General features: G+C 41.0%; 3 protein-coding genes and 1 long non-coding RNA gene across 5 annotated transcripts; 3 read left to right on the forward strand and 1 right to left on the reverse strand.

Moving 5' to 3' along the window:
- Positions 1-8,989: 8,989 nt before the first annotated feature.
- On the forward strand, positions 8,990-11,011 carry hmx3a (H6 family homeobox 3a). The gene is made up of 2 exons (XM_068568346.1): positions 8,990-9,425; positions 10,346-11,011. Exons 1-2 carry the CDS (start codon positions 9,140-9,142, stop codon positions 10,966-10,968), a joined length of 909 nt encoding a protein of 302 aa, XP_068424447.1. The 5' UTR covers positions 8,990-9,139; the 3' UTR covers positions 10,969-11,011.
- Positions 11,012-17,427: 6,416 nt separating this feature from the next.
- On the forward strand, positions 17,428-19,346 carry hmx2 (H6 family homeobox 2). The gene is made up of 2 exons (XM_068568447.1): positions 17,428-17,701; positions 18,423-19,346. Exons 1-2 carry the CDS (start codon positions 17,428-17,430, stop codon positions 18,971-18,973), a joined length of 825 nt encoding a protein of 274 aa, XP_068424548.1. The 3' UTR covers positions 18,974-19,346.
- Positions 19,347-19,981: 635 nt separating this feature from the next.
- On the reverse strand, positions 19,982-104,751 carry LOC137780232 (uncharacterized). Of its 2 annotated transcripts, XR_011077121.1 has the most exons (5): positions 104,552-104,751; positions 92,133-92,346; positions 82,654-82,721; positions 51,251-51,330; positions 50,532-50,655 (listed from the first exon to the last, which is right to left on the reverse strand). It is a non-coding gene; the product is annotated as an uncharacterized lncRNA (long non-coding RNA). The 2 variants fall into 2 exon arrangements; XR_011077122.1 differs by lacking the exons at positions 50,532-50,655; positions 51,251-51,330 and adding an exon at positions 19,982-20,242.
- Positions 104,752-106,800: 2,049 nt separating this feature from the next.
- Positions 106,801-111,417, forward strand: LOC137779916 (G-protein coupled receptor 26-like). The gene is made up of 3 exons (XM_068568163.1): positions 106,801-107,839; positions 108,702-108,815; positions 109,738-111,417. The coding sequence occupies exons 1-3, from the start codon at positions 107,169-107,171 to the stop codon at positions 109,997-109,999; spliced, it is 1,047 nt and encodes a 348-aa protein (XP_068424264.1). The 5' UTR covers positions 106,801-107,168; the 3' UTR covers positions 110,000-111,417.
- Positions 111,418-123,720: the final 12,303 nt, after the last annotated feature.

The raw sequence follows: 123,720 nt of genomic DNA on the forward strand, positions 1-123,720 counted from the left end.
ATTTCTCTCCTATTAAAGTAAAATAGAAAGCCAAATACATAACAGTGCTGACGGAAAAGTTGCATACTGGGGCCTGGTGGAGTGGAGATTGAGGACACAGTTGGGTGTTAGAGGTAGTTGGAGGTGGTGGAGGAGTGATTGCTACCCGTACAGTGTACAGTGGAGGCCTTTCCACCGCAGGAAAAAGAATGCCCCTCCTTCACGTCAAATCAATTGGTCACTAACTGCCCCCTTCTCCTGCGTGTGCACAGGTAGGCAGCTCTCATCTGTCCCTGCACGATGTTGATTTGATTTGCACTTGTGTTTTTTACAAATAGTCAATATTGCATTTTGACTAATACAAGGGTAACAGTTCATGTCGTCAGTGAGACAAACAAAGAGAGAAAAAAGGAAAGAAGACAGACATTTTATGAGAACAGAAAAGATTAATATCCGAATGTAACGGAGCTGCAGGGTTTTACAAAGTCACAGGATCATCCCTCGTGGTAACCAGTGAAATTAGTATTTTGGTCCTTCACTTGAGTAGTACTGCGATATGAAACTACACCATTATAAATAAAAGTATTGGCTTCAAAATGTCTTTGAAGTAAAAGCACGTGAAAAGTAAAAGTATTCCCTGTACAGAAAATAGAGTTTTATACGAACATTTTGATTATTATATTGGATTTTAGCATTTGATGTTTGAGGCATTTGAACTGTTTGTTATCTATAATGCATCATCAATGTGTATGTAACATCTTAATCTGTCTTAATCTATAAAGTAAGTAAAGTTGTCAAATAAATGTGGTGGAGGGAAAAATAACAATATTTATCTCTGAAATGTATCGGAGAGAAAGTACAAAGTATAATGAAATGGGATTACTCAGGTAAAGTGCTTCAAAGGTAAATGTAAGCACATTTCTTAACATGAGTAAATGTACCTCTGAAGATAACCCTGCTACATCAATCATCACGTAGCTTTCTCTTTTTTGATTTAATGATTATTAATTCCTCCAAAAAACAAAGTTACATGGACGAGGTTGAGACTGTGAGACTGTGAGTTTCTATAAAGCTGTCACATGCTGAGCATGTTTGCTATATATGTGCTATCTCAATCATAAAAATTTGATTGGGCTGTTTTGTTGATGAGAGAGAGAGAGAGAGAGAGAGAGAGAGAGAGAGAGAGAGAGAGAGAGAGAGAGAGAGAGAGAGAGAGGAAGGCTGATTTGAAGTCCCCTTGAGTCAGAATCTGTTATTTATTGCTATTAAATGCTTAATTTTCCTGGGTGCCCTGAGGACTTTGGGGTGCGTTAAGATGTGTGGAAGATAGAGTTGTCAAGGGTTGGTGTGAATGCTTGATGTATGAGGAGAGCAATTCTGAAAGAGCCATTAGGAATTAATGCTGGTTCGCCGTATATTTCTTATTTACAGTACATTCTATGACTCAGATGTATTGAAGGCACGTCAAAAGAATCTCTCTATCTCACTCACTTGGAGTGAGCTTAAATTCAATATGTCTGTGTGTGTGCAAAGGCCCCTCTTGTCACTCTGCTCAAGTTTCTTGTGATTAGGCGCTCCTGACAGCTGCTGGAGGAGTCATACTAATCAGCTGACAGTAACAGCGCTCTTTACCACCCTGTGACACAAGAGAGGGAGAGAAGACAGCAAACAAACAACAATTACTGTCCATCATGAGGAGGGGAGTAATCATGTTTGGTTGCTCTTTGTGATTATGTGATCTTGCTACACACACACACACAGACCAAACAAGAGGATCAGCAGAGTTGTGTCCACGAGGAGGACACGACTATTAATGTCAAGTAGGAAACAATGTTTGTTTCTGACCTGGAGAGCGAGACTCTCGTTGAGATTAATAGTCGTGTTCCTGTTTTGTGTTATCATCTCTGTTATCATCTTCAATTTTGAAACATGAATCCATCCCGTGGGTCAAGATAGCTGCTGGTTTTTTTTTTCCGCTAAGCTGCTGGAAAGACAGGACCAAAGAGGCAGCTAAAGTGCTATTAGTTTGATGATTGGTTAGTAATAGGCTCTTACTCATTTGCCAATGGATTGATTATCAGTAATCAATTATGTCTCATTCCCAACACACGAGCTGAATCTCAATCCATTTCCCAAAGTGTACGAGATGAGATGGATTGACCTCTGCCCTTTACATACTCAATACTGACCAGAAGATCAGCTTCCTCTTCATTGTGGCGTTCTGTCACATAACAGGGCAGCGCACGCATCGGTCACATGTCCGTGTCACGGGCCGCTGGCTTCAGAAGCGGTGGGGGAGACTGACTGCCGTCTCCGGCCTGTGGCTGCACCACGTCTGTGGTTCCCTCGCGAGTCGGTTCCTCTGGTCTGCTCGCGGGGGTCTAGGGTAACACTTTCTCATCCCTCTCAGGGTCACATCCTTGATGCCAACGGCTCCTCAATTATGCAGAGACACAGAGAGATCAGCTGTCTCTGTGGATGTGGACAAGATAATACGGTGACACAGAGTGTGCGTTTCTCTCGTTCTCTGGGTCAAGGCCCTGGCTCTTAAGAGGACAGTATAGCCGGTTAACCTTCCTTGGATGTGTTTCTTTGACGCTGGTATCGCTGCTCACTGTTGAGGTAGACATTTAAAATGACTTTGCTGATTCGTATTAGTTTTGTTCATTTCAACGATTTGTCACTGATTGTGTATTCTGTCATTTGTTTTTAGGCGGTACCTGGATAGAGCGAGGCCAGCTATACGCCCCTGTTGGCAGTCTCTATGCTAAGCTAAGCTAACTGCATGGCTGCTGGCCCCGCTACATATTCATCACGAGAGTGGTATCAATCTTCTAATCCAACTCGTGGCAATTATGAGAATAAGTGTATTTCCTGAAACTATTACTTTGATATTTTTTTTGCACTGATGAGTTTACACGAGTCAATTATGTGATTAATAAGATATGAAACAAACAAGTTCCTTTTTTAAAACTACATTCTTGGTTGAATGGGTCGCCCGGGTCACATTTAGATATTGTAAAGTGGCTTTGAATAGCTCCCTTGAATTTCACAGTTCCAAATGACCCGCGATAATCAGGTCATTAAAATGAGCCCATTCTCCACATCTGACACGCTTCCACTCCCGCCTCATCTGAATAACAAATCAGCCGTGGAGTGCTTTCTCAAACAGAAAGAAGAAAAAAAAAAGATGAAGAAAAGAGGGAAAACTGACTTTCTCTATATTTTCAGGTTAACATTATGTCTCTATATTCAGGAGTAAAGACGGTAAGAAAGCTAGAGGGGGTAAAAAAAGGTCCTGTCAAAAGTGCCAGTGCCTGTGTGAAAGTACCCGGTTTTCTTAATTCATCCCTTAGGACCGGATAAGTCTATCAATCTGTTAAATTGGAAAGCCATTAGGTGCCCTGGTTTATGTGTTTCAAGCTGTTAACTAGAGGCTGATTGATTGTTGTTCCTTTGATGGGATATGCTGATCTAATCTCACTGTGTGCACGTTTGCAATAAATTACACAATTCATTTCCCCCATTTAGAGGAGGGGGAAAATCACACCTCCAGGCATGCCTACGCTCTGCAGGCAAAAGAGCAGAGAACCTTTTTTATGGGGCCATTTAGCCAGCAAGCTTTCAGCAATCCCAGCCTTCTTTCTAAACCCCCTCCCTCGCCCTCTACTCCTCCAAAAAATCGAAGCATAATCAAGGTGTATGTTTAGAAAATTTATTGTTATAATTTTCCCCCATAATCTCTTCCATTTTCCTGCAGCCGTGCTGACATAGATCATCATCTAAAAAGAGAAAATGGATAGCAGTTTAAAATTTATCGGTCTTTGATTCTCAATTATACGTGTTTATGACTTCATCTGTCTTCAGTGACTTCAACCTTTTCCATTATGGTGGAATATTATTTGTACGGAATCCATTAAATTCACAAGGCAGGACTCTAATGGTGGGGCTGCAGCGATTTGCAGAGGGAAAAGTTTTGAAAGGTTAGCTTTAGGAAAAGCGCGGCTGTTATGACACAAGAAATTGCTTTATTGATGGTCTGCTCTGCTGCCTGTGCATTTGGCCATTTGTTACCCGGCCCATATCTATATCTCAGGCTGACACTGATGAGAACTTTTCTGTTGCCCTCTCCAGATTACCGAGTTGTAATGACACATACAGGCAGGCTGGGTAAAAGCTGACGATCACCAGCGTTTTTTTTGGAGGAACAGTCCGGTGGATATTGAGGCCGGGTGCCTGGAGGGCTCGGATGAAGCTGCTCATAATAGAGAAAAAGGGCTACATCGCTCCCATGACTGTTTCCATCCAAACCCTACAGAGGTCATCATCTCCGCTGAGAAACAATAAAGGAAGAGAAAGAGTCATAAAATGTGGATAAAATGAGAGCAGGAGAGATAAAAAGGAGAATACATCTTATTTGTGCCCATGCTCTTAAGGTAGATGCTAACATTGTTTCCTGAAGTGACCATACACTTAGGGGAAATTACAGCCTTGTGACTAAAGTAAATTTGCGAGAAGAACTGTCAGTCCCCTCCTTGAATCCATGTTGTTTCCTGTTTACGCAGGAAGTAACAAGATTCCCTCCAGTCAAGTGGCCGCTGAAGTGTTCCAACCTGAATGACATTGAGCTCAGTCGACTGGCTGGTGCAAGGGGCCGAGTAAAAGCTAACCAGGCTGTAATTCAAGATTCGCCTGGCCACTTACGATCAATACTCGCACAATCCCAATTAAAGCTTGCTGGGTCAGTGGAGGGCCACCAATTCCTTTACAAGTTAAATGCAATACTTAAATCTAAAGCAATCTCGGTGTGGCCTTCAATGGTTTAATGGCTCGTGCCAACAGGAGTGTCCAGTTAAAAGTGCAAGAAGTACACAGGGGCCTGTGGTGATAAATGTCTGTCTCCACCCCCTCCCAAAAAAATAATAATACCAACATACTTTCAAGTATGAATTTAAAACACTTTTACTGGTAATGGAGTATTTGTACAGTGTGCTGTGAGTAAAATGTCTGAATACTTCCCCAGCACTACATACGTCACATAGCTACTATTACTTTGAAGGTTTTGCATTTAAAAAATCACCCGTTTATTAAACAGGAGGTATTTCTGTAGATACAACTACTGAACTATTTATGATGTTGTTAAAATAGATCCACTCAACGACAACACCAAAATGCAACTTTCACATTGATGCATTATAAATAATAATATTCTGAGTACTTTTAGTTTTCAGACTTTTATTACATTTTTTAATAATACTTCATTTAATGTGTAATGGAGTTGCTTCATGAACTTAAATAACAGATCTGAATAAAACTGACTGCTCAAAACTCGCAGCTCCACCGCCATCGCCTCTACACCACCTATTTTCCTTCCAGTTTTCTACCTCTGCGCTTTTGCCGTTGCATCCATGTCTTTTATCACAATTTTGACCCACAGAAAGGAATTCTCACAAGATATCAAAACAAAAATCTATATTTAATATGGGAGCAATTACAAAGCGAAGTTGGCTGCACAGGGCCATTGTCACCAGAGCGCGTGTTTTTCATCAAATAGGTCATTAGACGATGATGGATGTAAACCTATAAAGTATCTAAACTGGACCTTTTAACAAACCACGAGCAACACTATCATTTCTCTAATAGAACCTGCTGACCGTGTCATTCCCTCCTGCCATTTGTCATTTTTCCTTGTGAAATAATCAATATCTGGGCGCTTTGAAATAAATAATATAAAAGTCATAGTAACCTACCCGAGGAGCAACAAAAATAGACTTATGGAGCATTCAGAAGGCCTATGTGGCCTCGGGGCGATGTCCACTGCATGATTCTAATGAATGCATAACATCAACTGTACAGCATCCTAGTTTGTATACGGTTCATATGCAGGGTTTGCATATGTTGTGCTCTTTTTTATCCCCAATAATGGACTGGTATTATAGTGGTAAAGCACAGTGGTAAATGTGTGGATACTGGGCCCTTTAACAATCTCTATTGGACTATTCAAAAGCACAACCTGGGAATCAGGCCAATGTGATAAAAGCCTACGAGAGTCACTTTTATCCAAGGGTTAAAATAATAATACAGTGAAGAGTATAGTGATATCTGCACACTGAAATGCTCCTACATTATATATTTATTAAATTCATGCACCATTTTGGTCACACAGACCTTTACCAGCTTCTCTGTGTGTTTCATTTTTGGACATTCTCCACCTGAGCCCACTGCCATTCCTTTTGAAATAATTAAACTTCAATAAAATCATTTTTCAATAATAATGGAATGAATTTTGACAACAACACATATTTAGTCAAAGACTGGTACACGGTTGAAGATGTGATGTTAGGTAGTTGCAAACCTTGGTGCTGCTATTATGCAGAGGACGTCAATCATTGTAATACCTTGTAAATTATGACGTACGGATACATCATGTTACTATCACTTTTTACAAGAATGTCTCATTTTATATCGCAGCTATATACCATGACATATGAATGTGTGTGACTTTAATTAAAAACCTTGAACACAATAATAATGTAAATCATCTGGGGTCAGACAGTGGCCACTTGTGGGAAAAGTGTCAGATATATAAGAATCATGATTTGAACTCAACTTGACTTTTTAAATTAAGTTCAGGACGTCAAGCTCTTGTGAATAAATATTTGTTAAATATTGCTGTCTAGAATTAGTAGTTTATTACCTGTGTTGTGATCAACTTTGTCTTCAGGGATACCAACATACTGATTCAGCACTGCTGCAATAAAATACAATAAAATGATACAGACCATGTTTCTAAATAGTGGTCCATTACCAAATACTGCCTGAAGCATGTTGGAATAATGTGAATTCTTTGGATTTTGTACTAATAGAAACACCCATTTTACAGCTCAGTCTGAGAGTGCCATCAAATACCTGTGATGATGAGGAAAGGCGGTAATTACATCACAGTAACAGGATATCTCCACTTGAGCAGCTCACTAACTGAATAACACGTGTTAATTACCCGGACATGCCAGTGCTTGTAAGAACTCTACAGATGATGGGGAGGAAAAAAAGCACCGTGGCACCCATTGCAACCTTTACCTTTTCTCTGACACCCTCTATTATGGCTGCATGTCACATAATGAATGTCTTCGGGGAACAGATGATGATGGTGGTGATGATGATTCATAACTGAAATGAGTACATCTCCCTTCGTACACACATGTGATCAAACTGTTCAAAAGGACAAACGCTGTACTTAGAGGATGGCAGTCATGCCACTATCTGTCAGGTCTCACACAAACTTTTCTTGTGTCACTTTGGAGGAGAATGCATTAACTGAAATTAATTCCCTGTAGTCTTATTAAATGCCTACCTGCAACCCAAACCCCAACCTGAGTCTTTACCCTCACATGTTGTGGTCTGCCTTGTGGGGACCTGTATTGTGTCCCCATGATGTGAGTGTGATGATTATTTTTGTCCCCACAACATGATAAATAGAAGCACACAACACACACACACACACACACACACACACACATACACACACACACACACACACACACACACACACACACACACACACACACACACACACACACACACACACACACACAAACACACACACACACTCTCCACACTCTTGCATTTCCTCCTGTAGACCCACAGAGGGCGCTGTCTCCCCGTCCTTTTGCAACAGCGGCTTCCGACCAACGGACTGCTTTTTAACAAGTCAATTAATATCAATGAGTGAATATACATAGCACACTTACAAAGAGTGCAATCTGAGGGATGAATTAACCAAATCGATTAGGGAGGAATAAATGACTGTGCGACCCGCAGACATTGTGGAAGTGGCCCTTTCTGAAAATCAATGAATTAGAAATATGAATCTAATCGGCCCATTGGTGACACGAGTAGCTGCAGCCTGATCTCAGGCCTTTTTCATGTCGTGTCTGAGAAGCAGGGGAAAAGCAATTATTTGACTTCTGACATTGTGACTATAATATATCTTTAATATCGTTTTGGCAAGTTGGGATGAAAACTCTGCCCAAATAAAATAACGTTTTATTGAATAAAAAACATGATTGGGAGACTATTAAGTATACTGTTTTTTTGTTTATGAGTTTGTATGCAGAGGGAGGATAACTATTTAAAAGCTGTTGCTTCAACTTGTTCCTCTCACAATTTGCTTTTTTATTCAATGTAACCTTGTTTGAACTGACTAAAACATATTTAGCCATTCAATGTAAGCTTTAAACATATAGGCATGTGGCCTAAATTATTATTATTATGCATTCATCACAGTTACTTAAGTTTTGCTGAGCATATTAGTTAAACAATCTAATTCACTCAAATATATAAATACATAGTCGAGTTTTTAAAAAAATCACCAGACACCTGCAGCCTGAGTGAAAGTGGTTATGAACTGTATCAATAAATATAAACTAAAAACTAAAAAAACACTTATAATATAAGTATAAACTCGTGCAGCCGATCTGTCTGTTAGTGGCGTGTTGAGGCGCTTATCCCAAACCTTCCCTTTTGGCACTAACAGCCCTGTGTTCATTTGCTGCCTAATTGGACTGTATGACACCAATATCAGGCGCGCGCTCACAGCCTGCAGCCAGAGCGCACACAGAGGGGAGGACTCTCTCTCTCTCTCTCTCTCTCTCTCTCTCTCTCTCTCTCTCTCTCTCTCTCTCTCTCTCTCTCTCTCTCTCTCTCTCTCTCTCTCTCGCTCTCTCTCCTCCACCGTCGCTCCCGTAATCCCATTTGCCATTGTACATGCCCAATCGCCTATACTTTCCGCATTTAACTTGGATGACACTTTTATTTCATCATTAGCAACAGACGCCAGACTGACTGACACTGTGGACAGTTTCCGTTTTGACGAAAGAGCCCGGAATGAGACATCTCCATGTTTATACACGTTTTTACTTTTTTTGTATTGTTTTCACCGCTCAAACCTTTTATTTTATTTTGACTCCATCAGTCTAGAAGGACGCGTGTGTTGACGCGCTCTCCGGGTGTGAAATCGAAATCTCACCGAGAAGAGTAAAACAGGAACTCCTCGCAGCCAGTGTATCGACTGTCTGTAAGTCAGCGTTGTTGTTTTTTCCCCCCTCTTCTCTAATTCCTGCTTCCGTGGTCCCTCTGCGTTCAGACCACAACCACAGCGATGCCGGAGACAACGCAAGAGACGTGCGCTTCGGCCAAGGACTCTCCTTTCTTTATTAAGAACCTGCTGAACTGTGATAGCAAACCGTCCAAACCCAAGCCCGTTCTGGCTGCAACAAAGCTGGCTTTAGAGGGAGGATTTTCCCTCTCCCAGGTCGGGGACTTCAGCTTTCCACGCTTTGACCTGCCCGCACAGAGGTTCAGTCTACCGGCTCACTACTTGGAGCGCACCTCGGCGTGGTGGTACCCGTACGCGCTGAGCTCATCCCACCTCCACAGAACCGAAGGTAAGACCCACTGACCGAAAACAAGACCATTTATCATATTTAGATGCGCAGACAGACTCACTTATACGCCAGTCATTGTCAGATGTTTAGCCTTTGAATTCTAGTCAGATGTTGGAGTCTTTAGTCTACTTTATCATCAGAATAGACTGGTGAAACTTTTTTTCTTCTTCTTCTTCTAAATAATAATCACAACATTGTATTTTTCAGGTCCCCTGTGCGTTTTGTGACACATCATATTTAGTCATAAAGTACTCGATAAAAGGGGATTTATTTTTTGGGTGATGGGACATAAGAGGGTATCGTCTTTAACACACCACAGGGTGGATAACGATTTGACGCCTTGTCCTCTGTGGAGGCCTATTTTGTTATGCCACGACGCGGGATAATAGATCAATAAAGTGACACGCTGTGCATAAAATGAAGCAGACATCGTCAAATCATCGGATGAGGGTGACGATGCGCAGCGTGCTTTTGATTTGTCTATTGGCGCTCACTGTGCACATCTTACCCCAGAGGCTCGCTCGCTGACAGCGCTTTTTACCTGTGATTTATTTACGCGGGGTTTAAAACAAGCTGACATGAATCCCATTCATGCAAAGAAATACACGGGGATTTTTTTGAACGCGTTCAACTCGGAGACCTGAATATATTACAATTAAATTGAAGAAAAATGTAGGCATGGATATTTAGAATATTTTTGATAATTTGAATATATTTGAAGAAAGTGTTGTCAGTCATGTGTAGCTATAAAAATGTTTTACGGTTAAGTCACAAGCCAACTTTTTCTCTCGCTCTATTTATAGTTTAGTTTCCCCCCAAAGCCCGCAGGCTGCGCGGTAACAGCAGGCTGTAATAAAACCCAAACACACAGCACCGAGCCCCAGTGTTTATGACCACGTCTCCCTGTGTCCCCATTCCAGCGGTCGACAAACTAGGAGCCAGAGACTCCTCACCGACCTCGGGCACGGACAGAGACTCGCCGGACCTGGTTCTCAAATCCGAGCCCGACGTCAAAGACGACGACGAGGACGACGAGCACAACAACAGCAAAAGCGGCGACGAGATCATCCTGGAGGAGAGCGACGCGGAGGACGCCAAAAAGGACGACCTGGGGGAATGGAAGAAGAGGGACGACGACAAGAAGCCGTGCCGCAAGAAGAAGACGCGCACGGTGTTCTCCCGGAGCCAGGTGTTCCAGCTGGAGTCCACCTTCGACATGAAGCGGTACCTGAGCAGCTCGGAGCGCGCCGGCCTCGCCGCGTCGCTCCACCTGACGGAGACGCAGGTGAAGATCTGGTTCCAGAACAGGAGGAACAAGTGGAAGAGGCAGCTGGCCGCGGAGCTGGAGGCGGCCAACCTGAGTCACGCCGCGGCTCAGAGGATAGTGCGCGTGCCCATCCTCTACCACGAGAACTCGATCCCGGAGAGCGGGATCGCCGGTGCCAACGTGCCCGTGAGCCAGCCGCTGCTCACCTTCCCGCACCCGGGCGTCTACTACTCCCATCCCATCGTCACCTCCATGCCGCTGCTCAGACCGGTTTGAACTGGGCTGCAGTCTGGCGGCACAAGTTGGTGTACATTTTCAAAATCACCCGAAAAGTTAGAAAAAAAAACAAACAAGACTTCATATTTTTGTACAACTGACTGAATGAAGAGGAAAAAAAAGAAAAGAAAGAATGGACCTATTTTGGCAAATATATTGTGTCATTTTTCAAAAGGGTGCCGTTTACAACTAAAATACCATGTTTTATATTATTATAATTATTATTAATATTATTATCACAGGCCTATGTAATTATCACCTCAGGAGTCCACCTGCCTACACTGCTTTATGTGTTGTCTTTTATTTGTTTCCCGACAGTTTTTACACACGACTCAGCATTTTTTTCCCCCCACTCGTTTACAAGAAGTGGCGGCCTAAAGGCGCGGGCCTGCTCATCATCTGACAGAATTATTTGATTTCATTTACATTTCCAGAACTCATTACACGATGATGTGCAATACTCTGAGGGTGTGCTGTGAATGAATGCGCCCAGGACACGGGAAAACATGTTAGGTCATCGGTGGAATATTGATGGGGCTTTGTTGTAACTTTGCTTTTCAAAGCGCTTGACGGGGGACAATCAAAACACTGTCAGCTGTAAAATATCCATGTTATGTTGAGTTTTAGTGAGTCTCACTCTTGTTCCCTCTGAATGGACACAAGCACAAGTGTGAGCTCCCAATGTCTCTTTATCTACTGTGTTTTTGAACAGGAGCGGCAAAAAAAAAAAAAAAAAAAAGACTACACTGGTGTAAAAAATATGTAAATGTATATATTTAATGAGGCGCTGGGAGAAGAACTGCCACTTCTCCTCTGTACAGTAAAAACAACGTTTTGATATTGTATTGCTGAACCATGTTGTGAAATAAATGGAGAATATTCCTTACATTTTAGGTAAAGTTTGTATCACTTTTGTAGGTCTGGAGAATGTCAGTAATGTAAGAGGAATATGATCGACGAATAATATGTGTTGGGTCCAAGAGATGCAGAAACATATTTTAAAAGATGGAATTAATTTATGTTCTGATAAAAGATAATTCGATCCTCTACGTGGACGCGCTCGCACGCACACACACACACGCACACACACACACACACACACACACACACACACACACACACACGCACGCACACACAGCATTCTGTAATCGGTTTGGTTATGCACTTTAAAAACGTGTCTTGGTCAAATGTACAATTGCCACCATCTTGCCAACATGATGGGTAATGTATGAGGACATCACTCTGATCTGTCTTTTAACATTTATTTGTTCCCCCTCTCATGGATTTGTGTGTGCGTGTGTGTGTGTGTGTGTGTGTGTGTGTGTGTGTGTGTGTGTGTGTGTGTGTGTGTGTGTGTGTGTGTGTGTGTTGTATGTAAAGTATGAAATGGAAGGTTGTCGGGATCTAAGGCTCAAATGTTTAGCTCATTTTGGATTTGAAACTGTTAATTTGTGTAGTTAATATTTTTTTAAATATTCATTTATATTTTATTTAAGCACATTTATTCACTTTTTAACGACATTTATATTTAACAACTTTATGAGAATACTTCTCATACATACATATAAAAAACCTATATATATATATATATATATATATATATATATATATATATATATATATATATATATATATATATATATATATACACACACACATACATATATACATGCATGCTGCTTACTTTTATTTGTTTTATATCTAAACAACAATAAGAGTATCTCCACGGTTAAAGCCAGCGATTGATCTTTAGCCTAAATTTAAACAAAGTTTTCTAAAACAAATGAATAAATAAAGAGACAGATCAATAATTCAACGCTACTTTGTAACACATGCGACCACAGGTGTCACTGGACACTTGATGCAACTATCTCAAAGAAGACATGCGTGCCTTTGTAAGTTAAATACACAATACAGTTAAATGTATACACAGCTATACTCATAATAAGAATAGTGCATGTTTTCATACTTAACTTATTACATTTTTCTTGAACAAGGAAGCAACACATCAGAGTGTGGAGGGTTGGGTCAACTTGATAATTCGTGATCTGAAACAATCAATGGAAATACATACAAGTGCACTGGACAATTGCTCTTGCTTTTTAACCTTAAAATGTTTTTTTTTTCAGAATGACATTTCTCCTTTTGACAGAATCCAGATTCGACACAATTTAATACATCATTATATATCATAATTGTTGCATGTATTTTCTTAAAATCATTTTTTTCTTTCTATTTTCTTTTACAAAACTCGATTCCTTGTGCTATAGGACGCCAATCCAAGAGGAGGAGGAAGAGATTGACCACTTCTCCCTTGAGTTGCACAATAAATGACAATGATAAAATAATCAATAGAAATAACAAATAATCCCCAGGTTGGAATGTTTTATTGAAATAAAGTGTGTTACACGTCTTAATACTTTTGAATCTGAGTCCAGCTCCACTCATGCCGGTGCCAGAGTCCAGGTGGACAGCCAACAACAGTTTCCTTCTCTCGTGCGCAGGTATTGACCATTTACTTACAGTTTTAATCTGCCTGCATAAATACATCTTATTACAGCACTTGGATTTCCCAAACATGAGAAATACTACCTTGAAGAAAACAGGATTTCAAGTTTAACAGATTATGAGGCACGTGAATTTCTCAGAACAACCTTTCACACAAAGGTCATTTCCTGTTTTCATCTGTGGGCTAATACAGTTATTGGAAATGAATCAGTCAGCTATAAACTGATATGATGATGACCTCATCAAGAGACAAAGGGTTCATTCAAATATCGTCAGATCACCCAAAGTATTGATGTATATACCTACCGCGCGCACTCAACACGGCACCATTACCGCAAATTAATAGATTGCTCTGGCATTATTCCTCTGGCACATATCGATCCGGAAACGTCTGCATCATATCGCGTCAAGTAAGAGCAACGTTCACGCGCCGCTTCGGCTTCATGCTTATGACCTTGATTTGCGCGCATAAATTGAAAAAATTACCGCTCGATAATTTCCATTTGTGCGACATCTGCATGTAAAGGAGTGAAGGGAGCAGATCAGATAAAGCACATGCGCAGCAGCGGGAGTGGGGAGGGGGGGGGGGTGGAAGCAAACGGACGTGACCGGAGACTGCGGTCAGTGGATTGCATTTAAACGGAGAGCTTGAATGGGTCATTTTTTTTATTAAGCCCTTGTATCAGTTTGGAAACACACAAGTAGCCCAACGACGTTGCGTCACGGTCGGCTCTTCTGTGGCCACTCGCATCTGCTCACGTGTGTGTGTGTGTGTGTGTGTGTGTGTGTGTGTGTGTGTGTGTGTGTGTGTGAGTGTGTGTGTGTGTGTGTGTGTGTGTGTGTGTGTGAGTGTTGGACTATAAAAGTTAGTTGTCGTTGGATTTAATGGCTGCACAGATTAAAGCATGCATTTATTTAGAGAGCCGACATTGGCTCTGTCGTGGCAGAAGCACCGGACTGTGGCTGGCAGTGGTCCATGAAGAGTTAGGACAGGGTTCCCTAAGAAAGAAAGAAAGAAACAAAGAAAGCGAATCTGTTGTATTTAAATTGAAGCATTAAGAGATTTCTATTGGATGAACTTAATCATCAAGAATAACGTTTTCTTAACATCAAGCCAGTGGAGCCACAGACATCCTGCTTGATGACTCGCTCCGGTAAATTGGGCCAAAAAGTGAACGAGCGAAGAGAAAAGTTCACCTCTCGACTTGGTCCATCTGCTCCAGACACAAACTGCTGCATTTCCGCAACCCAAGCGGAAGTGATCGGACGCGTCAAAGCTCGTGTGTTTGAACAACTCTTTTGACACTTCCTGGAGAGGAACTCTTGTTTTAAACCCATCCCGTTTTGCTTTGCTGATTGAATGCGAGCATCAGATTTTCATCAAAGTTCTATTAAGTGAAACATAGGTTGCGGGGCACCGTCTGATTGGAACAGTTTAAATTTTAATTGTGTTTTTAATTTGACATATAGTTGCTGTGAAGAATGACACTGAAACGCCGAGGGGCGGTCGATTTTCTTAATTTCTCCCCGAGGAATTGATGAGTCTATCAGGGCAGTAGATTGGAAAGCCATTAAAACTCAATGGTTAGGTTGTTAATTGGAACTTGATGGATAGGAGCCCGTGGATAGGCTGTACTGATCCAATCTTCCTGACTTTGTGTTTTCCAATAAATTACCCAGTTCATTTCCACACTCAGATTACATAAATTGTACACCTCCAGGGCTCAGGCGCTCTGCTTGCGTTTACATCTCTCTCTCTCTCTCTCTCTCTCTCTCTCTCTCTCTCGCATGCGCAAACGCCTCCTGAAAAAAGAGCAGGCCTCGCTTTCTTGAATGAAAATCGAAACGTAATCAACGTTTGTACTTAGAAAATTTATTGATATCATTTTCTCTGGTAATTTCCTTATTCTTGAGTCGGACACGTCATACATCATAATACACACGTGTAGCGGGTCTTTGTTTAATATTTATCGAAGCTTGATTCCCAGATCAAAGCGCCTCATAACTTCATCTGTCTCTCTCGTACCTTTCTTTCCTGCTAAAGATCTTGTTCCGTTATTGCAGCCGGGCGGCCATACAACCACCTATCACTGTGACGGGGCCCGCTCCTTTCTGTTGGAGGCCTCGGAGAAACGCAGGAACACGAGTATAAGAGGTGAACATTTCCATATAACACCCTGCTCGGCCTGTAACACAACAGCAGCCCGTGATGTCCACTATCTATATGATGAACTAATCTCACTTTGCAAAAGTCGTCTGAAAGTGCTGAAGGCGGCTCCAGCTGACAAAGGTCTTTGTTTGAAAAGAGCGGCATATAAAATAAACCCATTTAACTGTCATTGCAGATTTCACGCCTTATGTGTAACCGCCATAAATCCAGCATCCGCCCTGACTGCCCTCATATATTTGCCCCCCTTCAGTAAAGCCTCCCCTGCGAAAGCGTTTTGTTAAGATCGTTTAGCAGCTGCTGGCCCCGCTGCCATTGACGATATTTACGCGTGGATCCAGATGCTTCTGTCTGGCTCTTTAGTGGTGGTGATGACGATGATGATGATGCCGGCAGGATCTGCTGTGAACATTATCATCGCCATGGCCATCATCAGCGGGCCATAGTAGTCGTCTTCTCCATGTTCCAGCCAGCCTTTAACACCATAATGCCGGTTGTGTGGCTACCGGGAAGGGCGCTGACATGATGATTAAAGCTGACCATTTGTAATGTGTCTGGGGCTCCCTTACAAAGCAGTAAAAGAAGGATAATGTGCCCCGAACCGCCAGCTCAAGCCCCGCAGCTGTCCCGCAGCCAGACACAACCAGAGAGAGAGAGAGAGAGAGAGAGAGAGAGAGAGAGAGAGAGAGAGAGAGAGAGAGAGAGAGAGAGAGAGAGAAATAGAGCATGGGTGGTGGGAAGCGCCCCCCCCCCCTACACCTCTCTACCCCCAACGCCCACACACACACACACACACACACACACGCGCGCGCGCGCACTCAGCCCCCACCACCTCCAATCAATTAGTCAATCAATTAGCCGGCCTCTACTCCACGCGCGGTCATCACGAGGCAGATTAGCTCAGTAATGATCAAATTAATTCTTAATCGCTGATAATGGACGCGGAATGAGTTTATTATTTTCAGGAAAAATGAGTTGGGCCTTTGTATTAGTTAAGTCTGCGTTCGTGTTACCATAACCCCGGACAATTTAGCTGCAAAAACAAAACAAAAACAAAAGCATGAGGTCATCCTCAGTTGACTGGGACGTTTCCTGGTTTTTATAAATTCCAGTACCGGATACAAATACAAAGAAAATCCCATGAATGTAAATGAGGCATATTCAAAACAGACCCAGATATCGCACAAAATGTACAAATTTTCACAAATGTCAATTAATTTTCTTAAGATATGACAATTCAGTGCAAAGTGTATGTACACATATCTTAAAAAAATAGTATCCACGTTTTAACACTCAAAAAAAAAAAAAAAAAGCTCGAGACAACACATCCAGCATGTGTTTCACTAAACAGTGCAGCTGGATGTAGAGATGAGCTCTGCTGGTCCCCTCCGACTCTCCTGCTCTCCTCATCCCGTCTCAAAACCTTGACAGGAGTTTGAAATGTCCGGGCTTCTGTTGGAGGCAGCGATTGGCCCAGGAGGAGCTTACCTACATGCAAATGAAGCCACGCAACCTTGCTGCCTCTGATCCAGAGCGTGAGGAGGAGGACCAGGAATACACTCATGTTCCCCGAGCTCTAGAAAAAACACCTCCAATGTTAAAACTCCACAATTAAACCAGCAAGAAGGGGGGACAACACACACACACACACACACACACACAAAAACAAACAGAAGAAGAAGAAGAAGACAAAACGCCGCTTTCGTAATTTCCACGCACCAATCGTGCGGAAACCAATAACGGACGATACTTCAGGCGATACTTCATACTGTTATGAAGCGAGAATGAGTAGCGCAGAAGACAGCGGGAGCAAGTGCTCGTCGGGCCCGATTTCCAGCTTCACCATCCAGTCTATTCTCGGCACGCCGTCCGATCCTCCGCGCGCCGTGAACAAGGAGGTGGTGAAGGGGCCGCCGCCGCCGCCGCCGCGGAGGCGCTCGCTGTCGGTGTCCTCCGAGGAGGAGTGCAGCGGCGGGGAGGACTCGGCGGACTGCTTCTGCTCCGACACGGGTCACAGCGAGCCGTGCAGCCAGCACCGAGCCCACAACTTCTGCATAGGTGAGCACCTGTTTCATTATTACCCTCATTATTATTATTACTAATGGTACTGAAAAGAGGTAGTAAAAATAGGTAGTGTTAGGCGATAATGAAATGTGTGTTATTGGATATATTTAGAGGTATTGTATTATTGGTTTACTATATTAAATGGTATGATTGTAGGCCTAATTTGTGCCTCTTTTTTTAATTGATTTTTTTTTTTTTTTTTAAATGAACAGGCCTCCCGTTTTCTGTTTTTGTTTGCACTTCAGCTCACATTTCATTAGCCCGTGTCTGTGACTGCCACCCTCGTGCAGCTCATACACGTCCACTTGTTCGTTGCAGACTATCGTTGCAGCAGCGGAAGAGTGGAAGGTCGAATAATTAGCCCTCAGTCTTTTTTTTTGTTGTTGTTCATTCCGAATTTAATTGAGCCTGCTAATTGATGAAACATGTTTCTAAAATGGCTGCACTACACGTCGTCAATTGAGCGTTAAATAGAGCAGGGTTTGTTTTTTTATTAATAGCTGACATGTACACCGAGCGTACTCATGCTGGATTGTTTATTTAAAAAGTCACCGGCTTCAGCAGTCGATTTAAAAAGTCAGAGTTCACACTTTACGAACTCTCAAACTGAGTATGGGGGGGGGGGGTGTCAGTCGCCTGTTAAAAAAAAACAACTTACAACACAGATATATTTGGCGGCTATTTGATATTCACCATCTCCTTCTCGCGCGCGTAGGTCCCGGTAAAGGACTTCTCTCTGGGAATGTCGCGCTCGCGCGGCGGCCGCACCTGCCTCAACCTCTGCTGCAGGATTACAAGGAGGAGCAGGAGAGACCGTGCCACCAGATGTCCCCTCTGTCGGAGGAGAGACACTCAGACGGAGCGGACAAGCAGGGCAACAACTCGGCCAAGAAGAAGACGCGCACGGTTTTCTCCCGGAGCCAGGTGTACCAGCTGGAGTCCACCTTCGACATGAAGCGGTACCTGAGCAGCTCGGAGCGGGCCTGCTTAGCCTCCAGCCTGCAGCTGACTGAGACTCAGGTCAAGACGTGGTTTCAGAACCGGAGGAACAAATGGAAACGGCAGCTATCGGCTGAACTGGAGGCGGCCAACATGGCCCACGCCTCCGCACAGACATTAGTAGGGATGCCGCTGGTTTTCAGAGATAACTCCTTACTGCGTGTTCCGGTTCCCCGGTCCATCGCCTTTCCGACGCCCCTTTATTACCCGGGGAGCAGCCTGTCAGCGTTACCTTTATACAACCTGTATAACAAGATTGAGTACTGATGGACTCTGCTGTATGTTTACCAATGCAGTCCACGTAAAGACGCATTACAAAACAATACAACATTCTTATAAGTGTCCCCACATAACCCCTGTATATTAATTGTATCACTTTATGTGTCGAGGAAATTGTTATTATGCAGCAACTGTATGTCTCCCATAAGCAACCAGCTTAATTGTATAAAATACACCATGTGTATAATTAATTACAATCATTTTTTGTACTTTTATTTACTTTTCCTCCTTGGACTGATACAATTATGGAGTCTACCATTCATATCCCATTCAAGAAATAATGGATTCTACAAACAGTGCTTTTACAGTGTTTATATTCATAATTGGTTTGCCACATATATTGCAAAGCAGCGGCACCATTTTATTTCACCTGACAGGAAAAACATTAGTATTCAATTTAAGGAAAAATATCATTGTTTCTATTGTAATTTAGACCTTCAATAATAACATTATCATTCAATAAATTTTCTATTTCAGTGAAAGTTGGGCTTGATTGCTTTTATTTTATGTACTGTTTTTGTGTTGTTACATTTGTAAACTCAACTATTGACACAATTATACTTTGACACAGAAGAAAAAAACTTAAAACAATTATAATCAAGACTGTTTAATTTAGCTGAAGTCACAATGTGATCACAATACTTTCTATTGTAATAAATAATGTTAAAGGCTCATCATATAGCTGCAATAATTAACACCCGGAGGGTTTAGTAAGAAGTGTTTTAAACTAAAAACACCTGTGCTTTAGCAATTCATGAAATGAGAACAGGGGGCGGGGGTGGACGTCAGTTAACATATACAACATTAATGTACACTGCTATTGGCTCACTTAAGTCTCCTATACCTTGTATTACATCAAATATTACATTGTAAACTTCTTGACAGGTGCATTTTAATTGCATCTTGTGTGCAGGGATGCAGTGTGAAATGTAATGCATTCATCTTCTTCTGCACTGTAGTGTATCACTATGGCGTCCATATTTGTTTGATTCATGAGCAAATATAGCCTACAAACCCTAAAAAAATATATATATCAAGCCGGGTCTAGAACTGCAGAACATGATGCAAATAATTTGAAGCTATTTCAGATTCAGTCTAAATCTAAAAACAATGCAAGCAACGACAACACTCTGCTGCAAAATTGAAAAGGTGGATGACTTGAGCAAGAGAGAAGATGCACACCATCACAAGCCCATCCTCTGGGATAGATCTTCTCTTATTTGAAGTCTGCCCCGTCTGTGGCTCTCGAGCATTCGGCTTTGAAAGGGGAAGCATAATAAAGAGGCATATTGTCAAAGTTAATCGAAGCTGATCACTTTCCTCCATCTGCACAGTGAATAAGCCGTTACCCATTGAGTACACATGCATTATGTCTTGTTAAGGCAGAGGCTAGTTTAGCTTTACAAGAGGTCCAGCTCATATTGTTAAAGTTCAATTCACGGTCTTATAACAATCCAACACATGCAAATAAACACAAGCCTGAAGAGAATCCCTCACACTTACTCACTCCCACGAACACAAATGCCCCGTGGTTGATGGTTAGCGATATAACTGTATCATTTGCCAGCTTTTCTTGGGTGTCACATAATATACAAGGGACCCCCACCCACCCACACCACCATCGCCACCCAGCCAACCCCTTCCACCCATCCCACCAATCTCTCACAGCGTGCTATTAGCTAGCAGAATCATGACTAGCTAGGCTCTGCTGCCCTGCAGATTATGCCTGACCCAATTTCTGCAACAGCCGCCCTGTGTTTCTGGGAAAATGGATAGCGTTAGACAACAGCAGTGATTTATGGGTAACTCCAGCACCAGCGAAGAGGTGAGGCGCAGGGGGATGAATTTGTGACAGATAGGAGAGGGAGAGAAAAGAGAGATAGAGAGAGGGATGGGGGGGCCCGTAACGCTTATGAAAAGGAGCAATAGCTTTGGTTGAATGAAGCTGTTTATTAGTTTCCAAGTGGTCATTATGTCATCAGGTGTGACGGCAACGCGCCGCTCTTTTGGATGGATGTTTGCACCCCACTGACTTGTGGGAAATCTGCATGACCTGTCACCTGAGGTTGTCTGATTTACACGACAGGGAGAGAGAGATGTGTGGAGATGCGGTGACGAGCAAAGGAGAGAATAAGTGAAGGAGAGCAATGGGCGGGGGGGGGGGGGGGGGGGGGTGGCGGCGTGGGGTTCAATGTAACTATGTATCACTGCAATGGCAGGTGTGAATTACAAATTTTAATAGCAGGGCAATGAAAATGATTTGAAGTGGTTTAAACTGCAAAGAGACAGCGACTGGCATGGTGATGAAGATTTGTTGAGATGATGTGTTGTGCCTTAGGATTCATCAAACCTGCCTGGTAAGGTGAAAAGCAAGTGTAATTCACTCTGTGGTATAATTTATGATGGGAGTAATGGAAACTGTGGGCTACACACAGTGTGGCGAGGGAGAGGCAAAGACAGAGAGCACTGGGCAAATTGATTCTCTCTTTTAGAGCATATTTACAGGATCATAATGAATTATACTAAAACCCCCGGATATCATCTTTTACATCTTGAGATAAAATGATGTAGATCAAAACTAACTTAATAGAGATCCCATTAAATTTAAACAGGCTGCAACAACATTACTTTACTTTGTTATTTATAATGTTCTCTTATAATATTTGAAGACGCCCCCCCCCCCCCCCCCCTTCATTTATTTGGATGACGGCTTTTCAACTACCTAACATATTTACAGCCATCTGATTCAAAGAGGGTGTGTGTGGCTTCATATTAGAGTGGAAGGTTATGAAGTATAACACCACGAGCAGATGCAGAGCCTCGTGTCTGCCTCAAGACAAGAGTTTTAAAAGCGATCGCAATACATTAAGCCAGACAACTCTCAAGACCTGTTTGCTCCCTAAATGAATTTGAGGGGAGCGTAACAAGATTTTTGAGGCAGGCCCTGTCATCCGCTGGCTTTAACCAGCTTCTGTATTTATGGGTTAATGGTTAAAAAGGAGAGCTTGGACCAGAAGTGATTTTTCATGATTCTGTTTTATATCAACTGGAAATGAAGGAGCTGAAGGGAAATTGTGTTTGTCCCCCTCTCCTCTCCTCCCTCCCCAGCCCCTCACCCCTTCTCCTTATGCTGCTGAACTAAAGCAGACACGTGGATAAAGTATATGAAGTAAAAATGTGGTAAAATCATAGATTGGGAATTATTTGGTTATACTTAAACAAACATGGATGTACCGAGTTACTATAACATTTTATTCTTAAAATCAATTTGCTTAACCGTGTCATATTTTGAGATGTTTGAAACTAAAAGTCAAATCCGATTTGAACCCTCCAGGAACAATGTTAACCAAAAATCTGCATTAGGGCTTTAATGTCAACATTTTGCCCCATTGTTAAATTACCAACCATTTCTTGAACTGCCTGTTTTGAAGTGCCATTCCAATATGCATCAAACTATTACAGGCTACAGTATGTGGAGAGAACTCGGGCTATTACGCCAGAGATAAGTCCATTAGCATTACCTTTGACGCAATAATGGATGTGAGATACAATTCTCTGCTCTCCATTTTGTATTTGTAAGGATAATAGGGGAATTATCTTGAAGTCCTTATGCTACACACTCAAGAGTGAGACCACACTGAGGACAGCGAGCACTGCAACAGTTGTTTTCACATCCTCCCCTCTCCTCCCTCCCTCAGCCCTTCACTCGGCTTCAAGACCCTCTCAGAGAGAGCCAGGGGAAGATAAAGCATGTCATTATTCTATTAAAGACCTACAATTTTTGTAATGGGACTTGCAGCGGTCGGCAGAAGTGCAGGCAGCTTCTTCAATATCCTGGACATTATTTGCTCGTTTAGTTAAATGATGTTTCTAATTCCCTCATAATTACTTGTAATGAGGCTGTCTCCCTCGTTTTGATGCGGCAACATCTTAATACAGCCTGGCATTCTTTTTTAGGGGTAATTACCTCTCATGAGGCCGGGCAGCAAGGCTGGGGTTTGTTGTGCGCTGCACACGTGGCAAATTGGCTTGTTTCCTGCCATCTTGTCTTCCTGCAAATTGGTAAATTAAGTTTCTCGGCTGGAGCATTAGAACTGTTAAGTTTGCTTTCTCGGCTCCTTCAAATTATTGGCTTCACTGACAGAGAGATGACTGTATATTCTGCGTTTGGTCTGATTCACTTTGTAGATTGTTTATTTACAGAGTGTGCAGCGGATGTTAGTGGAGCTAAATGTTGGAGCAATAATAAAAAATAATTTAAAAAAAAAATGTCAAAGAATCAGTTTCACAATATTTGTATTGTATATGTGTTACAGATCACAGAGCAACAAAAACATGAATTCATAAAGCGACTGCTTGATTCGGAAATACTAATTCTCATTTATATTATAGTTAACTTGAAAAGACAAGTGTCATTTCGAGACAAAATCATTTTGCAAAGAACTGAGCGCTTAGTACATTAGGTCCATTTACTGTAGCGCGACCAGACAACAATAGTGCCATAAAATACACCTGCAATTTCACTGTGTCAACAAAGTCAGTGGAGCAGTTGCATCATTTTCATTCGAGAGGGAGACTAGCAAGTTGTTTTCATAATTGTAGGTGTGAATAACAAACAACTATTTAATATGTAAAAGTTAAAATTGAGAGATTGAAAAAAAAAACACAGATATAATGTTTATTCAACCGTGGAATGGATTTCCCCTTTCCTGTTTCCCTTCTGCCAGCAGAGCTGTCTGTTGTGTTCCTGAAATGATCCAGCTGCCGTAGTCAAACCGCAGCCGTCGCTGGGTTGGGTAAGGGGTTTTTATTTCTAAGTGCTGATGTGTCGCAGACAGTTTGGCTCTACAAGGGCCTGTTATGCGCCGATTAAAGAGAGGGAAGGAGTGCTCCCGCAGGACGGCCTTGTACATTTACCCTGACCACAAAAAGGTCTAACGTTTACGCCCTGGTGCTGACATGACCTTCAAACAAGGTCCCTCTGCTGCCTGGGTGGATACTGGAACTGTCTGGAGGAGACCTGCAGTGAAACTACCAGACAGACAGGAAGAAATCATATCTTTTATATCAGGAATTACCTGTCTGCCATATCCTGTGTAGTTAGAAGATATGGCTTTTATTGGGAAGTACAGGAAAGGATAGTTATTTTTCACACTTATATGACAAAATGTGATTGTGATTTTCCAAAAGCTTTTGTCAGTCTCACTGAATGTTGGAACATGATATAAGAAGCATCTTTTCTCCATTAAAACCGCCTACATTGAACAAACTGACAAAAACAAAGGGCCACTAAATAATTCAGTTCCAAGTCACCAATCATCTATTGGTGGGAGACAAACATATCACTTGCTATTGTTTTTATTAATGAGAGCGCAGACAGATTCACAAGTGATCCCCTTGTCTTTGCTGGAGCAGGGATCTGTTTGTTATGAGATTTGATATTGAGTTCTCCTTAATATGAAGAGTTGGGATCTCTTTGTAACTACCAAGTGGTCTCTTTCAGCTGCGGGGCTCTGGTGTATAGAGAGATGATCTGTCACTTCAGTCTGAGACTGACTGCTGACCACATAGCCTGCAGCACAGCAGCAGGGAGCACAATGAAAGCAGCACACTATCACCTGACAGCTAATTAGGGATCACTCCCCTGGAAGGGAATACATTCTCTTTGAGGGAATGAGAGAAAGAAAGCAAGAGGTCGCTGAAATCCGTGTGATGTGTCTGTCAAAGCCACAAGCCACCGGTGCTTTCTACAAGCAATTCTTTGATAAGTTCGGTCATCGTTGTGGTAAATTGAAATTGGTGGTAAAGTCAAACAACCCCAACATTGGTTTAAATATAAAGTCTTTGTATTTTCTCTCTTGTCCCCCTAGGAGTAAAATAAGAACTTCATATCACAACATTTATGCAGTCCATTTTAAATCTAGTTCAGCAACACAGAATGTCCCCAACTGTGTTTGCCAATGTGCCCATACGTGTGCGCGATGTGGGAATGCATGTGCACATTTATGCCCATCCAGCAATGTGAGTCCATGGTTTATACTGGAGACCAGGGATTTCTTTGAGAACACATTTGTAACCATTAGTTGAGTGTAGGATTTCATGTGCAGAGTGCATCCTCTGGACCGGTGTCAGAGTTTCTGCGAGGCTCTGTGGCAGCCTCTCTTAGAGGGACACTGCTAGGAGGAGGAGGAGGTGGATAGAGGTGGTGGTGGTTGAGGAGGGGGGTGCACTGGAGCCTCTGCGTCCCACCAACAATGCATCACGGCAGGCTGAGTGTAACCTGAGCACCCCCTCTGGCCCTGGTGTGGCCTGCCACAGCGCACTCCCTCTTGGCCCCCTTTGCACCCCCAAGATGCTTTTAAAGGGATTTGGCCAGCTAGAAAACAGCTCTTCAAAAGAATGGTCGTCACATTAGAAAGTAATTAGCTGGGCCCGAGGCCAAGGATTCCCTGACCTGACTAATTCTGCACCCCTAAACAATCCGTCTAGGTGCTAGGCGGCTGGTGAGGCACGTTCTCGGTGTACTGGGAGGAGGTATTCTGGCAGGGGAGATTCCCATGGTCCTGCAGGTGAACAAACCCTACAGAGGTCATCAGGAAAGGTTTCTGGGTAATCAATCTGAGTAACGGTCTACAGGTAGATTCGAAAGATGTCCAATGCAGGTACAGTTAACTGTAGAACTAAACTATAGTCAATATGTAAGGGGACAGGACTAAATATATTTCCTGTGGCAGAATGACAGTGACCAAATACATTACCGGGCAATGACAAATCATGTTGAATGATGGGCTCTAAAGTTGTAGATACTCTGATAGCATACAGCTCAGTCGACTTTCAGATGTTTGTGATCTAGGAGCCTATAACATGGATGCAGACCGCCAAATCGCTTTTGCAGATCAATGCAGAAAAACCATTTCAGCACTTGGCCACCTGTTCTTCTAAGCCTGCAGGGCCCACTGAGCACAACCTCTCCTCTCACTATTAGGCAAACTAATCTGATTGGGAAAAGGATGGAGGTGGGGAGGGGCAGAAACTTACAAACCACATGCTGCAGGGTAGGACTCGACACCGCCAGTCCTCTCTTTCACTGTCTCTGATGGTTTAAGAGCTAGTATGGCCTTCAGCATGATCAGGCTAACACACAGTGGGAGGTTATGTGAAAGAGACAAAGAGAAAATGTGTGAATCCCAATGGAATACACAAACAACATTGGTTTCCACCGATTTTAACGCCATTAGTGGTGATATTGTACAGATTTAAGTCTGTTTTCGTCTAAGATAGCATTTTCAACTCGTAAGGGTCCCATGCATAATGACTATGTCACATCTTTAGCGAAGCGTAAGAATCTAATTAGTATGGGAAAAAGACTCCCTTCAAAGCCGCCAACTGATGTGGTAAGACATTGGAAAGTGGGAAGGAAAACATACACTTGTTAAACCAGCAGGACCCAGAAATGGCACTGAGCAATTGGCCAATTAGGAAGTGGTCCATCATGTCAAACTTATTTGCAAAGGGAAGGCTTAACCCTTAGGGTTCGAAGGTCGCGATCAAAGGGTGTCCCCCATGGGACTGCACAGAGATCCTTGAAGAAACGCTGATCCCAAGCTTTTGTAAAGGAATCTTCGAATTACAATAAATCTCCACTGCAAGGTAAAGACAGGAGTGCTTGGTACAGTGGCTATATGATAGCTCCCACCCGAGGGCCTGCAGGTAGCCTATAGATGTCTGTATAGAAGACTGATAGGAGATAGTGGTTGCCACTAGGGTAGTGGCCTCTCATTTGCCCAGGTCAGAACCTCAGAGAGGGATCACAGCTTTGGTGGCTCAGGCTGACCAGCACCTCTGAGCCTTTATAGCCTCTGGTGCGTAACCGGGTCTTTGACCTTGCCCACAGATTAGTATCAGTATCAGTATTAGTACTGGATTTACTTCTTCTATTCTTAGCCCTCTTTCTTTTATTGTCTTGTTTTCTCACAAAGACACGTCACGGTTGAATTCCTCTGAATGGCGCGCACGCTCATTCAATTGAGATTGTAGCCCTCTACGATGAACTTTTATGATCGGTTTGATCATTCTGATTGCTTTGGTTTGGTTGCTATACTTATTTCAGAGAGATGTTTGCGATACACGATGATTTGTAACACAATACTAGTGTGCTATAGGTGATGGTTTTGTTATTTCAGCGAACCAAACTTTTAAAATTGCGTTCCTGACAATCATCTGTAAAAACATAATCTAGCATCAAATGGTCTAATTACACCTGAAATCCTTAACAATTAGAAATGTTGTTCCTTTGAGAGGACACACCACTAGAACTTTGTCGAAAAATGTCTTTCAAGGCTGCAGCTAAAAAGGACACCAATACAAACTCAGTATTCAATTTGACACTGAAGCCTTAGCTGAACAAAAAGAACAGTTCCACTGATTTGGATGAGAGTTAGTATACAGTTAAATTGTCTCTCCCTGCACACTTTCAGAGCAAAATGATGGCAACGGGGGAAATTGACGACTATATGCTCAAACAGTGTTTTCCCTATACGTATTGAATCTCACTTGCAGAACAACCTTCTTTGTTCCCGCTCAAAGGTAAGCTGTATGACACTCTCTGTGCTTCTCATGCGGGCTCTACTGTCAGCTTAAGGGGGAGGTAAGAGGAAAAGGAGGGGAGAGTAGTAGTTTGTTCTTCCTGCAATTAGCATTCACGGTTAGCTAAGCAGAACTAATGCAGCGAATCTTTGAGTCTCACGTTACCTGTCCTCCACTGCCAGAGTACCTGCAGGCCAGATTAAACTGTAGCGAGATGACAAACCACCAATGTATCCGTTACAAGCCTTTTATTATTAGCAGTGTTATTGGTAATTCCTTTTAAATGGCCGCGACAAAAACTTTGCATTGGCTCAGGAGAACTTAAAAAAAATAGGATACCGCATGGGTGTGGGCGATGTGCAAGCGATACTGTAATTTTGAAAACAAACGGAGTGAGAATTACGCCTCTTTCGGTGTGGCATTGTTTGGCAGCACTGACGGAAGGCGTAACTCCCAGCGGCACATTTTGATCTGACCTGTTTTAAGTGACGGGCTTCCCATGACAACAGTTAGCGCTGTCACATGTCAACACAAGAGGCATCTGCCCTCAAGCATCACATTCTCATTGTCTTCATTCATATTTCATGCCGTAACAGCTTCTTCTTTTTTTTTTTTAATTCAACCAATAAAAGGTTGTCCTTTTCCAAATGTTCTGTGCATCAGTTTTAAATGAAACTTTTGTCTGGCGGGGTCAAATTCCTGTGTGTTATTTAGCATCTAGGCCAATACTGAGTGATCTCATGCACTCTTTTCAACTGCAGCCAGATCAGGATGTGGACTCACCGTGTCACCATTATGGGCTGTGGATAAAACGGCAATGATCTCATGAGTCTTAAGCACAACAACGACATGGCCACTTAGCAGACCTCGTCACGGAGTTACAAGAAAACAATGCAATGTAATTTTCAGCTCCAGGATTTAGGGTTCTTGTTGGCGATTCTTTGTTTGGAGTTAAATATACCAATGCATAATCGGAAAACAAATTACGACTAGATGAGTCAAACAAAGTAATACTGTAGCTTTATTTTGTTGCCAATGAATGTTCCAGGCTAATTCCCTTTCACATTTTTCTGTTAATTTGCTGTGTTTACACTCAGCTAATCATTATCAGTTCTCTGAAGTGTTGTCTTATCAGTTACAAACAGGTACAAGCAGCGCAAGTGCTCCCAATTGATCCACTAAAGACTCCCACCGTGATGAGGCCACTGTCTAGTCACACGGAGCCCAAGGTAGACACTGCTCCAAATCAATAAGTCTTCTCGTGACACTGGCTCTACTAAAGTCTACACTTCTAGTCGCTCAACACTGTGAATGTGAGAGGTAGTCGAAGAAATCATTGAAATAGAAGTGATGCAATACAGCTGCATTGATGAATTTATTTGCACAAGTTGTTTTCAAGAGATTTGAAACCAGCTGTAAACGCTGCAAATATAATTTAAGTACATTTGAACACCGGCTTCATCCCGACCTTGTGCAAGTGATCATGGAAATGTACCGAATCTTCACTCCTTGGCAAAACACTTTTTCACAAATATGTCTGCTACGCATTTGCTGGTTAACACTGCAATTCAATTATCCATTCTAGTAAGGGACTACAATTTGCTTTAAAAAAAAGCAATACTGGTTGCAGTCAATGCTCAGTAATGATTACATAAAAAGGTTGAGGCATATTCTACCAAATGGTTAGAGGCACTTTTATTAAATTAAAGTTGTATGTCTGTGTTTAATGTACATGATTTCAGCAGCAAATTGAGAATGTTGCTGGACAGCCATGCTCAGAAAACCAAAGCTATTTGCAGGTGAATTACAGAGGAATCTCATGGCAGCGTTTGGATTAAAAAAACAAAAAAAAAATCACATTTTTCTGGATCTCTTTTATTGCCTGGTACACACTGCATTTGACTTTGTTTAAATTGAATTGTCTTACCTAAACAGACATTTTTGACAGGACATTATTCATGAATATATTTCAGCTTTAAATCAAGACTGAGGTAAAAGTCCAAGTGTTTCCATCTCTCACTGTAAAATGACTGTTTGTGTCACCCTGTCTCCTTGTTGAACCACAGCTACTTGCCTCTACTTGATGTCCAATCTAAATAAAAAAGATTGTAATATAATAAAGGACCCATAGTCCCTACTTATACTGTACTTATTGAGTGGAACATTGAGATTTATATAACTCCCCTGAATGAGAGAGAAAGAGAGAAAAGGAGAGAAAGAGAGTTTCTCTCTGAACACGAGGGGGGTTTAAGGTTACTGACTAATTTCCCAGTCGTTACCTGCAGACAGCAGCACATCCGGTCTCCTCAGTGTTTTTCAACTGGGAACAGTACAATCTGTTATACTGTAGTGATCATCAGCTCTTCCTCGACCAATGATTACCAGTAATTACCTGTTTTTCTCTCCCTCCATCCATCCATCCCTCCTCCCCTCTCGCTCTCTCTTCCCCTTTCTCCCTTGAGCTATTACCCTAACTGGCTGTTGTGGAGCAAAGAGGAGGTGTGTAGAGAACAAGGCAGGCTTTTATGGACTCCCCACCAGCGCCACTCCACACCGCTCCATTTTGAAATTATCGGGTCCCCTTGCTTTTGAAGTCTCTGTAAGCGTACCCTCCTATTTACGAGATGGCTATGTACTTAAAGGTCACAGATTGATCAAGAGGTCCTAAAGATGGCCTTTTCCCTGAAAGCACCGCAATACTGTGGCTTCTACAGGCCACATCTGTGGGAGACAGAGGGAAAATAAAATGCATCACTCCCCCAAAGTCAGGCATATTCAGACTTTAATGTACAATTCCATTTACCCTGGGAAATGCCACAATTGAGTATGGAATTCACAATGAGCACAGCAATTTATCAGTGCTTTTTTGTCCATTTTGCATGGCTCAGGCTTAAGCATATTTTACTTTGTGATTACCCACAGGTCATTTTATAAATGTGTCAGACTCTAACTTTAGTTGAACATGAGACCTTCGCTACATTGTTTTGTCCATTAAAAAAAATGCATTTGACACATACAAAACAGCAGCAGGCATATTTTGAAATGGCAACAACCCGTCTGCAGAATACTGAAGCCCATCAGCTATCAGTTCAGTATTTAAAGCGACGGAGGACTAGAGGTGATCATAAAGGCCAAAATTACAGTATGCAGTGACACTCATTTGTGCATATTTATGCATACAAATGGAAATAAAATCTCATTGATTTTTTTCTTTAATAATTACTCACTATGCTTGTCGCGCAGATCCTTTGATAACAAGATATATAATCATAAATTGTACGATGAAAAAGATGCTTGTTTCTTGTAAAAAGAAAATGTTTGGGTATGAAAAAAAAAAAAACAGTCTGTTTGTTCTCTAATCTGTATTTATTCCATTAAAGTTATATTTGTATTTATATTAATAGATTTAGATGATCAGCAAATAAAATGTGATTGCAATGAATAAAACGATGAATGTTTAGAATGTTGTTGTTATACTGAGCACAATAAAAATGTTTGTGTTGTAGTGTTAACACGGCCTTGAATTTATTTTACAATGTTTTCTATAGTTAGAACATGAGGGTTTCCTGATTACATGTCACTCTATTCTGATAATCAAAATGATAGAAAACCCTTTGATGCTGTACTTTAATCCAGGAAAAGGATGTGTATTGTTGCCACCTTTTGTGTCCCTCCAATAACACGACCTCTACTGTACATTAGCACTTTTCTTAGACAACACTATCTACTGAACTTAAAAAGAGAAACTCACCTTTTCTCATCGCATGCATGAAACCTCATCATTTATCTAAATGTGCTTTTGTTTAATTTGCAAAAGAATACAGTGTCTTTAGATTTCACTGGATCTTGTTTCCAATATGACATCACATTTTTCCAAACATCACACCAACGTATTAGATATTTCTTATGATCTCAAAACTACCTAAATGCTGTTAAATTAAATTAACATTTTCTAGTTATAATGATAATCTAAATAGTTTTTTTATTCATAATTCTTTAAAAAAATTGGGTAGCTCTTTGTCATTTAATTCCAACAAGGTTTTAAATGTGGAGCATATCTAAGAGAAAAAGCCTTTATTCAGTTGGATGTTTGTTTAACTAATGTAATTCCCTGAATCAAAATGTTTGTCTCACTCAAAGCACCAATGTGTCAACACCAAACAAAGCTGTACAAAAGCACGCCAGGTTCATTCATCACAGGGTCCCAAACTAAACTCACTCTGTTATTATTACTGATAGTCAGTGCCATCAGCCTGTTTTATTTATTAGCCAACTGGGGAGGAATGGCAGACGGCCAGGTGGTGTAAGATGACAATTTCACCCTGTGTTTTTAACATATGCACACTGTGAACACCCGACCGAGCAACTTGGCAGCAGCACAGACTTTGAAATGTTATTGATTGCATCGCTCGGCAATAATATGAAGCATGTCACATTTGACAACACTATAAGTCGAATGATCAGAGCGCCCAGGACTAATGAAACTGTTTTGAGGTGAGGGAGAAGAGAGATGGATGTTGTTTTCTACAACATTAACCTTGCAAATGGCTGCCAGAGAGCAGCGATGCCTCACGCCACACACACACACACACACACAGACACACACACCCTGGTTGTCAACTCTGGCAACTTCCTGATGGTTGACATTAACACCAAGCTAAAAATCTCAAACCATTAAAAATACCTGTACTCGATGCAGGGAGCTAAGATGAAGTAATATATCTCCAAGTGAATGAAAGTCTTATTAGCATCACAACAGCGCTCGTGGCAAAAACACTGGGTGATTTGAAAAGTGTCCCCTCCTGTCTGCCAGTGGAGATGACAGATGAGGTGAGGACAATGTAAAGGGATTGCTGTGGAGCAGGGGTTGGGGTTGGGGTGTCGAGAGCGAGAGTTAAATCTCTCCAAAATGAGTAATCATACATAATAATATCCTCATGTGTCTTGATAAGAGCAAACCCAGAACAAGCCGACAGCATCCGTCAGCATGGTCTATGAAAACTCACTAACAACGTTATGGATCCTGAAGGCAGCTATTGCCCCGGCAAATATGCTCTGTGAACCTCTAATTTGGCAGCTATATCTTCTTTAACGACACCATTACCAGTGGATATCACCATAACCGCATCCGCAGCAACAATCCTCACAAAACCCATAATGTGAAACCACGTTAAGATGGCTCCCGTGGACTCGTGTTGCAGCGCTGCTGTGCTGTTACACCCATGAACGGGCTACAAACCCACACAACCACAGACGTTAAATGCTCTCCACTGACTACATTAGCGATCTGGTATTGTTTTAACTGGGAAGTAATTAACTGACTTGGTCAATAGGTGGGATGGTGAGCCAGTCTGCGAGATGTTCATAGGTCCCAAGAGTCATGATGGGGGTGAGAGGGCACGACAGAGCCCATCTATCCAAACCCAATGACCTGACAGATCCTCCACTAAAGGCTTAGACGCATATCAATTATTGATAAAAGAGATTTTATTAAAAAAAAATACTGCCGTCACCCATAAGTACAGATATCACTCCTGTATGCTTCGTACTTGTTTGAGAGTATACGTGTTTAAATGTGCACAACTGTGTAGGTGTGTGTTAATCAGACACGCTGAATGTGCTCCCATTTTATTTCCTAACATACTGTGCAAAAAAGGCGCCGCAGATCAGTAAATGGCTCCCTTTGCTAATCATCTCTGCTGTAGCATCGGCAAAAAAGGGAGAGATAAATGTTTGAGTGGAGAGGTTGAGGGCGTCTCTTTCAGACCTGCCCCTACTGTCTGCGAATAAAAGCCTGAAAAGGAACCACAACGACAGGCTAGAAGTGAGTCCAACTGGGCTTTGAAAACGCTGCCTCTTCTCTGGGCCTTGGTGCTAATGCATCTGACTCAAAGGCTTTAAGCCGCCGAGAGGGAGGAAGAGAGAGAGAGAGAGAGAGATACAGAGAGAGAGGCGGGAAGAAAGAGAAAGAAAGAGAAAAGGGTAGAGAGACAGAGAGCTGGTGCTACAGAGGACAAAGAGCTCCAAGGTGTGCACTCGGTATTCAGTAATTGGTAAAAGAAGCTTCATTTCTTACAGTGATTTCCTGTCTTTTTACCGTCTCTGACAATCCTGATGCTTTTAATAGGGGTATGAGTAGGGGCTGTTCTGTGCGCCCACAGCCCCCTCCTCCCCCAACTCCCCTCGAACACCAACCTGTCTGGCTGCTCAGCCTGACCACCCCTCCCGTCTCCTTCTCCACGCACAAAATGGAAAAAGAAAAAAAGAAAAAAAAAGCATTAACCATATTCTTTCTGTCGTTCTCTATCTCTTTGAATACCTCAAACCCCTTTAGCTTTAATCATTTCTGGATCAGGCTCAGTCCAAATAAGCCAAGCCATTTTCTGCACTCAATTACTCCCTTAACAGCATCAAAAAGAGAAAGGATTCAGGTATAGTGAGGAGAGAAAGAGGTGAGAGGGAGAAAATTGTGAAGCATCTTCATCTGCCGAAATGCTTTGAATGCTTTGAAAGGCTTTCTTTTTTAATGAAAACCAGTAATAAGAGATGGTTCTGACTATAACAAAATGTTTACTGTCTGTTCGCTAGCTGTGAGCTCTTCACTCTCCCCAGATAAATTGTTGAAGAGAGAGGGGGAATAAAGGCTTGAAGAAATGGGCATCCAAATTACTACATTTCCACCGAATCCTGCTTTCATTACCAAGGAAAATATATCTGAAGGTACTTCACTCAGAAAGGTATTTTAATAATACATTACTTTTCTCATAACTACTCTTAACCTTTAGATACAATGCATTTTAGATGAATGCTGCTGTCACGGCTTGGTGTTCAGATAATGAGACATCCAACTCTTATTTACTGTTGTCTGCCTGAGCTACATGAGCTTTCAGACATTGTACTGGCTCCTATGTAGCTATAAGCTATATATACAATATATAAATATATATAGCCACAGTCCAAACTGCAAATATTCTCTGATGGGCCTGCATAAGGGTACAGATCCATCCAACGCTTCTGGGTATTTCATAAAATGTATGCAGGAAGTGCATCTAAATAGGTTGCTCTTTTTCATAAAGTAGCACTCAATCCATAAGCACGGGCTTCGGGCATCAAAATGCTGCCCTGTTTTTCCTCATTGCCCAAATTGCCCACATTGTTCTAAACGCCCGCCAGTAGATACAAATCAAGTATGAAATGTGTGAACACCAACAGAGGTCAATAAAGCATGTCCACAGTAATATAATGTGATTGATTTTTCTCTGCAGCTCTTTCCATACGGGATTCTGCTGTGTGCACATTGCCGATGATTACACAAAAACTGCTGATGGTTAATCATAATGGCTCAGGGTGAGCACTTTACTTTGGTGCTCCCTCCTTCTCATACCCTGCGCTCATTTCCCCTCTTAGCCAGCCGATGGTCAGTCGGGTCAACGTGACACGCATGCATCCCAAAACGCCATCCACAGAGTGGAAGCCGCTGTTTGGATGCCTCGCCAAAGAGCCTCTACTGGCAGCGGTATAGTTTCTCTCCACAGTCTCTCATTATATCAGTAGTGCTACAGCAGGTGCAGGGGTCGAATACTGAGCGCAGGGTGGCCGCTTTTCTAGGGTCCTCAACGGAGAAATAATATCTTTGCCTGCCAGAGGAATGCAAACAGTAAACAGAGAACGTAAACAGGTAGAACCTCTTGTATTGCAATCAATACTCGTGACGACGAAAGGAACAATCTCATAAAGTGTCAACATATTCAGTTTGAAGCTTTCATGCGCTGCATCGATGGATCTCCGAGCCCCTTATTCTTGCCAACGGAGTACAGTGTAATCAGGAAACTTTGCTACATCCTGTTTTAGTGGTTGTTGTGCACTTTTATAAACATCTGATTCAGGAAAATGTGTGATTGTTGCAAAAAAAAAATTCCTGATGAGCATACATATACTTAACCTAATGACAGCAAATTACAAAAAAGAAGCGGATGAGTGAAGACTCTAATAGGTTACTTTTGGCATCAAAGGGGGAAAAGAGAAGTTATGCATTTGGGCTGTAAAAGAGAGAGACCTTTGCAACGTCTCTGCAAAGCACCTTTTAAAATAATACTAAAAATTATAGTGCTGCTCATTGCCAAGATGATCATTTATAGCTCAGGAACAAAGAGGCCAGCTATATAGGATGTTAATTAAATCTAGATGCCTTTTAATGCATTTAAACACCCACTTTATATTTTCCACTTTGCATCTGTCCACAAAACATTTTTACTCTTCCCTTATTATGCTCCTACTTTATGCTAAAGAAGGAAATCCAGGCCAAATAAATATTTGCAGAAAAGAACAGAAGCTTTGATTCTTAATGGGCACGTTAGCTCAGCAAAGTCGCTAATGGACGATGCTAATTATCACAGGCTTGGAAGGCCTCACAAAGGGAGTGGATCAATATGTGACGCGTGCTCCAGTCATTCATAGATGTTGGATGATGACATTCGCTCGAAACATGGCACTAGACAAGAGTGCATTGTAGGTGTGGGATGGTGGGAGGGGACAGGGAGGCCGAGGACCAAGAGTGTTCGGCTCTTTCATTCCCCGTGCGTGGTGGCTCAAAGAGAATACCTAGTGCTTTCATAAAGGCAGACAACAGGCGACGGAAGAGCAATGTGTGCCAGTGGATAAAGGAAAACAAGAGAGCCTCTGTCTCATTGAGTCTGGTTGTACTGCAAGGTTGACAGGTAGTGAGGTGAAGTGATGGGGAAATGTAGGGTTAGGGTTAGGAGCAGAATTGCAATTTTTCAAAAGCTACATTCCTAAATGAAAATACAACTTGGTAAGGGTGATCAGTGATGGACTCCAGAAGATGTTTACCCTACTGCGCGTCTGAAAGAAATCTGCATCAATCAGATGGGAATGAAATATAGAAGAAAGGTACTCCGAGTACCGGAACACAGTGGTTTATGAAACTATGATTGTAAGTTATCAAAGTGACAATCATTTTGTTCTCTAGCTCAACAACTGTCAGATAAACAGCAGGACGACTGCATTCAAGTACCAATTACAAAGTAATTTATCTGGCATTTCATTGCAGCAAAAGCTGGGTGAGGAGACAACTTTGACAGACGACCCTGTGCTTTTTTTGTGTGAGACACATGTTTTCGGCAGTCATAATGGGTGCCAAAAGTCCCTGTGAAAGGAAAATTCAAGCATCTTTAGCTTTAGTCCTGCAAGAAATACCAGGTGAAATGGAATATTTGAGTGGTCTAGTTACAAAAACTTACAGGTGACGGTGGATCCACACACACCTCCCGTCTCGCTAGTCGTAGTTTGATTGATGGATGGATGTCACGATATTAATGGTTGTCGCAAATCACACTGTAACTGTTTCTAAATATGCTTGATATTCAAAAATATGGCTGACATGCACATCCACTTCTGTAAAGAAAACACTTTAATTTGAACCAAACTACATGCAAACATCAGTGTTTAAGAACATTGTTTCAGAACATGCAAGTCCAGAAAAGTTTCCCCATCAGCTTGACTTATACTGTACGTTATGTAGTTGACCTCGACAGAACAAAGCTTGTTGGATAATTTTGTGCCATTGTAATCTGAAATACTAGTTTCAAAGCCAGATCCTTAGTAGGTGTGGCACGGGCATAATGCCAAAAGAGGCAAGTGAACATTCAAACTAAAACATCTGAACAGGTAACAGGATCCCCCACAACTTTGGGGGTAATTTGGACACAGTGTGGCACACTTTCTTTGGTGCAATATCCTGCTTTGGACCCCTCCTCCTTCCTTCTCCTCCCCGGAGAGACCCATTGATCCGCTGTCTGGTGAGCCCTGTGTCTCCAGTATCAGGATAATTCCAGGAGGGATTGGTTTTCCCTTGTTACCTTGTAGTTGGGAGCCCTGTTCCTGCCCCTTCCTAATTCTCCCCGCCTTAACTTCCCAATGGCACTGGGCACGACCGGCAGACAAGGGTGTCTTTGTCCTGTGTTTGAGGCAGGAAATGGAAGAGATGCAGCTGAAAGGTCTGAAGATGCTTCTCTTCCTCTATTAACAACATGTATTCAAAAAATAAAAAGCCTATTTAACAGCAACATGCTACCAAGGCCTGCCATTGTATATGTTGATCTTGAAAATCCAAGTGTTCAATCAAATTTCAATCAAACACAGATTGAGGTTTTGAGAGACTTAAAGTGCTACAATCCTCCATTAATGACATCCACTATGACCGTCACAAAAAGCACCTTCATCCAAATAAGATCGATTATAAACAGAAAAAATCTCTCTGGATAACTTGTTATATTTGCTGAAATGCTGATTGATTTCGACCTAGTTTCTGTCATATACTGAATTTGTAAGGCTATGCTATGTGAAACATGTATAATTAAAGATCAACCCCCCAAAAAATTATATCACTTTGTCAAAATACATTTCATTTTCTCTTCCCCTAACCGTGTAAACCCGTATCATGTTTGTGCAAAAACAGGGCAATCATATCCTGAAAAAAATGGTGCTTGATTCACCAAAATGAGAATTTAGACTGTGTGTGACACTGGGCATCTCTTTCATCTAGCCCTCCTTCCCTCTTGCCCTGAAATAATGCCACAAGAGCGGCCTCGACAAAAGTTTCCAGCACACAGGCAATTCTTATTATCCTTTCATTGTCCGTGCCGGACAAGACAAACAAGCAAACAAGACTGGAGAGCGCATCATTTCATTTCCATATAGATGAAATAAGCAAGTGTCCATTTGTACACAAGACACAATGGTTTTCATCTCGATGCTTCAGTATTGTTCGAAGTGCTCTATGAATTACCTGAACAAAACACTCGATAGGATGATATTCACTGCATTGTAATTCTAAAAGGGTACTAATAGATTTCGCCAGTGTCCGAGCACTTGAGACATGAAAGAGGTTAAAGCAACATGGGAACTGAGATGATAGTGTCCCTCTTCAGTCTTAGTCACACAAGATGTCATTATTAACACTTACCCACACTTGGAACCACATCCTATTCCTTTTTGGAGTTTGTATTGATAAATGAGCAACCTCAGATGGATTCTGTTTGGCGCATAAAATCATTTTGTTTATGCCCATTGAGCATTCACAATTACCATCGAAGGTGACCTTTTTCCGCGACGGAAACGTCACAAAACAACTAATAATTTGTCTGACAAAACAAATGTAGATTTGGGCGGTATCTGTTTTTTCATACCTTCATGAAATTTCGGGACATTTGGTATATGTTGGTACATGACAAGATATGTCGCCTGGGAGGAGTCTAGCAACACTCGGAGGAGCAGTTTGTCAGTAAATTGAGTGTAGCTAGTCCACATTAAAACACATTAAAAGCTCAGATATACACGCCATGACCATGCTCACTTAGGAGACAGATTGTGGTGGTGGTCGCGGCACACTACCAGTTGAATAAAATCATGTGCATAGACTGCTTTTGTAGTTTGAATAAGACTAAACCCCAAACTAGGGATGGGTATTAATTAGATTTTTTTTTAAAAATTAATGAAGAAAATAATTGACATTGGTTTGTATGCAAACAAAAACAAGTCTTTCTTGAGCAATAATACAAATAGTTCCAAAATCTTTACATTCACAGTTAATGAATAAACTAAGGGATTAGCATTAATTAATTAGCTAAACTCCGTATGGCATCGCTAGTGGACAAGGATGGCAGATTTGTTAACTTGGGACTTTTACAAAACTCCAGGTTTTACTAAGTCAACACCGGTTCCCGTTTAGTAACGTTTTTTGGGGGGCATTCCTGCCCAAAACAGTCAGTCGCCATCTTTCTGAGCTCAGCTGCCTTCTACACTAGAGAAACAACTTCTGTTGGTGAATGTTTGGCACTATAATATATACCGGAGATGCGGTTTGTTTCCCTTTTTCAACTAACAGTCAAGGTAGATTTTTTTTAAACTATTGCCGAGGTCATTCCCGTACCTTAACTTACTGTTACTGTTTAAACCATGGCAACTGAGGTCACCTTAACTTAACAAAGTGACAACAATAACCCAAACTATGCTCTTTTACAAACCCTAACCAAGTTGTTTAAGTGCCCAAACCAAGCCATATCTTAACCATAGCCAATTATAAAACAACTATATTTTGCCATCAGCGATTTGGAATGGTTCTGGCAGGCACGGCAAATTATACTGTCCTGGTCGTGCTAGATCAGAAAAAGCACGTATGAGTTCTTCTAAAGGGTGGTTACGAAGACATCGTTACATTTGAGGGACCTGTTGTCTGACGCATATGTCCCGAAGTCCTATAGCTAGTAGTACAAACAGTAAAAGTTTGAAGCCTGCAACCACATCAACTTCACTAAAAACATTGGTGTACATTTTTACGATTACGTTACTCAATCCTAAAGAAATGACAGACTAAATTCGGAGAAAGGCCTCTTTAATCAGAAAAATATTCAGATTACAAAAATCTATACGGGGCTCGGATAGATGCAATGATCGAGGCTTATAGTCCTTTCATCTGGCGACCCAAGTTCTTTAAAAAACCTCTCAAGATCAGTGTTCAGGTTTACAGCATCTCTCATCTTATGATGAAAAAGCTTGTGCAGTACTCACAGCTCAACAATATTTTACGCCCAGGTTCCAGGTCCCATTTGAAAAGATCACATCAGGACATGAAAGCGTTCCTTTTTTTCCTTACATGCAACCCCACTCATGTTTGCCTGAAGCGTCGATCCTCTGATGGTGGTAAATGAGTTAGCAACAATCCAAGTCTTCGGTTAATGGAGTAGTGAGCTTTTAATGCTGCTCGAGTGGTTGTAACAAAGCACTGAAGAGACATAAAATGCAGAAATTGAAAAAAAAACATACTGTCTTAGACATGTTGGGTGATTGGAGATAAGCACAAATAACACATTTGCAAGATGTTCCGAACAGAAGAAAGCCCGTGTGCGCTAGATCCATTACAACTGAACTTACTTCAGTTTTAGTATCCAACTGTTCTCAACAGTTGTTAGTCAGTTGTCATGATTATTGTGGTGATGTCTAATTAAGCATCCTGGGATAAATGATGCTAATGTAACCGTTGAATAACTTTCTCCTCTCATAAGAGGTTAGTTGTTTTAAATCTCGCCCAATTAGCACATTAAACACAAAGTGCTACAGAACCGAGCAGCACTGGAGCAAATGAGCCCACCAATCTAATTGGGAATTAATGAATGCTTTAAAGTGCTAGCAGCCAGTGGTATTGTAATTCAAAACAAGAGAAAATTAATCACAATAATTTCTGGGAGAGAAAAGTTAGTATTAACATAATTGAAGCAGAGAGGATAAAAAGGCCACGTTGGGGAGCTTGACTAATCAGTAATCCTCCATGGAGGAAATTGTTTGTTATTCCAATTAATTATCCCCAGTATTTAATCACCTAAATTGCAACTGATTTTTTTTTTTTGCTTCCATATCACAGGAGATGAACTGTCCAAGGGTGTTTGTTGGTGGGTGGTGAAAGGGGTCACTAAATGGCGGCAATGGGAGCAAAAGGAGTTCAGATTTTGCTGCAGCGGCCAGCTTTAATTTTGAAGCACTTTCCTCAATTGTTTCCCTGAGCTTCATTTCTGAAAGAGTTACTGCCTCTCACCTTTGTACGGGGAGAGAGACACATTTTTACACCCCTGGTTCATGAATAAATGGCTGAAAAGATTTGAATTAACTGGCAGTGATACTTTATGTGCTTTGTGTTTTACAGTCCCATTGCAGGTATGATAGTCCTGAACAAGCAGCAACATTTATCCTGGACATGGGCATGATTGCAATGATGTTGGGAGGGAATGTATCTGTTGCTTTCAGAGCATCTGTTGCCAATGCAGGCACAATGGCATTAGCAGCAAAAAGCCATGGAACATTAACCGCTCCCAACAGAACTTCCAGATGGATTTTGTTCTAATGGCATCATTATACGCTAAATTAAAAGGCGGGTAAATGGAAGTGCAAAAAATTTAAATGACTGCAAAAAAATCTCTCAAGCTTGAGCTGTCTTTAGTGGAGGGCCGCCGACAGAGAGACTGGGAGCTGAGCCATGCAATGAGTGTTAATCATACGCGTATATAAAATAGTAATGAAGGAATGAATAGTACAGTAGGGTGGCAGTACACATTACACTCTGTTATGTTTAACGCACAAGCTGAGACTGAAATTGCTGCTTTGCAGATGATGTGTTCAGCTTACGTCTCACTTGTCAACCTGTTAACTCTTTAAGTGATTTTCAAAGCTAATGTGGTGACTATGAAATAATTTTAACCCATATGTTGATTGGGATTTGCTTTTCTTCCTCATTGTTATGTATAGATAGGGAAATTTGTTTATGGTAGCGGCAAGCAAAGCTAGATAGGAGACATGAAGACATTAAGTATGAAAAATACTCAATATATACAATACAATAAAATAGCAGAGCATATATAATTTATGAAAAAAATAAAAATAAAGAAAGTGCAAAAATGCAAAGTGCAGTGTATTAGAAGTATAAATAAAATACACTGAAATAGAAGTATGGACAACTAAATAAAAATAATCGCGATTAATTGCATGATTTTTCTGCGATTAATTGCAATTAATCGTATTATGCGCCAAATTCAACAATGAAGTAAAAAACTAATGTATTGCTGCTTTTATTTTAAAGTAATGTTATCAGAACAATATAACAGCACTCTGGAGCAACAGCAAGTTAACATACATATATAGTCTGTATATATATATATATATATATAAAATTGGAGCTTTTACTTTGAAGGCGACTTTGAAGGTACTGTTAAGTAGTAAGTAGTAAGGGTCCCTGTGAGGGGACAAACCACTCCTTCCACTCCTTCTTTGGTCCATGTTCAGTCTGTTGCTTACCTTAAAGATGTTAAAGACCAGCCATTGATTCACTTTATACAAAAGCAATAAGTGCTTTTCATGTTTTCAGTTCAGTTCAGTTTTTCTTCCTCAGTGAGAAAAGTCCAGTCTGTGTTGACTTGAACAAGTGCACTAACGTCTGGTTGAATGAGGTGGAGATGTGAAGGTCAGCTGATAGGTATCAGCGGCGGCTTTGCACATGCGCAATTAATGTTCAATCCGGGTCCGCTGAGCTTGTAGCGCTGTCGGTGACCGCTTGTGAAGCTTTGAGAGGCGACTCGCTCGCGCGGTGCTCATTAAGGACAGAAACTACAGAACAATACGTGCTTTCGCGTCTTGTTCAAGTCGGCAAATAGTCCGGTAATGCTATGCCCGAGGGCGGAAGTAAGTTATCGCCTTCAAAGTAAAAGCTCCAATTTTTTTATTTTTTTTTTTAAATAAAAAAATGCAGTTCACGCACGATCAAGTAATTAACGCCATTAATTGATTGAAAAGTAAACGCGATATAAACGCGTTAACTTGCCCAGCCCTAGTAAAAACCAATCATATAGAAAGACGCCCAGGGCCCAGGGTTAATATCCTTGAACATTATCTATGGAGAGTCTCACTTTCAGAATGCAACAAGTAACTGTGAGGGCAGACTTGGGGTCACCTGGAGTCCTGACCCTGACTGAGACCTTGTGACCTGTGTCTGGGCCTCGACAGACAGTCGTGGCCTTAACCTTTACCCCTTGACAAGCTGTTGTGTCCAAAAGCATCTATGAGCTCCCTGCGTACGGTCTGCTCCTCTCCTGGATCGATCAAACACAAGGAATGAACATTAGCAAGGAAAGAACAAGACGATCTGCATAGAGAGGTCACCACGTCGAATCTAATGTTCTTATTTGAGATTGCATCACCCTTCAGTGAAACGCTTCATTCTGAAAATGACAAGGTGTCGTTTGAGTGACAATCACAGCACGTAACACCTGTTTATATATTTATCATGCTATCACGGTAGTTTTTTGTTCAAATTGCTCTGGTAATTGAGGCTGTGTTTTACACCGTAGGTACTGAGTGTGTTGTATTGCTGTGGGATGGGGTCAGCACCACTCACTGTTGTGAAGAGGGATGAAAGAGAGGGAGTTTGAGCTGCTACCCTCTGACCCGATAATTAAAAAGCAGATTCGACAAAACGCTATTATCAAAACAACTCTCCGAAACCCATTCAACATGACTTATTTCCTGAACACATAACAGCTAATAGGACTGAGCAACCCTCTCTGGGTAATGATTGCTACTAATGCTCATATTGTCTGCATTTCGCATGTTGTTTTTATTTTTTTTTTATTGTGTAGGTCATTTTTTACTTTCCGTAACTGTGTACCCGCTATCATTTCCTCTTTATCTCCCCAAAGAGGCACATTTCAGTTTCAGGGTTTTCTCTGCATCACAACTCATACCACTAACATTTATGTGAATTAAAATTGCATGTAAAAGATGATTTCTGAATGATTTCGCCCGTATCTACAGTCTGCTCATCACCCACTTTTTTTTTAATGTCCCTCCACTGTGTTTGTCTGCCTTCACAAAAGCGTTATCAGAGAGTCCCAGCCATCTTGGTAATTGGGCCCATTTATTTCAAAGGTACATTTAATGGTGTCTCTTATTTTTCAGCAGCGTGCTGAGGATTAAAGTAGATCACAATGCCCCCTTTCTTATGGATCTATTTTCTTAATTTTAGAGGTGGTCAATTATTGAATTACTTTTTACTTTTTCTTTCATGTGCCACATACAATACATTGTAAGGACCTCTTTGGTTAATGGTGGAGGTGGCAGTGGGTGTCCACGTGCCTATGTGTGTTCACCTCTGGATGCACTGCAACCAACCATGTGCATGAGCATGCATGCTCTTGTCTGTTTTATGTGATTTGTAAATATGTGGCGTTTTCTTATGTCAGTGTGTACTGTGTTATGCATTTTCTGTTTGTACTCGTGTGGGTATGTGTGTGTGTTTTTAAGGGAATTTCCATATCTACTGTTCACACTGCAGGGATCGGGGAGGAGGCGATGAGGGGGAGGGGGGGTGCAAGACACCCCTCAATCCTTTTATTACACACCCAAAAACATCAAAAGCCATGTAAGCAACCAAGGTGAAGAGAAATTACTTTGTGTGTGATTTCTCTGCCTCTGACTCTCATGTCAGCTCTCCCCTTTATGTCAGTAATTGTGGGTGATTATTTTAACTGTGAAAAGGGTAGCAGGTAATAGAGGCTGATTAAATCCAATGGACAGCAGCCCAGACAGCCCTTAAGACACAGCCATATAATAATAGTGAGAGCCAGCATCACCTACATAGCCCGTCCACTCACCTTATTTTCCCTGATATGAGGCCAGATGCAATTTAATGCATTTATTGTGGTGTTGGTCCCTACATTGACAGCTGTAAACAGTTGTGGTTAAATTGAATCTTGCAGCCCTGCCACGGTTCTTTATGGTAAAGCTTGTGTTACAGTGACTGTGAGGATGAATGTGCTGGCGTACTGTATTTGAATGTGCTGGCATATTCCAAAATGAAAATGAAAAGAATGCACACACACACACACACACACACGGGAAAGATATACTATCATTTGGCAACGACAGGCTGACACAACAGGGATTAGTGTCAGCGCTGAGATCTTTCTTTCAAAAAACCTAATATGAAAACTATTACTGCCAAGAAGCATGAACTCCTCATTTTTCATTTCAAAACAAGACACCTTGTAATTTCAACTCAAGATATTCAGTTAAAAGGCCTGTTGGAACAAGTGCAATGCATAATACTTGACCGAATACCACCTTTATACAAGCTGCTCATGATGCGCTAATTTGTTTATCTTACTCTGGGGTTACGTTTACATGCCAGATAGTGGGCCATTGTTCATAAACACACTGCACTATGTGCCATAATGATGAGATATATTAAGATACTGTGATACACAATTGCATAGACTATTTTAAGTTTATACATACTAATTCAAATTTCACAAAATAAATCTGATCATTTTGTACTAAAGCTCTTTGTTAAATGAGAAAGTACTCAGGACTTTTCATTTGTCAAGTATTTACACAACCATGTGGTTATTTGACTATCTATACTATTCATTGAATTAACATAAAACATGTTTTATATATATATATATCTATATATATATATATATATATATATATATATATATATATATATATATATATATATATACACACACATATATATACATATAGTGAAAATATTTAAATTATGGTCTTTCTAAAGGTGAAACATTCATTATGTAAAAGTGCACTCACAGTTTCTGTATTGTTGGTCAAATGTTGCTAAAATGGCAATGTCTTAATAAAGTATTCCACATATAATCTCTCATAGGGTTCAATTTATTTCAATGCATAAAACTAAAAATAAATCTAAAGTTCTAAAGTTCTCATTTCTTGATATTTTACATCACCGTGTTGTACCTTCTCTTACAAAAGTTTGTTAAGATTCAGTCATATGGCCTGGAGTAACTTCTGAAATGTGGGTGACTATTTATTTAGAAAAAAATAAATTAAATCACATCTGCTGAGTTTGGAGTGAATTCTAAATGTGATCTTTATTGATGAATGAGGCTGGTTGAACGGGCCACGAGCACAAAGGAGTCAGTCTGTTGGTGGTGGTTCCAAGGCTGATATAAATCACGTCTCCTCCATGCTATTAACTTTTGGAGCTATATAGAGGTTAGGAGGGAGGCTGCTACAGGAACATCCCCTACAGAGGCCCTTGGTGGATGGGGGACTTTACATCCAAGTAAACAACTCTCCCTGCCCAGAGGGCAGCACCAACAATAGCCCATCCATTACAAGGAGTAGAGTGAGAAAGAGGGTGGGAAACAAGGAAGGGAAAGAAACAACAAACATTTATTTACTGTCGCTGTTGTCACTTTTCTACCCTTTTTTTTCATGATTTACGATTGGCTCGGAGAAGCTTGAGGTGAATTGATTGGGTCAGGTGAATTTAAGAAAGAGGTATTGGCCCTGGTATGGAAGCAGCTCCTAAGTAGAAACAGCTGTAATATACAAAAGAATAAGAGATTAAACTACACCATATTACGTGACAAAATGTGAAAAAAAAACACTGTCAAAAGCTTGCAGCACTGTTACAATAAACAAAAGACGAGAAGCCACACAATAATATCCCAGGCCTTGCCGGGAAAGTGAAGACTGCATCACACAAACATCTCAACACAAGTATGAATGCCTTTAGAACAACGTCTAACCACAACTAGCATTACAGAGAGTAAAATGCTGGATCAGAAATAAAGTTCTCGTTATTTGTGCAGACAAAAGCACAAAAGAATTCCTCAATCTAACATAAGTCTTCCCATTTATGAGAGGCACCTGTCATCTCCCTAGCTCGTGTGATCGGTGAATTATGTCTCGGCTCCTGTGGGTTATGCGATAATGGGAGTCGGATTATTTTAACTACTGCTGTCCACTAATCACCTCACCTGACAAAAGATAAACTCACATTCCAGAAATGTCTCGAGATGTGCCACAACTTCTCCGAACAGCCATTACATGACAGAGAATATTATTTAGTCTTCAAATGATTGTATTCCCTTGCCAAAATATTTATTGAACAGCCAAATACAAATAGACGTATTTTATATTTGGGAGGGGTAGAGTTGTGTAGAAAGTAATGTCAACAATAGAGTTCTATAGTTGTAGTTTCTACTCTATTGAACTACAGAACTTTGATCTTTTGATCATGTCCTTGGCAAGTGTAAATGAACATATTAAGTTGTGTCTGGTGGTACAGAGCATGTCTGGGATGGAAAGTACAGTATAAGGTAACCAAGTCTTCCAGCTATGAGCTCACCTGGATAAAGTGACCTGATGCAGGATGTATCATCTTTGCCTTCAAAGACCAAACTTTTTTTGTTTTTTTTTTACTATTGGTTTAAAAGACCATCCAGATTATGGCTTTAAATGTATGTATGTATGTATGTATGTATGTATGTATGTATGTATGTATGTATGTATGTATGCATGTATGCATGTATGCATGTATGTATGTATGTATTATTTTACCGACATAAAAGCTTTCACGGCCCCTGTTACTTTTATTAATACTTCAGGAAAGTTAAACATGACTTACCGGTATATGTCATCGTTAAGACATGGAATATGCAAAATTGCTGTTTAATCTTAATGATGAAGTCGTTCAGACATATTTTATTTTATATTAATGTTCCTCACTGTTTCATCCAGACATTAAGAGCACATTTACAGAAATAGACGTTCATGAAAAAGTCAAAAATAATACGACAAAGAGTAGGAACACTTTATTGATGGTTGTCTTGAGAGGGAAGGTTTCTAACCGTCATGATTCCACTAAGACATTGTTGATACATTTCCACACTCATTTTACGATTCAGCGCTATTAAAGAGAGACCTTTGCTGCCTGAGCAGTGCACAAGCAGTAAATCTCCTTTAACTCCTAATTGCTAATATGCTTTTTTGCTGGATTATTCTTTTTACCCTTGCAGTTGAAAACTGAAAATATAGACAAACTGTCAGATTATTAATATAGTTGTACGATGGGGTTCTCCTTTTTCGTGGGTGCACCACAAGCGAAACATTTTTTTTTAGACAGATTTGATAAGAGAAGATTCTCCTCAACAACTGAAAATCCTCTCTTTGAAATTATTTCATAGTTAATAAAGCAATGAAGATTGAGGCACATTTAGTCCCTCGCTCGCTTTCTCTCCGTATGTTAAACCTTGTGTTGCTGCAGCCTTTACAATAATAGCTTGGCATTCAATTGTAAAGTATTACAGAAATGTTACATGGTCTGATGTATTAGGATTGCCGTTATGACCAGATGGCAATCTCCGGATCGAAAAAGTGAAGCCATTGCGGAAGTGCCTTGAACCTGCATTCTTTCTAATGGCCAGCAGGGGACAACTCCAGGTTGTAAAAAGATGTCTGATTGTATAGAAGTCTATGAGAAAATTACCCTACTTCTCACTTGATTTATTACCTTTATACACATTGTAAACATGAGTTTATGTTCTCAATCACTTGCATCTAGTCTTCTATAATACCACATGATGTTCACTGAGGAAATTATGATTCCCTTTAACGTAAAATATACAGTAATGCAGAGTATGCTTTTGGGCCTGGCTACCTTGTGATTGACAGGCCACTTCCAGTGTTGTCCTGTCTGGTAGTTGTCTGTGTTTTCAGTTTATGAAACGTAATTGTTTTAAGTTCCAACCACTTGTTTCACTTCAGGTTACAAAAAGCCAAGATGGCATTGGCCAAAATGCAGAACTTGAGACTTCAAAATGTCAGTCCACAAATCAATGGGCACGTTGATTACATCTTCTGTCCATGTCTTATATACAGTCTATGGTTGTAGCCTTTATATAAAAGTGCTTATTCAGACATGAGACCAACATGTTAAATAGTCACGAGGTGCATGTCTGTTTGAAATTACTTTGGCTTTTCAAAGCTTTACTTTAAACATTTTTTTTAAATTTAGTTTATTGATTGGAGACAATTGACCTATGAGCCAAAGTCACAGAGAGAATTGGAAAAGTAAAGGCAGAATGGCAGTGGGGAGAGAAGGAATAGAAAGAAGAGGTACAGCAAGTGATTATTGAGAAGACAAAGACCCCGCTGTCTTCGGCTTGACAGCATCCTTTACATCAGGTGCCCCCCATCCCTCCCTCCAAGCTCGCCATCCAATTCCATCCAGACAAGGGAATTTCCTTCTCTCTGCCACCCACCCGTCATCTATTTATCCCTCCATTCATCTCTCTTTCCCCCAACAAATGGAAATAATAACACACAACAACACAACAAGCAACAATTTCACCGTCCCTCCTTTCTTCCACCTTGCATCCAAATCTCAGATCCTCGGGATGACGGCTCTTTTGATCGGAGCTCTCAAGTCGGTCCCAATGGGTGGAAAGAGATACGTCTGAATCACGCAAAGAATGTAACTGGCAGGTTTTGGTGTGGTCTAGCCATCCTGTCTGCCAGCGAATTCCGCACAGAGCAGGCCAACAGTGGAGACGCCTGCGTTAACGCAAGTATTTGGTGTCGCAGACAAAGCTGGTTTTGCGTTACATTAGATTAATACGACACTTTGAGACAACCGACCAACTCACAATAGAATTACAGATGAAGCACTTGCGTATAAAGGTTTACATTCTTAAGATAAGCAAGGACAGGAGTTGTTGACGGTGTGCCTAAACATTGTCTGGGTTGCTTCCAAGGGACATGAACTAGACGGCTGACTACTCTTACCTGCGGATTTCCCCATGCCTTCAATCACAGCTTTGACTGCCATCGTTGATAAGGTGTGTGTGAGACATGTTTGACACTCAGTATAACCAGTATAACAAAGTGTTAAAGGTGAAAGCAGAAAGCGATTCAGTACCGATGGTCGGGTCAACTAATGGCACATGCGTTCTTTAGAAAGCAACATCTGCTTCTTCATCACCGAGCATAAGTCTGGATGTGGACAGATGTACACACACTATGGAGTCAAATTTCTTTAGTTGGTTTCTGTCAAAGACTTTCCACCAAGACAAGATGGTTTCTGTTCCTTAGATAATAGGGTGGTGGTCATTTTTGAGTCTTTCAAATTTTACATTTTGTCAGTTTTAAAGAATTTCACAGTTCATAGATTTTGTTGGAAAATATTTAGCGCAGATCACAATTTAATGTATTAGGTGTATTTTTTGTATGATTCCAGTAAATTATCTCCAGTGAGAAACATGCTGTCTTCAGTTAAGAGTATTTTTACAGACAGACAGAGTGCTACATCAGACAGACAGAGTGCTTCATCACAATCAACACAAGCTCAATATTAGGAAAACCAATGAGCATGTGACAGACTACCAGAGGAACAGGAGGCCACTTGTGCTGGTTGTCATACAGGAAGAGGAAGAGAAGAGAGTGGATACGCACAAACACCCTCAAGTCTATATCTATTTTTAAAAAAATGCTGTACTCACAACACTCAAGTCCACTTCAGGAAGGGACAGAGCAGACTGTTCCGAGGAGACTCAAATCCTTCGGTGTCTGCAATCAGCTCCTGCAGATCTTCTATCCGTCTGTGGTAGCCAGTACTCAGTTTTTTTCCGTGATGTGCAGGGTTAGGGGCATCAGGTATGGAGGTCAGCAGGCTGAGCAATCCTTTTTTGGAAGGCCAGCTAGGTTAACACTGGACAGTGTGGAGACAGTGGTGGAGAGAAGCACGCAGGACAAAATCTAAGATAAGCCATCTTGGATAATCCCTCTTACCCTCAAGAATCATAATTCTTCCAGCGCGGCTATAATCAGGCCGTCCGTGCATGACTTTCAGATCATGCGAGTCTCACTGCCGTGCCCCAATTGCAAGCTAACGGTTACAATATTCTTGGTGTTTGCAGCATTAGCTGCTAGCTTTTATGTTGAGACTTGTGTGGAGCCCATAGACATATATACTGCATTCCTTATTGAGTATCGAAAATTGGTCATAAACATATTTTTATTTAATTTTTTAAAGCAAAAATATTTCCTAAAATGCTGGGCACTGTAGTTTCCAAAACGTTACTCAAGGAGTAAGTGTATTTGTTGGGGACTATTTTTAGCTGTAAACTTGGTGCATAACCGTGTATTGTACAGCAGCACAATGTTGTGTAAATAGGCCATAATTATTCTTTAAGTCTAAAGGGATACAAATATCACTCCAGTGTATTACACACTGGCCACAGGAGGTTGTGGAGGTAAAAGTGTTCAGCTATGCATGGAGATATATATCCTTACCAGGAGATGGGGCCCCTCGGGGCACAGACTTCGGACAATAGAGATTTTGCTCACACTTGTGACCCAGCGAGCTATGTGCCCTGCAGCGCGAAACACAAAGGGAACAACACAGGTGATTCTACACATGCTCCTGTCATGCTTTTTCAACACTTGTACTCTCTGTCTTTGTCACCCTGTGCTACTTAGTGACATCATCCGCTGGCACACTGACAGCCAAGTCTAGGTTTCAATTTACAGAGCGGCAGTGAACATCCAAGAGGTCTTGTTAACTTTCTGTAAAGGGTTCCTAGGTTTTCATTAGTAAAATGCATGACGGTGTTGTCTGTACAGCAGAATGTGTCGTCAACTATTCAGTTGCAATTAACAAAAAAGGCCTTAAGTTGACAGAACGATGCTTCCCAATTCAAAGTTGTTGTTTTTTTTCAGGACAACGGTGGCACTTTTTTCCTTTCTGAATTTAGTCTCAATTGAACCAATGGACAATACATTTGTCTGTGGAGATATGGCAATAAGAGGTCGGGACCTGAAACTAAACCCATGCGCATAGAGTTTTAGGCGCAGGTAATCGTAGGCATTATTTTCTCCACACTTCCACACCGGAACAAATTCTTCTTAAGATCGTTGACTTAATGCCTTAAACGCTTCCTCATTGCTCTTTTCCTGAATTGATCGCCTTTTAAAAAGCTGTGCACGTATACTGACAGCATCACAGTCAAAGTATTAGTGCACGCACAGATTGAAGAGCAAGATCACAGACAGTTGTTTGACTGACAATTTAACTGGCATTGAGTAATGACACATACTTTGTGTGTGCCGGGGGATGTGTCATCACCTGCATGTTTGCCATTCAATCCACACAGCCTTTTTCTTGTTAATTTACACAATAGCTGAACATGAGCATGCATGGGGCCGCCGTTTTACCTGGAGCCAACAGTGCCGAATTACAAGTGAACCCAGGTTAGTCAGGTAAAGCCACACCAGCAAGGTCTTAAAAGCTGAGAGTTCAAGGAAGGAAACGTCTTCATGTGTGTAATGAAGTCAGTGTATTATAATATCTTAGGTATGTGTTGAGACATTTAAGTTCAAAATCAGTGCATCAGGGTAGAAATTATACAGAAAAGGGAGTTACGTCACACAGCAGTACCCATAAATGTACTTTATCATCGTATAATCTTGAGGTATGACAGTTAACAACATTATACAGCATGATACGTACACTGTGGTTTGTTTTCCCAGCCTTTTTGTCAGTTTTTGGGAAAGTCACTGTCTTAATTTAATCCAGGTTTGGGAATTCCCAAAGCATTTACGGCTATCATTACCGTCTGGGCTGTCTTGTGTGATGAGCTACCTGATGCAACCAGACAAACAGTGTGCCTGCACTGAAAGCATTAATGTAACTGAAAGAGGCACACATGGTTTGTGTACTCAGACACAGACACATACACACACACCTTCATTTTGGCAGGCTATATCATTCGCCGTCTACATTCTACTGGACTGTTTGGTCAAAAGCCATCCACTCCAACCCACACCTGCTCTGCAACACGACGTATAGCATGTGGAGCACCGACAGTCTCTCCACAAACATCTGTTTTCAGCCAAAGCTCCATTAGGTGTGTAACGTGCTGTTTGGTGACATGCACCCTTTGGCTTAATCACCAGATTTGCAAAGTTATGACCTCAATCACCGCTTCTAACTTTAAAATAGCTCTGCCTTCAGCCCGACTTGGCTAACAGGAAACCATTAAAGCACCGTCAATTACCATTTCCATCCATCCACACGGTACCTATTTTATTTTAATCTGTTTAAGTGCATTTTCTACGCAAGGTTAAAATATGAATCCCCGCCGCCCCCTCCTCTCCTCGACCAGGCAGGGTTTTTCTGGCTTACTTGAGAGCACAATTTACGACTGATTTAATTTAGCCTCCGCAAACATTTCTAATGACATTAGGCCCGGTGCATATACTGACTGCCTCTCCCTCTTATTCCATTAACTCCTAAATCAGGTTTAAAGACCATACTGATGCTGGATGCTATTATGGGTGATTATCAAAACAACAGACAATGGGGCAAAGTGTTTACTAACTGGTTTAGCCATAATTTTGCGTAACCAGGACAGATGGGAACACTACAAATTACAAATCAATCTTTTCAATAATGAAGGACCTCACAGTGTGCTCACTCGGTCACGTCTGTTGTCACATGAAGCGACACAAAATGTTCATTTTGTACCTTGCCATTTTTACCTGAATTCTCACTGATAGATCAAACTCGTTTTTAAAACGGGTCGTAGTTAGACTTTGTGCAGATAAGAACCCAAAATAACACCATCCATGGTGTGATTCGGCTCAACTCAAAACAAGCTAAATGCTGGACCTTTCTCAGCTGTGATTCATTCATGACTAAAACCTGAAGTGCTCTCTTAGATCACGCCTATTCAGCTTGTTTGACAAGGACTAATGACGGCCGTCCATCTGCATACATGCTTACAGCTGCCCAACCCCATCCAGGTAATGATTGTGTTATTAACCTTGAACCCTTTTTCAAATTGTTATTAACTGCTGAGGGAGAGAATGGGACTCAAACTGTCTCCGCTCACCTGTCACCGAAGCACCGCGGAGGATGGTTTGATCCCGGCTGGTTATCAGTCATTGTCAAAGACAGAGCTACAATGGAGAGGGATTGCATCCACATGCAGGCGACACTCGGATTAAATTCTTTTGACTGCATGTTTTGGTGAAACTGTGTTTTCAGTGTCTCGGATTTTGTTACATCAACAAAAAATGAAAAATATATCATCAAAATGCTTCACTTAGTGAGACTCCCATCAAGTTCCACACTGACTTTTTCTGCAATGGATGATGTATGCAGTATATTGTTTTGTCTTCTCTTAATGATACAGTATCAATACAGTAACAGAGATCCATAACTCTCCATTGTGTGTCCAATGGCACTACAAAAAGGTGCCTCTAAAAACAGTGTGTGAAAGAAAACATACAAAAGAAAACAGGGATTCTTACTTTAGAATCATCACCAAAGTACAATAAAAATGCATAGCTTTGCATGTAGAATAAAGTGAAAAGTAGAAAGCGTGTTACAGCACTGAAAGACTGATATTAGTTAACAAAGTCCAAAAAGGTGGTTAATACAATACCGTTTAATTGCTAGAAACAGTAATTTATTGGAGTCTCTTATTTACTCTTACTTTTTTTTTTATAATAATACAAACTTTTTGTTGAAACATAATTAATAAATACATCTTACATTTTCTATTCATCAGCAGTAACTTGACTCTAATATGTCCAACATTGTCATGCTACTACTTGTTAATATTTGTATGATCTCTGAAGCCGACGTAGCTACAAGATTTTCCTGTCATGTAACAACTTGTTCACAAGTCACAGAGATATAGTGTTACGTTTAAGTTAAAAGTATGCAGGTTTTACATGGACCTTAACACAATACATGTTAATCTGATGAATTAATCTGAATGTCTCAAACTAGCCTTTTCTTTTTCGTTCTTATACTTTAGGGAACCTAAGTTTTCTAGGCAGTAATGAAGCTGATGAATATCTTGTTTCATCTAAATGAGCTGTCATTAGCATTTTACTCCCTATTTTCCAAAGTTTGACACAACTTACAATGGCATAGTTTAAAAGTTTTGGCAGCTGTGGCTAAGGAGCCTTTATTAAATAATTAATCAAAACCAACTTTTTCTTTAACATTTTGAGCAAGATATCAGTGTTGTTGATATTTAGCAACTAACCAATACAAATGTAATGTAATATAACCCCGACACGTATTCTTGCTCACCAGATTACAATTTAAAAAAGTGCTTCTCTTTTTCGTGATGTGCATCACCTGTAAATACATTTAAAATGCAGTGTTCCTTTCTCTGTTTCCTGAAACACTACCTCAGTCCAATAAGTCTGTGAACCAGACACCAGTAATCAGCAGATGTGCATGTGTGTCCCAGTTTATTTACTGTAAGGCATCAGGGAAAAAGACCAATGAAAGGACACAATGTTGTGCGTGGTTCTGTGTGTGCGAAAGTGAAGGGTTTGAGGTGACGCGTACAGCCGCAGGTTAGACAGGACCTTGTGGCCTCTCCCAGTGATAGATATGCTAATACCCTCCATTCACTCCACTTCACTCCCTTTATTTCCCCCAATTAAAACAAACGCCAGTGAAACTGTAATTAAGCCGTGTCCGGGCAAAAGATTGCCTGCTGCTTTTAATGAAGCCCCATTGATTCACCCTTTATTTGCTATTGGTCTCCCTATAACATCCACAGGCCTGAAATAAACGGAAGTTAAAAGTGCAGCTCTCTCCATCCAGGTTGTACATTGTACTGGACTGTTTAATTAAAAACCCAGAGACGATAGCTCTAAGCACATTCAGCTGTAGAGATAGCATGTGTAAGTTTGTTTCACTCACACTCTTGTATGTGGCTACGTGTGTGTGTGTGTGTGTGTGTGTGTGTGTGTGTGTGAGTGTTTGCAAATCACTACCCAGCTGGTCTGCTAATGAGCAGAACTACTGTTCCCCCCTCACACGTCTGAATGGTTGAGAGCTTTACAAGTTTCCCAAACAAAAGCAAGGCAGACTCTCGTATTTGTGAAACAGAGATGACCTCATGTAATCAATACCGTACAATTAAAAAAAACGCTGAAGCCAATTAGCTAGATCGAGCTATTGCTGAGGGCAAAATTGGTCTGATTGGAAGTCCAATGTGGGCACAATTAAAGAGAAAAGGTTTGGTCAGGCAGAAGGGCAGAGTCAAACTGTCAATTGACTAGAATCACAGCTGGAAATACTCAGATACGGCTGCTGTGCAACTAACATGTACATTTATTTCAAAGAATTTCGAACTGAATTAAATAAAAAAGAGGTTTTGCTGCTACTTTTTGCACAAGTAGCAACTATAGCACAAACCTGAACTACACACATTTGACACCTGCCCTGTATTCTCTGATTGTTGTTGAAATGCACATAAAGTCACATAGTGCATATTCCCAGTCTATTTATTTGTATTTTTCAAAATATAGTAGATGTTAAGTTATTTATCAATCTATTTATCAACATAGTGCCAACATTTGCCTGTATCATATTCGTCCCTTATCTGCTTCATATTTGTATTACAAATCATGACAAAGTCTGCTGAACATTAGTAATGTGTTGTTTCCCCATCTCTTACAACACCATTGCTTTTGTTTCCACTTTCTACTTGCTTCCCCATGACCTTTTGATGCAGCAGATACTCGTGACAACGTATGACAGATGGTAAAGTGGATTCAAGTTATTATATATTTTTGTCCAAATTGGGTGGATGTGTAGACTACTTTAAATAACTTGCTCAGTTCTAGTCAAATACTGGTATGAAATTCAACAAGTTGCAAGAAAGTTGAACAGCAACCAGCTTTTACGTCCAAACTGGTCGTGTGCACAGAACTGCGCAGGGCAATGTCGATGACTAATATATATATATATTTGAATATGTTTCTTTTTTTATCATTCAAATATATATTGACAGTCCGAGTGCAAACCAGCATAATCAGCTGAATCATCATTGTTTTTATGTTAATCTACAGTATTTCATCTAACTCTGAGTTTGACTTCTGAATGTGTTTAGTTCTTTTCTTCCTTAAATGTGTTGATACATTAGTTTGCTTGCTTTCAACCAGACACACATTTTTTTTATACTGGCTGAACTAAACATCGCTTCCAGTAACAAAGCAGCTTATGTGTAAAAATCATTTCAGTGTTGTAAATGGTTTGACTGCATATATAGCTGGTATCACTTCAATTGACATCTTATCACAAAACGTATCATTCAGCAAATTTGGATATGCAAATAACTCAAACATATTTGCACATTGGTATACCTCGTTTCTGTTACTGCCACAGTGTGTACGGGGAGGTCATGTTGGAATACTGTCTGTTATCCATCACCATAAGGAGGAAGTGATGGGATGTAGCAGAGAAAGGAGGCTGGAGTGGTTGGCTAAGTCAATAAAACATTGGACTTTGAACCCGGTAGACCAGCCGTCTACGTCCGACCAACAGAAAAAAAAGACTTTGCGGTTTAATGCGGACGACTTGTTGGACACACCACAATCGGTAATCACAAATACATGACCATATTATACCACACAAATTTTTACTGCAGAAAACTCAGCGAAGACCTCCAAATCACCGATCTTGCAAGCAAATTACTTTTCCAATCCAAAGACCACTCTCAATTTCGACTTATTTTTCCCTGCTTGTACAAAAGTAATGAAGTGTGAATGTGCAAGATACATGCAGAGAGTGCTTTCACCATTCTTTTTCTTCTCCTTTTTTTCATTCAGTCAACTGGCATGTTAACGAGGCCAATATTAAAAACACATTTCTCAATACGCCGGCCTGTGTGTGCCATTGTAATGGTATCACATCAGAATTGAAGGCACATTAGTTTAAATGCAGTGCAGACGCTTCTTGCTCGTGCCTCCTGTGCCCGAAATGCGCACTGAAATTAGCCCGAACGAATATCACCCTCTAATGGATTAATAGCAAGATTTGATAAAAAGCTATTATGAAGAGTAAACCAACAACAAAGGAAGATCAGGATGGTGGAGAGACAGAGAGAAAAGAGAGATTGGTGCACCACGCTTAATGGTTTTCCACCTGGGGGAAAGAGTAATTTAAACACGTATATTGTAGTCTTATTGAGTACATTTTGTCTCGCTCACCACAGAAAATGGCTCCAGCCTTTTTTCTTTTTACCTTGGTAAACAAAAGAAGCACACAAAGGACCTGAAACATTTAAAGCCCGGCATCATATCCACGCCATCAACAAGCCCCTCTTCTCCCCTCCTTTACTGCCATGTCCTCAGACCCTTGTCTCCCCTTTCTCTCCACTAAGTAACCACTCTCTTTATATAATTAAAAGCACAAGTAGTTAATATAACTGTTGTCCTGTAAGCCTGTCTTCCTTTACAGCACTGTAAACTGGTTTGGGTGCTGGCCAACGTGAAGAATAAGTAAAATTACCAAGCTTAATCCAAATGCAAACCTCTGGAGACAGATATGAAATGCATTTTCAATAACAAGAGGCTGATAATGTACTTCTCTTTTTGTGCCAACCCCTCCCATCCTCATCCTCTGCTGTTTTTCTCCCCCCTCCCCCTCCTCTCTCTCTCCCCCCCTTTTTTTATTCTCCCAAACAGATTTTCCGATAAATTAACTGCTTTTTAGTTTGCAGCTCCGGTGCCCATTAATCCATATGGGGAGAAGTGTAGTCAAGTTACACTAGAGAGAAGAGAACTGGTACATTTTAGCGATGCAATTAGGGCCCATTAGTCTTGGCTTTAATTAGAAGGCTGGAGCGTTGATATTTCAAGTGCTGGTTTGTGCTGGTGTTGTGTTTCCCCACAGCGTCGCTCGTCTCCGTCCCGGAGTAGGAGTCTGTCTGGCGCATGAGCCATTTTCAGCTTTTTCTGCGTTTTTTTTTTTTTTTTTTTCTGAATCTGTTTCCGTTTATTTTTTGAATTTTTTGCTGCCTTTTTTTTAAAAGCAGACAAAGAATGTGTGTATTGTAAGGAGAACACAACACAAAAGGAAAGACATGATTAAGCTTGAGGTGCATGGCAGAGGAAATGACAGGTGTTTAATTAAGGTGCAAATCGGAGAATAAAATATTGCAGCGGAGAATGGAGCCAGGGAGAAGAAAAAAAAAAGCAAGTGAGGGATGAGTGAGGAGTTCAAACCTGAAGCCTCAAAGTCAAATTGATCTGCTTGAGGTGCCACATTTAATTGTTAGCCAACAGACAGACATGACATCTTAGCTCCGCTGCTCTCTCCCCGGCCACATTAGCCGACCGCACCGCTTCATGTTCACAGAGTGGAGGCAGACTGTCTGGAGGAGGAGCAACACTCACCGTCCCTCCATCCTCCTTCCTGACTCATCACTGCTCCTCTGACTCTCAGCCCACAACAGGAAAGGTCACAGCAGAGCAAAAATCACGAGGCGGCATTGACATTTCTCACAGTTTATATGTCAAATTGTCAAATTTAGATGTATAATCTCACTGGACAAATTCAAGGATGAAAATGCATGAAGCTGCCCTTTTACATCAGAAAGATCACATATTGTTTGAATTAAAAACATCAACAGAACTCTCGGACTGTTTGATCCTGAAACTCCCACCGCTGCGCTCATTCACTTTGCCAGGAATAGATTATTAAAAACAACCGGGCTCATTACAGCCAATTAAGTCATGATTCATCTGTCGAGATAAACAAGCGGTGGCATGGCATTAATATTATAAACTGGCTGTTTAGACTGCAACACGCACACATTAACAGACACACACACACAACCACACAAGGTTAAAAAGAAACACTTTGCATGTAGCTACGAGAAAGATAACTCATGGAAGATTGCCATTCATTCATATCTGCTGGGTCAGGTTGTTAGACAACTAGCTATACAGTTAACTTGTTTGAAATAGAGTGTTGTTAAAAGGAGAATATATTGTATATATTGTATTATATTAGGGCATTCATATAACATGCATCTGCTGTAAAACATGAAACCAACATGCGTTACATTGTTCAAGAAATATGTTTGCTTTAATTATAAGTTATAAACACAGTAAAGTTACGTATTTTATCTGCAACTAACGTAAATGAAAATTCATATATAGCAGATTTTTAACAGAACTTGTTCTAAGTGTCGCTGCTATATTTCACCGAAGAGGTATCCTTAAATATAGTTAATTCATTCATTTATATTAATTATGCTAATTAATATTAATTAACTGCAGCTAGCCTATTTCTTTGTTATAAATGAACTGCAATATTAATCACGTTAAGCTCTACTTATACAAGGCTATCTATTATCGACAGAGTTACATAACATTAGTGGTCAATAATGAAACGATTACTACTTTTGTCCTGTCAAAGCAAAAGTCAAATACTAAATAATTAATAATTAATAATAAATGTGCAACTTTTATAAACTATTCATGTATTTTCATACATTTTTGTAGTGTTGTTAACACACCACGAAGAAACGTAACAGATTTCACAAAGCTCTATTGTAAATGACGTCTCATCCCACTGCAGAACCTGTTCGGTTTGCTCAAGGCACCAACTGTAACACAAGTTATTAGATCCTACACTCAGACAACAAATCTGGAACCTTCCTAGATTACAACATACCCTTGACACTTCCTTATCGGCCGATCTAAAGCTAACTATTTTCCCATAGTTGGTTTTATCTTTTCTTCGAATATGTTGTTCAAGCTAATCAGACTTTCACAGTAGGCTGGGCGGCCCCCAGCAAAAGGCTGTCAACCTGTTCAGGGACCTGTCGTGGCCCTCATGCTGACAGGCCAAGAGGAGGCCCTAAGGGATGAAGGAACCCAAACAACAAGAATCTATGGTGTCTTGGTGTCTGTCTGTGTTTTTCGAACCTGAAAAAAAATCATCTGAACACTTCCCCGAAATAATAATGAGGCTTTTAACACATTTTTCAACTACAATAACACTGGCAAAACCACCGCTTCATTAGCAACCTATCTCAGCGTAGCGTAAGCAAAAAAAAAAAAAAAAGTCCGAGTCCGGAGGGTGACTGTGTCCATTTTTCAGCCAATGAATCTTTGGCAGCTCCGGGCGAGGCTGAGACCAGAGCTCCTTCATGTCTCTGTCTGTTTACAGGGCAAGCAAATCAAAGATGCGTCTCATTTCAGAGGCTGTAAAAGTGCGCCTGGGGATGGATCAGGTGTCTGTGATACACCCAATCCTCCCTGAGCAGCCTCTACTTACAGGCTACCAATCCATGTATCCTCCAAATGAACACTGCAAACAAGCAGTATAATTAAGTGTTCTCTGGAATAAAGCATGTTATCTTTCCAAGTAATCTTAAAAATGGCAAACCGGTCATTCACAAGTGGAGAGTCTGCTTGTGCTTGTTGGAAATGTTGCATTTCCGTCTCACTCAAATCTTTGCTGAATCAGCCTCAACACCAATTTTGAGTTCAAAACCAACAACCCTGAATATTGTGAAATCATAATCGACTGAACCTGGACGATTTCCGGGTTTACCAGCTATGACATTTTAAACTACGGTAACACAAACAGGGCATATCGGTTTATCATATGCAGCTCTTTTAGTCCTTTTAGTGCATCATAGCTATGGGCTTTTTCCCCTCATTCTATGAGAAAGAAAAAAAGAAAAATCAATGAAGGTCTTCTGTTGATTCCTCCCTTTCAATATTTTGTTTCTTGTGGTGTATTTGTTTCCTGAGTGGTCACGAATAAAGCCCATCTAATCGAAATATCAATTTATTATCTGAAAGTGCTTGTTTAAAAAAAAAAAAGAAAAACATTACACTTTTTACTGGAAATTTCACAGCCTCACATCCGCTGCGGCGTTGCTCCAACAAGCATGACTGAAATGAAATATGACTTAACGTTTTCGATGCACTTTCACTCATCAAAGTTCTCGGGGATTTCATTTCTGGGGCGGTAAGTGAAGGAGCTGTTAGCTTGTCTCTTGTTGAGTGATTTAAGGTTGCAGAGTGGACGTGTTGGCTGACTGGATGAGACAGTAGCAGCACGGGCCGTGCGTCTAGGGGCATGCATCTCCAGACATTCAACCCCCCCTGGTTAGCATTTCCAGCCCTCCTCCCCAGAATATGGCAGGATGGGAAACGGCAGCATGTACAGGCCCATTACGGACAGCCAAACGGCCTCCATTTACAAATATTTTTTTGTAAATATCATATCATGTTCTTAACACAGCAGCTCCCCTGGGCTGTGCAAAGAGCCCTGTGAGAGTATGGGTGGATGTCAGTCTTAGGGACTGTATCGAACTGCAAGCATCTGGAGAGTGGAGGTGTCTGTCCCATGTTCATGAGGGCAGGGAGCCTCCACGGATAACGTCCTGAGGGATCCTGCCTTCTGCTGCTTTAAGGGATTAAGAGATGCAAGCAAGGCCTCCTCTGCCCCCAACACACTCTCTCTCTCTCTCTCTCTCTCTGTCTCTCTCTGTCTCACACACAGACAGACAAACACACCTGCCACCGCATGGACTCAAACATGTACACACATTATACACACACAACACGTGGCGGCTCTCTTTCTTTCCATCCTTCCCTCCCCCTTCTCAATACATACATGGACACACATGGTCTCACACACACACAGCCACACACTCCCCCTCCTGATTAGCTCATAATGGACGACTGATGTCCCCGAAACCCTCAGGACGTCCCCCGGGAGCCCTCCAACTCTGACCCCTATCTCCACCCTGCACTCCGCCTTCTTAAAACACACTAAATAATCTTTCATTTGACAGGGGCTTGAATGAAATTCAGCTTAGAGCTGCATCATTTGCCCCTGGATCATAGAATATTGATAAATGAATCCTTTTTATTCTCCTGTTTTCACGGAAAGAAGAAAAGAGGATGTAGGTTGTTCTTGGCAGATCAAGTGATTATTTGACTGTACTATTATTCTATTTTGGTTCATGATTATTTCGTAGTTGTGTCCGTTGGGAATTCAAGTAAAATGTTAAATCAGTAAAAAAAAAAAAATTAAAAAAAAAAGGAATATCAGAACATGTTGTAATGGTCCACAAAGGTAAATCAACATGTATTCATAAACCTTGTGCGATTGGGCCTGTGCCTCCACGGAGACAACATTCGGCAGAATCATCAGAGCAGGCAATTAATCACCTTACTCTAAAATAAACAAAACAGGGATCCTAAACATGTGCCTATTAAATCAGCAAGCGGAGCTGGATGGCTGCTTTTAGATGCAACGTTTACATGTAATTATCTTCTTATATAATTAAGTGCATTCAGTTAACAAGCATCTTGCTAACGGGCCACATTGCTTACCCAAACGAGCGGCGGGCAGCTCAGAACGCTGAGTGAGTGAGTAATTAGAGCTCAGCATGCCGGTGTTAATGGAAGTGATCTAAAAAAAAAAGCCTCATTGCCACAGAAAGAGAGGCGGGGTGAGGGGGGGGGGGGGGGGGGGCTAGGAAAGGAAATGAGCAACAGATCAGAAAAGGTGAGGCAGAAAGGAAGCTTCAAAGTTTATTATATTAAGGGAGCTGAGTGGGCGTCGCCATCGCATTTTTGGTTTTGATGACCCCAAATTTCGAGACCACCGAAATTAGTCTCACTCAGCATAAAGCCACATTTTCGCAATTAAGTTGTAATACGCTGCACCGACTACTTCAGAATATGCAAACATGCAGAACCTTAACGCTTAATCTCAAACTGCAATATAAACAAACTGACAAAGTACTGATGCCTTTAGCTGCACTCACTGTTTGAGTACAAAGTGCTCAAAATAAGATAAAAGTAATGACGTGAGGGGAAGACTTGAACATGATTTAAGAAGACACGATTAGACAATCTGCTTGAGTCTGCTCCTTGACATTTTGGGAAACATATATTTTTTAGTAAGTGAGCATTAGAGCTTGCTGGTACAGTTTTTCTTCTTCTTTGGACAGAGCCAGGCTAGATGTTTCCGTCTGAATTCAGTTTTTATGCTAAGCTAAGATAGCTCCTGGTATTATATTTGCTGTACAGAGATTTGTGTGGTATTGATCTTCTCATCCAACTCCAATAATGACAATGAACATGCATATTTTCCCAACATTTTTGAACTGTTGCTCAAAGAGTTCAAGTGACAGGGAGGTGTGTTTTACACAACCTGGGACAGAGATACAGCCATTCAAAAAAACAATGGCGAGTGACGAGCGTGTTAGCGCTGACACTGCAACACCGAGGTCCCCCTTCAGTTGAAACAAACACTTTTCTTTGATTCCTCACTGTGCAGCGCTCATGAGCTCATCCAGCCTGGGGCAACATGGGGGACAAGAGAATGAACTTTGTCACACTCTACTCAGATATATCACTTACTTATCTGTCTAGGAGAGAAATATATGGACGTGACTGATTCCAGGTGTATCACCAACAAAAACTCCAACAATACAAGTGCATACAAGTTGAAAATTTGTAGTAGAATACAAATGAAGATGATTTTCCAGCTGTGGATAAAAGTTATATTATATTGCTAGAACAAGTCAGAATTCTGCAATTTAATGCTATCACCCTAATATATTAAAAGCATTAGTGTCTCCAATATTTTAGAGAGACAATCTGTGTACTCAGAATAATTTTGTCAGCCTAAAATCTTAGGAAATCCAGTGCTCAACCCCGTCTAAACCCCACCACATAACCTCCAAATTCAACACATGCAATCTCAAATACCCTCAAAGTCATGGTTCGGGTTAATATCGGTCTTCAGGAGTAATCAGGTGGAACCCACAACACACCCGGACCGGCTTGGGTTCAAAGAGCCTCACTGAACGGCTGCCAAAATTCCTCACACAGCGCCGATCGCAACAGCTTATAGTGAAATTATGATACAAACTATGCAGCAAGTGAGTAAGGAATATCAGGTCCCTTTGTCCCCGCGCTTTCTATTGAGTTCAATAAACACTTATGGCCTCTAAAGGACTCAAGCTCAAGAAGGGACAATGGTTCCCTTCAGAACTCGACACCAGACCTTTAACAATACAAAAAATACTCTATCCTCCAAAGACTAATTGATGTTATTCGCCTTTTGATAAGTCAGAGGTAGGCAGACGTAATAGTAAAGACTATACGCAGTGCTTTTGATGGCCCGTAACCTGAGTAACTGGAATACAAAGAGGGAGAGACAACAAAAATGCTCCATTTTTGGTTTCTTATCACCAAAGCCATGATCATTTGTGTTTTCAGGGCAACAAGAGTGTAATTTGAATAGGGACGGACTTTTAAAAGGGGAATCGCCGCTGTGTGTTTAGAGGACTTGGAACCGTCAGCCACTGTCTTGTGAGCATATTGGTTATTGATATTCTCTCTCTGTGTCACACACACTGCATCTGGCCTCTGAACACAACGGCTGGAAAAAGCCCTCAGAGCCTGGGTGAAACAAATACATTTGCACTTTTTTCTTTGGCAGCTGGAGCTGGCAGGTGAAATTGGTGGCTGTGCAGCATGATGACTTGGCTGCAGTGCCATCTACTGGTGACAGATGGCAGGGCTGAGACGACCACAGGAGATGGATGGAAATAACAGGAGAAAGAGCAAAAAGATTCAGACTTTAGGTGAACAGATGTCGGATTTGACAATGTTATACTCGCCTCTTTTTCCTCTCATGGACAATCTGGAAAAGAAGGTACCATTCATTTTAAAAGCCCGAAAACATTTTTCCAAATCAGAAATGTAATTGTAGAGTTTTGTGGAAAGCCTATATCACACCCACACAATTCAAATGTGGAAATAGTGCATATGCCATCAGGGACTAAAAGGGAGGAGTTATAGTGGAGATAGGAGAATGACAAAAGGGTATAAACGTTGTCTAAACTGCTCGCTAGCCCTCCAGGGATCCAGAGAAGTTTAAACTTCACCAAACCACAAGACATGGGGAACTTCAACACAAAAGCACCATTTAAAAAGGCCTTTCAGTGCAGATGACAAGTCTAATTGAGGCCTGTGATGCACCTGGCAGTGAAAAAGTAGCCCTTCAGTCATGTTACGGCCCCACTGACACAATTCATGCTCTTGTGTATGTCATTCTGAAAAAACACACATTTGGCTTTATAGAAAGACTGATGACAGATTATGTGTGGTAAACTAATTTTAACCTACAAGGTAAAGATATGGCTTTATACATATATATATATTTATTTTTTAACTTCAGTATCTTTATCATCCTTCAGTTAAAAAGGTGAAATAATTTTCTACACAGCCTGCAAAGATCTGCAATACATCACTGACCAACACAATGAAATGGGACGTTAAGGCTGCGATGACATCATGCAGCAAGCCTCGAGGACAAATATAGATCATGTTTATCTTTAACAGATGATTCATTTGTGACATGGTAAAGAGATCTCCACTGGCTGTTAAGGAAACGTCCATGCATTCAACTGATCTACTGTTGGAGCTCTAACGCTGCTGCGGTAAGTTAGAAAAAGTTAAATATTCAGCTTTAAATGTTACTTTCTTTTTCCTAACATTTTAAATAGATGTTTGCACATGTTCCGTCCCGGGTTGTTGGCGAGCCAAAATTGCGCATTGATTAATAATTAAACAACCGAGCTGAGAAAAGAGATTATTATGAACCTTAAACAACAAAAATAGATCAGGCACAAAAACAAAAAGGCATAATGCAATCTCTCTTATACTTCAGTTTTTTTCTCACCTTGCCTCCCCGCCTCATCCTCTAAACCCTTGGGAAGCAGCACTCCAAGGTCTTTCATTTGAGCTTGTATTATGCCCCTGTATCTCTGCTCATTTTTCATCCGCAATGCATTAAGTATTGATATTGATTTCTTGTAAATGGTGGCGAAATGGATGGCTCGCACTTTTTTGTGTTATTGTTCTGCAGCACTTGTAGGTAATTTATTATGGCTGAGGGTCCGGTGAGGCCTCCCAGTTCTGCGTCCCTCCTCCTGATGGAGCATGCCAACCTGACTAACAAAACACACCGTGCACTGAAAGGCCACTCATGAGGAGAATGAAGCATGAAGCAGAAGGTGTGTATGCACACTAGCACCAGCGTGCACATGCATGCACACTGTGGCCCTCTCGTTCTCACCCTCAACATCGCTCACATTCATGGTCCACCATAACCCAGCACACGTAAGAGGGGTCCCTTGGAAAACACATGGTGATAAACGGGAAAACAAAACGCTAACTTTACAGGCATTTATCAATCTTAACATGAGAGTTGTGCAGTGGGCAACTATTTTATTTCTCCTTTCCTCCTAGTTTTGAATATTATTCTTTTTAGTGCTGTAGCAGCACTTGTACTGAAATCCATTCCCAGTTTTGTGACAAAGCGTGGCCTTCTTGACAAACTGGAGTGGTTTACTTGCATTGTCATCCTAGCCAATTTCTTTTCCCTGCTGCTGCGGCCCCAGCAGTCTATTTGCATTTCAATAGCCTCTCTGTCTGCCTCTATATTGCCTGATATTATGTCTGCCTTGTATGAATTCGAATTCAATGTCTGCATCTGCTGTTCCACTCCCAAGCAGTCCTCGTAAAAGGTGAAACTGAAATAAGGCTTGCAAGCAAAATACATTGATGGTGTGTGATGATGTAAACCAAGACAAACACATTATTGGGGATTGTGTATGGATTTCCTTTAATCAAAAAATCAGTTTACATGCATGTTCTGCTTTTACACAAAACCGCAGCAGAACAACCTTATAGCAAGGTGACTGTGATTTCCATGATCCCTAATAGAGCTATTATATACCCCCACGTCTATCAATATGTTTTCACTTTTTCATGGTCCGTCGGCTATAGTTGGAATGCAGAGCATGCGCTCACGATACAGAGAGTAAGATCTGCTCTGAGGTAAAGAGAGGCCCTGCGGTAAAACCGATACGCCCTGTTTACCGTCTCTGTCACCACAACACCAGCACTTGGCCACAATCCCTGGCTGGTGCCACAGAGTCGGACACTATGGGTCACATGACCCGCACCAGAGTCCCACAGAGGTCCCTCAGGTATCCCAGAAAGACTCTCTCTCTCTCTATGTATCTGGCTCTCTCCCTTACAAGATAGGATATATGGGATGTCAGAAGGCCACAGGCAACTACTATTAAAGCATTTTTACTGGAATTTCTCCTTTTCAAAAATATATAAAGCACCGGTGGCTGATTAATCTCTGTTCATGGGATATTGGAAGGATGTAAAGAGGAATATCAGTTGAGCTGCACATCATGTGCTCTCCCTATTAAATTGTTTTTTTGGATTTCACCTTCGAGACCACACTGCAACCAATTCTTCTTCTTTTTTTGCCCTTTGACAATATTCTCATTTCTATCTGATATTCAAATACAGGCATTGAAAAGTGTGAGGAAAAAAATGTACATCTGGTCCATTTGTAGATACAGACATAACGGCATGTTAATGTTAACCTCTGCCAAATGTAGCTTCTGTTCAGAAACTATTAATGCCAACCAGTGCTCGGGTGCGCAGGCAGGCTAACAGCTGTGTTTGGGCCACTTGTTGTGCCTCCAGCACAGATAATTACAGCAATCCAAAAGCAGAGCAGCCGCTCTGGGAGTTTAATAATGTACAAGTAGTCGCTATCTCTTTATAGATCATGTTACTGCAGCACTCACTGACGTGTAATTTAGATCAATCAAAAAATATGGCAGGGCTATGAAACCAGTGCCTTTGATAATAGTTGGCAGGTAGTAGTCACCCCCTGTTGTCGAAGCATCTGATATAAAAGGCTTCATTCCGCCCTCCATCAAGGGGCCTGGTGTGCTAGGATGTGTAACCCAGGCAACAGATACATAAAGCATTATGGGACTTGATTTAATTTGTCTAAATGGGAGCTGGAGTATCTTGGTTCTCAGTTCGAATGTCCCTGTTAACCACCACTACAATGTAATAGGCTGCTCAACTTGGAGCTGCTGATTGTGTCCTGCTGGTATAGGAGGTTTTCCACTGCTGTTGTTTGACTGTGTGTGTGCTTAACATGCTGCACACACACAGCCAAAAAACACAGACACATGCATGAAAATGTATGCCATGTATACAACAGTTTTACTGATAAAAAAAAAGAAAAAGAAAAGATACTTCAACAATTTACTAAACTTAAAATCGTGACCAAATGTCTCAATGGGCATAAGAATAAAGAGACATTGTGAATATGCCATACATGTTCCTGGGCTGGCAGGACATTGTTTCCTTTAAGTTCCCACCATCTACCTTTAAAATATTTTGGGGTCTGCCATTTAACTGGAGGCCACAGCTTTATTCAGCATTATTTAGCTTTCTTTGTACATAAAAACCATGGAAGTCATCACAGGTCAGGCTTTGTTGTGAGGTATGAACTCTGCACAATTTGGTCCATTGTGCATTTTCATCGCTATGAGCACCCTCTTTCAACCCATTTGAAAAAACGATTTGATTCAAGACAATTCAGCCGGTAATACCTGGTTATCATTTTCCGCCTTTGCATGGGACTCTCCTTGCCTCTGGCTTGGTTTAAACTATATCAAAACAGTTCAAGTAGCTTCCTCTCCTTGTCCTACTTCTAACTTCCCCTCTTCTCCCTCCCTGCTTTCAACCCATGGGTCTTTGTTTTAAATGGCAATTCATCCCATTCGTCCGCTCAGCCACATTAAACATCAATTTCCTCACCGAGCACACATTACGACCCAATAGAAGAAATAAAATCTCAGCCATTTATTGCGCAACTCCCTCCTCCCTTTCTTGGCATCGCTATCCACCACTGGCACCCTCATCAAAGCAGCCCACATCCAACAACACGTGAGCAGCTACACAACAATGCCGATGCCATTCGACTTCCTCTTAAGTCGTTTTATACTTACTGCAAAACAGTAACGATTTCAAGGGCCTTTGAATTCCTCCAAGAGCCACGGGGTTTATAAAACATGCATGAGGTGTTCAGTAAACAATGCCCAATGGTCTTATTCCTTTTAAATAAAACTATTTCCATGAGATGTAAGAGAGACTTTAATATTGCCTTAAATATTAAAAGAGAGAACTGAGCTTCATCAATTTTTCATTTATTGGGCCCGCGTGTAAGGAGTCATCAATCTCAAAAGAAATTACTGACATTTTCATTTCAAATAAAAAAGGGTACACTTTATCCAGCGGTAATAGGGATTGCCACTCTTACACAGGGAACATTAAATGGCTTCTGGAGTGCTGAAAATGAGAAAATGTTCTTTTTTTGTCTCAGAACAGATTGTGGTTTTTAACCTTGTGAAGCAAACATGCATGAAATTGCTAAATAAAATGCAACATATTACCCTGCCAACACTCTAGCTTTTAAGGGGGAATGTAGTTCATTACAAATCAATAATAGTCTACCTTAACAAGTGCATATTCCCGTTTCCAACAAGCCCTGACTTACTGAAGTAATAACCACCTGGTTGTTTTGCTGCTCGTTGATATTGATGTCCCGCGACATAAATTCATTGTTTGATTCCATTGCTGTTGTGATATATTGTTATAAATGTCTCCATCATTAAAGCTTCTCTCTGCCTGTTTGCCTTTAGGCTTGATGGTTTGTAATTACTGCACAATAAACAAATGGTTTGGGTAATGGGGGGGAAAGGGGTCTGGGGCCTACAGGCACTGGGAGAGGATTACAGGGAAAGGAGCCCACTTTTCACCCCAAAAAACCCTCAACCCTCACTGCCAGGCCTGTCCCACGTCCCACCACAACTCCCCCTGTGGAATCACCCTCGCTGAATTATTAATCACTGAGCGGTGTTGATATATCATCAACCGTGTACATACATCGTGGAGGGGGGAAATAAGGGTTACAGTAGGCCAGGATTTATAACAAAAGCTTGACATATGCTGCTAATTCACCTTGACAACACTGTCACTTCCTGCTCAGTGAATAATTGTCCAACAGAAGAAGAGTTGTTATGCAGCCTCACTGCAAGGCACTTCCCGACGCACGCTACTCCACCCATAATGGATGAATATTTGTTTATAATTTCTGTACACAAGTCTGGTTGTCAGTCCCCGGCTCACCCCGCGCGCTGCTGTCTCATTTGCATAGGTAGATTGAGACGCCGCGAGCGTAACGAGGTCGGCCTGCGTGTTGGTGATGGAGGACGCTGATGAATAGAGCTCTCTCCCCATCATGGCACCTTTGTAAATGTTTGATTAGTTTTGAATGGATTACTGTTAGATTATCGGGTTTGGGGCCCAAACCTAGAAACGGCTCTGCTGCTCAAGAGAGTCCCTCACGGGTGTCCCGTGACAGAATCGTGGCTGCGTGTTGACAAAGAGGGAGAAGGGAGGACGCCGGTGGCCGTGCTTGTTTATGCCGAGTTGTCAAAAATGTTTGCTAATGCTGTGGCTCCAAAAAAAAGGGGTGAAGTCTCCTGAGGTTGGAGATATCACATATTAAGGTTAAAGTTGACACAGTAAAGAAAGACAGAAATAAAAAGACATGCAGAAATGATCTAAATTCTTCAATCTGCAAACTTTTATTGAGTCTTATTCCATATTTCTAAAACCATCCTTGTCCCATTGCTCCCATATTGGCTCAGCATTCCGGGATATTTAACGGGTTGGTGGGAATCCCATTGTCAGACAGCTATAAATTTCCTGAGGCTGCTGTAAGCCGCTCTTATATTGCTTGTGTGGCAATCAGACTGGTGATTATATGGGTAATGAAACATGTGCCTCCTCCCGGTGTCTGCCCCTTCCATTGCCTGTCTCTTTCCATCTCTTTCTCTAAGTTTTCTTTCTCTCTCTGGTTAAAGGCGGTGATGGATGGGGCGTAACTATTTGAGGGAGCAGTAACCCATCAGTTCCAGGGCCTATTACGTTGGATGCTGGGTAAAGGGGGAAAGAAGCCGTGGAACAGTGACACCGCGGCGCCGCTGCCCACCCCAGACGCCCCCCAATCCGTTTGCTTGAGAGAGAGAAGAAAAAAAAAACCTTGTCTTGACAGCGCCGCCGCCATTGTGCTCCCTCTCCCTCAATCTGTTTAGCTTCCTGTTGTGACCTTTCATACAGTCAAATATATTAGCGAGCGGTGCACTCTCATTAAAACAGTGCATTAACCAAAAGACTCTTTGGAGTCTAAATGACAGCCGAAGGAACTGAAAGCTAATAGCCGTGGGCAGTTGGGGAAACTTAACTCATGAATCAGCGCGCTAATGCCAGAGCAGCAAGCCTGGAGCGCTGTAAGCGTATGGCACAATCTCCATTGCCCCCCCTTCTACTTTCTCTCTCTCTTGCTTCCTTGATCTCCTTCATTTTCCTCAGCGACTCGCTTTTCCTCTCACTCTCTCCCGGTCCCTCTCAAACTGCTACTTATCTCTCATATCCACCATCACCGCTGTGTTCACATTCCACTTCTCTCTGACACATTTATTCTTTTCTCTCACTCTTTTATTCGTTCATCCTTCCCCTGTCCTGCTATCTTATTCGCTCATGTCATTCTCTGTTCATTTCATTCTGTGTTCCCCTGTTGTATTGCATTTGTTGGTGCCATCATTTCTACTTTCTGCCTCCCTGCTTTTACAGTTCTTTCCCCTGAGCTCTCCCTAACTCTTTATCCTCTCTCGTTGTTTTCAAAGACAGGGAAAAGAAAGAGAAAAAAAAGTGTACAGGTAAAAAAAAAAGTGCTCAAGAGAGATGAAGATGGGGAAAGAAAAAAAAGAGTATACGAGAGAGGAGAGGGAGACGAGTAAAAGAGGAGAGACTAAAAGCTCATTACTTTGCCCCTGATGGGAGAAAATGAGTGAGGGGGCAATAATAAAGCTTGAATTTTTCAATACTGTTAAAAATGGGGCTCTGACAGCTCACCGCCAGTGCAAGGGACAGGCGCCGACAACGCATGGTGAGCCACCGAATTAGCAATACCATACATCATAAAATCTAATTAAATCAAGGAGGAGAATCAAATTAGTTTTCAGTGACTCAAACCGCCCGCCAAAAGGGCTCTATTAAATGAACTGTAGAGAGAGGATTAAATAATTCACAGTGAGGGATTTTGCATTTATACAAAAATTGTGCACTTAATTGTCCGTGCTATATTACAGATTTGGCCTTATGTTAACAATGAGCCTAAAGCACACTTACTCGTGCGCACTGGGCGCACATTAGGGCCTACATGGTTGACAAGGCATCAAACTAAGGGGATATTAGAGTAACTATTAGCTCGATTGCACTAGTATAGTAGCGTAAAGGGGTGTAGAGCAGGCAGAGGGTATACTCATTATACCCCAATGAGCTACGATATGTTAGAATTAAAGACAGTAGTGTGTAAAATGGGGTTCAACAGTGACTGAGATGTGAATATTAGGCAAGATATTACATTTGAGGCTGAAAAACATGTGTTTGGATCTACAGTATGACAGACTTATTGAGAAATCCACAGGTAGACCATCAAACTAAACATGTCAGATGAAGTTCTGTCATGAAAATGGAGCACTTTCGTTACAGCGCTGTGCGAGCGCTCAACCATCCCAGCTATTCTCTCTCGTCTCTCACCCCCATACACCCTTTCTTTCAATCTCTCCATCTCCCGTGCGTCCCTCCCTGGCATCAAAGCAGCACAACTTTATTATAGTCGCTGTCAATACCATAATAATAAAAGAACGCGGAGGGGAGAGACTACCATATTACACTTTTAACGAGAATATAGCAGATGCACATTGAGTGAATATTGAGTTTTAAAACTTGTCGGCATGTGATTTGTGGCCTTGTCAGTACAAATATTTTTCAATGTCATGGCAGCAAGCCGGGGCTGTCACTTCGGCGGTCAGCTGGGACGGGGGGAGGCAAAACACAATGATCTGGCCCTTAATGGAGAACCGCTGGGACTGGCATGGAGGTGATGAAGCACTGTTTAGTTTGCGGCTGCCATATTTCTGCTTGGGGACGCTATTATAAAACATAGGGTTATTTTGTCAGATTTCAATCATGAGCCAGGTTATTTGTCACCTTCTGTCACATTGTTGGGGCAAGTCAGGCTGACGGTGAAATATGGCCTGTCCCAGCCCAACCCCCCCTGCACCAGAGAAGACCAGAGTTTTCTTTGGTCTGGAGGTAAAACTAAACAACTGTATGGATCTGTTACATTTCTTTGTGTCATTATATTTGTAGAGAGGCAAAAAAATCATCAGAAAATCAAAGGGCTGCCCCTTCTTAGATGATTAGTCGACTAATCTAATCTGTTTTAGTAGACAGGTTCTTTGTACTTTTGTCTGATTCTTTGTGGAGATCTGTCTATCAACTCCACTAATATATTAGTTTGACCAATTTTACGAGTGTTACTCGACTAAGAATGTCTTTGATCGAGGACTGCACTTGAAAATCACATTTAAAAAAAGGTTTTATCTTGTTTAGGGACTTTTCTCTCCTTTCACTCCACCCTTATTTTTCAATTCAGTTGTAACGTCATGGGGAGCCATCTTCTTGCGTAATCACAGGTCTCTGTGGATCTTTGTTTAGCACGAGTGACAGTGTCAAGTATGCTCATTGAGAAAGCACCAGGGAGCCATGGTTTAATTTCCTCCAATAAAAAGTGCTATTTAGGTGGGCTTTGCTCGCGTATGGCCGTATTGTGCCTCCGTATAGGCTTGGTATTAAGATAATAACATTGTTCGGCCTTTCTTAACACCCCCTGTTGATAAGAAGAGGTCACACATGTCCAGTCAGACAGAACAACATCCAGGTGTGGGTCAAAATCAAAGGTCTCCTTTGGTCTTGAAGATGTATTTCTAGTCTTGAGAGCATCCATTTTTTTGCTAATCCCTTTTGAAACATCCTGTGATCCAATAACACCTTGCTAAATATTTCAGCGAATGCATTCATACGGAGTGATTTAATTAAGTTCAAGCATGCAGTTCAGTGCCATATGATGAACATTAAGCCCCTACACACTTATCCCTGACAGATACCATGTAGAATGCTATTTCATTCGCTATTTAATTTTCCTTCTCAGCGGTTACATCTTCTATGTCTGAAACGCAGAAAAGAACAAGAACCCGGATCCTCGATTTGCTTATTGACATTGAAATCGGCTTTTCAGATCACTGTACATGTCAGCTACTCAGACACCCCTCAGTAACTTAATTTCCAAATTATATCAATTTTATTTCCTTGTCGCCCTTGTGTTTGAACGTCATGGCCTCTACCCAAACAGAGAGAAGATGTAATTCCCACTTTTTAAAAGAACTGCATCATTACTTTAGACTGTTTGTAGATGCTGTTGCAACCAAACTCAGCTAATACACAAAAAATATGCAAATATAATTTGGTTTCTAACACTGCATTCTGTTGGTTTAGACAGGGGTGACATTGTTTGTACCTTCAGTCCCTAAATAAAGCTGTCATTTCCGTTGAAGCCGAGCCCACGGTCTCTGCATGTCTCGGGTACAAAACAAATCGCTTTTGTGAATTAAGAAATATGTAAAGTGAGAAAAATATGTTCCTTGTTCCAAACCTTTCACTCCTTTTTGCATTTTACATGCAAACTATTTTTTATAAACAATGCATCCTTACTATCCTTTCTATCCATAAAAAAGGCAGTAATATATGCATAAAAGTATAATAATAGCTTTTATATAAAACAAAATAAAAAATGCTCTACTAATTCACCGCCGTGCCAAAGACGGACAGAATTATTCTGCTGGGGACTGAAGTTTGGTCCAATGTTTTTATTATAAATGTAAGGAAGATTTCAAACACTTGTGTATTATATTGTATGAATACCGAACAAACACTTTCCCAAAAGACTACAGTTAGTCACAATAAACTAGCAAATACATAAAACAATAATATGTGATTTACTAAGTTGAGTTTCACTTAAGTTTGTTACGCCTCAGCTATATCCCAATGTAATTCATTCTCTAACTGTTTTATCCTGTTCTGTTTTTGCATCGGAAGGCTGCAGCAGAAATAAGGAGTTGGGCGCCATTTTATTTTTAATTTTCTTCATCCCAATGACGATTGCGCATTACGTGTGTTGCATGTCTTCTCTATTCACATTACGGGAGTAACGCAGACACACCGTCCACAACTGTTTCATTTGAGCTCGCCATCGTGTGACAAAACAGCGTAGAAGTTTAAGTGTACAACTTTTCTGTCGGAAACCTTGTAAGTAGGCTCCATCTCGCTATCCCATGCACAGACATTTATAATAACGATACAACACACACACACACACACACACACACACACACACACACACACACACACACACACACACACACACACACACACAGTACAGCGCACGCGTAAGCAAACACACAACAACCATTAGCTTTGGCTGACACGGTGGCCATTAGCACACTGTGTCTAGTTGTGTACGTTCCATTTCAGAAGAAGAATCATTTGCATAATGTGTGTTTTCCCCAAACGGTGTGAACAACCGGCACTCTGTGTAGGTTTCCTGCTGGCAAATGTTTCAAACTGACCTTGGGAAGCGGTCCATCCGCAAACGCTACACAGTCTCATCCATAATGGACCTTTTACTTGTTTTTGTGTCGACGTGTGCGTCCGCAAGCATGCAGATGTGCCTTCCAGAGAGTGTGTGAGTATCTGCATGTGGACACTTATGCATTCCTGTGTGTGTGTGTCTGCTAGTGTCTACAGCTGATGACTCTGTGCCAGCCGGACGGCTTTTATACGTATTAATATTAATATGTACCTGAGCTGCAGCCCATCACATCCCTGCCCCCTGGTGCAGAGTGTCCAAGGGCAGCAAATTATCATCCCGCTCTGACTGTCAGCGAACCTGGAGAACAGTCAGATCGGCATGTGGATTACCGTGCCGGGGTCAAACAGTCAGGCCAAAAACCACCAGTGGTGTGGGGCAGACTGAAAAATGTGCTTGGACGAGGATTTATACTGCAATTACATATGATATGCCTCCCCATATGGATACGTGTTTAAGGCCAAAGACATACTCCCAAACCAAACACTACATGCCTAGAGAGATGCACACCTGCTCTCATATACACACACAAACATAGAAAGGTACCATATGCATACTGTAATAAAAAAAATAATCCCTTCATACTGATGTTTATCAGGCACCTTAATATAATCTATGACAAGTACTATTCTTTTCAGACTAAGTTTGTGTCTTGGTCCCGAGGGCAGTATTGATGATAATGTTAACCATGTCCCATAAAATCAATCAATCAATGGAATATTAAATGTATATGTCTGGGAGATTGTCAGTGGAACGCTCTGGGGTGAATCTCCAATAGCCTGTCAAGGTTTATTGCCTTTTATGGGGGATTCACCAATGCACTATTACCGTGGAAATACACCTGTACAGTATATCAAAGAGGCTGTGACATCAGAGCTACAGACAGAGAGTGAAGACAACTAAACACCCCCCATCTCACTCTCCTTTATACACACAGGCAGACGCGCACCTCACCACTACACACCAAAATAGATGAATTTTGCTCCAACAAAGGCAGTATGGTAATTAAATGGAAGATAAGGCCATTCAGAATGCCCAAGACTGTGCCAGGCAAATATCCTGATCAGCTTAAAATCAACCAAGTGGGACAGAATAACAAAAATCCAAATTGGTTGGTCTAGATCAGCTTGATAGGGCTTTCAATATAATACACAACAATGGCCAAAATGAATAGGAATCAAATTACAAGAGCTGTGATATGGCATGAAACTGCATGGGGGAATTCAAGCACAATCACTTTTCAATGTGGCTTTCAATATTGCAGCCAATCCTCGCACGATTCATATCCGATCACAAATAATGTTTATCACCCTCATATCTCTCTCCCTAATGGAAAAGGCCTAGTGTTGGGGTTTAAGGAGTGCATTCATTTTTAATGAGGTCTGGGCATTGGCCAGAATGAAATGAACAGGCAGAGAGTTTTGGGCCACAGTACAGCAACGACTGGCAGTAAAAGGTCGATCCATTCCTTCTAATTTGACCAGGTTATGTGCGGCTATAAGTTGCTAAGTTGTTTATTACAGCCAAGCAGCATTTTCGCTACAATGTTACAGAGCTGTCAGAAAAGGTGTAAAGCTCAGCGGGTCCTAAAGATTTTTTTTCTCCTAGTAAAAAGGTGGAATACTGCAACAAAAAGCACAATACTGTTTTTAAGGGCTTTCAAATCCATAATATTGACTCTCCAAGTGTCATATAATCTAGGCTTACAATATAGATCTATATATTCTATATGTTTACCTGATTTTCTACCAACAATGTTGTGCGCTTATAGTGCTGAAAAAGAGGTACTGTATCACTTGAACCAAGTCATTCTCTACCGTGTTAATGAGGACAGGAGGACCATCAAATTTCATGTAAAATAAGCTCTCATGCAGGAGAAGACACTCATATTTTATGTCTAATTTTGGAGGACAAGATGTATTTCCTGCTTCCCCAGGAAGCGTGATTGGTGTGTGACTGCGTGTCGTGACGAGATCACTTGGCGGGGCTAAGGATAAAATGTCGCTTAGGATAATGTGATTGCCCTTAAGGTACAAGGAGGTGAATTATATTCTCTGATTTATAATCTGAAAATTAAAGACTCACTCATTTTCTAATTTAATTCCACCTTCAATGGAACAATGTTCACTCTGAGCCAAATTGGCGAATAATGTTACTAATTCAGATGCAGATGTAATTTCTATTCGGGGGGCTGCGGCGCACGGTGATGAACGAGTCCCGGATGGATCGTTGCCACTCCTATCTCCCCGTCTTGACAATTCCCCAGCAGTTGTGATAATAACCTGAGCAATAAAGGAGGGAGAGGCAGTGCTACCCTGTTCCACTTCTCATACCCCAAGTCATCTGATACTTCATCTAATAGTATTTCTGTCCTTTCCTGTGTCACTCAGTCTTAAAGCAGCTGACACTGCGCTCTTCCATACAGGAAAACAGGGTCTGCCGAATAATATCGATGTAAAACTGCATTAACATGAAGACTCTTAATAACCTGCATAATTACTGCTGCCTTCTGCAATACAAAAAAGTCATTGCAATAAATCTGCTGTTAAAAACTTGATTGAATGCAGGGTAAATGTCAAGGTAATTATGAGGCGGTGAGGGTTAAAAGCAACGTTAAATCCTCCCACAGAGTGGTGACATTCAAGCGACGGAGGAAGAGGTAAGCGAGTGAGGTAGGAGGAGAGCAACAGAGAGAGGGCCGAGTTTGTAAATGAATCAGCCAATACGAATCTAACCGCTCCTCACTTGTCACAGCCCTTATATTTATGACGGCGAACCATTTGAGATATGACCTCTGTGTGACTGGTTTCTTCCTGCACGCTAATGGGCCCATTAAGGCCAGAATTCATCATGCAAAATATCATAATGACACAAACAGGTCCCGTCTGCCCGCGCGAGTGTTAAATTGTAGGTTCCTGATTTGGCCATTTCCATGTTAGCTCACTTGACCTGACTAGGGAACACTCGCCCTCAACTCGCACCTCACCCGAGGTGCACAAGATCCCCAAGTGGAGGTGAACAGGGACAAAAGGACAGTTCTTTACCCCATTTTGCACCCTACTTTATGCTCGGGATTAGAAAGGAGGTCTGCAGCATCCGTTCATCCATATCAGCATCAAGCAGCCTTACAGAGTATTTAGCAGAGGGGCTGGAAGAGGTCAGGTCATTTACTCACCGTTCAGCCTTGGTGAGGAGTGGAGGGGTCGCTGGGGGATGGGGAAAGGGACAGCACAGCTGAGAGAGTGTGGGTGCTGTGTCGTGTGCCTCCTCTTCAGGGCCTAATGATCTGCCGAGCATAATGACCACAAGACGACGGGGCCTCTACAAGGCCTCCTCCAGCCCCTGCTCACACTCACTTCACTTCAGGAATAATGTGAAAGAAAGGAATTTTTTCCTTAGCGTTTTGTTCTCCCCTGATCTCTCCCCCTCTGCTATCCACCCTGCAGCCACTGTACAAGCTAGGGCTCCATGACAAAAAGCCAATAGAGTTAGCTGCCAAGGCTTGGAGCTCTGAGAGGGATAACTGGCGCAGAAGGTTAAAGCAACAATGTGCTCAGCCCCATTGAGCTGCTCCTTCTGTGTTGCCGCTGAATGTCTGCGTGTGTGCGTATCTCAAAATCAGTGTGAATATAACGTGTCAAGGGTCGTTAAAATGTATATGCCCGGGAATATCGAAAAGAACACCTGTTCACTTGTGTATTATACAGCTACCCCAATGACGGGGGCCTCGTTTGATTTCAATTAAACCTTAGTTATAAGTTTAAGACTTTCGGAGAAACTCAATGCATGCACTCTGTAGAAGGAAGACACACATGCTTTATAATTATCTCAGTGGAAATGCTTATTATTCATTCTTTCATTTTGAAATGCCGGCCACATTTCAGTCATTTGACAGACTCTGAAGTGAAAAGCAACTGTCTGGATTTTTTAGATAACAAATGGCTTTCTCTCGCTGGTAACAATTTCAAGGCTGCTGCTTTTCCACAGAAGGGATACGGCTACAATGAAAGGTGTGATATCCCCTCACTGCAAACCATAATGGTGCCTTGTTTGAAAATGACAGGTGTACGAATGAGGCCCTCTCTTTTCCTAAGTACAGCAAACCGTGGTCATTCACTCTGCTTTGTTTTTAGCGTAATAGCCCCATTTACAAAATGTCGGTGAAATTAATGTGGGACAAACGCGGCGGTAACCGAGCCAACTAATTTCTGCTCATTCAACTTGAATTATTAATAGGTGAGAAATATACCATATGCTTTCAGAGGAACGTCATACATTCATTTTATACAGAATTGCTGCTGTTTTGTGAAAAGTATAAGTAGCTTAACTGCTCTTTTCAAAAGGGGTGACTTATATGGAGGTCTTAATGATGTATAAATCAGCCCTTGTAATTACGCTTCCAGCTGCTGCCTTGTGCCGGCCTGGAACTACAGGCCCTCAGCACCAAGGATGGAGCCTTCATCACCTGAATCTCTTTTAATCAACCAGCACTAGTTTTCTCTCCTCAGATCACATTATTATGAGTTATTGAGAGAACGGGTAGTCGGGAGGAGGGGGCGAGGGGACACACACACACACATACACAATATACTTTTTTCTTATACTATACCTTTAGGAACCTATTATACACTTTACGTTGTCGGAAAATGTAGAAGAAAAAAAATTGATTGAGAAACATCATCAACGATGGTAACTTGAAATGCTGTCACTCATGCCTAAAGCTTCATCGCTCCGCTCGCATGCACAGCTCAGTCGTTACAGGTTTAGTGCTGGGTTTTGCAACAGAGTACCACCATGTGGTGTTGTCTTGGTGAAGAGATGGGGCACCACCTAGTGCACAGTCGCGGCCACAGCTTCCAGGCGTCATACCGAGTTCCACTGCAAGGCTTTACATTGTTACGCACAACACATTCAACATTCATGCGCACACTTACGACAACTCCAGCAGTTACTTTGTACACCTGCAGGACTACTTTTTGAAACCCTTTGCCTCTGTGTTGATGAAAGCTGTGACTAAGCCACAAATGATGGAGTGAGGTTTTAGACATCCTGCATTAAACCCTCCAAACTGAGCTACTTCCCCATGTCCCGCCTCACATCCAAAAATGGACAAATGCTTTTATGATGTTGTTCTTGGCACAAACATGTCAGGGATTGCAGATGTTTGTCAACTCTATTCAATAATCAGATTAGAAAACATTGCAGTAGCAACGGTGATGTTGAGGAGCATGTCTGATGTCTTTGTATGAATAGGGTTAGGGTTATTTCCTATTTTTGAAAAGCCTTTTGCTTTGCATATTAAAGCTCAATTTGTTTTGTAAAGCTGAGGGAGATGCAAAGCACTGTGGTCACACTGTTGTTTTCCAGTGCCCTTTATCCCAAGCCAAATGACTTACTGTGAATGTAAAACAATGCGTTTCAGAATTATTCCAGAGAAAAAGGTTAGGTAAATAGCATGAAGATCTAGACGTAGAGACTGGATTTTGGTCAGTATCCTTTTGTTGTGTCGCACACTGCATCCGTTATCATTTACATGTGGTCCTAGTCCTGAGGTCACAAATATATTTCATGCAAATTACTTCTGTATAACCATGACTCATACCTACAGTCATATTTATAAGCAATTGGAAACAATGTGCCTGCAAGGAACCAATGAAACGTATGGCCAACCTGAGATTTGTTTCCAACTATACGGCGCCGATAGGTATATTAACATATTATCCATCATTTGTATTGAATAAAATGCCTTTTTTTCAATTAATGAGGAAGTCAGTAATTCAAAAGAGATAATCTAAATCGTCACACAAACACAAAGTAGGCAAACTAATGGAAAAATGTGTCATGCTCATTTGTCCCTACCCTTAAATGCTGGATGTTGTAACAAAGGTGGACATGGTAGTAGTGAGCAGAGTGAAACCATATTGGGATTATTGACCAAGCGCCTCCCTGTTAATTGTCACATCAAACAAACAGGTCCTAATTGGCAAAGGTTCCAGCTTGGTGCTAAGTGGACACAGAGTGGGCGCTGGCTCTAGATCGGTCTCTTTGTCTGCTTTCATTAGTTGGTCAAGCCCCTACATTAAGAAGCTCACACAGGACTTGTGTTTTCTTTGGTGGGTAATGAAACACACACCTGCTACTCTCAGCCAATGAATGGAAACTTGAATCTAATATCGCCGTCATGTGGCTTCTATTAGCGTTTACAATGCATGTGTGTTGTGTTGATTTTGCGTTTGTGTCTGTTTTGCATGTGTGCAGACTTGTTTCTTAAAATGTAGTTTGAAGAGAGGAAATCGGGAGACGCAAAAGATAGATATACTGTTTAGTGTGATAAAAAAAATAAAGAGCAAAAAGGAACGGACAGAGATGAAGTGAGGCAACTTACATTCAAGCTGAGAGGTCAGTCAGTTCCATTTCTCTCTCAGTCTGCAGTGCATCCTCTCGACCCTGCAGCTGCAGGAAGAAAAGACATCTAAACAAGCTACATGAGTTTAATTTAAGATATCAGAGACATGCCTACATTTCATTATCTTTTAAGATTAGATTGCTTGAGTTTACTTTTTTCAAATTTATATAGATGCGCGCACAAACAAATACACATGCGCGCGCACGCACGCACGCACGCACACATGCTGTTCCATCTTGAAATGCAAATTTATGATTAGCATCATTATGTAGTAGTGTAATTTCACAAAAGCCTTCCAACAGTGGTGCACAAAAGACTCATTCACCGCCAGAGCTGCTCTGTGTGGGGAAGAATTATGGCACGCAGATGAATTCATTCATGTGGGAAAGGATTTATTCGATAATTATAGACCTTCACAGTTTTAATGCCACTTAATGAGGAGCTTGCATAGTGTGATTCCTACTTGGGCTGACAAATGGATGTTAGTTTTTATTCTGGTGTTTTTTGTTTTGCTCCATGCAACATCTGTTAGCCTTTCTATGCTGAGAGCTAGTTGACGCAGTGCTTGTGGGACCTTATTCTTCTTTTTCTGTATTCTACAATAGGTCACATTAAGTAGGCAATTAATTAATAGGCGGGTGGTCAGGTGAATAGATATTGTAATAACAGTGCCAATACAAATAAAAATACCACTAACCTCATTCTACTTCCACCACTATAATATATATTATTCTAAATGTAATGATATGTTTTTATTTTTTTAACTAATTCAATTCATAATTTTACAGAAAAACACTTTTCATCTGTCATTATATTATTTATTTACTTTTGCTGGCAGCTGGCGTGAAACACAGACTCATCCGTCACCCAATTTAAGGCCGTCGCTCTCTGATAACAATGTTTATCATAATGCCATACCTTAATGCCTCATAGTCATGTTGTTGTGGTGAGGTAATTAAGTTGCCAAAGTTTAATTGCTCAATCACCAGCAGTTAACAAAGAGGAGTCAGCGGCCCGCCTATACCTTCAACGTACTATTTATAATGGCTTACAATTATAGAAAGGGCCCTTTAGCTGGGATCGCACTAGTAAAAGCTGCTGGCACTAATGATAAGCTATAATCACTCCGCCCACAGCAGTTATTAGTAGCAAATTATGGGTCAGTTTAAGGGCTAGCAGTTACATGCATTAAGATAAATAACGCTGCTGCTTGTGGCAAGTGTGGCAAATGAATGAGTAGCATATGTACCTCTCACCATAATGCTTGTGACTTTTTTGGGTCCTAAAATAGTCTTACTTTTTAATTATATCACTTTTTTAATGCTCTGATATATGTAAATTACTTTTTTTTTGCATGGAAGTGTTTACAGGTTGTATTAAGATGAAAATAAAATACAAAGACATACCACTCCTCACTGCAGCTTTGTAAATACATGCATCCTGCTTTAAGGTTATAGCCATTACGAACCAATTTATCGACCAGCACACACCAAACCCATTTTATCAAGCACTTTCTAAATCTTGATGGTTAGACTTCCAGATCAATGCATTTTCTTTGCCAGCAGAAGTATGCTTTGCAAACTCTCTAATTGCTGCCTTACTATGCAGAGTGAGCTACAAGCCCTTTCTCTCCCCCCCCCTCCTATTCTTTTCTCTCCTTGTCTTTCTTTCAATCCCTCTCTCGGCCCTCCTCCCTTGTCTTGGCGGGTTGCTCGGCCGGGCTCGGTGGAATGCTACGTCTCTTTGATCAAGTCTTCATTATCGGTGACTCTGTGATACTCGGCTGTCTGAGGTTATGGGGGCTAGCTGAGGGAGAAGCGTGGCCTCCGTGTGCAAGAGGCCTCTCTACACAAGACTGAACAATCGCCAGGCATCCCGTCTCCATTAATGAGAAGCATCCACATCCACCGCAGTCCCCAGGCAGCCTCCACCAGGTGGAATGCTCGTCCCCTGTCACTTACGGCATTGCTGAGGGCTATTAGCAATTCATTAAGCGACTGACTGACCGCCTAGCTGTATCAATTAGGAGATAGTTGATATGTCTGTTATTGTCAGACTCTGCTTGAGATTGCACTGCTTTTCACCCAATGTCTGGTTTAGGTTTTGTGCTGAGGCATAGCTGTATTTGTAGTTTGTGTGTACATCCGTGTGTGTGTGTGTGTGTGTGTGTGTGTGTGTGGTGTCTTGGCATGGCAATGATGGACAATAACCACCAAAATGATAAAGACTCGAGCAATGAAAGGATGAAGCTTGATTTAGAGATTAGAACGAATTCAGCTCTGCAGCATAGATCAAATATGTTGAAAAAACAACGAAACTGTGGGTATCTTTATTTTTTGTAACTCAAATCCTCTCAAAAACAGAAAAGTAAATTGTTGCCATCTAGAGGTAAAATTAAGTATAGTCAGAATCCAAATCAAGTCTTTGACATCATCTGCAAACCTGAGCCTCTGTTGATTTTGGTTGAAGTCGTCTAAAATACAACCCTCTACCTGTTACAGAATATAGTTATCGGTCATTTGAGGTGAAAAGGTCAATTGGGCCTCCCATGGCACCAACTGCCAGTAAATCCGTTATACTATGTATTCATGTACAACAACATCTAAAGCAATTCACGTTACATTTTTAACAATCTTTAATACGGTATTAGATAAAATTTGTTTAACAGCCAACTGCCCTGTGGCCTCGCATGGCATATGTATAATGTCCCCAAAGAGTCAACCTTTGTTTAGAGTCAGCTAGGCAAATCTCAGGCAAATTCCCCTTGTTGTTCACAAACACAATTCCTCATTTTGCTCTATGCATTCAGATAAGATCATCCTTCTTTGCATGCATATCTAATCATTCTGTATGTAGATTTTAACTGCGATGCCTTTACTGTCGTTAAGCACAGATGCACTCAACGAAAAAATAAAAAAAAGACATGTCTATTTACTCACCTCGGCCTTATTTGCATTAAAAACTGCAGAAAGGTCCAGAGTCTCAGTTATGCTCAGTGGCATCCACTAACTTTCATTCAGTGTCACACCCAACCTGCCTGGGAATTTGAATTTTTTTTTTAGATAGTGTAACATTTGCTAAATGCCTAAACAAAAAAATATAGTATACAGTAGTTTTTGTGCTATTTGTAGAATTGAATTATTTGTTTTGTATATTCTGTATCAACTGTTTTCTCTGCATTTTGGCTAAATCATGTTCCTCATGATTTGATGACAATGATTCTGTATATACATAATTTCGATGAAGAAGTGTTCAAATACACACCTATTATTGTAAAAGTGACATTTGCAAAGCCAAAATTAAGTATAGCTGTGTCAAGTGAGGTTTAAATCAAGTTCCATCCTTTTGGGTTTTTAATATATGCAAGGCAGTCAATCTGCTGGTAAAGTATGATCAAGTCTTGTGAGCAGACATTAAAATAACAAAGATAGAACTTTGAAGTTTGTAGATAGTTTTGCAGACCTTTGCATACCAACAAAGTATGCAGAAAAAATCATGCCACACTCCTCTTAGTCTGCAATGTAAAAACACAATCAGAAATTGCATTCTGATCAGAATAATACAAAAAAACACTCATGATAATAATGCCAATTATCACATTTTGCTCAGGGGTCAGAGGCAACAGTATTAAACCAAGTCACCATTGCATGATGAATGCCTGAACAAAACTCTTTTCTCTCCTGTGAAATTGTTAGGCAGCCATTAGCAATGCAGTGTAATGTCAATGATTGACGTTGCTGTCTACTTAGCATTGACAAGGGATGTGTGTGTGTGTGTGCGTGTGTCTGTGTGTGTGTGTGTGTGTGTCTGTGTATTGGGAGGGGTCAGTAGGCTGTTGGGGGGGCAGTGCAGGGGATTGATCGGGGTCTGCATTGTTGCCAAACGGGGAGTGAGTGTGTATTGGCGCGTAGACAATGAGCCTCGGCCAGCGCTGAAAGGCCCATTCTGCGGATCCCTGTTAGCTGTCTATTATCCGCGGTCTCCAGGGGGCTGCTAAATAGAGGGCATGTGTTAGGCAGACATTTATCATGTAATTACAGCACTAGGATCCGTTTCTGATGGTGTGTGATGATTACTAATAATTACTGTGCATTTCACGCCTCCAAAGGGCCCAGATGGGGTCCCAGGGCGTCAATACAAAGGAAGAAGGGGCGGGGCAGGGAAAATAAAAGAGGGATGATGGCGGAAGGTGAAGAAATCGAAAGACGGATGAAGAGAAAGTGAGGAGAGATAGTGTCTCGCCTTTACCATTTAGAGGTGCTCATTAGCTAAATGAATTGAACCATATGTGTCCATTTCCTAATTAACTGGATGAAAGGAAAGGAGGAAAGAAAAATAGAGGAAACAGAACAAAACTAAAATTAACATTATTTTGTATACAGAAATAGTTTTTTTCAACCAAATTTAACATACTTTTGATCTCTTTGAGAGCACAATCAAATATTTTTATAGCAATTATTATGCAAAATGTAGAAATATAAAAGAAATCTAATCAAGCAGACAACTCGGCAACAATAACGGAGAAAACAACAGTTTGATATGTGATTACCCATAAAGTATTGACCTAAAACCAAGTCAGTTTGTTCCATAAGCAGTATATACACATTTACACTGCACACAAACAATAGAAAGGTTTCCTGTTGCTTGATTTGTGGTGTACCGTGGCTGATATACAATCATACTCAAAATGTTTCATATCTGGAGCAGGGCCTAAACGAATGGTCGGAGACTGGGGTTTAAATAAAAAAGAGAAACACCCTCTTGTGAAAGCAACCATCTCGCCTCTGTCAAAGTGGGGGAATGGCTCTGCGTGGTATTGGACCCAATGCAGGTGAAATACAGTGGCTCACTGTTGTATTTCTGCCCTCTACAGGAATCCAGATAAATCAAAGAGGTCAAGGTGCCACTGATATGATGTAGTAAGGAACCATAGGGATGGGTTATGATGTGGAGTGGTGTGTGTGTATGTGTATGTGTGTATGTGTGTGTGTGTGTGTGTATGTGTGTGTGTGTGTGTGTGTGTGTGTGTGTGTGTGTGTGTGTTGAGCGTTACTGAGACCTGCAGCCATGAACTTGAAAGGACAGATAAAGAGCAGAATGACATTTTCCTGAATGATGCAGTCAAGTTTGTGTTAATCGACAACCTTTAGTGTACATCTTACCTGAAGCCCCTTGCCCCCCCCCCCCCCCCCCATAAATACTCACATAAACCTGAACAGCAAAATGAGGGGTCCTCTTTGGGGTCCTCTTTCAGTGGGGCCCTAGTAAAGACTATGAGGTCCCCACCTGGTGAAGGTGAGCTCAAATGAAGCCCACTGACTGGCAGGATTTTACCTGCAGCACAAAAGCCCACAGAATCAATATGGGAGAATGTGTGTGTGTGTGTGTGTGTGTGTGTGTGTGTGTGTGTGTGTGTGTGTGTGTGTGTGTGTGTGTATGTGTGCAGAGGGGCGGACGGAGTCGGGGGCAGGGGGGGGTCGATTGGGGAAGATGAGGACTGTCCTGTTTAATAGAAACAAATTGCTCTCCACTTCCCGGTGACACAGATAGCAGACCATTTGTGCCTGCTGGCCTTTGTTGGGAACAACAGAAAGGAAATGTACTCATCCTGGCCAGGGATAAAGTTCGGGGCTTTTTGTTACACACCAGTTACCTTAGCCTCCGTGCCCACCCCCTTGAACAAGCACAGCGGTTAAGTAGTTCAGGTGCTTGCTACATTCTGTTAGATTAAAGGTCCCTGCTACTTGCCTCAGCTGGAGTTGAAAAGAGAGGGGTGGTGGTGGTGGTGTGTGTGTGTGTGTGTGTGTGTGTGTGTGTGTGTGTGTGTGTGTGTGTGTGTGTGTGTGCGTTTCTGTGTGCGTTTCTGTGTGTGGAGGGGGGCACAGTTGTAGGACCATGGGGCATGAATGGACATCTTGTGCATGCTCACTGAGGCGAAACGCTTTGGGACAGCCAGCCGGCCTCTCTCTACACCAGGAACCTGAAAGAAAGTCCGTAGGGTGGGTTGTTGAGAAGGGATGTGTGTGTGTGTGTGTGTGTGTGTGTGTGTGTGTTTGGGGAGGGGGCGGAGGGGGGCCTCACTTCTCTGCTCACTCTATATCTTCACCCACATTTTCCCCCGGTTACTAGAAAGCTGTACATTTGTTTGCAACAAGGAGTAGCACAGGTGGCTCGTGGGTTGGATCTCAAAGGCCTTTTTGAAAGCTGGAAACACACAGTGTTGCCCCCTATGGAACATGGACCTAAAGAAAATGGACACAATGCACACAGGACATGAGGGAGGGGGTCTATGTAACTGTGCGCCAACTTGCACCTGGGCTATCCTTTCACTTATACAGAGCGGCAGTGGATGCAGGGTCCGGAGAAGACTGGGTTGAACCCTTAAGGACTTAAAACAAAAAGTGATTGACATCAGACACGCAGCAGGCAAACTGTGCACACCAGTTATTTAGTGTCTGCGGCAGTGGGAAATGCTTGATTGACAGCATGCCGAAGATTAATATTTGACTTTCAAAAGCAGAACCAAAATAACACCAGTGTCACCAGTCAGTTATTAAAATTTCTGACTCACACCCACACCCACACATACACACTCACTTCTGTTACTTTCTCTCAGATCAACCTGAGATTGGTCAAGCAGAAATGCATAACACTGTCTGAGCATGTCTGACTTCCACAAACTCATTCCCAAGACACGGGGTCAAGTACAAGGGTCAAAGGTGAAGTCTGCCCCACAGGTTTAGATTCCAGTCTGTGGGGAAATAAATTGTTCCTGTGTGTGTGTGTGTGTGTGTGTGTGTGTGTGTGTGTGTGTGTGTGTGTGTGTGTGTGTGTGTGTATAATATAAACACATCCTCACATTTGTGGTTAAATATATTTGGTATTGATCACTTTTTTCAGTCTGAGACATGGCACCATCTGAACTCCAAACCCGTTAACAATCAAATGAGCACAAATAATTAGCACAACTCCCTTTTGGATTATTATATCACTTGACAGGATTGCAAGAAGGTCAGGGTGCTGTATCACTTTATAGAACAAACCCCATCCCTCCGTCTGTGTGACATGAAGTAAATGTTCAGTAATCCACATCTTAATCTTGTGCCGCGCTCAGCGCAGCTTAAAGAAATTGATACTCCTGTGACTACTTTAGCGGCTGATTGTGTTACCTTTACAATTCGGCTTCCCCTCCTTCCTGTTTTGTACCCTTGGAATGCCCGATAAAAGTATCCCCACTGTGGCTTTCCACCTGCACCTGAGGATACGGCACTGGTCTGGGGTCAGAATTAATATGCAGCCCCATGGGGGAGCTACACAATATTACCCTCAAGCACAGGTTAAGAGGTAATAATAATGAAATGAAAAGAATATTTTAGAAAACATCAACACAACTTAAGAATGTCAAATATGCCAAATATAACTGATTCAATACAATTGTCACATCACTTTTTACACCTTTTAAAACAGCGAAAATCACTTTTCTATACTAATAATGGTTAGCGAGACTACTTATATGTGAAAGGGATTCATCGCTTTTCACTTCTCAATGATTTTGTAACTTTCAAGTGATTGTTTTCAGTTTAGTTCACCAGATCCCCCTAATGATAATGTGTTGTGTTCACAACTTGTTTTGGTTACATGGACCATACCTTCAGTAGGGTCAATTGTATGCAAATACTAACAAAGGATTGGCTATCAGGCGTATCGAGGGAGAGGGATGGGGGGAAGGAGGCCTCTAAAACATGCAAATCAATGAACTAAGAGAATACTTTGATGTTAAATCATATATCATTTGGAAATAAGTGAATAAAGCACCAGTGCTTTGACAGCTAGAAACATAAAAAAAACAAATCACTTTGTTTGTTGTGATGTCTAGTACATGTGTTGTGTTACTTTCAATACAATACCACATATTCATATGTAAAGACTGTGGTTGGCATTGTCAGCAGACAGTAACATATTTCTTTTCTTCCTCTAAATTCTGTTTCATTCTGTGCAGGAGGGGAGGCAATTTATCTGTCATGGCTTCCAAAAGAGGCAGCTCACTTTACCCCTCCTACCCCCATTTTACTGACAGCAGCCTTATTAGCCACAAGGGAAACCGACCGCCATATGAATTTGGCCACTGTTCACCTCTGGGGCCGGGGCAAGCCTCTTTTTACAATAGCGCCAATGACGCTGAGATTTTCTTTTCAGTTATTAATTTGATAAATATATTAATTATGACCTGGGGATGACAGTCCAATCAGATTGTCAGGCGCCCAGTTGCGGGCCCCCACCGTCCACTTTGGCGATAAATTCTCTCAGGTTTCTACAGCTGTCATCCAGTGGGCTTGGACTTCTTATCAGCACTGGGACCATTCTAGGGATAATTTCCTGTGTGTCGTAATTAAATGGTGGCTCACCGATGGCGAGCTCTCTCGTTTTGAAGCAGGAACCTCTTAGCGTTTGTTTCTGTTGTGATGGGTTGGGTGGGGGGGCCACCGTTGATGGGGATCAAAATGATGAAAGTTTAATACGTGTAATCTATTCCCTAAAACAGGGTTGAGAAAGTGTGTGATGATTTAGATGCCTTTGTGATTGGTTGAGTTTGATTGGTATCAGAATAAATATAATAATAATAATAATAATAATAATAATAATAATAATAATAATAATAATAATAATAATAATAATACTTTGGCTTATTTGATTTCACCAAATTCGTCTCATGTGATCGCTTAATTTTCCATAGTTAAATGAAATAGCTTAATAAAGAATATCATTCTTGCAAGTTAGACCTAGTTGGGCAAGCAAAAGTAAAATGTTGTCATATTCTGTAGAAGTTTCATAATACACCCTCACCTCAAACACCACACAAACAAAAATAAAGCACTTGAGAGTTCTGACATTAACAGAATATTGTGCGAGACTCAAAGAAAACACTTAGTGGTATCTTATCGGTCTATTGCAGCAATTTACCCCCATTCATTTACGTTGAGAAAGTTGAGAAAGGCACAGCAATCATGGTCATGATGTAGTTATATACACTACTTTATCTTCAAGAACCTTGTCATGAGGTATGTAGAAAATGGGAATATTTCTGTGGGTTGTGTTCACTCACATCATATGATTTCCAACCAGCCAGCATCTTTTTCTTCATGGAAATATACAGGGAGCGACACATCAAAGGTGGCTACTTTTCAAAAAGCACTCTGCCTTGCAACTTTGTTGTTGTCAGAGTAAAGCCATTTAAAAAAAATGAAAGTTGTTGAGTTTTGTGTTATCAAACTGCTTTATAAAATGAACCACCAGGTAAAAACCCCATGGACAGTCCAGACCAAAATAAAAGTATCAGTATCTGCTAGTCAGACCAGCGCGCCTGGACATCAGAGGGGCTACTTTTATCAGCAATGATAAAGAGCCCCACAATTATATGTAAGGATTGAATCTGAAGAAGCTAACTGGGGATACATTACCAAACGTGAATGTCCAATACACTGAAGAGGCAGGATGGAAAGCTTCAGGGGTCTTTCAAGGGACGGGAGAACCACTTAAGAAGGAGACAAGGAGGCGAGGGAGAGTAGTGGAAGAGGTCAGAAGAGCGGCTCGGGTAGTGGAGGTGAACACCTCGGCTTCTCCGGGACAGTGTAAGGACACCAGGCCGAGATCAGAGGGTAGCTGTTACAGGACCTGGAAAGAGGTTTGACAACTGGTTTTAACTCAGTTAACTCAGAAATGCAAAATACAAGCTTTGTTGGGTCTATTTTTGGACCAATTGTACTGAAACCACAGCAGTTACCGGCATTAAGACTCAAATGCAGACATATAGTTTGGCGATAATAGTAATGTAATAGTAATTAGTCATTTCTAAATGGAGGAAACGTTATTGAAGGTGACAAGAGAGCAGACAATGCATGGGAGGATGTTGATGTCATCACTATGACAATAAACATCAGTTTAAAATATGTGTGGTCACATATATTATTGTTGAACTAATATTCTTGTAGCCGGGAGGTCAAAACACAAGCCCAACCACCAGGTTTATTCAAAGCATCAGTCAACAACAAACCATTCATGATACACATGTAGGAAGCCGGTATGACAGAGAACCCGGTCCCAATGGAAGAGGAGATGCGAGACTGAGCTGACCATGTAAAGCAGCCCGCTGCTGGAACCATCACATCTTCCCAGTGCCACTGGGCCATGTCTGACAGCCGTCTGGACTTTAAAAAGGGGTGATAACTTAATTTCTACTCATGTCAACACTGCTGCAGGGGCCAAGAGGAAACTGTGGGCCTATTGTGCGTCTGTCATATCACCCCACATTTTGTGGCTCAAAGAATGAAAAATATTTAAGTGGCTTTGATGTCCTGGATCTTGTTGAACTGCTCTGAAAGCCTTCGAGTTTCCTAGACGCTCATCTCCCCTTGTGTCTTTATCCTTTTGATAAAAGGAATTATTTGTTTGTGTGTGTACATACACCGCTTGCTTGTTTTTAGGGTGACTTGCACACAGCCGGCAATAGTGCCACGTACCCGAGCTGCAGCAAACACAAGTGCAGGGCTTATACTGGGACAACTCTGAGCTTCAGGGCGTTGACAGCAGCTTCTATCTGCCAATCTCCCTGTGGATATTGTTGCAGTACTGGCAGACAGACAGCCAGGGCTTGTGGGCTGACAGATGCCCTCTGTCAGCAGGTTATCATTTCCAATTAAACCCTTTCATCTAAACGTACAGTCAACTCCTTGGCAAGCCAAAAAATGACCCGAATAAGACATTATTAGCCTATTTCAACAGGTCCCCCTCTCTCCCCCGACCCAACCTCCGCCCTGTAACTGGAGGGGTTGGGCAATCTTTTAAAGCATTACGGTTCTAGATTCTTCCGTTATCTCGATCCAAATAGCTCAGAACTTCAGCCGTCTGTGGTGGTCACGTTCTGTTTGGAGATAAACTTTCAAAATTGCACTGGATTGACACACCGGCATGTCCCCTCTAACATGTGTACCAGCACAAGGGCCTTTTTGTCCAGCATTGTTCGGTCAGGACCCGCTGTGGACAGCGCTGTTCCTATCCTCTCTGCAGGAGACATGAAGGAATGCACGCGGAGCTCAGTAACTGTCTGTTGAAAAAGGCCTCACAACGTCTCATTTCCTTTAATAAGATGGCCTCTAAGGCATCCGGATGGACCCACTAAATACAGATTAACCCTCAGCATCATCAGCAGCCACTCAATCAGCATGACTGACTCACTTGTGTATATGTATGCATGTCTACTTATACACACAACTTGCACTTCATAAGACAGTCTTCAGGATACACTCTGAAGGGGTTTTATATTTGGTTTAGTCAAAAAAGTCATATACTCCTGATTTCGCCACTTGACCACATGAAGCTTCGTTCAAAAGCTCTGCTAACTGGAAGTTATCAAATGCAGATTATAACTTGAGGCCAGATTCTTCTTTAATTAAAGAGTTAACTTTCAAAAAAAGAGTATATTTTCCTTTCAATAATAGCCAGATGGCATCATCAGAGGGATACCAAAGAACTCCAACACACCAATAAAGCAACTCTATCACCCGATTCTGTGAAACCCTGAATTACATCCATACTTTTTAAAAACTATTTGCTTCCGACAATATCTGTGTACGGCAACTACTTTATGATTAGGTGAAGAAAAGGTGGTTATGCTTAACAGAAGAGTTGATTGAATGTCTGACAGCACACAAACTCCAGCGTCCTGCTTTAGTCTCGGCATGCTCCACAATACCTCCCATCCTCCACACAGTTACTTTCCCTCTTGCTATACAAATGAGTCATCCCGCATTGGCATTTGACATAATGACATGCAAATTTGCACATTGGTCTTATGTACAAAACAATGGCTGGAGACTACAAAGTCCCAAACAGTACCTTTCCTTTTCATATCTCATTTGAGAAAAAAAAAAGTAGATTTCCATAAATACTATTTTAAATTAATCTAATAAGCAGAATTTGTTGATTTGAGACACAAGATCTGATGCCATGTTGGTCATCTGCTAGCCGATGCAAGTTTAACATGCTTCCACAGCTTCAGGACAAAACAAGCTGGAGGGCAGCTCGGCTATAACCTATACACCTCCCTGTAGGTCCTGGCCAACAGCTCTGGCATGTGAGTTTGCTCCATGCGTCGTCTAGTTTTACAAAGAGGGGTTTTAAGTGCAATTCAATTCACAATTTCCTCTTTTAGCTCTACAGCGAGATACACTGTCCGAAATGTAGCCCCTCTAAACCACACCAACTTCCTGCTCAAAGACACAAAAGTGTACACTATGAAAGCAGTGAAGAATTCAGATGAGTGCAGAATTAAACCCAATTTCAGATTGAGCCCTTTTCCTTCTGCTTCAACTGCTTTAAACGGACAATAATATTTTATTCATCCAGAGCTGGGTAAAGTTGTCCACTGGTGCTGGTCCACTTTTAATCACTTAGATCATGCAGAAAGTAATCCTTCGAAAGAATGGAAAAAGAAAGCGATAAAGGGGGAAAGACTAAAGAGAGGAAAGGAGGGAGGAGGAGGAGAGAGAGCAAAAGAGGGGGAGTGTTATCGGGGCACCTGTACCTGAGGAAAAGAAACACCGTCAGAAATACTAGGATAATCCTCTTGGTTTTAATGGTTTTGAAATGCTATGAAAGATTAGGTAAACAGTGCATTTGATTAATGGGAAAAGAAGTCAATTGGCCATGGAGCGTGAAGCGGCACACAGTGCTCCTTTCATATGCTCAGTGCTGCTGAGAGCAGAAATGGTCACAGGGATGTCTTTGCACGGGCAAGGTTTTGTACATACTGGGAGAGTACAGTCTCTCTTTTTATAGATTTGGAAACATGAGCGGGAATGAGAAAGATTTAATGTGTGACGCGCGCGCGCACACACACACACACACACACACACACACACACACACACACACACACACACACACACACAAGAGACAGAGAGGAGTTTAAGTGGATAAGGAAATGGACGGAGAGTGATTAGGAATGATACCGTTCCGGTTTTGATGACAGGATTTTGTGTGAAGCTAAATGCTTCACTTACTCATCCCTGAAATTTTGAAACCGACTCTTGACGAACTGGATCTCTGCCGCCTCCCCTCCTGATCCGTCTCTTTCCTCTCTGCAGGTAAAGGTCATCTAGCCCAGGTGCTTGCCCTACACTTGACTCCTTTCCAGCAGGCTGTGGCTAAAACAGAATCTGCAGTGACCCATTCTAACTCAATGTCATCTATGCATGATCAAATCCCCCCAAAACAGCTTAGCTGGGCCGAGTCAAGGCCTTGGGTCTAGGGCATTAGTCATATGGCAGTTAGAACGGTAGAAAAGAGAAGACAGATTAGACAGAGAAGCTCATGCAAACGTGTCACCTGTAAGGTCTTTAGGGGGAACAGGAAGTGGCTGCTTGAACTCCCTTTATTCAAATACAAAATATTATTTATATTATAAATGATATAATATTGTATGATCCACCATGCCAACGTCCACATACTGACTCTCCACCTATAGATGAAAGGGCTACTTCCTGAATTGACACTGAACTCTGGTAACGGACGTAACGAGTGCAAACCCGTCCAATGTGGACGTGATTCCTGATGAGAAGTCTTTTTTGAGATACGTTTACAAAGAATGAAATATAAGTTAGTATCTTATACCCTTAATTCCTGCGTTATATTCTGACAGAGGGCCTGAGTGACTCTGTGTGACTATTTTTACTACTAAATTATATTTTATCTCAAAATCATTCTTCTTTTCCTTTATTTTTGGTCCATCTGTAGCTTCATCTTTTGTCATCCCACTTCACTAACTTACCTATTTCTACATAACACGCACACACATGCATTCGCTTCCTTAAAAGGTCACCCTTGAAGGTCACCCTTAAAGGTCGCAATGCCTGTTTAAGAATGTATTTAAGTTGAAAACAGGTTAATTGCTGAACAGTAAACAATATGATTTGTTTGGGTTGTTGGGGCTCTTGACCTCGACCCACGGCACATTCTTGACCGACGGACTACAAGGATCAGAAGGAAAAGTTTACCACCAGAAGACATGTTGACCATTAAAACCACTTATTGACCTCGACAACCGATTTGTCTAATTATGTGCGTTCAGAGATCAGCTCAATATTATGTGACAAACAACTTCTTCATTCCACCTATGCAGAATGTTTATTTTTCTGAATGAAAAAAAAAAAACATTTAAAGGAGGTATGACTCAACATGCTTCAGGATACCAGAGAATCCACAATGGCTGCTAATCCCCAACCAAAGCCAGAGGCAGCCCAAGGCAGCATAAGCTCTCCGGTCCTCCCTGCTATCACCTCCCTATTTACTGCCGTGCCATCCCCACGGCGCTTTCAGCCACTCTCCTCTTTCTCCTTTCCATCCGCTAATCCGCTTTAAGGACATTACCTGCTAACATATCCAGTCAGAAGGTATAAAAGCCCAGCTATCTCTTTACTGCCATCGGCGGTACGCTAAATAGACCATTAACGGAAGAAGGCAAATGGGGGATATCATGGTTTTGACCCCAAATTTAGATCCTGGTCTAGCTGAGTGGCGTGTCTGAGGTGCAGCATGTGTCGGTCACAATGGAGCTGAGGGAGAGGAAGGGAATGATGGTGAAAGAGATAAAGTCGCGTTGGCCTTCAGTGTTTAAAATGTTTTAAAAGATCAAATGTTTTCTGTGCTATAAGTGAGTCGTTTGTTAGTTAATGGCGAGGTTTCAAACTCCAGAAACCAATAAATGCTGTAGTACCATATCAACTTTCTTTTTAAAAACATTTGATATTACATTTTCACTTACACTAACATCTGAGCTTCACACTCTGGTGCCCCCACATGGCACAGAGCGGCAACTGTTATTTGTGTTATCTACAAATAACGAGGGACAAAAATGGGTAAAATATCGGTGATCCCATTTACCACTAGGCTGACGTTTTTGAGTTGTTACAAAGAAGAAAAATGTGTGTTTTGATTTTTAATTTTAAGTTAAAAAAAAACACTGCTTTAAAAACCAATACAAAACAATAGTTTACTCACTGCTGACAACAGCTATAACATCCTTATCATACATTATTACAGAGTTTGTGCCGGTTAACCTGAAGACCTCCCGAACCAACAAAGTGCAGTGGTTGACTTGGCCCCAGGGCAGGGCAGCTGATCATTTGACTGCTGATGGAGTCCCACTGACATCACTTTAATGAAACTGCACTAGTGAGTGCTGACAGCTCAGACAGCAGCATCGGCTCACCTCCACCAGGTCAGACCGAGTGTACCGAGAGCAGAGACTGCCCTCCTCTGGTCAAAACAGGAAATGTGCGCCACAAGGACCAGAAGTGCTCCGGTATATACATTCCCCCTGACACTTCCTGTCTCAATCAACTGTCAAATTAAGTGTTCAATCACTTTGGCAAATCAATCGGGTCAAAAAACGACTCTCATTAGGTATGGTTATAATCTCAATAGGTGAGCATATTATTAGTGGTAGCTAGTCGCTACAGAACACTGGACCCCAAAACACATTGACGTCACCTTCAATGAACCTCTGATGCCAAAATATCCACTGCTGCCATTATTAGTTAAAGCTTTACACTTTTGAAAGCAAAGTTTTTTTTAAATATGTACATATTATTACTCACTGTCAATACAAACACAAGCTCTACAGTACACATCTTTACCTACCTACTGCACATGAACATCCATTCCATGTACATTCAGTATTTCTGTGCACTATTTGTAGTTTTTACAACTTACAAAACACTTTACTATTAAGTTTAATTTGTATGTTATGTTTTTTTTAATTTATGCGTTTTACTTCTATCTATATCATATGTATATGTACACCTATTCTTTTCACTTATTTTGCGCATAACAGTCCTCCCTATTCTTGACCATTTTCTTCCCAGCTTAAATTACACAAATTCCTTGTATGTGCACACATACTCAAATAAAAAATATACCTACTTGATAACAGTTATAAAATATGTGTTCTTGTACATTCTTTGTAATAATAATAATATGTTATGTCACACAATTGCAATGTCAAAGAAAGAAGTTATTTATTTCAAATATGTTTTCATCCACTAGAGGGAAGCACTGTATCAAAAGTGATGCTATACAATACTTCATAATGGCTAGAAAGACATGAGTGGTGACAGTAAAATGTCGAGATCATAATAACTAACTAAATGTGTTTTACAGAATCAAGAACACTGTGAACACTGGGATTTTAAAGCTCTTTTCCCTTTAGCATCAGTGCATGCTGGAACAGCTGTATATGAATGTAATAAATTGTAGAAATGACTGTCAGGGAGGAGCAGGGAACAGACAAATCAGCACATCCATCCACCCACACCCCAGACAGTGTGGGTGTGAGCATTGGTGCCACTGTTGTGTAACAACTGTGGCTTTTTATCACAGCAAGTAGATAAAGAAACAGGACAGGTCCAAATTTGATCATTTACCGTGAAGTGGCGCAATAACTTCCTCCACACCATACAGAGGTGAGACAAGTCCATGAACCAACAACATTCGAACACATTTAGTCTCATGCTTCACACCTCTTTGGTTTAATAGCCGGAGGTAAGTAAGACACTAAGTTATGCCTGAATATCTGAACAACGCTGAAACTTCATCAAAGTTTCAAGTTTTCATTCCTTTTGACGTGTTCTTTCTGTTAAAGTACCAGCTGTATGTTTCTGAATGAACATGTTGCATTAGGTTTCTGGAAGAATATTTCTCTTTCCCCACTTAAACCCATTACTTCTAGTGCGGTACAATTGAAAACGGCATCCCACATCCACAAGTGGAGAGTGTAAACAAATATTTTTCTAAGACTGAACAACCAAGCCGAGATGCAACAGAATATGTGCCTCTTACAAAACTCTGCTGAGATGAGAAAAAAAAAATCCTTTTGTTGGACGAATGAAAAGGGCATTGACAGGTAATTAAGCCTGTCGGTCCTGCACTTTAGAGGTGTAACAAGTGTGAAATCAACAACATAAATAACAGCATAAGGAGCATAAAAGAGAGAAAACACAAAATACTCTAATTAGGCTGGGAAAAGGTACATTTTGTATGTGTAAATCAAGGAAACATATGTTTACCTCAGAGCAGCAACAATGACATAATACCTATTAGTGTCTATATGATATAGTTGGATATACTGCAAAAAAAAGGAACCCATAGAGAGCCCTTGATTTATTTGTACTTAAGCTGGTAAAATGCGTGTGTGCGAGTTTGTGTGCTACTAGTACTTGGCCTTCACAACCTGCTTTTACTACATAACATCCCCCCAAGAGATGAAAATGCACAAACATACTTGCATTCTTTTGATTTAGCCATCGCTCCTCTGAGTCACTAAACTGACGTATTAAAGTATGAATCATGACATAGGATGAGCAGCTTGGCGTGGATATGAAGCTTACTCTACAGAAATGAGACGGCTGTCCAAGCACGAAACAAACAAAGAATAACACGAAAAGACAGCCTCTGAAGTTGTGCATGAGCCAGTTGGGGCTGCAGCCTGGTGTGTGTTTATTTAGCCAAAGGCCCGAGTCATCTATGCGCGCACTGCTGTCTGCATCACGCATGTACTGTATAGTATTATAGCTTTGTATGTTAACAAAAATGTTTGAATAACTCACTTGTTCTTTTTTATTATTAAGCAGGGAGTCCTAATGAGGGATCATGATGGTATATGTGAGGACCTTAATGCATGTTTCTGAAGCTAGCTGGTTTTATTCCATTATTATCTGACACACACACACACACACACACACACACACACACACACACAAACACACACACACACACACACACACACACACACACACACACACACACACACACACACACACACTTCAAATCTATGTGTATGTTTCCATAACCGTCAATTAATGTGGTCATTAGTTATTATGGTCATTAGTTAGACAGAAATATTAGATAGAATATCTATCTACCTTTGACGATATCCGTCAAACTCTTAATATACACATTTTAAAAAACACTGGGAGCTGCTTCCTGTCACGATGTACAACAAAGTCTGTTGATTTTACAGTCAACTGTTGAATAACAACAGTCAGAGATTAAAAATAGAAGTAAAATATAAGTTATTTGGTCTAAACATTGTACTAATAACGGAAATACACCAATCAATCCCGTGATGTTTGCATTTTTTCAAAACTCACCAAACTCGATCTGCTTTTGACCTGTGATGCTAATTATGTAAATTATGTAACGCTTTATTTATATTATTATTGCTTTTACAGTTTTTGTTTTTTATCCTGTGAAGTGCCTTTAAGTAGCTTTTAGAGCATTGTACCAAATAAATCTATCATTATTATTATACTAATTCAAAAAAACTACACAAAACAAGCAAAGCAGACAATTTATGATATTTCTTTCTTTACAGAAAAAGGCCTCTGACTACAATTTGTCTTTTTAAGAGCAGGCTCGAATTATTTGGATTCAACAATGTTCTACCTGTTCTAGTTGGCCCATGGAAACTTCTGAATTGTCTTCAGGAACGAAGAAACACAGCATCGCTTTCAGCTCGACTAACCTGTATTTTCGCTTTATTCAAAAGGTTTTGAAAAGGCATCAAAAGACACCACAGGGGGAAGAGTTTTCTTCTCTCTTTTACTACATCTACAGCACCAGCAGGCTGTGCACTGCCAAACCAGCACCAAACTGCAGACAGACAAAGTGAACAACTACAGTGGAAGATTGAGCAGGTGGAGGGACACATTTGATTCAGGTTCCGATGGAGCACAAAACATAACTGAAGGGAGAGTAAAAATGTCTATATTTACTTTTCATTTTTGACATGTTTGCCACAAGAAATTCATAAAGTCATGTGATGTGTCAGTGTTGTGTTTACAGCTTATTCTGCTGTCACCAAGCAGCCAAACAAATCTAATTCAGTCAGAGGTTGCATGAAAACCGCCACAACAGCGCCAAACTGTCAAGAGAAAATGCCTCAAACTGAGCAACCCAGACAGGAATATTCAAGTTTATCACTTTAGACATTTGCAACCAAGTAAGCACTTGCAAGACAACGCCACAATCAATTTGTTTAAATTTTGGGAAGAGCAAAAGATTAAACACTAAAAATAAATACATTGCTATTTCGCAGCATAGTGAACTAAACAGCCAACAGCACAACATTGCCTGCATGCAAAAGCCATGAACACCAACATTTAAAGTACATCATAATTGTATCTGAATAGCAACAGCAGCAAAGCCAAACTGAGAAATAGCAAACATTGTAGCCATAGCTTCCTAGCATCGCCAAGCAAACACAACCTGAACTGAGCCGAAACATGCCAATCTCGTATCAATGAATGAAAGCCCAAACTTAGCTGCAAACAGTCTTTGTTTATATTTTTTGGATCATCCATGTAGAATAGTAGGTAGCTGGTAGAGCACTTAGGGCTGAGTCCTTACCGCAGCGACCCAAGTATAAGTCCTGCCTGGGCCCTTAGCTGTCATCATTCCCATCTCTCTCTCTCCTGCCATTCCGTCTCTCTCACTATCAAACAAAGCAGAAATTTAAAAAAAAAATTTAAAAAAAGAACGGTGGGGAAATATAGTTCACCAAAGTTTATGAAACAAGAATGCTTAATATAAATCACTTCTGGGTTTATTGAGAGGAAAATACACTTGTGTGTAGCTGTAACCTTTCACTTCATTAATTCAGAGTCTGCAAGCAAATGAAGTTCAACTTTATCCTATTCAGGAGAAGACTACAGAGACTTGATGCTTCGTTAAAAAAAGAAAAATCATATGTAGTTTCACCGTCTGTTCCTTTACTTTGTGGAAAGGGCAGAAGTGAAAATCCTCTCTCTCTCTCTCTCTCTGGGGAATTAATTAAAAATCTGCACAGCCATTATTGGCAATTTTTCATGACTGATAATTTATAATACAGCTAGACAGCTGAACATGTGACCACTGTTATAACAAATAGACTGGTTTCTCTTATCCTTGTAGCCGGACAGAGAAGAGTGCTCTTTCAATTAAGCACTATAGATCACATCCATGATTTTGGTCCTGGAAGTAATCTGAAGCAAATCACTTTTTGCAAATGAGTAATTTTAACTTTCATCCTTACTAGCGTGTCTCATTGAGCATGTTAATTGAAACTTTGAAAGAGCTGAAATGCATGGTTGTCTGTGACAGTGGTAAATGAGTCTATTCTGTATTCAACAAAAAGGTGAGAGTAGAAACTATCATGAAGGTCATATATCAGTCTTTGCATAAAAAGAATCAATCTTTTTGTGTGATCTGTTTTGTTTACAGTGTAGAGACCGCCACCACATCTCTACAGGATGAAAGTGAATCATGTACAGTACGTTTTCATCCATCAGCAGAACGATCTCATACATGACACCAGACCTGAATCAATTGAAAGTTTAGTTGTTCTAATCGTCTGAAACTGAAAATTTAGATTGAGGCAATTCACAGAAAAGTATATTCTTGCTAAACTGTCCACTGATGCTTGAGCGCGTCTATGTACATACGATGAATGGCTATAAATCTGAGTACATCCTGAACTGTAATAACATCCACGGAGCCACATGATGTATCATCATCAATGTGAAATACATTTATGTTGTTGGGTTCATAATTGCAATGTTGACGACTATATGCTACTTCACATCAGAAAATGTTGTACTTTTTCACTTACTTCATTCTGTTCACAACTATAGAACTAATTCACCTAAGTGACCACAACAAGCTTTAGCAGCCATGTTGGGGTCCATGCACGGCATTGTTTTGCTGTGTTTTATGCCGCTCTTCATAAGAAATGACTATTATATCCTGGAGGAGACACAATTTCAGTTCAAAACGGCGTGTCTTGTGATTATTGTACTGTGCCTTATTGTTGGATGTGGGACTAATGATTCAGTATATGGGTTTATCAGCTCACCAAGACAGGCTTGTAATTAACTCATACGCGAGTGAAACCGAAGTAAGTTTGATGCATTATTTGACAAATCAATGTCTTTCACTTACGCAAAGGGAACTGTGGATGGAAACTTGGGAGAAAGCCATGAACATGGTAACTCCGTCAGACGATGTCTGCCTTTACTCTGTGATTCATTTCAAGGTAAAATAAAACACTGGCTACATGGGAACAGCACTTAGCACGGCCAGCCAAACAGTCACTGCTGGTCCTCCTGAATGAGCACTGGAAGCGGCTTCATCCAGACACTCGTCCTGGAGCCGGAGACAGCTGTGTGCGACTACGGATAATAGTATGAACCCAGACATGGGGCGCTTAATGTTCCAACATTTGTTTTATTTGTGGTATTTACACAACAAGTATAACGCAGAAATAGTTGTTAATATCCCATGGTCGATAGCGGTAACAAGCGTTACGCTTTTGGTGTGAATACGGCATAAGCCTGCAGACCTTTGTTCGCCTTGAAACTTTCCTGTGTGTAAAAATTTGTCTCCAGTACGCAAAATCCATAGCCTCTCACTAGCAGTAGCCTAACTAGGTGGACCCCAAGATGGCGCGATTGAGATGATGACGTCATGTGAATACGCTCTATAGTTAAATTTTACTTCGGAAAATAAGATTTTACACACATGTATGTTAACTTAGTTTATGAAATATAGCTGTTTATAAACAGCTAATATGAAGCTAACATGCTAACCAACATGCTAGCCTGTACAAATCTACTCTTATACTGCTTTAGATATTAATCATCTCCATTAGCTGCAACATTAAGATGCTGTTCAGTAAAGCTGCCATAACGGTAATATAATAATAATATAGCGTTAATGTGTCATTTTAGGAGTAAAAGTCACTTTGTTTTCACACAGTTTCACAGGGCTAATAATCCCACTAGGGCTACCTGTTCTCATCAACGTGTTTCTACTGGTTAGTTCCCCGTATGCGCCGCCAGTTTGGGTCAGGTGAGTTGTTAGCTTGTTAGCTACTTGGCCCAGTTTCACCACGTCGTCCTGTTGCTTTCAAGTTCATCAAACCGCTCGGAAAGATGATGCTTCAGATTCTGAAAAGTCTGTTGTTGACCCAGACATCCGACTAAAACATGCACGCGTCTTTTATAAAGCTAATTTGCTGTAAAGGCAACAATTACATTTTTTTATTAAGCTGTTCACATCGTTCATAGTGACTACAGTTAACATTACCTTGCTAGCTAGCCAAACCACGAGCCAATGGCGACAACAGTCTAGGCAAACAGCCAATCAACGAGCAGCTGCGGGCAACAGGTGAAAATAGGCTCGTTCAAGAGCTGCTTCTCGCCTGTAATCCAGACGAGCGCAGGCGGCAGCAGCAGGGGGCGTGGTCAAAACACTGCGGTCAAGTCGGACAGTTTTAGGCTGACTTAAAAAAAAATACACAGGAAGTCACAGAAAAAATGGCTTCATGTTAGTTCCGATCTGTAGTCTACTTTTAGTTTACAGATCATGTTTGGATTTCATATGCGTTTTTAAATATGTATTTATGTAGGAAAGTGTGTGTCGCTGCATCCTTTTTTCTTTTTATGTCTGCCTATGAAATACATTACTACTAGTTGTATGTGTTACATGTGATACTCTTATGCATTAGTTACAGTAGTGTTGATTTATCAGAGAGCATTTTAACACATTAAGTATTAACAAAAATGATGCACCTCAAAAAGACTAAGCTTATCATTTCAATTGAGGATAATTTTCCTATTCCCAATAAACATTAAAAGCAATAAGATGAGCTATAATAAATAAAATGTAATAAAACAATAAAATGTACGAGGTTGTATTATCAACCACACAATATATGGTTTTAGATTACACCTGAGACTATATATCAGCAATCGAGTACCACGTATCACAACTAGACATAAAATACAAATGTTCTACAACAAGTGGTGTTTGCTGTCAAATGTAAGATTGCTGGCGATCAATTTTTCGCTGAACTGGCTCGCCTCGAACGAACCTAATAAGTGTGCCTTCCGCTTTCATTGCCAAATACTTTGATCATGCACATTGATGTATGTTTTACCACACTCAGCACTTGACATTGCAGCATGAGTCTATGCTATGCATCTATGTCTACCTGAATTTAGCAATCTCTGGAACCAAACGCATTTCAAACACCATTTTTATATCATTATTTGCAGCCACTGACTGAATAATATTACAGATTAATGAATATGTAAGATAATCAAGACTACCATTAAAACCACATCAGCCCCACATTCTGATGCCAGGTGGGGCTTTTCCCCATTGCAGGGGGCATTTTTCTGTATAAGCCCATTTTGCGCATAATACTTGCTTCTGTTATCCATGCAATGTAACAGTGTTAATGGAGTACGTTAACTGGATACATCTTCACCTAGGAATACTTTTGACCTTGTGAACCTTACTCTTCTGACCATTACTTCTGCCAAAATGACAGCAGAGTTGGTCATTATTGTCAATTCCTCTGGTGCACAGACAGACAGACAGACAGACAGACAGACAGACAGACAGACAGACAGACAGACAGACAGACAGACACACACACACACACACACACACACACACACACACACACACACACAATAGCATCTGCATGTTTGCCATGGGCCAAAAACCACAGTATATTGGTCCCTAAGGCGAGAAGACACACAAAGTGTGCTGTAACCCAAGGGCGGTGTTTTCCTCCTGCTTTACTGTGGACTGATACTGAATATGGTAGTGCAGCTACACCGTGTCCATATAAGGCTTTGAACACACACTGATGAAGCTCTGTACATTTTTGTTGCTGGGATATTGTATTATATAAAATGTCGACGGTAACTGTATAGTCAGATACTGACTTGCAAAACAAATACTAAGTAATTACACTGCGCGATTTTAATAGGGATGAACTTGATTGTGTTATGGTGTTACTTGCACGAATCATCTCATTACCCAAAACTGTGTTCAACGTGATGCGTGTGACATCAGCCTCACACCAACCACGCACTTTTGCGTGGTGCTTCTATTTTTTGCTCTAAAAATCTATTTTTGAACAGGGGTGCACCGACTTGCTATAGACTTTGACAGAGAAGACAATATAAGTAGCTACAGAGCCAGAAAGCTTAAAGTACTTTCAGGTCCCTTTCAGAGCAGCGTGTCAATGCGCAATTGCGCAGCCAGGAAACCCTGAGCTGTAAGACCAAAGGCAAGAAAGGGGCTCGGAAACTACCGCATTGCCTGTCGGAGAAAAAAAAAAGCCTCTTGCTGTGACCCCATTCCCATGAACATGCCTTTCAAATGTTGTCATTATGATCAGGTGAGCATTATTTCTCTATGACTTCCCTGCGACTTGATCTTGGACGGTTTTGGAGGGATCGCTTCGTTTATTGACATTTGGAAACATCGGCAGGTTAAGCATGGCAATGTATTGGACTCATATATATTGTGGCTGCAACTCACTATGACAGTTGCCATCGGGACGGTGGATGCACTGATCAACAGTGAAGATATTTCAGGGGAAGCACCATGGACGCGGCGGACATAGTTGCTTCCGTTTTGGTTGTGGGGATTATTATCGTGTCGCTGCTGTCCAACGTTGTGGTGCTGATCTGCTTTCTGTACAACCCGGAGATCCGCAAACAGGTACCCGGTCTTTTTATTCTCAACTTGACGTTTTGCAACCTGTTGCTCAGCGTGTCAAACATGCCACTAACTCTGGTTGGGCTCATCACCACGGGCTACCCCGGAGGCAGCGGCTTCTGCCAATTTGTGGGTTTCCTCGACACTTTTCTCACCACTAACTCTATGCTGAGCATGGCAGCTCTCAGCATCGATAGATGGGTGGCGGTGGTGTTCCCTCTGAGCTACCACTCGAGAATACGGCACCGGGACGCAGTGGTAGCGCTGGCATACACGTGGATCCACTCACTTTGCTTCTCCACAGTGGCCACCTGGCGCTCCTGGGTCGGGTACCATCACCTTTACGCATCGTGCACTCTCTGCAATGTCAGGGCGAAGGCAACCGGTACGCAGTTCATCATTTTTACGGTGGCTTTGCACTCTCTCACGTTCCTCCTCACGCTAATCGTGTTGTGTGTAACGTACTGGAAAGTGCTCAAAGTTGCAAGGTTTCACTGTAAACGCATCGACGTGATCACCATGCAGACGTTGATGCTGCTTGTGGATATCCACCCCAGGTAAACGATCATAGAGATGCATTCAGTCTACTCCATTTGTCCTTTTGATGTATTTGTATTTCACTGAATTTATTTATATCTGTTCCCTTTCATGAATAGTGACCAACCTGCACTTAGAGTGTGTGTAATGTAGAATAACAAAAGGATGGTGGTGGGTTTAGTTCAGTTGCTCAGACAAATTAAGCAATTTATAAATGTCACCTTGGATGCTGTGATTCACATTCTTCCATAATATACCTTGGAGTCATCTTTAAACAAAATTATATATATATATACACACACACACACACACACACACACACACACACACACACACACACACACACACACACACACACACACAGTATATAGTTTTGTTCACAGTGTAATGCAAATAATTACTGTAACAAACTTCTTTATTATAGATACATACCTACAAAAGTTTCTGGGGCCATCCTTTTATGTGATTACACACACAGACACACACTATATATTATATATATATATATATATATATATATATATATATATATATATATATATATATATATATATATATATATATGTATGTATAAACGTCTCCACTGATGACGATTGAACTCTGTTTACACTATCATGTCTCATTATGGTCAGAAATGCAGCCATCATTTTTTTGTGCGCATCTATCATTTGCTATCCGTTCTGATCTACACTTACATGTCTCTCTATTCACATAATTGATATATGCATGAATCCGATGTAATCCTCAGAGATAACAGGGCACGGTTCACTGCTTTCTTCTCACCCATCCCACATGTTTTCTCTGTGGACTTTGTGGACATTGTGGCTGCATGTCTTTGATCATGCCTCCTGGGTAGATAATGGTGCCCGTGTGCTTTGGCAGTGTGCGGCAGAAATGCTTGGATGAGCAGAAGCGGAGGCGACAGAGGGCCACCAAAAAGATCAGTACTTTCATCGGCACATTTGTGGTGTGCTTCACCCCATATGTCATTACAAGGTGAGCAGAGATTTATATGATTGTAATGGTTGTGCTTGTGAGAAAGCATGCGTGATGTCTTTAACAACATCCTCCCACAATTTTGAAAAGAAGTAAAGAAGATTGAACTACAGCATTTGCCAATGTTTGGCAATGAAATCAATTTAAATTATCTTCCCCGTTCAGCTTCATAAGCTCAACTCTCCGAGGTCTTTTTTGCCTTACTTTGTAGCTGCTAATGTGCTTCTACTTGCCTTATCTTTTGAATACAGATGGCGATAATTATTTTCAATGCTCTCTTGGTATCTGGTAATGTTTTTAACTGCTTGCTTTTCATAATGTCATAGCTCACTGGTTCTACAGTCATTTCTCATCCTTGTTACTGTGTTTCCGCAGCTGGCGAGATGAGAGGGAGAGAGACAAGGGAAGAGGGAGATAGCCAATGAGTCAGTGATGGTATCACTGCCTCTCATTAGTATTAGCCTCAGTATTAGTGGTGGCATCCTGTCAGAAGCTGTTAATATGTGGTATGGAAATAGCAACGAAGCACCTGAGTGATGTGGTGGTGAGACATGTTCTACTGTAGGAGATCACATCGATTAAGAAGACAGATTGGTGACCAAACAATGCTCCTGTTGGTTTTGTGCATTTCCTATTGAATTTCATTTGATAGGAAAAAAATATTTGTCGTGCACATTATTTTAACCAGCGAGAAGTCTGAAAGCTACAAAACTGACACCCATCAGTTCACATTCCCCAACACAGTGGTGACAGTTCAGTGAAGTGTAATTAGGACATTTTGTCAATATTACAGCACCAGGGAGTGTAATTTGCTTTAAATGTCTTCCACTCCACTAACTCTAATCTGAGATATTGGCTTGCATCTTGCTCATGGATGCTGTGTGACCTTTTTTTCTTCTTCTTTTGTCTTTATTTGAGGTAGAATTGTAGAGCTCTTCTTTCCAGGGCCCATAAGCCCTTACTGGGGAGTTCTGTCCAAATGTTTGGCCTACAGCAAAGCAGCAAGCGACCCGTTTGTCTACTCGCTTCTGCGTCACCAGTACAGGAAGACCTGCAACCTTCTGGCTAACAAAGTCCTCAAGAGAAGTCCACTCAACTCCTCCTCCCTCAGGATGGAGAACAGCGCAGCGCGGAGCGACTACAACTCTAACACAACCAACAACATCCGACAGACTCCTGCATGACGGTGTAACAGAGTGAACTGTTAACGTAATTATTGTTGAAGGACAATGCTGGCAATATTCTCTATTTTTCTTAGTCAGCAAATGCAATGAAAAGGTTAAAACCGACGAGACAACTTTCCCATGCATTGCATACTGAGGACACAAGTCTTTAAAGTAGGTCACAAATATATATATAAATATATATATGCTAATATTTTTTTCTTAACCAGGTGATCATCACTGCCGGGTTTTTTTGCAACTGTTCCTGAAGAACTGAAGTGAAATGTGTTTACAGTGTGAGACATTCTGTAGCAGGTTTGGTAGACTAGCAAATATTTACAGCAGCCGGACTGCATACATAAGATCAATGTAAAATAAACTACACTGCCCATGTAAAGAAGGAAGATGTCACAGTATGGCTCACGGATGTATTTTTAATAGTTTTTAGACAATACCTGAGGATTAATCAGTATAAAACTTTGGCTAAACAGGAAATAATAATCAGTATGATTAATTCATTGTAAAATATATAGAATATCCTTTAAAGAAGAATAGGCCCGCCACGTTTGTGGGTAGTGTGTGTAGATTGTAATGGCATTAAGCATTTCAATGCAAAAGTAATACTGTCTTTTTCTGCAAAGAGTGACAGTTTCTAATGAGCTTATTTCGTAGCATTCTAGTAAATGAGTGTGAAATAGATTATGTAACATGGAAAGCCACATTATGGTGATTAATTTGTCAATTGTGTCATTAAAGGCATGCACTACAGTTTGAATGTGAACAGGAGTGTAGCTCCACCTCAAAACTAGAGTCATAGAGTTATCGTTCCAAAATGGATTAACAGGTTTTATATGTGAAATAACAGTATTAACGTTCTCTAATGGTGTTAAAGGTTTGAACAAATTGGTCTATAATGTATTACCTCAAGTCAGTATAGTTGTATACATGGTGTAAAAAAAAAAATCTCTGATTTAAATGATTGATGATTCTTTGGCTGGATAAAGTAGTATATATGTTGGAGGGATAATTTAATTAAATATGATAATATTGCTATAAAATAGATGAGCATTTTGAAAGTACAGACTTGTTGGGTTGCACCACACTGATTGTTTAATTGAAATGACTATGTTGTAGCTGTAAATATGAAAGTGCCTTTTAGACTATGAGCAAGCGTGATGATGGTGCCCCGCGATGCAGTTAAGTGACGTTAATTTCGTAATACTGCCATATTGCATTGTTGCATAGAGCAAAACAGGGTGGAATAGTACAACATGTGGTAGCAGCTATTCAGTGATGTGTAATTAACATTTCAGCTCATGCCGTGTGAGCGGCTGTGTGACGTCTGGGTGTAAAAAAATATTTAAATTGATGCGCTGGCAAGTCAGAAGTTTTTACTTCATTGTGACAGTAGGAAGACTCAACTATTTATTTTTGTCAAAACCGTGTCAGATTTTTTGCTTAATGCAATTATGAATATTGCAATAAATGCTGTGCATTTTGACATTTTAAAACCTCACAAGTTTCTTCTAATACATTTATTAATGTCTGTATTCATTGCTGTACGACCTGAATAGACATCTAAGCTAATTTTCAACAATGCTTTACCAAAAGACACGTCTGCCAAATCTTAACACCTTTATTCTCCCACGCTGATTAAGTCAAGGAGAAGGAATAATTCATTTACAATATAATTTAAGATGTGTTCCACCCACCACTGCTGCTGTTGATGTGGCAGCAGAACAAAGACTTTTTACAAAAGCTTTGGGGCTGTGAGTTAAAGGCTTTTTTTTTTTAATTGTAGAGCTGCTAGGGAGTGGGAAAAGAAGAAAAGGAGCCAAGAAAGAGAGGGCAGGAGGCATTCCCTCATCAAGCCTATGCAGCTGGAACAGTAATAAAAAATACATGGAATTTGCATCCACCATCCATCTCTTCATCATAAACCAAATTTAAATCATATCGTTTAAAAAACTCTCTGGTTAAACTCCATTTAACAGATTTAATAACAAGCACCTGCAACAAAGTGTAATGTACAGGGGCGACTGTGTCTCAGTGGTTAGCATGACGGTCTTTCGACAGCGACATCTGTCCCTGGACCTCACGTCGGATCAGGAAAACCTCGCCCCAAAAAAACAGAGGAAAAAGCTTTTACAGGGGGAAAAAAAATGGAAGAAACCTTGGAGGAGAGCAACAGAGGAGGATCCCTCTCTTGGATGGACAGAAGCAATAAACGCCAACGTAACAGAGTTACAGCACAATCTATGAAATTATTCATATAATGAGCAGTAGGCATGGACCATGACTCATCACCCATCCAAGCTGCCTTCACCAAGGGTGGCAAAAGCTACATTCCTCATATCATTGTATTCAGTGGTGCTCCCCAATCTAGGGGAATTGCTGGAGAGTATTTAGAAAGTTTGGAAGGATCCCCAGTCTCTCATCTCCTTTGCAGACTTAGTGAGTGGGTGAGAGGCAGACACCAACCTGCCAAACACAAAACACTGCACACAGAATTTGTGATTAAGCCACAGCAGGAAGAAGAAGAAAGCAGAGGAGGAAGGACGACGAATGCACCGGTTGACTTCACACAACCCGATGTGAGGGCATGAGTGGTTTTCCCTGACGCATAAAGTAAAGGTTATCCCTTTAAGACCTCATCACATTTGCTGAGGGGATTCCATCACATCACTCAAATGACATGCCATGCTGCCACGCAGGCACAGTGCAGCCGCCGTCTCTGCATCTGACTTGATTGTGCAAGCCATAGCGATTGCTTCTATCTAATACAGGTTTGTAGGCCAAACAGAAAGTTACATATTGCATGTCCAAATGTGGCATGAAGGTGGCAGCTGGGTAAAGTTTTAGACATTAGTTCACACTTGATAGACACACACGACCATCCTGGCTTGAACAATAAACAAGTGAATAGAATGCATTTGTAAAAACATGTGCATAATACCTTTCCGAAGTGATGATAATTTAGGAAGAGAATTATATATATATATATATATATATATATATATATATATATATATATAAATAATTGTGATTTTTTTTTTAACACAATACAAATTCAGTCATAAGAGAAGCAAATTGTGCAGAACAGTAAATTGAGTAACCCATGGAGAGCAACTTATTTAAATCAGTGCGGAACTGCACCAGAGATGATTCATCCACAACTCACTGACATAACTTACCTCATTGATCTTGAATAATGAATACTGTAAATGCATTATCGTTTCATTTACTATCAGTCTTTGTGTTTTCTTCTCCCTCGACCTCTGACAGGCTAGTCCATATAGCTATGGGACTGGCTCCAGCCATTTAATGTCATGGTCGAGTCATGGAAATGTTGGACCCAGAAGTCACGGTATTCCCGATCCCTCGAGCAAACTGTCTGTCCTGCTTACAGGACAAATAATAAAAGACCATCTATTCCTGTCCAGGAATGCTGTATTTGTTTTTGCTGTGGGTTGTAAAAAGTGCATTTGCAGCAGTGTTTAGACACAAAACCTCTATAATACATTGTTGAGGACATGCAAGGACTTCAGAGAAACAGCATTTTTTTTTTCCCCTTGGATCATCCAATATTTCTGAAAAAACAAACCTCATAAGCACACTCGTGTCAATGCCGTTCAACTGAAGTCATGAAGAGGACAACACCTGATTCAGAGGGGGATCCAACATAAGGGCAAGGTGGGCTCCACGGGTCTACGGACAGCACAAAGTGTCTGCATTAAATTACATTGTAATCCATCCAATAATTGTGAAGACATTTTATTCTTAGACACAAATGTCAACCTGCTGATGATACGAGAGGATGGATCACCAAAGCAATTACAATTTATCCTCTGGGTACCATATGCAGAAGATTGATTGGCTATCCACTCAATAATTATTGAGATCATTCTGAAAACACACACACACACACACACACCTTATTTTGGTTATTAAAGGTAAAGTTAGGGGGTCACTTAAGTCCGTTGAGGGACTACGCATGTCTGTACAAAATTTCCAGAGAGTCCATTATTGTTTAGATATTTTCACACAGCTAAATGGTTAGACATCTAAATTATTACCAGGGATTTTGATGAACTGGCAAAATCAATTGCCATATTTTATTGATTTAACTAAATGTAAGATTACTTTGGACCAAAGTGTCTGCCAAGTACATATTATAATTGTACAGAAATGTGAAAGAAAAGTATAAATAATCAGAGAGACTTCAGTTGGACATTCCCGTGCTCCGATTAAAATGTTCTAAACTTGTCTTCTGCGATAATCGCCTGGCAGCACTCTGAGTGCTCTTAAGGCACTTAACGTAATCCTATCTGGCGTTTACATGAACATATTAGACCAGTGTCCATCTGTACAATTTATAAGATCCATCAGTTCAGCAATGGCTTCAAAATTATTATCAGAAGGGTTTAAATAAGTGTGCTGGAATGAAGTTGTTTGGTTAATATATGTGCAATATGAGCAAGATGTCTCCTTCAAATGTAATCTCTGTTTTGGATGAAAGAGAAAATGACAGCGAAAGAAAGGCACAATAATGATTACTTTAACTACACTTTAAATACAAAAATCCCTTCTCTGGTAGCTGCATCGTATATTTCAGTTGATGCAAGGCATAAGGCCGCTCCTTATGTCTCAAGTCACATAAACAGCCGAGTAATGATGCTCTGCATCAAACAGCAGAACTCCAGACGAGGAAATTCAGCACTTTGTGCTTAAAAATAGATCAGAGGGTAAAAAAAATGCTCCATATGTTATTTCATTACTAATCAAAACGCAAGACAAGACAGCTAAGGTGTGACCATGAGGCCTTTATTTGCATGTTAAGTGAATCAATGTCCATTCAAATGTTTGCTAGGAATGCTTTTTGAAGAATACTCAGGATTAATTAATGATTTACTCGACTTGCGTATTAAATTGGCCAAATGTGAATGAATGAAGAATGACATTTTGTCAGTTAATGAATGTATGACATATGTGGATTCAGTCCTCAGAGTGGTTTGAGTTAGCAGCAGAAATATAAATAATCAGTTGTAGCTTGATGGAGAGGGAAGGATATACGCATTATCAATAATAATGTAGTATGGTAAAATGTTGAAAAAATCTTCTTTGTGAAACAAAATCTGTTTTAAAAAAATCACTTTTGATCCAAGCCACAACTACATGTTTATGAAATGGGCTGAGGCAGTACAATACATCAGCTTCATCTGAACACCTTCAATCAAACACATACAAAGTGCCACAAATGCTGTCTTGTCTTCATGCCTGCAGTTAGCATGCTGCCCATGTTTACCAGTGCTGCCCAGTATACAAGGGACATATTCAGACAACCGCCGTCTGCTTCATTGATCGAGCGCTGCACGCTGCCAACTTACTCAAATCCCATTAACTCGTCTCCACAGTGTTTCAATATGAATCAAATCCATTTATTCCACCCAACATCCCTTTAGCGTTTTAAAGTACATGGCTTTAAGTGTAATAATTGGAGTAATTACTGCCACAGGTTCTATAAAAAACTATTTTCACTTTTCTATCCAGTCACTTTAAATTACACACACACACACACACACACACACACACACACACACACACACACACACACACACACACACACACCCCTTTACCATGTGGCATTTTGCTATAAAACCCTTTGATAACCTCAGGCTGATGTTTTGAAATGCCTTTGACAGGTGATCCCACCTTTTTCATTTCGCAGCTGTCAGCTTGCAGTGATAGCTGTGTGTGATTAAAATGTGGCAAAAAGAATCACTGTGACATGAGGTACCATTAGAAATCCCATCAGACAATAATTGAGACCAAAGAGGGGCACGTCTGAACTGACACAGAGACGACCTACCCTTTTTTAAAAGGTGTGTTAGAGTTCAGAAAAGGTAAAATCTAAAGCAGAAGTCGTCACTCAGGGTTGTGTTATATTTTAACAGATGGTATTCGCAGTTGCATGCCCTGCGAGAAAAATACAACAAAAATATCTTCTCATGCTGAGTAGCACATTGTGGTGAGCAGAGTGTGACGTTCAAATGCAACCGGATGTGAGAGAAGCTCAGTTACCATATATGTCTCTTCCCAGGCCCGTTCCACTCCAGTCAATGCCCTCAACCACAGAGGAAATCTGAAAGAAAAATCTGAGGAGGAGTCATTATAATGGGCAGAGAAAACCCAATGGGAAGGGATTGGGAATCTATCAACAGGATAAAGAACAAAACAGATCCACGCAATTATTCTTTCAGCCAGCTCAGAACCCATGGCTTAGGCAAAATCCATCAAGCCATTTCATCATGAGAGACCTCAGCCGTGAAAAGATCCGAGACAATAAAGCCACTTTCTGGAGATCGGTGGATGGACGTGAAAAAGCCTTCTCACAGAAGGTCAAATAAACATGCAAGCTCGTGTCCTGTTAAAAAGGAGAATTACTGTCAAGTGAAAACACTTGAGAACAATGATGAAAGGGAGAGCTGGGATTGCAGATTACTTTCTTATAAAAAAAGTAGAGAAAAAAAAAGGATTTTAATTATCTAACGAGAAGGGGAGATGATTCAATGGATGCATCGGTGTCCTGAGTGCTCCAGTTTCCTCCCACCACTCCAAACACATGTAGCTCAGGTGAACTGGAACCTGGAGGTGTGATGGCGTTGTCTATGCGTCAGCTTTATGAGACTGCCAACCTGTTCCGAGTATACGCCGCCTCTCGCCCAGTGTGAGAATGGGATAGGCTCCAGGATAAGTGGGCACAGATAATCTTTTTTTTTTTAAAGCACTGGATGAAGTTTTCAAACTTGGAGGAGGTACAATATATCAGCTGCATCTGAACACCTCGTTTTCAAATATCCAGTGCTAAAAAAAAAAAAAAAGTTTCCAAAGCTTTAGTACTACTAAAACTGATGTGCTGTTTGTTGCATCATTCTATGAATGTTAAATCATGCTAGCAGCATGGCTCTATGGATGGCAACGTTGGTCCAGACTGGAATACCACGACAAATGTTGAATGGGAATATATATAATTTGGCATAAATTTCCATGATGCAACAAAGACTAATTTTAATGCCACTGGTGATCCTCAGAGGTTTCCTCCAGCACCACCAGGAGTTTGTGATGGGAATGCATGAGCAAATGTTGGATGAAGTGCCACAACATTTGGGACAATCATGGATTTTTCCAATACTTCTGATTATGACCAAATACCTCGAAACCATTCCCATCAACTTGAGCTGAACTTTGTGATTAGTACTAAGCAAATATTTAAATGCCAAGAAATGAAGCTTAGATGGCAAACATGCCGGCTGCTTTGGGGATTGCGGAGGCGCCGGAATACCAGCACGGTCTTGACCACTATCACCGCCATGGCGTCCGGTGGTAAATGGACACATACTTGTATAGCACTTACTTAGTCTTCCGACCGCTCAAAGCGCTGTAACACTACATGACATCATTCACCTAGTGATGAGGAGCTACCACATCAGGATTATCAACCATTCATACACCATAGGTACAGCTACGGGAGAAATTCAGGGTTTAGTGGCTCGCTCAAGGACACACCAACATGGGCTAGCGGAGCCGGGGATCGAACTACCAATCCTCTGATTGAAGGACGACCCTGCTCACCACTGAGCCACAGTCGTCCCCACGGTTGAGGCTGCCGGGGAGGTCAGCCAGACAGGTGGCACGGTTGAGAAAACACCGGTGGTGGCGGGGGGGCATGAGAACTGGATGGTGATCTGGATGGTGATCTGGATGGTGATCTGGATGGTCTGGCATAACTCTGAGAACAATCTGGCCATGACTGTGAGTGAAGCTGAGGCTTATATACGCAACGGAGTAGGTGCAGCAGAGTGGGCAGGTGAGTGTGATGGAGCTGACGAGGTGTGACTAACAGGTGTACAGAATAGACTGATGAGACGAGTGTGACAAACAGGTGCACTGATTACGTGTGTGAGAGACAGGATGGCAGGAGAAAATGGAAGCTGAACTGTGATATTGACACACAGACAAGTATTGTCCTGAGTTGCTGTTGATTCAGCGCCCTGCAACTTTTGGAAATGTGCTCTTATGTGTCACAATAGCACGTCATTAGTCCAGTGGCATTTCGACTATATCTGGACCAGATTGTATAGGAGACTTTCCTATCAGCTTAAAAACAAAATGTTTGGGAACAGGTTCAATGCTTCTACGAGAACATTCGACTGGAACTGTTTTGGAGGTGTCATAATATAACTGATTATACCCAAATAAGCGACTATTTTCAGTCATTATTTAGCCCCCTAAAGAAGGCAAACGTCTTCTGTCTGTCCTTGAGTGACACATTGTTAAAGCACAATAACACATACCTCCTATAATTAAATCTTCCAGTCGCACGATTCTGTGCTTTCGTGAACGTCACAATTTTATCTCTTTGCATGCACGCAGCTCGTGTCTTTGTAACACTGGCATAGAAACATGTTAATTCACAAAAAGGTTGAATTTCTCAGTTCAGTTGTTATGAGTTTCATCAAAAGGGAAAACTTTAGAAGAACAAGTCAGAGAAAATGTACAAAATGAACACTGAATAACACATTAGCTGTGAGCTAACAGTGCATTTGCAATTTCCTATAAGATCTGAGGAAATTTTAAACTGCATTTGAGGGAATGAAGAATTGTGTCTAAAAAGTTTTTTTTTCAAACGGCATGGTGTCTCAGGTTTTAACCATTCAGTAGATACAGAATATAAATGTGACACTTTCATACAGTGAGTAAAAAAATCCTCATAATTTAAAATATAAGATCAGGAGCTTAACTGAATGTAAAAACAATGTCTGCGCTCTTGTATTCATTCAACTGAATTTAACTACAAAATCACATATATCCTTTTATTTATGCCATCTAGATGTTATCTTAAAAAAAATCCTGTTATTTCTGTATTAATTGTATAAATGTGTGTTATTGTTTTCCTGCTGGTGTTTATTATATGAAGTACAAACACCTGCGTGTAGACACGTGTGGTCTTTGCACATAGTCATTCATACAGAGTAGCATGTATTTCTTTGTGGCAAAAATCATCACAAAAATGTTCCCTTTCTCCATTTTACCAGGATAAAATAAACAGAGTCCCAGTGGACCTTTCTATTGTACAATCAAATGAGATACCAGGATGAGTTTCCTTTCACTGAAATTGAAGTCATAGCACAGTTCAACCATGACTGATTGCCTCTGCTCGGGCCCAGTAGTACACACAGATTTATCTTTTACTCGGTTTGTCTCCGCGAGCGTGCGACTGAACACGCCGCCTTTAGATGTAGCTGGTCGCTGTTGCTGCTGATGGGCGGCCACGAGGAAACACAGCTAATACGCACAGTAAGGACATGAGTGCTGCAGCTCATTCAACAGAAGTTAGACGTCTGTGTTCTGTGTAAGTCAACGAATAAAATTCTGGTTTCACATTCCTGATTTAATGATCTTCACATTTCTGATTCTCGGCATTTAATTGGAAATCCTTTGGATGTAATATTTATATTGGGTGTAATATTTTGTCCTTTGAACATGAAGTTTTGCCCATTTGTTGCCCGACATCTAAAAAATATTGTGTGACTTTTTATTCAGTTTATATGTGAGGAATTTCCAGTTTCTTTATGACACAGTTCCATTAAAGAAGTTCGCTGAGTTAAGAGAAGATGAGATGAGATCATTGCAAGATTACAGCACACATAGTCAAAAAAAAATATTTAAAAAAAGGAATATAAATAAACATTAAAACAGTAATACAAACAGTAATAAGAACAGTAAAAAATACAGTCGCTATATTAAATATACAGACGGAATAAGACATATATAAAGTACTTAAATGTACTATATATTGCACCAGATGGAAAGTGATTAAAGTGGTCAAAGTGTTTGTGGTCTGCTGTGAGCTCAGCTTGTTATGCAGCTTGACAGCAGCGGAAAGAAAGGACTTTTGATACCTCTCCCTCAGAGACCGGGGAGGAATCAGTTGTGGATCATATAGTGTACACACTATCTCCAATTCACTCAGACAACGAATCGCCACCTCATCATGGTGGAGGGATTCGTGTGCCCCGGTGACCCCGGAGTCTGTGTTGGCGGTGGAAATACCTCGGGTCTCCCGAGGCGAAGGAGTCCCTGAGGACGTGAAATGCTTTTCTGTCGGACTCTGTAAACCAACTGTATGTTGTACAAATTAAACCTTGACAAATAAGCCAGTTGTGTTCAAAAGAACAAGGATTATTTTTTCTGAGTCTACAAATTGCAAGATTTCTAAAACACCTCAAAGCGCCAAGACTCGAAACGCTCAGCTGCCTTTTACACAATCTTCAAATGTTACAGTCGGAGACAAATCGATGATCTTTCCAGCGCAGTTCGGGAGGATTCAGCAGGCATCTTAGTCAATTATGTTTGAATGGCTTTCACTGGTGAGAGCTCTGGCTGTCTGTGGCTGTAACGTGCTGAGACAACTCTGTGGATATATGTCCCAGCACTTTGAGCATCATCCATTCATCTGCTTGTATTGCAAGGAGCTCTTAGTTGATCAATATGTATTGTGTTTATTACTATTTCAATGTTTCTGGGGGATTTATGTTATTTCTAACATGGCTATATGGAGATTAGTTTACGAGTAAAACTCAACATGTATATCTTTATAAATTGCATGATAATTGATGCATTTTAGTGTATTTTCCTGTACAGTCCCAGTTGTAGAGTGTGTGAATACCTTCATTTGCATCATCATCCATGGGATCTTCATATAATGGTGATATTGCCTTTACGCAGGGATGTACATTTTGTTGTTTTTATGTATTGTTATGTATTGTATCTTCATTTAATCATGGTAAGATACATCGGTTTACTTACAATGGATTCATATTCCTCAGCGTTTAACCTAAACAGAATCAGAAACATGCATATGAACCTTATCGTTGAACTATCCCTGGATAATTTAGGGTGTGTTATTTTAGGCATTCCACCAATAGCTAGGGCTTAAGAGGTTAATAGTAGCCTCCTGCCAAAAATGTAACAACAAGTCCTAATCATCATATTAAAAAAATTACCATATGAATCTGAAAATGTTGGCAAGCGTTACAATTATGAGAATGATTCAGTATTAGATTTGATTCTCTGTATGATTAGAGTAGGCACGGACCGTCATGTAATTGGATTAATTGGGATGAGTACTATCTGAATCATAGTGCCAGATGTCTGCAATTTGCTATTCTCAGTACAGCTGACAACTAAATAGTAGATGCTTGATACATGATGTTTAATGTGCTGGCCTCAAACTTACTGACTGTCAATATGCTTGGTTTTAATCACTTCCTATTTTTATATCATCGTCACCAGCGATGTCATTTTTATCCTGCTGACAAGAGTCAAGCTTTAATTCTGTACCAACCAACCGCAACTAAAGTGGACTTTTCAAACTTTGTTACTTAAACTTTCATTAAAGAACAAACAGTTAACCAGAGGACAGTGGAGAACACACACAAAATTGACGGGAACATTGAGGTGCACAAGTTAAATGGACAACAGCATATTTTACCTGTTCTGTACAGAACATATTTTCTAGTAAAGTGTCGTTGGGATGGAAAGGTCCGCTGATAAGTGGGTTGTTTTTCACGTGCTGGTGTAGACCTGAAGGAGCCCAGACAACTCTTGTAACGTTTGGTAAAAGCGCATATGCTTTTAGCCAATTATGAAGCTTTTCACAAAGATTGTTTTCTTGTTATTCCTGTTTCCTGCTCTGTTAAAGCAAAAAGTCCAGCCAGATTGTTTAAAATGTTGCTCTTACTTTGATAGTGTTTCCTTAGTGAACTAGTAAGAAGTAACTTTTGAAATATTTAATAATAATCACACAAATTGGCATAATAATGAAAACAGCTTCAGTCCTTTCACTCCCACATCAGTGCAATCCTCCCTCCTAGGAAATGTTTCCAGTATACACAACAAACTGGCTGTCCATTTTTCTGTCTGTTGTTATAACAGCTTAACCACATTCACAAGTATCTCTGCCAAAATTGGTGTGGTTTTTACTATGTTTGTATTATATTTAGTCAAAACAGTTAATCTAAAGTATACATATAACCTAAACAGTAAAAAACAATTAAAAAAAATAACATGATTTGACCATCAGTAGACGATAGGCAAGACTTGACCAATCAGATTTGACTCTGTACTGTCAAATCTGCCATACATGTTTTCATATATTTATATTTTTATCATATCTTCATATTCTACATTTATGTTTCTTGACTTTGGTAGGAATTGTTCTTTTTAATATGTTTATTGCATGCACCTTTTATGGGAAAACGAAGCCTGACAACAAACCTTATTCTGATTTTAATCCAATTTGAAGGAAATGTAATGCTGACTGGGCATGGACTTCATTTACTAAAGAAACTAAATCCTATGTACAAAATGTAAGTGTAAAAACGAGTAACGGACCTCACAGAACTCGCTCTGACTTCCCCAAAGACTCACTTGGTTACAACTGAACAACAAACCGCTCCCAGTATTTATACTAACCTAAGATTAGCTAACCAGCAGCTGGCTGTAGCATCACATTCAAACGCCAAACATGAGATGAACAAATACTTTAAAAAGTGATTAAAGCTTACAGGCCGACACAAAAATCAGTATCCCATTACACCTCTGTCTCCTTCAGTAGCTTTGAGCTTCTCCTGAAAGAAAGGCAACTGATTGCTATTCATCGTGATCTCCATTGATTCTCTAATCAATGATTCGAGGATGCTTCAAAACTTCAATTGTCTTTTTTCACTCCCCAACATGCCTAATTTACCTCATGATGGTCATCACAGATGAGCCGCACAGGAGAGCCAAACAAAACAAAACAAAAGTGGGAAGATACCAGACCAGACTGCTGTCGTGAAGCTGCTAAGTGGACAGTACATGACCATGGTGAGGATGCTGGTTTTTTCATGTCAGATCTCTAGTGTGAATGAGACTGTGAAACTGGGTGTGAAAAGGAATGATGGGTGTTCAGTTGACCCTCACTTCATTCTAGCTGCTGAAATACATCCACACACAAACACACATAGTAGGATAGGATAGGATATATATATATCATACAATGTCGTATGTCCTTGACAAAATGTCAAAAGACACCTCATCGGTTTCTTCTGCTTTTGAAAATCATGGAAAGGATTTCCATTAATATCACATGAAGAGGGCAATCTACCGAGCCTGACTACCTTTGTCTCTTCAGCTAAACTATGTCGTCATCCGTGAGACCAATCACATTGTAAATGCACATAATCAAAGAGCTAAAAATGGCGATTCTGTGGCACAGAGCCCTCCTCAATGTCGTATCATTGAATTCCTCGGTAAGTGCATGTGGGGAAATGTAATAGGTAGTCAACCTAGCAAGCGTGCAAGGTTCAGATATGGACGCGATAATGATGATGATAATGACACAACAGTGTGTGTTAAGTATCAGTTGAAGGAAGGAAAGCTCTGATTGCATGTCACTCAGAAAATTAGTCCTTAAAGATACAGTGTGTAGTATTCAGGAGGTAGAAATATAATATAGATTATACTATTATAATAGCCTGGAAATAATAATTGTTTTCTTTTCGTTACCTGATGACTAGAGGATTACGGTCGACCAATGCCATTCGCCAACGTGCTCGGCTAACCGGAGAAATTTACGTTGAGTGCAATCTCACCACTAGATGTCGCTAAATCCTACACACTAGACCTTTCAAACAAAA

Source organism: Clinocottus analis, unplaced genomic scaffold (assembly GCF_023055335.1).
Source record: "Clinocottus analis isolate CAN_PGR_092001 unplaced genomic scaffold, fCliAna1.0.p SCAF_8, whole genome shotgun sequence".
Lineage (NCBI taxonomy): Eukaryota > Metazoa > Chordata > Actinopteri > Perciformes > Cottidae > Clinocottus > Clinocottus analis.

What these genes read in the sequence shown, in the direction of transcription:
- hmx3a (XM_068568346.1), top strand. Translation starts at nt 9,140, where the DNA reads ATGCCGGAGACAACGCAAGAGACGTGCGCTTCGGCCAAGGACTCTCCT. An exon ending in CCACCTCCACAGAACCGAAG is followed by an intron (nt 9,426 to 10,345) that starts GTAAGACCCACT and finishes TCCCCATTCCAG; the next exon opens with CGGTCGACAAACTAGGAGCC.
- hmx2 (XM_068568447.1), top strand. Translation starts at nt 17,428, where the DNA reads ATGAGTAGCGCAGAAGACAGCGGGAGCAAGTGCTCGTCGGGCCCGATT. An exon ending in AGCCCACAACTTCTGCATAG is followed by an intron (nt 17,702 to 18,422) that starts GTGAGCACCTGT and finishes TCGCGCGCGTAG; the next exon opens with GTCCCGGTAAAGGACTTCTC.
- LOC137779916 (XM_068568163.1), top strand. Translation starts at nt 107,169, where the DNA reads ATGGACGCGGCGGACATAGTTGCTTCCGTTTTGGTTGTGGGGATTATT. An exon ending in CTTGTGGATATCCACCCCAG is followed by an intron (nt 107,840 to 108,701) that starts GTAAACGATCAT and finishes GTGCTTTGGCAG; the next exon opens with TGTGCGGCAGAAATGCTTGG. An exon ending in ACCCCATATGTCATTACAAG is followed by an intron (nt 108,816 to 109,737) that starts GTGAGCAGAGAT and finishes TATTTGAGGTAG; the next exon opens with AATTGTAGAGCTCTTCTTTC.